The sequence below is a fragment of the Paramormyrops kingsleyae genome, chromosome 5, assembly GCF_048594095.1.
Source record: "Paramormyrops kingsleyae isolate MSU_618 chromosome 5, PKINGS_0.4, whole genome shotgun sequence".
In the NCBI taxonomy this organism is placed as follows: domain Eukaryota; kingdom Metazoa; phylum Chordata; class Actinopteri; order Osteoglossiformes; family Mormyridae; genus Paramormyrops; species Paramormyrops kingsleyae.
Window position 1 is genome coordinate 23,976,070 of NC_132801.1, and position 128,728 is coordinate 24,104,797.

The 128,728-nt window shown below is 44.6% G+C and overlaps 2 protein-coding genes across 2 annotated transcripts; one reads left to right on the top strand and one right to left on the bottom strand.

The window, feature by feature from the left end:
- Positions 1-23,461: 23,461 nt before the first annotated feature.
- Positions 23,462-78,182, bottom strand: shisa9a (shisa family member 9a). The gene is made up of 4 exons (XM_023797252.2): positions 77,210-78,182; positions 75,337-75,461; positions 29,258-29,413; positions 23,462-23,908 (listed from the first exon to the last, which is right to left on the bottom strand). Exons 1-4 carry the CDS (start codon positions 77,722-77,724, stop codon positions 23,523-23,525), a joined length of 1,182 nt encoding a protein of 393 aa, XP_023653020.1. The 5' UTR covers positions 77,725-78,182; the 3' UTR covers positions 23,462-23,522.
- A 2,044-nt stretch (positions 78,183-80,226) lies between these two features.
- On the top strand, positions 80,227-110,621 carry cpped1 (calcineurin-like phosphoesterase domain containing 1). Its single transcript, XM_023797244.2, has 4 exons — positions 80,227-80,431; positions 83,304-83,522; positions 98,028-98,450; positions 109,543-110,621. Exons 1-4 carry the CDS (start codon positions 80,368-80,370, stop codon positions 109,764-109,766), a joined length of 930 nt encoding a protein of 309 aa, XP_023653012.2. The 5' UTR covers positions 80,227-80,367; the 3' UTR covers positions 109,767-110,621.
- The last annotated feature ends 18,107 nt before the right edge of the window (positions 110,622-128,728 follow it).

A 128,728-nucleotide genomic window follows, 5' to 3' on the forward strand; every position in this document is an offset into this window, starting at 1 on the left:
TCTAGAAAAAAAACTCAGTTTCAAATATCTAAAATACAGTTGTTACTAGTTATAATTTTGGAAATACAAACCCTAAACCAAAAACCATTCCAGATATCCATAATGTAACTTTGAATATCCATAAACACATTATGACTAGTAAAAATGTAATTGCAGATATCCACAATATTTATTCTGATATGCCCAATTGCATTTGTACTAATCATAATATAAATTGTGGATATCAATAATTATATTTTTACTAGTCGGAATGTATTTATTGTGTCTAAATTGGCCCTGTAGTTGTGTACATGTGAGTGTGGCTGTTTGTGCGCCCTACGGTGTGTTGGTGCCCACCCGGGCTCCGGGCCCCCCTCGACCCCAGTGGGGATTAAGCAGTTACAATAATGGATGGATGGATGTATTTATGGATATACAAAATTACATTTAAAAAAAATTATGGATAGCCGGAATGTTTTTTTATTTCGGATATTGGAAATCAAATTATGACTAGTAACAACTAAGAGTTAGGACTTTTTCCTAATAAGCATTCTTTTCCAGATATCCAGAATGTTATTCTGAATATCTACTGTAAAATGCAATTGTGGATATCTGAAATTTAAATCCCAACAGACATAAATGTCAAAAGTGACATAATTTGCCCAAGGAAGAATGACATGGTGGATATCTGAAATGACATTGGTGGATAGGAAGAATGTCATTGTGGATATCTGAAATCTTCTTTTTGACTAGAAAGAATTGAATTACTGATATCACATATTTAGTCTAGCCATTAAATGTCAAAACGGCCACTTACACTTTGTAAAGATTTAAATATATCTTAAAAGCAATTGTGACTAGGAGAAATAAAGTTTTATATTTCTTGAAATACATTTTCTACTAGTAAGAATGTGACTGACTAGTATGAGTTTCTGACTAGTGAGAATACGATTTTGACTAGGAGAAAAGCTATTTTGGATATCTAAAATGTGGATAGTCAAAGAACCCTTTTCTATCTTGTCAATAAATATCCACAATACATAATATGAATTGTGAATATCAGTAATATCTGTAATGCCATTTTTGCTAGTCACAATGTATTTTGGACATTCAACATTACATTATAGATATCTGGAATGGTGGTTCATTTTTGATATCTGAAATAAAAAAATTAATTATTGATATCTGATATTAAAATTATTAATTACAGTTGGATTGTAGATATTTGAAATGGGAGTCAGGTAAGTTAGGAATCTTGCTAGCTAATTTGTGTCACTGATGTTTCAGTAAAGTTTATTTTGTGATGATATAACTTGACCTCAGTCTAGTGGAAGGGTCTTTGCTCATCCAAGGGCCTGTTACCGGTTGGTAACCAGTAATCTTATTAATGCTACCAACATCAGCTGCCTCTGAACGCAGCTGGTGTCTCTTTGGCAATATGCGCACAGAACTCTGCAACAGCCTCACAAATCTGGTGGAAATTAGGGTAAACCTAAGGCTGTTTGACACTAACCCCCACAACTCAGCTGAAGTGGACAGTAGACAAGTTAAGTCTAAATGTCTTAAAAATCTCTCACCTTTCTATTACTATTTCTGTACCCCAACCGCGCGCCCCATGACAGACCGGCATCCCATTTAGGGTGTACCCCAGCCACGCCCCGTGACGGACCGGCATCCCATTTAGGGTGTACCCCAGCCACGCCCCGTGACGGACCGGCATCCCGTGTAGGGTGTACCCCAGCCACGCACCCCGTGACGGACCGGCATCCCGTGTAGGGTGTACCCCAGCCACGCGCCCCGTGACAGACCGCCATCCCGTGTAGGGTGTACCCCAGCCGCGCCCCGTGACGGACCGGCATCCCGTGTAGGGTGTACCCCAGCCACGCGCCCCGTGACGGACCGGCATCCCGTGTAGGGTGTACCCCAGCCACGCGCCCCGTGACGGACCGGCATCCCGTGTAGGGTGTACCCCAGCCACGCGCCCCGTGACGGACCGGCATCCCGTGTAGGGTGTACCCCAGCCACGCGCCCCGTGACGGACCGGCATCCCGTGTAGGGTGTACCCCAGCCACGCGCCCCGTGACGGACCGGCATCCCGTGTAGGGTGTACCCCAGCCACGCGCCCCGTGACGGACCGGCATCCCGTGTAGGGTGTACCCCAGCCACGCCCCGTGACGGACCGCCATCCCGTGTAGGGTGTACCCCAGCCACGCGCCCCGTGACGGACCGCCATCCCGTGTAGGGTGTACCCCAGCCGCGCCCCGTGACGGACCGGCATCCCGTGTAGGATGTACCCCAGCCACGCGCCCCGTGACGGACCGGCATCCCGTGTAGGGTGTACCCCAGCCACGCGCCCCGTGACGGACCGGCATCCCGTGTAGGGTGTACCCCAGCCGTGCCCCGTGACGGACCGGCATCCCGTGTAGGGTGTACCCCAGCCGTGCCCCGTGACGGACCGGCATCCCGTGTAGGGTGTACCCCAGCCACGCCCCGTGACGGACCGGCATCCCGTGTAGGGTGTACCCCAGCCGCGCCCCGTGACGGACCGGCATCCCGTGTAGGGTGTACCCCAGCCGCGCCCTGTCTCGGACCGGCATCCGTGTAGGGTGTACCCCAGCCGCGCCCCGTGACGGACCGGCATCCCGTGTAGGGTGTACCCCAGCCGCGCCCCGTGACGGACCGGCATCCGTGTAGGGTGTACCCCAGCCGCGCCCCGTGACGGACCGGCATCCCGTGTAGGGTGTACCCCAGCCACGCCCCGTGACGGACCGGCATCCCGTGTAGGGTGTACCCCAGCCGCGCCCCGTGACGGACCGGCATCCCGTGTAGGATGTACCACAGCCGCGCATCCCGTGACGGACCGGCATCCCGTGTAGGGTGTACCCCAGCCGCGCCCCGTGACGGACCGGCATCCCGTGTAGGGTGTACCCCAGCCACGCGCCCCGTGACGGACCGGCATCCCGTGTAGGGTGTACCCCAGCCACGCGCCCCGTGACGGACCGGCATCCCGTGTAGGGTGTACCCCAGCCACGCGCCCCGTGACGGACCGGCATCCCGTGTAGGGTGTACCCCAGCCACGCGCCCCGTGACGGACCGGCATCCCGTGTAGGGTGTACCCCAGCCACGCCCCGTGACGGACCGCCATCCCGTGTAGGGTGTACCCCAGCCACGCGCCCCGTGACGGACCGCCATCCCGTGTAGGGTGTACCCCAGCCGCGCCCCGTGACGGACCGGCATCCCGTGTAGGATGTACCCCAGCCACGCGCCCCGTGACGGACCGGCATCCCGTGTAGGATGTACCCCAGCCACGCGCCCCGTGACGGACCGGCATCCCGTGTAGGGTGTACCCCAGCCACGCGCCCCGTGACGGACCGGCATCCCGTGTAGGGTGTACCCCAGCCGTGCCCCGTGACGGACCGGCATCCCGTGTAGGGTGTACCCCAGCCGCGCCCCGTGACGGACCGGCATCCCGTGTAGGGTGTACCCCAGCCACGCGCCCCGTGACGGACCGGCATCCCGTGTAGGGTGTACCCCAGCCACGCGCCCCGTGACGGACCGGCATCCCGTGTAGGGTGTACCCCAGCCACGCGCCCCGTGACGGACCGGCATCCCGTGTAGGGTGTACCCCAGCCACGCCCCGTGACGGACCGGCATCCCGTGTAGGGTGTACCCCAGCCGTGCCCCGTGACGGACCGGCATCCCGTGTAGGGTGTACCCCAGCCACGCCCCGTGACGGACCGGCATCCCGTGTAGGGTGTACCCCAGCCACGCCCCGTGACGGACCGGCATCCCGTGTAGGGTGTACCCCAGCCGCGCCCCGTGACGGACCGGCATCCCGTGTAGGGTGTACCCCAGCCGCGCCCTGTCTCGGACCGGCATCCGTGTAGGGTGTACCCCAGCCGCGCCCCGTGACGGACCGGCATCCCGTGTAGGGTGTACCCCAGCCACGCCCCGTGACGGACCGGCATCCCGTGTAGGGTGTACCCCAGCCGCGCCCCGTGACGGACCGGCATCCCGTGTAGGATGTACCCCAGCCGCGCACCCCGTGACGGACCGGCATCCCGTGTAGGGTGTACCCCAGCCGCGCCCCGTGACGGACCGGCATCCCGTGTAGGGTGTACCCCAGCCGCGCCCCGTGACGGACCGGCATCCCGTGTAGGGTGTACCCCAGCCACGCGCCCCGTGACGGACCGGCATCCCGTGTAGGGTATACCCCAGCCGCGCGCCCCGTGACGGACCGGCATCCCGTGTAGGGTGTACCCCAGCCGCGCCCCGTGACGGACCGCCATCCCGTGTAGGGTGTACCCCAGCTGCGTGCCCCGTGACGGACCGCCATCCCGTGTAGGGTGTACCCCAGCCGCGCCCCGTGACGGACCGCCATCCCGTGTAGGGTGTACCCCAGCCACGCCCCGTGACGGACCGGCATCCCGTGTAGGGTGTACCCCAGCCGCGCCCCGTGACGGACCGGCATCCCGTGTAGGGTATACCCCAGCCGCGCCCTGTCTCGGACCGGCATCCGTGTAGGGTGTACCCCAGCCGCGCCCCGTGACGGACCGGCATCCCGTGTAGGGTGTACCCCAGCCACGCCCCGTGACGGACCGGCATCCCGTGTAGGGTGTACCCCAGCCGCGCCCCATGACGGACCGGCATCCCGTGTAGGATGTACCCCAGCCGCGCACCCCGTGACGGACCGGCATCCCGTGTAGGATGTACCCCAGGAGCGCCCTGTGACGGACCGGCATCCCGTGTAGGGTGTACCACAGCCATGCGCCCCGTGACAGACCGGCATCCCGTGTAGGGTGTACGCCAGGAGCGCCCTGTGACGGACCGGCATCCCGTGTAGGGTGTACCACAGCCATGCGCCCCGTGACAGACCGGCATCCCGTGTAGGGTGTACGCCAGCTGCGTGCCCCGTGACGGACCGCCATCCCGTGTAGGGTGTACCCCAGCCGCGCCCTGTGACGGACCGGCATCCCGTGTAGGGTGTACCCCAGCCGCGCCCCGTGACGGACCGGCATCCCGTGTAGGGTGTACCCCAGCCGCGCCCCGTGACGGACCGGCATCCCGTGTAGGGTGTACCCCAGCCGCGCCCCATGACGGACCGGCATCCCGTGTAGGATGTACCCCAGCCGCGCACCCCGTGACGGACCGGCATCCCGTGTAGGATGTACCCCAGCCGCGCGCCCCGTGACGGACCGGCATCCCGTGTAGGGTGTACCCCAGCCACGCCCCGTGACGGACCGGCATCCCGTGTAGGGTGTACCCCAGCCGCGCCCCATGACGGACCGGCATCCCGTGTAGGATGTACCCCAGCCGCGCACCCCGTGACGGACCGGCATCCCGTGTAGGATGTACCCCAGGAGCGCCCTGTGACGGACCGGCATCCCGTGTAGGGTGTACCACAGCCATGCGCCCCGTGACAGACCGGCATCCCGTGTAGGGTGTACGCCAGCTGCGTGCCCCGTGACGGACCGCCATCCCGTGTAGGGTGTACCCCAGCCGCGCCCTGTGACGGACCGGCATCCCGTGTAGGGTGTACCCCAGCCGCGCCCCGTGACGGACCGGCATCCCGTGTAGGATGTACCCCAGCCGCGCGCCCCGTGACGGACCGGCATCCCGTGTAGGATGTACCCCAGCCGCGCGCCCCGTGACGGACCGGCATCCCGTGTAGGGTGTACCCCAGGAGCGCCCTGTGACGGACCGGCATCCCGTGTAGGGTGTACCACAGCCATGCGCCCCGTGACAGACCGGCATCCCGTGTAGGGTGTACGCCAGCTGCGTGCCCCGTGACGGACCCCCATCCCGTGTAGGGTGTACCCCAGCCGCGCCCTGTGACGGACCGGCATCCCGTGTAGGGTGTACCCCAGCCGCGCCCTGTGACGGACCGGCATCCCGTGTAGGGTGTACCCCAGCCGCGCCCTGTGACGGACCGGCATCCCGTGTAGGGTGTACCCCAGCCGCGCCCTGTGACGGACTGGCATCCCGTGTAGGGTGTATCTCAGCTGCTTCACTGATCTGGTGTAATATTATTACAACTTAAAATAACACATAACTAAATTTAAATCAGTTGCATGTAATTCACTGCACTTATTAACAGTCTTACAGATCTGATGTGTTTTCAGGATGCATGGTGTGTGTTTTTCTTTTTAGATTGGTTGCTGATTTGGGTATTGATATTGGGTAACACTTTACTTGGGGCACAAATAATGTAGTATTAAGCAATTACTTATGTATTAATTAACCACAGACTAAGTCTTAGTTACATACTGATCTCATGTTCATTCATCATTAATGAATTGTGATGTATTTTTTATCAGTTACTATAATTGTTACTATATCTGTTAATTCTGTAAACCTTTCTGAACTACTGAAGGAACAGCAAATGAATAACAAAAGTGAAATATAGAAATGTTTGTTTATCATTAATGAACTGTCATGCATCTTTTATATCAAGTAGCTACGATATTTGTTTATGATTAGTACTTCAGTAGTAATTGAGTTATTATTGTTTGTGCCCTCTGAAGTTAAGTGTTACCTTGACTTATTCTTGGTCATGAGAAAATCTTTTTAGGTAGAGAACTGTCCGAACTCTGTGCGGATCCCCATGCCAGTGGTTCTGACCCACAGTAGTATTATAAACATGGGAGACATGTAGGCCTGTTGTAGTGGGATGAAATACATATAATACAACTATATATATATATTGTTTATGATGGACCTGGGATTAGTGAAAGGCATTACTCTGTGTGCAGCCAGTGTGCATGACTTGGGAAGCGTGTGATTGAGTGCAGAGCCGTGGATCATCATTTAAAGGATTTATTCACAGTCCTCATATCGGAGCTGCGATTCCCAGGGACAGCACCGGTGGCGCTCCAATCTACGGGCTCGCCGGGCTGTGAAGTGCGGCTTGTTCCAGCTGTGTGCTGTCATTGAGACAGATGTGCACGCAGATGAGCAGAGCAAGCAGAGTCATTGTTGGGGAGACGAGACTGAAAAGATGAGAGGCGCTCCGTTAAGCAGACCCTTATACATGCGCTCAGTGCATGCGGTCTTGTGTCTCTGGCCATCGTCAATGGGACCAGATGCTTAAGTTTAATTTTAGAATAAAGAAGTGCAATCATTTGTCCTGCATGTATGACTATCCATCTCTTTGTCTTCCATAACCATTAATCTCAAGAAGTAAAGGAAGAACATGCAGACTCCACACAAAGGGAGGAATTCGAACCCCCAACACTGGAGGTGTAAAAACCTGGACTGTCTGCAGGCACCCAAGGACCGAATCGGGAAAACAGTCCTCACAGGTTTAATCTTTCTCCTTCCCTGTCCAGCATGGTGCCGCTGAACTTGTCTGTGGTCCCACTCTGCACCACTGGTCTGTCATGAAAAATATTACATGAGATATATGACCAGCAGAGAGCGATATCAAATGTCTAACATCAGCTCAGCAAAAACATAATGCTGGCTGAGCTTGGACTCTGAAGCCACACGCTTACTTTAGCAGGTAGTGCGTGGGTGAGATTGACATATGGTGCTGCTGTTTAAGCTGCTCACGGACACCCCATAAACAAAGTCAGGGCTACAAAGTATATTTAAAACTTAATTTTCCACCCAGGTGTGGTTTCTGCATCAACTGAAACAATTAACAACCTGTCTTGGGTGGTTTTAATAGATACCACCGAAAGGCCCAGTGGATCATTATTCTGGTTTCTAGTATCTTTGATAATGTTGAGGTCCCTGGGCCATGTCTGGCTGCTGCTTCAGTGAGGAGGACAGCTGACCTTCTTGGTAATCCATGAGGAACTCTGGCTAAGGTGATTTGTGACGTGTGATCACATAAGTGACTAAGAACTTGAATATTTTTGTGAAGCAGACGACGAGATCAGCATTTTGTCAGTTTGTGTCATGTTTCTGCAGCTCTCCCTGTCTTAAATTAAACCCTCCGCTGTCATCCGTGTGGGATTATGACGGGTTTAATTCCGCTGTGCACAGCCGAGGTGAATCTATCACCCTGATACAGTACATCTTCCACACCGCGGTGTTGTCTTACTGAGTGCCTTGGAACAATCACCAATCAATCTCTTTGTCTGGAATTGAAAACTCGATCCGTATGTCATCGGTCATTATTGCGGTGATGCAGCCACACAGTGGAGTCAAGCTCTCTTAGCCGACATGTTTTCTAAGTGAAATATTTAGCAAGACATTGTTATGGAACTACAGGAATATGTTTGCAGCGTGTTTGACACTCAAATGGCAGCATTACCACCCAGCCGTCCACCTGTGCCCGCTGGCAGGACGCCCAATCACAGGGCTCAACCAGTACAGCCCAGTTGGCTCGGGATTATGGGTAATAATTAAGCACCAAAGAAGTAAGAAACAGGAAACGTGCAGAGAATGAAGGCAAACGCTCTGGTTCCTTATTTACTAGACCAATCAGTGGTCTTTGGGGAGGTTATATAACAAGGCACACAATCAGGCGAGTGTGCCTGGGCGCAGTCGATCATGTGCTCACTGAGACGTGCGCGCTTCCATGCGAGGATTGAAGCCGGAGACGTGATGCTCGCTGGCACCTCTAATTTATACCGTGCTATTTATACGTGCGCGACTGTGATGATTTCCCTTTGCTATCTGACTCAGAACATGGCAACCCCAAACCCTTGGGTTTTATATTTTCAGACAAGATGGTTAATGAGCAAAAAGACACATGGTAACCTCCCATATATTTAATTTAAAATATTTGAAAATAAATGTGATATAAACTTTGACTGGGATCCTGTTGGAAAGCATACCCCAGGCTCATGCCCTACGCTGCATGGGATTGGCTCCAGCCCCCTGTGGGATTCCCTGTACCGAACAGGCATTTGGATGAATCTCTTGATAACTTTATAGAGTTTGTTTTGTGCCATGAGTTGCAGTCATCCTTCTGACCTACGGCAGTATAGAAAAGCCTGACTGATATCTCTCGGGACCCCTTGGCCTGCTGTGCTGTATATTCAGACCCTCTCTTCCTGTTTGCCTTTATCCCTCCTTAGTTCCAAGTGATCTTTGACATTTGTTATAAATATTCCCTTTCATTTAACTGTGGTGCCTAATTAAATTCACAGTATAATGTTCTTTGCTTTGCTGGTATCCGTCATTTCACTGAGAATTGGAAGATAAAAGTCGCTTTTCCTCAGTATTGTTCCATAGTCCTGGATATATAAGGCTGCGCACAAAAGCCATATGTCTGACTGAGAAATGAAAATCCCATTTGAAATTGCGGGATGAATAGGTCACAGTTATTATGCCACTTCGTAACATTAATTTGATAGCACATACAATGGTATGAGTTAATACTCTGATTAATATCTCTGTCTTCCCATTTTAGAGTAACATTATATGGCAAATAAATTGAATTTTACGCAGTTTGTGCGGTGAATGGTACGGCAGGCGATGCCAGATGCCATCAGAGACAACGCGTGCACAGGCTTTTTGCCGGCTCCTCCCCAGATGCATTGTGGGAAGGTGCTGCTGCCTTTCTGATCATCTCCTGCACATACACAGCAGGTCCTCACGGGACCTCAGGCCTAGGCAGCTCACAGGGACTAATTGCTAATAATCTAGCAGCATTGTGTTACCAATTCAGCATGTTCACTGCGCTGTTACTGCAGTTCTTACTGTGCCAAAAATAGCTTGTGGATTTTATGGACATGAGAATATTTAACTTTTAACAAAGCTGCTGGGACCTGAATGTTCCTGTGTCCTCAGGAGTTTAGGACTGTCGGACTGCAGAGCGTAAACTGCTCTCTCATTGCATCAATTAATAACCTGATTTTTGGTGTTCTTTGTATTGCAAGCTTAAATTAAAATACATGCAAATAGGATTATTTTTCGATTGACAAGCTAAGAAACTCATAATTCTGAAATGAATCTTTGAAATTGATATTTTTCAAATTATATTAAAAATTAAAACTTGAAAATGACATACTTGATATGAAAGAATTTCGCTCCCTTTGTATTAACAATCTAAATTGGGAAAACTTTACATTTTCATGAGAAATCACGTTATAACATAAACGAGCCACGCCTGTGTTGATGTTAGTCCACCATGAATCCAGAATATATATTACTGACAGATCAGTCATGCTGTTGTGAAGACCAAGGGATCGCCAAATGGCATGTCAAGATGAAGGAGGAAAGGAACTGCAGAAGTTTATAAAGGGCTGTCCCAGAAGAACAGTTAAGTCCATTGTAACGAAATGTGCAAAGTACGGCATGACCCAGACGCCTGAAAAGGCAGGCCGTCCACGCTGGCAGTGCTGCAGCGCTCAGGGGCTGTGAAGCGAGCTGCTGTCCAAGGATCAGCAGTCTCCTCGGCACCACGGAGATTTTGGAGTCTTTAGGACAATAACAAAACAGAAGCCATTTCTGGGAAAGGCCAGTATTAAGTAATGTCTGGAGAGTGCTAGAGGCAATGTGACAGATACAGAAACAGTCTGGAAGAAGATTTTGCTATCTGATGAATATAAAGCTTGGCCTGAACGTGGAGTGCTGCGTTTGATGGAAATAGCATAGGCCATCATCCAGGCAAGACCACGTCCTGTCATGAAGAATGGTCAATTCAATTTTGATTTCAATTTATTTGTATATAGCGCCTTTCACGACAGAGTCACCCCAAGGCGCTTTACATGGCTGTGATGTGATACATTCCTGCATCATTTATACAGAATAATTTAAAACAGGGAAAGGAAAGGCAAAGAAAGAAAGAAAGAAAGAAAAAGAAAGAAAGAAAAAGAGAAAGAAAGAAAGAAAATGGTGGTGGAAACATCCTGTTAGGAGGTAATTGCAGCAGTGAGGAACTGGAAGCTTGGATAGGACCCGTTTCAGCTTGCAAGCCCATAAAGATTAATTCCTAAAGATTCATTTTGCAGTAGAACATGGAACCATTTAAAGAAGGTGTCTGAGCAGCAAGAAGGTCAGTATTCTGCAACAACCCACCCAAGTCCCAGCCTAACATCCTTTTGAAAGTCTACGCTCTGACCTTAAATTTGCTGTCCACAGCTTCTCTTCATCTCACTTGGCAGAGTAGGGCGAATGTTCATAGAGGAATTGGCGCGGATCCTGAAATGGAAGTGGGCCAGCCTCATTCAGGCCTATCAGCAAAGACACAGAGCCGCAATGGCTGCCAAATGAATGAGCGGCAAATATTGACATGAGGGATGATACTTCTGTAAATAAGACATGTAAGTCTTTCATATTTGGAAACAAAGTTAACAGTTTTTATCCAATGTCATAAGTACATCGAATGAATTGTGCCAGTGGAAAGGATTCTTCTGTTCATTCAAATTGTTAATGTGTCAGAGAACAGAGCAGTGAATGCTGTGTGTGTGTGTGTGTGTGTGTGTGTGTGGCGGTTCGGTACCCTTGCTTTGGTTGTGAATTAAAGTCCTACTTAAAGAAATTCCAGCTGTTGAACTAAGATCTGGTGCTTTCTAAATGTTAAAAAGTATTTCTTTTCCATGAGGTGTAGGGAAAGCAGTCACATTGGAGAATGACAGAGATGGGACATTAGCTCTTATCAGAACATTATAAAAATGATTTTGGGTAGTCAAATGCAAATGACTTTTTGATATCTGGTAAGTTTCTGTTTATGCATGTGTTATAAGGAACTTGTCCTTATCCTTATGGAGTGGTACAATTAACACAGTTTGTAGCATCTCCTATGTTTCCTGCACAATAGTCACTTCATCTAATGGCTTATATTAAATTTTACTGTCCTTTTAGGATACAGAATATTTTATGAACAGGAACCAGCAAATTTGCCCACAGGCTATAATACAACAACAGTCCACAAACAACAAACATGCTTTATTTAGCATTTGCACAAATACAGGTACGTTGGAATTCTTCTCTTAACCTACCCCATCTTGGTCACAGCACATGATCAGCTAATGTGCGGCACACCCGGACCTGGGGGTTAAGGGCCTCATTTAAGGGCCCACAAACATGTGACTCTTCTGCTCAAGGGCCCACAGACATGTGACTCTTCTGCTCAAGGGCCCACAGACATATGACTGTGCTGCCGAGGCTGGGGCTCAAACTGGCCATCTTCTAGTCACAGGCACAGAGACTTAGCCCACAAACCAGTCATGGGCCCCAAAAAACTGCACAGAGGATTATGGGAGTCAATCCTGCCCGCCTTTACCTTCCCACCGCGACTTGGAGTGGGTGACTGACAAGGATATCACGGTCACATGACACTCTCTACTGTCTTTTTCAACAGCTATTACTTGGCATTTGGAGTAACTTTTCTAGTAGCAACTTAATCATAAGTTAAATATCTCGTATTCTTGTGCTTTTCTTGATTAGCTGTTGCTTTTTGCAATATGAGCAACTTTAAAGCATTCATAATACTAGGTTTATTAAAGAAATAACTCCCATTAAGTGCTACAATCAAATATACTGCACAGCGGCCAAAAGTTAACTTCATAACGTGCTCTACTTCTCCCCAGCATAGTACCTATTCCCAGTGCAATCCCTGTCCCCCAGGTTTCCCAGGATTACTGCAATTCCAAGTCCCCCCCCCAGGGACAATGTCTCTAACTAAGGATGGGCTCCCCCAGCTTGAGAATAGATGCTGCTCGAGGTAGCAAAGGTAATGAAGATAAAATCATTCGCAGTGTCAGCAAGAGATTAAACAGAATTAACAATGCTTGATATTATAGTGTTTCATCCGCCTCTGTGTGGTTTTTATAGAAAGACATTAATTTTTCAGCACTGCCTTCACTGTAGGTAATTGTGAGGCAAGCCTTTGAAACGTAATGTAAGTGCAATGAGCATTAGTTGGGAATAATTCAGACTCAAATGGCTCAGCTGGATTGGAGCAGTGGGGTTATTATGCAGGATTGAGCCCAGAGCACTTGAGGGTAGCACTCAGTTTTCAGATTGCATCACAATGTGCTACAAATTAAATGCCAAACTGTCCAGTTGGACCATGCTAGTTAGTCTCTAGACTTACGCAACTTGCCAGGAGAAATCCCTCTGCCTTACTCTGTAGGTTATAAGACTGACTCGTACATGTAAAAATGTTGGAAGCTGGATTTTTTATTTAGTTCAATAAATTATGTCCATGTTTTTCTATGTCCATGTTCCAGGACACACACACACACACACACACAACAGGAAAACGGCAGTTGCTAGTTACTGGTTCAACTGAACTACATAACTACCAGTGTGTGAGGGAACTTGGGTAGCACAAGCAAACTCTACACACAGAGAACTGAAGCCATGTGAGATGACTGGGCTATTCACAGAGGTAGAGGAAGGACAACTCACAGTGTGAACTAGGGGTGGGCACCAGGCCCAAAAACAGGAATAAAAACAAGACAAACTGCTGGAATCATCCCTCCATCCATCCATCCATCAATCCATCTTCTGTACCCCCTTGGCCTATTCAGGATGACGGGGGTCGAGAGCCTAACCCAGTAGCAATGGGCACAAAGCAGGAAAAAACCCAGAATGGGGCGTCAGCCCCTCGCAGACTCCTGCCATCAGTCTATTAAAAATGCATTTTGTCTTTATTTCATTTTAATGTGATTTGAGATCCTTGCCAGTCATGACATTGATTTTCAGCGTCCTTGGTACTAAGGCAACTCACCTGAAAAAAGAAACATAAATACTGAAGGAATAAAACCAAGCTCTGCATGTTTGATGTGCACTTTAGCAACCCATCCTACTTTACACAAAACTTAATTCAGTGTAAGTTCTAAAAAGCTTTCCCAGAGTTTTTGAAGAGACCTTTATATCCAAATATTGTAATGCAGAAGACTCCATTGACATGTTGCAGTTAGTGAAAATGCAGTACATCCATATGGATTATGCTATCATAAAATATGTAGAAACCAAACTCTCCTCTTAAAGCAGTCTGCTCTAACAATGTCCCTTTGCACATCTCTGACCCAAGGATTAAATGGGTTCTATCCTGGCGGTAACTTAAGAAGGATCAGCAAATCTCCGAAGCCCCAGGAGAGATAAAAGCAATTATGTGGTAATACAATTGCTCAACCATCCCCAAAATCTTCATTTGCATTTGTTTTACGTTTTCTGGCTGTGGGCCAGCTGTCTGGGCAAAGCCTGACGTACAAAATTCCATATTCTTCTCTGATTCACTGGTCTCACTTATAAGCTAGCCAGAAGGTAGAGTACATTCCTGTTTTGGGCTAATTTAATTGATTCAGGAATTTAAGAAATAGGCCAGTATACGTTTTCATCCTCCCAACTGTAGTTACATTAGGTCTTCTAGATTTCTGCTGATTGGAAACTCCAAATACAAGATAGACGTGCTCTCTGATTCTCTGACAGAAAAGTAAGCTACTGTAGTTTTTTGTTGTAGGTTTGCGACCACAACAGTGGTAATTATGGCTTTCCCTTTCTGACAGCGACACTTACACTGATTTCAGATTCTTCAAGCTTAATATTTGCCTAAGCTTTAAAGGAAATATAAATGTCAACATACTTCCTAGCCAATGCTCTGCCACCCATCTAGTTGTTGCTGTGGAAACATATAAAGAGATTCGTAGACACTATGAGTCACTATGAATTTTGTCACCATGGAAACAGTTGGCTTTCACTTAGGCTTTGGGATCCTGCCTGTCTCTTCCTTCCTAAAAGCATCAATTCGACAATGTAGCGGAACCACCCGGGGCTGACAAGTACACTGTGAGTGGCCCTGTCATCATCACTGTCCACATCCTGCAATAATATGTCTATTTATCGGTATCCTAAATAAGCATTGTGATGTGAATACACTTTCTTCAATAGTTGTATTGCGGTAGTTACCATATGCATTGTGTGGCTCAATAGGTTTGGGGGCTGTGCCTGTGATCAGAAGGTTGTTGGATTGAATCCCTGGGTGATTTTGCAGTTGGGCAAGGCCCCTAACCCCAGCCACTCCAGGGATGGCTTGACTCTGCTTTGTCAAATGTATGTCGGTCTGGATGAAAATATTTGCTAAATAAAATGCAAAAATGCACCAACCTTAAGGCTGTGGAGTATGTGTATGTGTGTGTGTGTGTGTATATATATATATATATATATATATATACAACAACTTTCCTTTGCAGCATGGAAAGAGTATATTTCAGTGCATGTCTGACATCCTATTAACTGGTTGTGTGGTGATTGCATAGTCAAATGTAGAACATCTACAAAAACTACAAAAACAGGTAAATAGTATATATATATAGACAGTAATGACAAATATACATCTTAAAAGATCACTAATTAGCTTATAGCATATGTTCAGCCAGCTCTGTTAGTTCCTACGGGGTCTGCTGTGTATCTGAGGTGACATTAATCTACTAGAACTGCAGCAGTTCATCAGCCTGTTTGAGCGACACATTAGCAGACCTCCAGCACTTTTTTCCTGGATTTGACTTGTCTGTTGCCTGAGGTGAAGGAAACGCAGACAAGGTGTGCCGTAAGCGCACTCGAAATTGGCCCATGGTCATAAAGGAGCTCTTCACATTTTTATGCCACAGCTCTGTCAAAATAAACAAAGGGAACCTTTTTATAATGCAGATGCTGGGACATGCTGGGCACCAGTATCAGCTAATGGTAGCAGATGAGCTAGTAGTGACGTGCCATGCATTGATCCCGTTCCAGTTCTCTCTTTCACGTTAAGTTTCAGGACATACATCTAAGGGAACCTAACAGCGATGTCCTCTCAGGGTCCAAGCTCCACTTAGACTTTTTAGCAGAGAGGGGATCTTGCTTATAGCCCATACATCAATAGGCTAATCTCCCAATGTATCCCAACAGGAAATGAGTTTCAGCCCACCTGCTGTGTTTTGGACTGATCAGCTTGGCCCTTTTTTTTTTAATCTCTCTGCCAAACCACTCTCCCACTGGAGTTTATATCAGGCTTGGACTAATACCTGAATTATTGTTCCAAATTCAATTGCACCAGAGAGTCTCTTTATAAAAAAAAAAAAGTCATATGCAGTTCCTGCAGGCTTTTGCAGAGCCTTCTGGTGGCTGCTTCCACCACAGAGAAAGGAAAGTTGAATCCTGGAAGCAGTCAGTGCAAATGTGTTGCAGATTACAGGCTGGGCGCCTCATCACTGAAATTCAATCCCCGCATGTCGCACCTGTCGGAACCTGATGCCTAAGTGACCATTTGTGGTCCTTAACACTGTAGGGTGTTGATGCAGTTGTGTGAGGGAATGCAGGAAACCCTTCATTAGGGAATGGAAAGGCATTGCCAAGGGCACAGTGAGACTGGGACTAAGGGTGGATATACTGTGGGATCTGTTATGTAAAAAAATACTGATACTTGCTTACAAAAGGTAGAGGATATGTCCTTTGGCTTTGTGAACGATCATTTTCATTTCAGGATAAAATGATGAGAACAGCCAAAAAGGAAGCCTTGCACTGGCTGCTTTAGGACTGCAACTTGATGGTCGTTGTGATTAGTACAGATGTTGTATGTTGTCTTTCTCTTTTCAACAGACATGGAAGCAGATTATCTGTTTTGTTTTTTTCTTGGTTTTTTTGTTTTTTTTTGTTTTTCTTTTGTTTTTTTTGTTTTTTTTCTGTTTTCTTTCCATTCCTCTCTCTCCCTCTCTCTCTCTTCCCTCCTTCTCCTTTGTCCCCCCCCCCCTCCTTCTTTTGAGGAAGTAAATAAAAATATAAAATAAAATAAAAAATTAATAAATAAATAATAATTAAAAAAAAAAAAATAGATACAGTCCCCCGCAGAGGGGGGGTGGAGGAGGGAATTAAAAAAAAAAAAAAAAAAAAAAAAAAAAAAAAGGACTGCAACTTGAATTCCAAGGACCACAGAACTTTCTGGAATTCAGCATCCATGAAGAAAGGACATCGTGGAAAGTGACAAAGACTTAGAACAGTGATCTTTGCTCAAAGAAGGTGTGTATTCAGTTTATTGCCACGTAAGAAATTTTAATATATAGTACAGAGAATATATATAGAATACAAATCAACATTCTTAGAGAAGAAACCTCGATCAACGTAAAAAATGGAGAATTAAATATATCAGCAAAACTGCTACAAAGAGTAATTTTGATGGGACAAATATTGCTCACCATTTCTCTTTATACTTAGAAATATTACACGTTAAAATAACAAATTCCATTGACTTAAGATAAATAAAGGCTAGGTAATGATGAAACACACTGGAATTCAGTTACTGTGCAACCATGGACTGTAGAAGGGCACTACAATAAGGTGTAACACGTGTGCAGTGTTACGTCATTCTGACAATAACAATGCATATATGCTACTGTATATATACATATATATAAACACACACCATGAATGCCATGTATGTATACCTTAGTCAGGTTTCTTCATTATGAACCTTCTATTAATCTACTAATGATTTCAAATAGCAAACAAAGAAAATGAAGAGACTTGCACCAGTATCAAACAGAAAAATACACTTTTCCTTGGCTCATGGCTCTGTGAATCTCAGCTTGCGGGTGGGATGGCGTGCAGCTTGTGCAGATTAGAGTTAAGCAAGAGCAGACAGAGATCCTAAGGATAATTGGATGGCCATTTTTCACAAGGTATTTCATGTTTATGATTGTAAATATCTGAAAATCAAACAGGTTTTTTTTTTTTTTTGGTTGGGGCGCTAAAAGATGGTATAAAGCATTATGGCACAATGAAGTAAGTAACCTGAAAAACTGGCCATTTCAAGCAATAATCACTGATGAACAGAAAAATGGACGTATGAGAATGGTGTTCACATGTAATATCTAATATGTATAATCATAATTATTCTTATATTAAATTTCTATAAATTTAATAAAAACAAAAACTTTAAATGTTTTTGGCCAATATTAACCCTGATATTCAAGATTTCATGTCTGTGATTTGAAGTCTCTGCAGCGGAGTTTCTGAGAGTAAGCACATATAAGGCAACATTTTACGACATCTGTTCCTAGACATTCAGATTCGCATTAAAAGATGTAGTTTATAGCTTAGGTGTTATATATATTTTTTCTATATTTCTATATGTATGTTTCTCCGCCAGAAAAAGCCCCATAATAATACTGTAAATAGTGTTTGTGTGTGTGTGTATGTGTGTGTGTGTGTGTATATATATATATATATATATATATATATATATATACAGACACATCATTTCCTTGGATGAATGTTAGACATCATGTTCATGATACATGATACATAACTCTAGTTTCTAAATAACTGCAATTTCTACTGCTCAGCTTTCCATTGGAGGGGTATATTTGTTCATTTATTATTTTCTTTTCAGAGAAGTGCTCGACTCACTATTAATCTCAATACTAACTCTCAGCTTGTCCTTTTCAATAACGCCATTATTTCCTCATACAACCTATGACACTCTTCAGGTAAAGACAAAAATACCAGGCCAGTGAATGGAGAATGGCTTCCACCCAACCACTGACATTAACACGTATCATTTAATCTGAGCTCTTCCTTTATTTGACCGGCAAACACATTGCAGCCCAAGTCAGAGTTTTCCTTTGTGTGTTTGTCTCACAAAAATATTTATTTTTATTCCTTGCCTCACAGCTGTGCAAAGAAACAAGCAAGCATCTGTTTGTATTCCAACCACCGCAGGACAAGGTTGTGGGCTCCCTATAAGCATGCATGTTCTAGAACATTATTACTACTATTATTATAAGTAAATTATCAAATTAGCTCATAAGGCATATATTTACAGCCATTTGGGTTTATTTCTGAAATATATAATCCAAGTCTAAATTATGGATTATAAAAGGTGGTCATGCATTTCTTAAACCTGTAAAAAACTACCGCATAGTTTCCAATATTCTTTATAATGTTTCCTAATTAACTTGTATTTATTTTTCCTAATGTTTTTCTAATTATTGACTGAGAGCAAAATAATATTATAGAGACTTCATTGACCAGAGAACCACAGGGACTCACATCTAGAGCAGTTTTTTTCTGTTTGATTGTACAATTTTTTGTGTGCCCATTACCAAACACAGTAGGATTTCTTTCTAGGAATTTGTATCACTCGTAGTTTGTTTTAATGACCAATATAATGATTCGTAATTCAGTTGTCATCATAATTCAGGTTTAAAATTCACATTTTAAGACATTTAATAGCAAATAGTGAATTCTGTATCTATATTAGAATACTGCAGAGCGATGGAAGGGCTGTCTATGCACTTGATTATGGAAATGCTTCTGTCCACATGATGCATTTTCCACATTGCTAAACAAAAACGAGACTGAGGACTTTACATTATCTAAATTAGAGCACTTGTTCTTTCAGACTTAATTTTGCTGTCTTTAGCCAGCAGAAATTTGCAGTGACGTGGGAAGCCCCTTCTGGGATCAGCCACCTGCTTTACAGTAAATATGAAATAGACAAAAAATGATGCTAGCTTCCCTAGATTCTCCCTCGATGCCTCACTGGATTAATAAATAAGGGGGCATTTTTTCATAGCTAATTTAAGGTCTGATTGTGATAGGAGATTTGGGACTTTCAGAGTATAACAGTACATATAGAGCACAAATTTCTTATGTCATGTTCATTGCTTGCAGAAATATTGATCCTGAATGACTGGATTGACTAGTTTAGGATGTAAGACTAGCACATATCCTGAAATATGAACTGGTAGCCATTTGCCCACTGAGGGAGCACCCTAACTACTATTATATTATACTGTTCTGTGGATTTCTGCTGGCATGAATCTCACCTTTATTCCACAAATCAAACATGGTATGTTATTGGAGTGTAAGAGGTATTGGCTGTACAATGACTAACACAGCGAAAACTGTCATCTGTTCCATTAAGCAGGGCCAATACGGCGCCGAGAATTCAGTGAAAAGCTTTTCTCCGAAAGTTAAATGACCACCTGAGGGAACTGGAAGTAATTCGCATGTAATTCTTCATCCAGAGAGGGGAAATGGGGTGCAGAAAGGGCAGCTCAACATTAAACAAGGATGGATGGGAAATGATGATCTGCTGAAAGTCAGCTATTATTTCAGCGGCGACTGCAGCAGGCCCTCTACAGCCTATTGGTATTGAAAATGCTGAAAGATCGCTGCATCAACTGATTTTCCCACTCAAGTCGAGTATTTATATCAATTTCACATAAACTGTCAACATGTCATGAATACAAACTGATAGCAATACCAATGGACCTTATTTATAAACATTTTTAAAGTGGGTGATTAATACTTTTTAAAAATAAATACACACTACAGCGTTTAATTCCAAAATAATTTTACAGAACATCAATATTATTCAAACCAATTTAAATAAATTAATCCATATTTTATACGGTACACGCACATGTGGATTGGTCCAGGAATACATTACTTACTTAACTGTTTAGAACCGTGTTACCTAAACCTATAAATAAGACCATTATGCAAAACTAGAGTTTTCTAAACACACACAAGCACTGTATGTGGGAAACACAAACAAGGTTTCAGTTAGTGAGTTGAGCAAAGTTTCGGGTTTACGAGGCACACGAGACGGATGCAGAGCGATGGCAGCCACAGCAGCGCTGTCACTGTCACTCTGCACATGCTCAACCCCCACTGCCACCCTCAAAATTCCTGGCCATCAACAGTTTAACCAGGATGACAAGTAGTTAAATGACCTTTGCTTCAGAGCGCCTCGTTAAATAAAACAATTTCAGCATATCTTACGTTACAGTTTTTCATGTTAAAATCCTTGTTCTAATCTGGCAAATATATCAATATATTGAGAATAAATAATCAAAAATTATATTGGGACCTTTTCATACCTATACGCTTTCTGACATTCACTTTTATTGTATTACTTTTATAAAATCCAATAGATAACTAAGTATAACAATAAATAATAAATTGAAAACTAAATTTAATTATACAGAACTGTCAAGTAGCAAAAGGTTATTATTTTTCTCTGTTCGTCCATTTTCCAGCTGCTTCCTCTGGCCTGCAGCCAATCCCCGGCAGCTCGGGACACAAGGCTGGGGACGCTCGGGACACAAGGCTGGGGACACTCTGGACACAAGGCTGGGGACACTCTGGACAGGACACCAGTCCATCACAGATGTCAGCTATCATAAGTGCATGTCTTTGGACCATGGAAGGAAACTGCAGTAGCTGGAGAAAACCCACGCGGTTTGGTAAGAACATGCAAAACATAGACAGAGCGGAGGCTGGATGCAAAACCCTGACCCTGGAGGTGCTACCCAATTATTATTATTATTATTATTATTAGCATTATTATCATTATTATTAGCATTATTATTGCTGCTAAATTATGACATAGTATTGAATATTCTGTATTATGAATAATATATAAAGACAAGATCTGCAGCAAACACTGAATTTAATATTAAATATCAAAAACCATGCAATGTTCAGCCATGCAGCCAGGCAGAGCCTAAGCAGATTCATGAGGAATGTTCTCAGACTGGAGGGAATTCTGCACGTTCACAGTGGAGTTACACAGCTTTGTATAATGAGAAATCAGACATGCAGTCAAATTTAAAAATCAAAAAGGCTAACATCTAACCTTCGCTCTCATTAAATGCCTCTCGAGCTTCAAACACTGTGCATTTCTGCACATTTAAAACCTGCAGTTGGTCCCTTTGTGGTAATGACAAAATATTCTTGCCATCAGAAGTCCTGCCATTCAATCAATAAGATATGTGCTCATTATGACTAATAATAATCATACTGTTGTGTGTCTTCATCCTGCACTTCATATAAAAGTTTACCAAGGGAAACCAATTCAAAAATTACAGGGTTCCAATTCAAAAATTACACTAACGACTGCTATATTTCTGAATAAACATACAAAAGACAGCAGAAAAAGTTGCAAAATGTGCAAAACGTTGAGAAATAAAATAGTCAATTAGTTAAAAATAGACATCCACATTTCTAAGCTTGTAAGGTATGGTCTTCTTGTCACATAGACATCTTGCTTTTCTATTAATATTTTCCTCTTTCTTTCTGCCTTAGTGAGGATGTATGATGACAACAATGCCATAGGCATCACTAATTAGCAACACAGTGAACCGTCATACATTTAAAGGAAGTTAAAGGAAGCCATTTAGTAATTAAATTTCTTTGCTATAACATGTCTTAAGTTTACCGTTTGCAAAATATTACAGGTGGTGATTTTGGTTTTGGAGAGTTGATTGTGTGGTACACAGAAGGATGTTACTGGAAGCATCAAGGTAACCGTCAACTGGAAAGATTCAATGCAAGCTGTGCTCTTCCTGTGTCCTGACTCCATACTGTAAAATCAACACCCATAAGCCAAAGTAATATTGAATAAGCAAAATCAATACCGCCATGGATACCTAGTGGTGGGTGAACTGCCTTGAGAGGGGATCCAGCCTCAATTCCCTGCCACTCCTCACTAGCCATCTGTGGTGGAGGGATGCCCCCCCCATACCCTGTCTCTACGGCGGGACGGTGCTCTGCCTCTGGTCGCGTCACATGCAGAGTTAAAGGAAGTCGGTGATTGATATTTGATAGCCTCTGCTGGTGGTCATGTTGAGCAAGAGATCTGCTAGAACTGGGTAATTCCATGAACTGGGACAATAAAAAATAAATCAGTGTTCAACTGGGTCCAACACACTGTACGAGTGCCTGGTTCATGATGCACTCTGAATAAATCTTTAACTTGTGTTTTTTTTCTTCCAAATTTTCCTAATATATACATATATCTGTAGCTGTTTGTAATTTTAGCTCTTAGACACAAAGGAACAATAAAAAACAAAGGCACAGCCCAACATATAGGAAACTGCATCAGAGGTCACACGGACAATAAGAGTTCATTGGTGGTTTGCGTCGATTCCCTGTCTGCTGCTTGCAGTCTCTCCTTTCCTTCTCATCAAGATTGACTCAGGAGGAGCACACATGTGACCCCATCACCTGGATCTTCTAGTTATCGCCTCTGCTTCCTGGTAGATAATATCAGAGTCACTTTCCTTGCAAAGCTTAGCAGAAATCAGAAACCTTGATTATCTGACTGTTATGTCAATAAAAATAGACTTGGCCTCCCCACGGATCATTTTTTTCTTCCTTTTGGATGAATCCAATAGGTTGGGTGTGACACGCACACAACCAGGGCCACTGCTAATATTGCAGACTCAGTCCAGACTGCCATATCTGCCAGTTTGCCCTGAACATTTATGAGCTGTGTGTTCGCCATCTCACATCACTGTGGATGCAGTGATTTCTGTGTTTTGTAATGGAAATCCCTTGTTTTTGTTACTGTTAATGAACATAATTATTATCACTTTTACTTTTCTGTTAACAAGGATTATGACCATCGATAGGAAGTTTTACTGCAGTGAGTGCGTCACATGGGCAGAACACGACAGGGGATTATGGGATGCCCCTGCCGGCACCTGTCCAAATCTGCACTGCCTGGAACGAGGCCCTGATGGACCCCCATGCTTGTTTGTTTTTTCACTGTCAGGCTTGTGGAAGTCGGGGGGGGGGGGGGGGGGCTGGTTGTGTGGGTGGGTAGTTGGCTGTAGGGGGCAGGGTGGGGTCATGCCAATGACTCCCTCCTACACAGTCACCTCCGTCTTGCTGTTGGTGACAAAATAGGGGTGGAAGTGCTGGCCGCGGGCCGTGTGCAGCTCATTGACCTCCTCCACGGTGCACTGCTTCTTGGACGCGTGGCCCTTCCGCCTCTCGGCGGTCTCTGTGCTGCCCCAGCCCTTCAGCGCTCCTGGGCTGGTGACGCTGTTGCAGCTGTAGGCCTTGGGGTGGGCGCCGTGGCCCTTGGCCATTTTGGATTTGTGCCCGTTCTGCTTGGGGCAGGGCTCCTCGGGGCTGTAGGGGCCACCGGGGTTGTGGTCCAGCCGCACGGGGTGCAAGGGGAGGTTGCCCTTGGCCGCCAGCTCTGCCAGGTGCCGCCGCTTGCTGTAGAAGTCATCGCCGGCCTTTTCCGCTGGAGACAGAAAGCCCAGGATGTCAGAGCAAAGCCACAAACATTAGTATTGTGCAAAGCAGGACGCCTGCTTCACCATCACGACTACACGGGGTGATTCTTTGGGACAGATTAGCCTGCCCCTCCATTTCTGATGTGACACCAATCAACAGGACGCCAATGAAGCCCCCTTTGCATGCCTCATTTCTAAACTGTTTTATAAATCAGGAGAACTGTGAAGTGACAGAAATAGTCAATGTTGACACACCACAGAGTGCACAACAATGAAATGCGTCCTCTGCATTTAACCCATATGTGACATAGCAGTGGGTGGCTATTATTTTAGCACCCAGGGAGCAGTGCTTGGGGGCGGTACCTTGCGCAGGGTACCTCGTTGGTACCTTGCTGCTTGGGGATTCAAACCAGCAACCTTTCAATCACACTTCTCCTACCGTTAGGTCACCACTGCCTCAGTGCTGGCAGGAAAATACCCAACAGGGCTGTGCATGAATATCGATCTATTCCCACACACTGGCTGGCACCTGCGACTGCACCATCAAGCTTCACCCTTTCTGGAAAGTAGTAAATGCCGTCAACAAAGAGCCTGTCTGTTATCCCAGCTCACAAACCTCCGAGCTCCATCGCAGGCCTGTGGGAACAGCACACTTAGACTGTCAAGAGGAGGGACGTCTCAAAGGCAAGGAGCTAAAGAAAACAGAGTGACAGATCTAATTTTGACTTGTGTAAAAATTATTGCCGAACCTAAATATCCAACTTTGCAGTAGTAACTAGAAGTACGTCAAGGCAGCGCGACAGCCTAGTGGAACGTAAGAGGCAAAATGCAATGCGACTTTCCCTGCCTCCATTATCTACATATGGCCGCTCTTGTTTACCTAGAACGATAAGGTCTCCTGTCAAAGCGTCAGCTTGAGGAAACTTCTGAAAGCCTGCTGCACGGAAGCCACTCACAGGCAATCAATCATCTTTTCTGCTGGCATTATTATTAAGATTATTATTATTTTTACTTTTTCCTGAAAACTCTCCCATCTCACTTCAGCTGTTTTTCAGATTCATTGTCACAAGATTGTGTTACGGGGTCCCATGGTGGAGAATATATCTTATAATTGTCAGCAATGGATAAATTGGAGGCATTGCGCTCAGCAAGTTATGCGTTATAATACATACTGTGTAAGTCAAGCTGGGATATTCAGCCAGTAGTGTAATCCGGTGCTTTTAAATAACTGCTGCAGGGTATCTGTTATATTGAGGGAAAAAAAAAATCAAATTTTACTTTCTAATAAAAACCCAAACCAATTTACTTGGAAACGGGAAAGTTTGGAAGTGAACTGTTCTAAAATAGCGTTTCTTCTGAAGAAAATGTGTATATATCGCAAACGAAAGCTCTTTTTTGTTAACAGTGAAATTTTGCACTTAAGTTTACATTCCCTTCTGCGCAAACATATGCAGAGGAATGTTTCCCTGAGAGCTTAACAGAAGGATTAATTCATGGTGAGGGGGGGGGGGCAGAAATTGTTTCAGCATTTAAAAGTCAGGTTTAAAAAACTACAGTGTAAAAGCAGTAAAAGAATTTAGATTTTTAAGTGTTTTTAAGGTGTCATGAATAATTCATTCTGGCTAAGTGATGCTTACTTTGAATGCCGTTAAGCATTATTATCACGGTGGCACGTGCCCTCTCAGCAAGAGGAATACAGCTCCCGCCTGCAAGCCGCTGTGTACCACAATCCATTTGTCCTTCAATATCCATGCATGCGTGTGAAATGTGCAGCTGTCGTTCTATAATGTCTGTTTACCTCTGTTTGCCCACACACTCCGTCCCATGAAATCTCTGCACCTGCTGCCTTCTGTTTTTGCTACGTTGAACTATTACAGTTCATTAAAGCCTAAAAAACAGGTGAGGTGTCTGGCCTTTGGGGGGGGGGGGGGGGTGGAGTCAGCGGCCAAGTCAGCAGTCAATCAGCTGACAGGCCCCTGACTACTGGTGCATATCAGGCTGGCTTTGGTTTCTTCTCCCGATCCCCAGGACACATGCCATGCCAAAGCTGCCACGCTGCTGTACCCCCCAGGGCCTCTTTTCCCATGTGTTTCCCCAGTTAAACCTGCCTCCCCTGCTCCCCAGGGCTATAGGTAGTCGGCTGAGCCGCCTGAATTACCTGTGTCAAGGAGAAAGTGAAATGATTATTAGTTCTCTTTCAGGGGGGGGCTCCCAAGTCCCAAGTAAAGGTTTGCCTATGGGCCCTGAAAAGGTACGGGGGGGGGGGGGGGGGGGCGGGGGGCACCATAAGACAAGGTATAAATCTAGCAGAACATTCTATCTCCCAAAGCCAAAAAGAAAGAGCAAAAGCAAAGAGTTACATGTGTGTTTCTACAGAGTATATTAACCTCCTCGTTTTTCATTATCTTTACCAATAAACTCATAAAAGTTCTTTCAGTCACAATGAAAACCACACATTTGGAAAATATTCATCGTGTTGAAAGTGCCATTTGTGAACTCGGTTACAGAAGAACAGTAACAATCTCAGGCACCTTTCTCTAGCCCGCAGCAGGCCGATTCCGCTCCTCTGTGATTCCCCCATTATCTGGCTGTGGGGCAGCCCTTCAGGCGATTATAATTGGCAAAGTTTCCTCTGATCATCTAACACATTCACGCTTCCCCATGGCTCCTCTCCAGAACCTTCTACAAACAATGAAAGCAGTCAGACAAATGAACATTCTTAAGAACTCTAGAATTGAGGGAATTTCTGATCCCCTAAAATAATTTTACGGATTGCATACTCCTGCACTTACTCCTTATTTTCTGTCTTTACTGATAAGTAAGTCAATTTTATAAAGTGATTCCCGACTCCTAAATTGAGTTTTTGTGCATGATTAAGTCTCTTTAAAAGCCCCGGCACTGCAAATGGGATCACTTGTGTTCCACACCCTACACCAGACGTGATCCTAGGATTTTTTAAGGTGGAAGGCAGGAGAAGGGCCATAATTCATACAAAGGTGCCAACCTTCTCATTAGCCAATGACATGTTTTGAATCGGCAGGGGAGGGGGCATTCTGGGGACCAATCAGCTTTCAGGTGGAGCCGGTGCCCCTGTGGCCCCTCCCCTGCCCTACACCTTATTTTGTAAGTAAGAACAATCCCTCTGAAACCATACAAGCAAATGACGAGGAGTTTTTGAAAGACAAAAATAAGGGTGTCAGACTAGACAAAGTGTGCTTGTCTGTAATGTCCATTATCGGGCAACCATTCGATTAGCTAGTCAAAGTTCTCCCATCAGCGAAGATACACTATCAAAATACCTTTAAGCAAAAGTCCCTGCTACTTCTCCTTATTAGACACCATAGCTTCTAGAAGAAATCTGATAGCGTGACCTTACAGGCACATTTGGGGACGATGAAGAAAGAAGCTGATTGAGGTTTGTTTGTGGCTTATCAACTTGCAGACAACAGACGCGGAGTCCTTAGGGGATTTAACAAGAAGGCAATTAGAGCCAAAACAAATCAAATGGCAGCAACTCCTGAAGTAGGAATTATTGACTCTTCTGGATCAAACTCTGTTTGAAGTATTTCCTTCCATGACCCTCCCATGTCCAACAAATGAGTCTGATAACCCCTGACCAGAGGGACATAATAAGTGTTACCTGCACTGTAAACAAAGATCACAGATTAGTACTTTTAATTTCTTGTTTTTCTCTGCGTTCATGAATATTCTGGAATATTCTTTCATGTACTACAGTCATTTAAGCTATAGTGAAAAAGAATAAAATAAAGACAAACCTCTTAAAATGATCTGTATAATACAGACATGTCTTCATAGTTAATTACTGAATGTGTCATCTCACTAATAGTGTGGTATTTGATCTGTAGAATATGTTAACCTCATTTAAATCTTTTTAAGAATCAGTCTATGTGACAGCACATTGTACAACAATTGCCCTATTTGACTCGTGACCTGGGCAGAAACTGTATGTAAAACATTGATTTCTTTTCTCATGAAATTATGCACATATTTAAATGCAACCATGCAATTGGGAAAAATATTTTTACACCAATTACAGGATGTTTAAAGATATTCAACAAGCCCAGACCAGAAAATGGCTTTCATGTGCCCATTTAAATCGAGGCCAAGTTTCACATGTTAAGAAGATACGCTTTCATGTCCTTTGCGTCTGTCTTCAACCATCAGCATAAGTGCTCAACATCTCCTGAAGAACTATAATAATGGTTTTTCAAATGAGTAACTGTCAACCCCAAAAATTGGACCCTAAAATAACAGAAACACAGAATGCCCAATTCCCATAACATGCCTCATGTGTTAATTGTATTAAATATGTGAGCGACTGATCACTAGCATTCACATGTCTGATTAAGGGTAATGTTAGAAAGAGGGAGAATTTCACCCTTCCGTTTGCACAGCGGAAACGTCATTTCTGCAGTTCACTGCAACGATGAACCAAATAAACACGAGCAAAATGAAGAGCACTCCTTCCTTTCAATAGAAAGTGCCATGTAATTAGAGATCTCCCAGTAAACAATTAATATATTTACATGGAGAGAAAATATGGCCAGGAAGGCTCTGAAGGTTAATTAAAAGAGGTGTGTTTGGGAATTCCCAGGGGGGTGAGGAGAAATCCTATTACCCTATTATCTTCATTCATTCTGTCCCCATGGGAACAGCCCTTTGAGAATTCCGGCATTTCTCATAACATTATAGTCACATGTCATAAAATTGCAAATTGACTCAGTGTAATAGATAGAGTGTGATTAAAGTCATATAGCGTGCCTTGGTGTGAAGATACTGTTTACTTTGATTTAACTTCTTAAGTGTTCTACTGGCACCATTTAGTTCCTGGTACTGATACTAAGAGCTTGGTACTATTCTGGCACATTAGCTTAAACCTCTTGTAAAAGATCCATGGCTGTTAAGTTTAGTGGTTATTAAAGAGGCATCATCGATTCTTTGAATATTTCGCATAAGAAGCAATTGTCTGTAGGTCTATTGGTTTACCGTAATTAATTACTGATATAACTTAGTGAACACAATGAACAGTTTCACATTTTACTGCTCAGAGCAGCTGACCTTCTGCACCATGATCAGCCCATGATGCTGTAATGAGGGATCATAAACGGCAGCTGTTATAGGAAGCTAGAAACTGACCAGGAAGTCCCATAAAAAAGATGTACGCCACCCACTTTAGTCTTTTTCACAGTTAATGTTTCTTGGTGCGAATGGGCTTATTCTTGCTAATTAAATTTAAGTAATTAAATTAATACTAAGAATGTAGCTAAATCAAAACAGAATTTAGTGACACACAGAAGCTCTTTACGTGTAGAATTTGGGTGTCGGAGCATCCTTACCCACGGCCTTGAGCGAGGCGTACTTGTTCATCTCCTTGTTGGGCTGCGGCTGCTCGTATGCGTGGACCAGCTGGCCCAGGGCCGGGTACGAGTGAGGCTGAGTCATGGTGGGTGACAGTGGAGAGCCGGGGCCTATGTGGTTTACCTGGGCGCCCTCTACAGTCAAGACAGGGACAGAGGAAACAGCTGGAGCAGGGTGCTGGCTAAAGGCGGCATTCAGATAATGTAAAACATCATGCAAATACCAAGCAGCATCACACTTATAGTCTGTGTATTGTTGCTTAGAAGGGTTATATAAAATTTGATCATGTTTATGATTTTGGATTATATGGAAATCTGGAAATGAAGAGAGGATGGTTATACAGAGTCAAACTGACAACAAAATTCACAGTAACTTTTTACAAATCACTGAACAAATAAAAAATAAAAAACGAGCCTGTATTCCTCTGACGCAACTTCTGTATGTGGATCTCAAAAGAAAAGTAGCTGTGAATAGCAATATGTTTTTTTTTCTACAAAAATGTTTCTTAAACAGCTTGATGCGGATAAAAAATCTCAACAAATTCAGAAACGAATGCCACAGCCTGGAATGTCAAACACTGGATGGAGTATTTGCTCAGCTCACTTTGACAGCTGGAAAAAAGAGCAGCGCCTTGTTGACTGGGGACCGAGGGCCAGAGCCTGCAGATGTGCTGCTTTCAGTCACGCAGAGACACAGACACTGGGACCACTGTCTTCACTCATCTTAACTGGGGTGGCAGGCAATATAAGTGAAGGTGCTGAAGTGAAAGTCCTGTCAGGTGAAGGAGCGTGCGGCTGTCAGGACCTGAGCTACAGATGGGTGCTGGATCGCGAGAGGGTTCTGCATTGTAATAAATATACCACACAACATTCTTTGGTTATCAGAACCCAGTAAGGTGAGACTCAATGGGGAGTCCCCCCCCCCCCCCCAATGGGCTGTAATTCAGGTTCCCCTGCAGATTAAAATCATCTTTGACTTGGCTTTATAAACAAAAACCGCAAAAACAAAAAAGAGATTTTGACTTGTTCCTTTGCTTTTTGCAACAGTTATGTTTCTAGCAATTCCCTCAAGGGAAAGTAATCATTTGTCTGCAGCAAATTAATTTTCGCATTGTCCTGGTGAAAAAATCATGTCGTCTATCTGCCACGCTGAGGCCTCGGTTGCCCTTGAACCTCCTCTTCAAGAAACTCTTCCCTATTTGTGTCTCCAGTGCAGTCTTCTCTCACACTCGTCTGGCCGTGCAGAAGCAAGACAATACGCTCGGAAGCCAGAGAGAGTGCACTGCCATGCCTGCGGTAAGCATTCTGTCACGGTCGTATCACACGAGCGGGACCGTCTGGGAGGGGGGAGCAGTCACGAGCAGCTTGTTCCCACTCAAGGGAACTACAGTCACACATTAAGTTCACCAGAGCAGCATGTCTTCGGACCGAGACCAGGAAGAGAATCATGCAGGCAATAGACCTGCAACCATGGAAATGTGGAGCTGACGGAACTACAGACTAAGGAATGACGACAATCACAAACAGGCAAATGACACGCGTGCTGCTGCACAGAGATCGTGTCCACGTAGACTGAGCCGGTTTCTGTCTAACTTCAGGCTCAGTAAGAATGTCAGGGTGTCTCTTTGATTTCATTCCTCTCTGTTCTAAACTTTTTATGAATTTATACTTAAAGTGAGGGGTCACACATACTGATTCTGGAATGAAAAAACATATTCGTGTGCTAGTGTTTTTTTTTTTAACTGAAGCTATTTGTCTTACCTGTCAGAAAATCTGATTAATTTTATTTGCCTTGCTGCATTTTTCCCCTCGAGGGTCCTGCTACAGAGAAGTATTTACATATCTCTCAACACACAAAACGGCTTTGCGCCGCACAATTTCAGGGAAAAAAGAACATTTTGGCCTTTATATTAGTGTCTTAATTAACAAAAAATATCTAATTTACTCATGGTTCATTCTGAAATCCACGACTCAACGAGCACCAAGGGCCCTGTCTATATCGCCCCCGCCCCCCCCACCAAAAAGGTGGGAGTCGTCTAGGAGCCGCTTATTTGTTCTATAGCTGCAGCGCCGGATTGGTTACAGCAGAGCCATTTCAGTGCAAGGTCGACGGAGAAATAAAACAGCATGTGCAGAGGATACACAGGCTCTGAGGAGAACAGTCCTTCCAGAGAACATTTCAAACTATTCATTTCACTCTAATATCACTGGTATTGGTGCATGCGGCATCATTTCATAGAACAGATTTATCATCCTACTCACTTGAAACATTGACAGAATGAAGTGGGACTGGATCCACAGGTGCTTAAACTAGACTGCTTTGTTATATGTTTATTTATTATCATTTTGTATCTATTTTTTATGTACTGGAGGCTGACTCACCTCTATAGGGAAAAGTTTGAAAATATGTCTTGCATGCCCACTGTCACACAGTATCTGTTTCCGTAATAATTTCATTTAAGGCTTCAAAAGAAAGCATATGTATCATTTTGAATTACTATTCTTGGGGTGCTGATGCTCCACATTTTGGGCCTTTCTCCACATCTTCTCCCCTAATCCAAAGGTGTAGGTCTTCACCCCAGATAAAAAAAAAAAAAAATCCAGACCATTAGCTTATTTGTTTATTTATTTGTAAATTGTTAATCAAGCAACTAATGAAAAGTAAATGACGAAAGAAATAAGCAATAATTGATATATTTTAATGACAATTAATGGTAATGAGTAACTGATAATTAATAGTGTGTGGCTTGGCTGGTTAGGACCCCATGCCCGAGATCAGAAGGTCACAGGTTTGAATCCCCTGGCAGGCATAGTGATGTCACCATTGGGCCTCTTTTGACCCCAGTTGCACCAGGGACCGACTGACCCTGCTTTCTCAATCGTACATCGCTTTGGATAAAAGCATCTGTTAAATAAAAAATGTATTTGTTTATTGAACAAAACCAATTTAGTTCTTGCTACATGAAATAAAATTAATTTTTGCTGCAAAAAGAGAGACAGAATAAGTACAAGGACAACACAGTCAAACAGATTTGTTTAATTCCCTTGGTGGTTGCGCACTTATGCATATAAATGTTAAATGCTTTAATGCCATCAGAAAACAGCGAGCAGGTGAAAACCATACAAACAAATGCATTTTAATGAGGAAATCAACACAGTCACTGTCAGGAGAACATTGTGCTGCTATTTAGACATAAAGCATAACAGCCGAGGGGATTAGCTTTTCATTAACTGACTACCTCTTCTGTTCCCTTCTCATATATTTTTGAATGTTACCCTTTTGTTACTTGTTCTTTTAGAGGAGTGCTTTTAATCTCTTTAGCTGAAATTTGATAATGGATTTTGTTAATAGAAATATAGAAATATGTACTGTAATCTACTAATTTGCACTGCTGGCCATACTATAGGGGATGGCTCTAATCAAATCTACTTTATTGCTATTTTTAAATTATTTGTTTAATCATTACATAATTCATGTTTATGTTTATTTATTAGACAAGTTGTGTTTGTTACATAGTTAATATTAGCAAGACTGCAGCCATGGAGCCAACAATGGAGGGAACCAAGGCCATAATTATAATATACAGTAAAACCTCGGATTGCGAGCATAATTCGTTCCGGAAACATGCTTGTAATCCAAATCACTTGTATATCAAAGCGAAATTCCTCATCAGAAATTATGGAAACTCAGATGATTTGTTCCACAACCCAAAAATATTCATTAAAAAAATTATTAAAACAAAATATAAAGTAAAAATACATAAAACTAATTAACCTGCACTTTGAAACTACCTTTGAAAAGAATTGTGGATGGCGTGAGGGAGACGAGAGAGAGGAGGGTATTTTGTAGGATGACTTTCACTATAACTAACGGAATCACTGCTGTCTGTTGGCTCACTGGAATCTTTTTCTTTTTGTGCGACTTTAACAAGGAACCTATCCAATGACAGCCACTTCTGCCTCCTTTTCCATTTTGTGGAAATGTGGACATTGCATTGTCGTTAAACAGATTCATCGCTTGCACTGCTACGGCCTTATTCAGGTGGTGCTTTTCTACTAAATTTTGACTATACAAGTGAGGCACGCTGACTGAGACCGAGCATGGGAGATGATTACCCACAATCCTGCAGAGAGAGAGAGAGAAGAACCATCGGCTCAGTTGTGATCACGTGACGCTCGGCATACAAAGCGTATACGTAATACTCGTATTGCAAGACCTCGCTCGTTTATCAAGTTCATATTTATGTAAACATTTTTCTCAACTTGCAAAACACTCGAAAACCAAGTCGGCCTAGGATATTAGGATCTATGAAACACAGAAACTGTGAAGCAAGCTGACCTCTGGGGAATTTTCACCTGCTCTGGGGGCATCTTAAGCAAAGTGCACCATCATCCCAAACTTTCACCGCAGCGTCTATCAGTGCCTCTAAAAGTACATCTGTGTGGAGTAGGAAAGCTGGGAGTATGAGCAGAGAGGCGACAAAGAAAGATGCTTTCATGTGCTCAGGCTGATCATGTAGAGCTTTTCAGGCAAGAACAAAATATTCAGCAATGAAACAGCCCTTACATCGTGGTGCTGGGGTCAGTGGCTACTGGGCAAAGAAAACATGCATAGAAATAATCTATGGAAAATCTGTGGGTGACGATGCAGCAAACACATTGTCACTTGTTACAACAGCTTAGCTGTTAGCTTGGTCGAAGCTGGGATTAAGAATGACATGAATGTAAACGTATAGCGTCCAAATGTTGTAAAACAGCTGATGCATATGCACAAAAGCTGTAAGCAGAACAAAGATACCTTTCTAAAGATTAAACGCACAAACTCCACTATGATGTATGGAGAGTTTTTTTCATTCACTGATTTTCAATGACTGCATATCTAGGAAGGAAAAGTCATCATGGCGTGTCGGTGTCTCGGCCGAAATGCACCAATCACAGCGCAGTCACATGCGCACATTGGCCTTCGTACAGCCACACGAGGTATCTACTTGTACATGTCTTTGGACTGTGGTATGAAATGCCAGTTCAGGCAGTTTGCCACTGGAAACGATATATAAACACACAGGCAGGCCACAAGTAAACCGAAACTGAAAGTAAAAACTCAACTCAAGCCAAACAGAAACTTCACAGTTGAATACGTGCACTTTCACAAACATTCCAGAATGATCCTGAGCTTCGTCACTAGCGAAGGTGTCATAATGTAAGCTCACATGGCCTGGCACAGATATACTGAATCCAAAATAGCTGCCTTTCCATTACCCCCCCCCCCCCCCCCACCACCACCAGCACCCAGATCAAAGGGCTATGCAACGCTACCATCCCTGAGTCACAGGGTTGCCTGAAGCAAGACTTTCAGCAACAAATAACAAGAAATACAATTGGAAAAAAAAATGAACTCATAAAAGACTACTTACAAGAACTTTCATTTTGTAAATGGACTTAGCGTGCCAAACAGATGAAAAGCCATGCATTAAAATACACAGTGTTATCAAGTCCAAAGACAACTAACCAGCTGGAAAACCCTAACTTATTAGGCTATAGGTTAGTAGCATATTAAGCTAGCAGAATCGATATATAATATTTCCCATCTGTTCCTGCTTCTATTCTTCTTACTCATTCTGCAATCATATTTCCATAATCAGTTTCATTTAGCGCAGAAAAAAAACCCAAAAGAGACAACAGCTCATTCTGCAAATGGATCTCATACTGGAAATTTCAGCGCCGCCTGCCCAGATCACAATGAGCACGACTGCTCCGCCTTCCCGAAAAAGCAGGGGGGCTCCCATCCTCTGCTCGTTAATGAGGACGCAAATGGCTTCAGAAAGCAGGCTGAATGGGGGCCCGGTCTCATTTTTCAGCTCTGTATCGTGAAAGAAAAGTGTCTTACATCATACATCCTATACGTTTTAATTTTTCTTAAACTGTTCTTAAACAGGGTACACTGACAAAGCCCAGTACAAAATGGTGTATTCTCTAAGCTTTTGTTTCTATTTCCTTAATCTCTCCTACAAAGATTTTTCAACCTGGGTGGTATTTAATCCCATTTGTCCACTTAAAAAGCGTATCACTTTCCACAGAAATGATACTTGGCTACTTTACTATAAATAACTACAAATAAATTTCCTTCAGTACCAAAAAACAGCCTTAAATTTGCCAGTAAGACTTGATTTAATCAAGCATCCTACTTGATCTGAAAGTGCCTCATTGAGATTGATGGACACAGTGCTGGAAGGCCGGGTGAAAATCCGCAGGCCTGAATTATCCGATGCTTGGGTGTCTTTGCTCTGCCACTTGTCCGGTCATATCTGCCGAGTCACATGAAAGGCTGCACTGCAAATAATGAAGGGGGCAAAGCAGGTGACCTTTGAGGTGGGGGAAATGAAGCTGGAATGGGAGCACAGGCCCCCACGTAGCCCACATTGCAAATATATTGAGGCGTGCTGGCTGAGGAGAGCCCAGAAAGCAGCGTATAGACCCACTGAGGCTATGGTGTGTGAGACGCCTGCTTTCAACATTCCACCGTGCTGCTGTGTCAGGGCGCAGCTGTTAGCGTAAAGCAGGCTGGGGTGGGAAAGGAAGGCATGCTGGCACTTCGGTTAGCACTGCTGCCTCAGATACCTGGGACTAGAGCTCAGGTCTTTGCGGGGAGCTTGCATGTCCGGCCCATGGATGGATGAATGGATGGATGTGGAGGAAGAAACAAGGATTTTCATTTTAGAATGGAATTGACTGTTGGGATGGAACGGGAACAAAAGCCAGACAGGCACTGTGTCACAGCCTGGGTTTGCAGCATTGTGCTTGATGTATTTTCTATGCTTTTCTGTTTATTATTGTTGCCATTTTGTAAGCTTTTGATGACCTATTTTAACCTTTAACTCTTATTCTCAATTTCTACTGCACTTCCTCACCAGGTCACACTCCGGTGTAGCATATGCATTTGGCGAATAATGATTCTGAATGATTCTGATTCAGCATCAGGGTTTAGGAAGAGGAACGGCGCTCATAGTTGCAGAATCGGCGATAAGACTCAAGGGAAGTAATAATTAGTGAATTTCTGACAGAAAGTTTCCGTACAGCACTCATTTGTCATTAGTCATGCCAGAATGGGTTGGCAGGCTGCTGTGACTGTGGGTGTAACGGCGATCACACGTCACGCCTGAGTTACGCCTCCTAACGCTGCCACCGCCAGCCGGCTGGACCTCACAAGGAGGATGCTGGGAAACACTTGCGATTCACCATGGACTCATCGGTTAGAGCTGTTCTGGGCCATTCAGCCTCTACAGCTCTGGGGCAGGTGAGTCACGATGACTCCTAATTCATGAGGACTTTAATTTGTATTTTCTCTTTGATGTGACCATTACTCTGAAAGACAAATAATTGTGTTCTTTCACAAACGTTAGGTTTGACACCGAGGGGGTTATTAATCATGATGATGCAGCCTTCTAGGGTTGAAGGAACGACTGTGTGGCTGTCTCTATTTTTAAATATTAACCTTTACCAGCCTTGAATATTTATGGCCAGATTAGGAGTGTAAAAGCTGGGATCCCCTGTAGGACAATAAGGACAGCATCCTCATTGTATTTAATGGGGGAATCATACCAGGGCTGCATGGATATCATTTAGCTATGTTATCTACTTTTTAGGATAGGTGCATGACTCTCAAGAAATATGCTGACTGTCTCTCCTAGGAATGGTGCTGAGCTCCTTTGATCTAATTCCGAAAACATGAACACTTACGGTCCTGGACTGGGCTTTGGAAAATTCAGCCCCAATGCATATAAACGGAGCGGCACTCACACACAGCCAGTCAGAAAGGTGCCTCATACATAAATATGCACATCTGTGATTCCACCCATCTTCTGTTAAAGCCTCAATTAAGGCATTTTAGTTTAAAAATATGTGCAGACCCAGAAAAACATCTTCAGAAAAAAGATCCCTGAAATTGCTAAGAATCCCAGAATGGTTGACATCAATTTTCCTTTTAAATGACATATGCTGCAATTTACATATAAAAAAAGAATGCTCATTTTTAGTCTCAATCAACCTAAAAGAATAGTAAAGCGTCATAGACATTCACAGTCTGTTATAATTATCTTATGATCATATTCCTTACATCAGTTTTCTTCTAGTTATAAACTTGAAATATTAAAATATATTCAGGAATAAAGTGGTTAACATTTTTTATTTGTTATTGTCATTAGTAAATGCCCACTGCACTGGATACTCAGCACCCTCTGCAGCCCTGCCCAACCAGACCACGCCCACCTCACTGGATACTCAGCACCCTCTGCAGCCCTGCCCAACCAGACCACGCCCACCTCACTGGATACTCAGCACCCTCTGCAGCCCTGCCTAACCAGACCACGCCCACCTCACTGGATACTCAGCACCCTCTTGCTCAAGCCCACTCCCCCTTGATACTCAACGCCCTTACCTGTCTCATGACCATCCTTGTTGATTGTGCTTTTAGACTTGATATTGGCATTGTTCCGGATTGTTACATTTTAAATATTCAGCAGACACTTGCACCTTACCACTCTGCCAATCGTGGGACCTAACACGCTGAGCCACACACAGCTATTATCCAGGAGAACAGCTCCATTAGAGAATTACTGTATGCTGTGTATGTATAAAGAGCCTTATTAACTTTATAAGGAATGATTCACTGGGACTGATTCTGTGTAATGTATATGTATTACATCAATATACAGTACCAGTCAAAAGTGTGGACACGCCAAGCTGCCCACAAAGGAGAGTGATAGTGTCATATCACATGACTTGGCCACCTGACCTAAACCCAGTAGAGATGGTTTTGGAGGCATCTGACCGGAGAATGAAGCAGCTGATGAGTGCTCAGCATATGTGGGCAGCTGGAAAAACATCCCAGGAGGCCACCTCATGAAACTGGTATAGAGGAGACAGTCGGGTCAGGGTTGATACTCATGGGCGAAAATTATGGGGGGAGGCGGGGTTGTAAGCCCCCCAATAATCAAAACATGATAATACAACTCCCTGGACCCCCTTAAATGGGTGGAGACCTCAACCCCTCAGTGCTAAAACCAAAGTTATGCCCTTACTGGTACTGTAAATGAGACCTCATTGAATGTGATCTCGCTCCACATAGGTACGTGACACACTGTCAGATAAGCCTTTATTCATGTCCATGCAAATCTATGCTTTACTTATAAAAATGCAAATAATGATGCAGTGAGGCATATAAGGCACAGCTTGTGTCCCCCGAGGACAGGAACCACCCACCCCTGGCTTAAGGAGGTTAATAAAGCATCCTATTAAAAACAATTACCAAGGTTTGCTAAGCCAGGTGTGAGAGTGAGTCTGTAATGTTTTTAAAAAGTAAAACAACGACGTTTCCTGAGTAACTTAATCCCGTGTGAATAATCTCGTTCTTGCTTATTCAAAGAATGAGGGCAGCACTGTTAACTCGTCAAAGATAAAGTGACGTCAATTTAAAACTTCTTAGTGCTGTAGCTGTGCTTTTGTATGGAAACCGCGTATGTTGGGAAGCGCAGCAGTTAAGAACATAGACAAGTACCCTGAAAACTGTTCATTCGAGTCCCAGGCCCTTGAGCAGAGTACTTATCCTGAATGGCTCCTGGGAATTATTCTGCTGTATAAACTGTACATTATCTCATACATACGTGTCCAACAAACAGCTAAAATGAAATATAAGTGCCAGTTAAACAAGATGACCCACTGAAAATCATTTGCATCCCGTTGACTCTGTTTTCCCTGATAATGCTTCAGCGTTACACATAATTTACAAATGAAGAATTTCAAATGCTGACACTACAGCATCTTCCATTGTGGCGCCTCTTTTGTTTCACACCTGACAGCACTGATCACATAAACAGCCAAATGAGGGCTTTGCCGTATTCTGCTGGGCCGGATCCCAGCTACAGTAGGTTCGAGTGGTGGTGCTGATTTGCAAGTCAGTCTCTTCCTTGATCTGGCCTGTCAGTCAAGTCCTTCTGAATTACCGATGAGCTTTACACAAAGTTTTCGGTCCTCAAAATGTCAAGAGGTAGGAGGCAAGAATTATCAGCATTAAATAAGGAACATTTCCCTCCTAGTGCAATGAAGATGCTAATGACTTACTTAGAGGATTCCTGAAATTATTCACACAAATTACTGTGTATATATTTCTATATTTATCTTTTTCTGCACAAAAAAATGTATCCATTTCTTACCTAAAGAATGCTTTACACTGATCCAATTACTCAAAATTAGCTGATCATAAGTTCAGAGAGACAAGGTTAAAACAACTCCTTTGCTTTACATCTTGCAAAAAATATCAATTTACAGTCTTGAGGGATTGTGCAAACATTGTTGGAGATACATGACTAACAGGAAATACCGTCAGAGAGGTGCTATGAATTATAGGGGGATATTGTGGGAGTGACCATCCCTTGAGGGATAAACCTGAACATGAATCCACGACTTCACGGGTATTTTCCTGTCCAGACTAGACTTTTTTCCTCAACAGACCATCCATCTTCTTATCAATATCAATATACATGCACAACGTTTCAGGTAGAATTTCTCCAGAAACAAATGTGAGTACATGAGATGGTTTTATAAGCAGGGGGTGTACTATTAGGGAACATGGTCACTGTACCATCGGCTTCTCCTTTCTTCCTGTCAGAACGTGCACCTTTATCACCAATGTTTCTCATTTTCAGCTCAGCCCACTAAGTTCCCTCTCAGAGCAACTGAGCAATGTAACTTAGTAAACAAACATTTCTCTGTACAAATACAGACAGTTGCAGTCGAACAATGAAAATATTTACGCTAATTTTTGTCTATAACCGGCGGTGGAATTTAATTGTTCTAAATTTTGAAATTAAGACAAGGAAGAGAATTTGATAGCTGCTTGACACCTCAGAACAGAGCGGCAGTCAAGCTGAGCGCCAGGCACGACTGTCGTTTACACCGTGAGTCCGTATAAGGAGAAGCCAGCAGATGACGGTGCAGATGTCTTTATTCAGGGGAGATCAGTGCATGGAGGACATACTTACTGCAGCTGAGAGCTGCACCATATGTTTAGATGGACCGATCCAGACAGTGCGCTCCTTAAGCTCAGACTGAGTCAGAATCTGGATGTGATGTATCACCGATCTCACAACACTGGGCTTTAGCAGAAACCAAACAAACAACGTGTATTTATGAAATGAACTCATTCGGTGACAGTGTTTCGTTCTTTCGACAGACACAACAGTACAGTGCCGACTGAGCTACACACTGGGTATCCCAAAGCCTCTTATTTGCTTCCTGATGATGATGTTGCGGGCAGCACTGGAGTGGATGAGAAAAGTAAACAAAGAATAAACAAGAGCTGTGTGTAAATATGACACACACACACACACACACAGAAAATGGCATCTGCTTTTTTGTTGCAAACTAGCAACATTGCTTTGGCACAGAATTATCATCGTTGTAGCTCACATAGGAAACTTTTATCCCCAGTATAGCACAAGTTGTCACTGCTAACACATAGTTTTGGTGTTGTCCTCGTGTATCTAATGTGTACCTGCCTCATATTCGTCACATAGTCTCACATATTCTTGGTCACCTGGGAAAAGTCCACACTAACCGGTCAGTAGTACATTCAACAAAAGAAATATTTATGACTTATTTGTCATGTCAGCTTACTTAGAGTAACACAGACAAATAAGTATCAGATGTCTGACTCCAGAACAGCCTGCTACTTTGCCCCCATCACCATCCTCTGTGAAGTGAAATAATCTGGGTGCTATTTCATTGTCTACCTAGTCAAACACCAGTCTCCAGCAGCTCACTGTGACGTATTGTGAGATCTTCACCATACTGAGTAATTTTCCTCATGAATTAGCATTACCAGAGTTATTCAACCCTTTGCCCGTTTACCAGACTTTGATACTTTGGATGACGATTCTGTTCTCGGTTCCATCTCGGTTCAGATTACTGACTATCCTGCAGAGGTGGAATGTTCAGGTCCAGAAAGTACAAATCCAGACAAAGATTCTGTTTCAACCAGCCAGTTGAGTACTCTGTCACTGACTTTTTACACACAGCTGGCTGAAACAAAATCTTGATCTAGATTTGTACTTTCTGGACCTGAACTTTCCACCTCTATTCTGCCTGTTTAACGACAATAAGTCCTGAAGAACTCTACACTGGGCCTGGCTTGTCACAATGAGAAAAATACAGAATAGTTATGTGCTCCAAAAATCTAGGTATGTTAGTGTAATAGGGTTAAATCACACTGTTTCAATTTAAGCTTTTTTGAATAAAGAGGAAAAAATAGACCTGAGGACTGCAAAAAAACAATTTTTTCCTTCAGAATGCTACATTTTGCTTACATGTATTTTATAATAATTGATCTCCTTGACTTTCAAAAACAAAATTATTTTGATAAAACCTGAATAATAATTTGGAGGTCAGTCAATGATTCTGTTATGGCTGAACAAACGTAAAATGTGGATTAGTAAGTAAGTAAGTAAGTAAGTGAACTTTATTGTCATTCACACCATACAACAGTACAACAAGGGATGCAGAGCTGAACGAAATTGCGTATCTCCAGGCTTAATGTACAGACATAGAGAGACAAGTGCACTTAGACAACATACAGAGATTACAGCAAAATTTCGCTTTTTACACAGAGTAAGACTGTGTAAGACAGCATAAGACAGCACAGGACAGACACTAAATATACAAAACAATATACATATACAGAATTGTAAAACCAGTCAGTGGTGAATATGATGAAAAGACTGGTGAGACTGGAAACACTAACATGGGTAATTTATCATGTTGATGCTATGTGATGGAACGATCCATAAAAACAATACTGTACCTTGACAGCACTGGTATTATTCATCAGCAAAAAGAAACATTTCAGTTTTACAGCAAACCAAAACTAATAATAAAAAAAATTACATATTAGGTTCTAAATTCCTCTTCTTGAAATTCTTGTTGAATTTCACATTTTTGGATGACATGGAAATATTATTTTCTGTTAAAAAACATCTACGAAATAAGTCACAATAATTAAAATATGCTAAAATCAAAATTATAAAGTATAAAAAACTAATTTGTGTTAATATCAATATTTGATGTACGAAGGCATTCGCATTTTTAAAGCTAATTTGTAAATGTCACGTCAAATTTAGAAAAAGCAAACATGAGATCTGTCACTGGTGGATAGTTGACCGCTGTTTGGTCAGACCCTGCCGGGGGGGGGGGGGGGGTGAGTTAGCGGATCAGGTGCTGGACGAGCTAAACCTACTGCGGGTGTCATGAATTCATGCCATGTCCAAATTTCCCACTAGAGGTCTTTCATGCACTAAAGTTGGTGAAACAACATTAATTATGTAACACACAGCAAATTCATGTACTAGTTTCAGGCAATATTAGATTAAAGATATGATTGCAGATTTTAAAAAATACATTTTAGAAAAATTATATTGTATATTTATTGATTACTGCAGTCATGAGGATCACAGAAAATTCCTGCTTCAGATGTAAAATTCCATTTAATGTTTAACACAGGTTTTATCTTTAAACTTGTCAAGAAAGCAGCGGACCCCAAAGACATTACAAACTTTTGGGCTTTCTTCCAAATTAAATCTTGGTCTTGGGGTAATTGCAATATATCTACTCTTTTATTAAGCCTGACTGAAACCCAGTCAAGTCAAACTAAACCTAATCAAATGAAATCTGATGTGCTCACCGACATTTGCCGACATAAATGTTATCATCTTACAGAGCGAACTAAGCCGCTTTGAAAGAAACGACATTTCCCGACTCTTTGAGACCGAAATCGAAGATCACTGCAGATGGAGCACCGGAAGATCCAATCAAGACAAGAACTGAAATCTCCACCCAAACCAGGAAGCACAGCCTGAAGGAAGGAAGGTTTTTGGGGGGCATGCAGGTTTCCGTCAGGGATTTCAGGAGCTTGTAACTTGCATTACTGTACTGCAGAAGTGAATTAAAGAAGAAGGGAGGGTTGGGAGAAAGAAAAGAAAGCTTCATCCGAACTCTGAGAAAACTCACTGTGAAATATGGAGCAGTAAGGAAATCATCTATCTGGGCAATAAGTGGCACATATAGGGGCCCGATCCGGGACTGCAAACACAGCAGTGCCGTTTGTGAAATAATACCTGCAACTCATCATGGAGAAAATAATAAAATATGCCAGGAAAAGATATTAAAACAGCACTTTTATTTGCCTATTTATATTGGTATTGTAATAATCTGTAAGAACACTTGTTTGTATTATGACATGACATAATTACAATATAATGTTAACTTTATTGAAGTACCATTGTTTTCCCAAAATATCCAAATCTCACACACACAGGCTCACACACCCATGTTCACTGCTTATGTTATTGATGCTGTTGGAGGGACAACCCCAAGTAAACGATCCTAATGAATAAAACAATCCTATTTGCCCAGCCAAGCCTGGTTGGAGCGATCAGCGAGAGGAAACTGGGTCAAACGGCAATCCCATATGGAAAGTCTTCGCCCCATTCTGGCCATTTCTGTACTCCTACCAGCAAGAACGGAGCACCTACCTTATGGCACTGTTTATAATGCGGGTGGCAGGAGGCAGGTTTACAGAGATGCCGGCCGACAGCTTGTGATAATCATCAAGAGAAGGAGGTTGCTGATGGTGGAGACTAACCCCATAGGAGTAATATCCCTCTCTTATGATCAACTGCACCAGCTGATGAAAATCCTCAGAGAAGCTGCATTCCGTTTCTTTGTTCATACAAGAATAATGATGCAGCTCTTTTGCTTTGAGTACAGGACATTCTCATCATCAAAGCTTAAAATCAGAAGTACAGTCAATATATAGAGAGTATGAAAGATATGAGACCCAAGAAGCATACATTTCCCCTAGACCCTATTATTACTCCATATTATTACAAATTGGATTGTCACCCCCCTTAAATCTGAGGAAACCAGGCTTAAGCACATGGATCCTTTGGTACTCAGCAGTAATCCTTAAATCAAGCTTACTCTGTTGATTCTTGCCTTGACAGACAACATTTTCCCCTTTCTTTGTTAATAATGTTGCTGTGTAATTTACGGTCGTAGAAGGTATAGCAAATAAAAAGCATTCAGAAGTCTGAAAGGGACGCCTCCTTTTACTGCACAGGTGAGGTAAAATTAATTATTATCAGCAGGGGCACGGATAGCCTGACAGATGCGGGGGGGGACCCAGCGCTTTACAGGGGCCTATAATGGGTAACATTATACATAAAATTTGGCGCGGGGGGAGGGGGGGCAATTTGTGCCCACGTCTATGGTTTCCAGGTTTCAATAGAGACGCAGTCCTCAGAGTTTTAACGACTGCTTAACTTGGAACGGCTGGAAAGACAGAAAGGACAGGAGAATGCGTCCAGGAGTGACGTGAGGAGAGGCGCCGGTGGGAATGACAGAGAGGTAAGGAGCTTCCCTCAGGATCTGCAGATCCGCACAGCGTGGCAGCTCCAGACCATCTGTGCACCTTCTCCCTTACGAGTGCCTCTGCCATGTCTGTTTAAAGCCACAGTCCCGCCACACGCGGCCATCGCATGCAAACTCACGTGTGCACGTCGCTCTCGTGGAGTATAGATGAAATATTCACAGTCAGAATTTAATAGGAAGTGTTATTAGAGTCTATTTGAATGCCGAAATGTTTGTTTAAATGTGTCCGACAGTGAGAATAACATAGTCTGATCTTGCCAAAATAAATTCGCAGGAGTCCACAAAACGAATGTCACGCGGCAGACAGAGTAGCATTAATCTGGGCTGAAGGAGGCTACAGCACCTCCATGAAAAATGCTTAATACCTTTACAGGTTCAGCTATTGTGTTTCTTGGCTTGAAACCAAGCAATTACAACAGAAACACAACTCAGGATGGCATGACACCAGGTAACTTTTACTCTCTAATAATATCCTCAAGATCTTTTAAGTACAACTTTTACAAGAAGTAGCGCTAAATGTCTTGTCAAAACTGCAAAGGGAAGTGAAGGACAGCTCAGATGAATGACCTGTCTTGGCCAGCTCCCAAACCACATTCCCCTAGAAGTGAAGAGAAGATTCAAAGTAGAGCACAAACAGCCTGGATCTCTGGGAGGTGCTGCAGAAAGACTGGGATGGGGGGGGAATTTTCTGCTGAATCTTCGAATGCAATGTGTTTGCGAAGGTGCTATCAAGACAAACGCTTGTCTTGAGGAAACTGAGATTTAGAGACATTTTTCAATATTTCTAGATGTGTTGCCGATTTAGTTGTCTGACTCTCCACTGAAGGAAGGCCTGGAAATAAGAAGGCCTTATTTTAACAATATGTTTTCAGTATCTAAAGATTGTGAAAATAAGTATAGGTCTACATTTCATTATAACATTTTCCATGAAAACACAAGAAAAACAACAAGCTCGGTCTGATCACATGTACAGTAGCTGGGGTAGGGCAACATTAACATTAACATAACATGTTTGATTTTAGAATATATCTGTAAGTGAGAGAATAAATCCTTTGGTTTGTCCAATCACTTATTATAGGTAATTACTGAAACCATCAGGTGCAGTCCCTTGTGGTGAATCACCCTGAAGACTGGGGAAAGGGATTATTTGCTAGATTTGGACTCTGGGGCAGAAAATGTAACTATACACTTACCTCTGGTAATGTTAGATTGACATTACTTGACAGCTGGTGATAAACGTCCTGTATTGGTTTATTGATTTAGCTACTGTACTTGGGGAAAAATATGTATAATACCCAGGGTTAAGAAATTAATCTTAGCCAACTCAAGATGAAAATGCGAATTGTAAAATGCGAATGCCAGAGAGGCCAATGGCATGTCATTAATGATAAGTAAATTAATGAATCAGGCTTTAAAATGTGGCGAGGATCATGTTAAAGTCCAAAGCAGACCTGAGGACAATGTGTGAGAAAATCCTAAAATATACCGTGCCTGTATTAAGACTACTGATATTTTGTGTAAAAGGATTAATTCCTTCTGAGTGTGGACAAGATCATCTCTGAAATACTCCCACTCTTAAGGAAATTGTATATCCATGCATCTTCAAGTGCGAGAGAAGAGAGACTTGGATACTGATAGAATGAAATTGAAAAATCATCTGTTCTGCTAACTTGTTTCCCTGTAATTACTTCATTTTTCAGAGCAATAAGGGAACACCCCCCCCCCCCCCCCCCAGCCTTCTGACCTATTTCAATATGAAATTCATAAGGTGCTGGCAGCGTGACTCTGGAGAGGCAGAACACAGTCAAAGGGTGCATTTGCATTTCCATTCATGAGTAAAAGCACAAGTCGAGGAACAAAGAAACACTTTGCAGCACTTAACGTGGGGCTGCCATTAATAGGTGACTATCAGGAGAAAGGTTAAAGAACACCTTTGTTAATTACTTTTCTACTGGTATGCCAAGAAAGTTATTTACTTTCAAAGAGCTTGGATTTGTCATCGGGTAAAGCTAAATGCTGATTGGACCAGCGAATCGCCCATGTTTTGACAAATCACCAATGAGCTTTTAAGAAGGAGGTACCCTGATGGATACTAGCCTCTCCCAAGCATAGAGTAACTAAGAGGGCTCATATTAGACTCCCAGATGTCATACTGCGATCATCGCGGCGCAGGGCGCCCTGCTGTTAAGATGAGCCACTCTTCTGTCTTTATAACCTTTGAGGATCAACTTTTTCCTTAAAGTTATGCTTTGGAAGATCAGTAGTAAATAAATTAAATGGAACCGGAGCTGACTTTGGGAAATCAATCAATATCTCATTAATTATTAATTATCTGAAGCAGACAGGAGGTCCTCCAATCGCCTTCTGCTTTTAGGAAATGCGTGTAGGAAAATCGGGGATTTTTTGAGATGTTCTTGGTGGTTTGCTTTTATGTGAAACTGTTCGGATCAGCTGAGCTGGAAAAGAAGATTAGCATACAATATCTCCTGTTCACCATGCCCTATCAAAAAAAATGACACTACATTCATTAAAATTGACTGTAACTGCTTACTCTTGTAAAGAAAACACCATATTGAGCCAATTAAAAACATCTGGTTGTGATGGGGGGCTTTTATCAGTGGCCCATTCAAGTTTCTTCTGCAAAACGAAATAAAACCATGCAGTTTGTTTGTCTCGCACATGAATGAGAGCTGATTTTCAGTGGTTCCATTCAATGTTAACAAACAATGACATCGATGTCACCATCGAACCCCATCAAAGTTTCCCGCACATTGTCATTTTCTGTTTGCATGCTTTTCAGTAACCAAATGATATTTGTTTTGACCTTAGGGGGAATAATTACACCATGGGTACAGTTAATTGTTCGGAGTGCTTGCAGAACACTAACATTTACTCTTTGGGTGTGGGCATGAAGATTTATTTAAGGAAGCATTTGCTTAAAAATAATTTGCAATCTTTGGGATGGCACAGTGGTTAGTACTGTTGCCTCACACCTCGAGGGTCTGTGTTTGAGTCTCTGACATGGCTCCGTGTGTGAAGTTTGCATATTATCCCAGTCCCATCGTGGGGTTTCCCCACACAGACTAAAAACATGCTGATGCTAGCTGGAGTTGCCAAATTGAGCATAGGTGCACATGTGTGAGTGAATAGTGTGTGAGTGTGCCCTGTGATGGGTTGGTGCCCCATCCTGGGTTGTTCCCTGTCTTGTGCCCTGTGATGGGTTGGTGCCCCATCCTTGGTTGTTCCCTGCCTTGTGCCCATAGTTGTGAGTGAATAGTGTGTGAGTGTGCCCTGTGATGGGTTGGTGCCCCATCCTGGGTTGTTCCCTGCCTTGTGCCCTGTGATGGGTTGGTGCCCCATCCTGGGTTGTTCCCTGTCTTGTGCCCTGTGATGGGTTGGCACCCCATCCTGGGTTGTTCCCTGTCTTGTGCCCTGTGATGGGTTGGTGCCCCATCCTTGGTTGTTCCCTGCCTTGTGCCCATAGTTGTGAGTGAATAGTGTGTGAGTGTGCCCTGTGATGGGTTGGTGCCCCATCCTGGGTTGTTCCCTGTCTTGTGCCCTGTGATGGGTTGGTGCCCCATCCTTGGTTGTTCCCTGCCTTGTGCCCATAGTTGTGAGTGAATAGTGTGTGAGTGTGCCCTGTGATGGGTTGGTGCCCCATCCTGGGTTGTTCCCTGCCTTGTGCCCTGTGATGGGTTGGTGCCCCATCCTGGGTTGTTCCCTGTCTTGTGCCCTGTGATGGGTTGGCACCCCATCCTGGGTTGTTCCCTGTCTTGTGCCCTGTGATGGGTTGGTGCCCCATCCTTGGTTGTTCCCTGCCTTGTGCCCATAGTTGTGAGTGAATAGTGTGGGAGTGTGCCCTGTGATGGGTTGGTGCCCCATCCTGGGTTGTTCCCTGCCTTGTGCCCTGTGATGGGTTGGTGCCCCATCCTGGGTTGTTCCCTGTCTTGTGCCCTGTGATGGGTTGGCACCCCATCCTGGGTTGTTCCCTGTCTTGTGCCCTGTGATGGGTTGGTGCCCCATCCTGGGTTGTTCCCTGCCTTGTGCCCATAGTTGTGAGTGAATAGTGTGTGAGTGTGCCCTGTGATGGGTTGGTGCCCCATCCTGGGTTGTTCCCTGCCTTGCACCTGTAGCCTCTGGGATGAGCTCCAGATCCACTGTGACCTGAATAGGATAAGTGGTTATGAAAAGGGATGGATGGCGCAGTTCTCTATTGAGCCCCCATAAAAGCACAGGAACTCATAGAATGCCTGAAGTCACCTTGTCCTTAACTGTCTTACATAAATTGAAGTACTTTGATGCATGGAACGAAACAAAATGTTATCTTCCTGCAGCAGACCGTCCTATTCTGAAACAATGCTTTTAATAAAAATGTTTGCTGCTATCAGAATAAGAGGCAAACTGATAGGGAAATTCCTGACCACCATGTGACCCTCGTTACAGTGCTTAGCCTTTGCCTGCTGCTAGCTAAATTACTCATTCTGACAGGGCTTCCACAAAAAATCCCTCCAAAATTTTCTAATGAACTTCCAAAAAGAAGCACAGCGACAAGCTCTCACCATCCACACTTAAGTCCTAATTATTGAAATCTGCCTCTCAGCCGCAGAGCTTGGAGGAGAAGGTGGTATTTTTTAACTGCTGAATAGCATTTATGATATGTAGATAAAACAAGATCCATAAAAGATGTTTACACACTACTAGCTCACATTAAGAGATAATAAAACAGCCCAGGAGGCCGATTTCAGGGCCCTCTGCTCAGAAAACTTTTATTATGTATTATTGTTGTATCACACCTCCTGGGTTGAAGGTCTGAACCCTGCCTCAGCTCTCTGTGTGTTAAGTTTAGTTAATTGGCATCTCTAAATTGCCAATTGTGCATATTGGTGCCTAGTGATACTTTGGCATCCCATCCAAGATGTACCCTCGCCTCAGATAGGCTCCAGGTCCCCCATGAACTGTACTACAATAAGCGGACAGAAGATGGATGGATGTACTTTGAACACATCAGGGGTCCTTGAAGCATCATTACAGAAGAAAAGGCAAAATAAAGTGACTTAGAAAGAAGTTTTCTCATTGTAATTGCAGTGTGATGGTTCTTATTACAAACTTATGCAGACATAAATATATCTGTTATATGCTGTGTAACAGAATAGCCAGAAGAGAATAATGTTCACACCATCAGAGGACTATATTTGCACCAATAAAGCATGTGAGCGTGGCTCAGACTGTCAGCGGCACGTCTGCACACGCTCCCACACTCTGACGCACGTTGGACGGGCGCGTATCCCTGCGCCGCGCACGATCACCCCCCCTGGGAGGAAGCGGCCTGCCAGCCCGCCAGAACTGGCAAGGGGAGCCAAGCTGTTGCTCCCTGGCCAAGGAGCGCAGAGGCAGGCTCACCGGAGGGCTGCGGGCAGCGAGCCGCAGACGTGGGGGTCGCGCGATGGCGGAGACCATGTTCACTGGCTCAAAGGATCCCAATTGCTGCCCCGTGGAAGGTGGACATCAGGGAAAGCATGTCAGTTATGGTGCCTCCTTCTGGCCCTTCTGCTCCACACCTGCTCGTGGGAGTTTTGCTTACACAAAAATGTTCTGAGGGAAGAATGAAAAACGATTGATTCAGTGAGATAACCCATCAGATTGTAGAGGAGGTAGGTTTAAGCAACCAGAGGATGTGCAACCAAGACATACGATTGGCTGAACCCACCTCATTTACAATCTGATTGGTTGTCTCTCTGAACCAATCATTTTTCATTCTGCCCTCAGAACATTTCTGTGTAAGTAAACCTCCAATGAGCTCCACACCCTCCACTCTGCGGAGGGCCAACTTCCCCCATCCCCTGCTTAACATCCCATTTGGGATCTCTCAGAAACTGAGCCAGATTTCATACATACACAACGATCAGTCTAGAACTCATCAGACATACTGATAGTTCTTGCTTGCAATAGTTCATTGTTCTGTATATACATCATTTTCGACTCTACAGTAACATTCAGGTTCATTATGTGTCTGAATTAACTAGCACTGTTCAGAAAAAGTACAAGCTGGATATTAAAATTGAGTAGCAGTACTGTGTCTGTGTCCTTTCAAAATCACCTGATATCAGCCATCATTCTGTACTAGGGAAAGTAACAGGGATGCTTACATCTCACTTTCTGAGGTTATATATTATCAGGCTCTGTGTACCCTTATTAAAAACTGTTATAAGTACTACTGGTTACTTCTGATGAAAGTTTAACCATACGCATTTAACAAAGAAATGAGTGTACGCCATTTATCAAACAACTTCACAATGATTTTTTTAATGGAAATAATTGTCACTGCATAAACTAGACAAGATGCTATCAGAACGACACCAATGTACACTCCTGTGCAAAATAACTGGGCCAAACCCAACATTAAGCTTTAGCCCATTTTTTGTTGGCCAGGAGTGCACTCCCAGAACAGTCCCAGTACCACTCCCAGTGCCCTCGCTCCCCACCTAATCCCTGCTCCTCTCACACCCCCAACCTCTACATATTGTAGAATTACTGGGTGAATCAACTGGAAATGTGAAAGCCAATAAATGTGTTTTACCCGAATGCTCAGATCCCAGTCATGACACATAACTCTGAAACTGCACCTATCCACATGTTGCACATTAATCCTGCATGGTTATTTGCACAATCTTTCTCCACAAATTATGTGGTTACCTGTATTTCTTTGTGCATGTCCATGCTTTAAAATGTTATTTATTTATCTTCTTTATATGTTTAAATATATATATATATTCTATTTATTTCTCATTTGCAATATGACCAAACGTATCATAACGGTAAGATCAGACATAGCAGTGGTATAACTAAATAACTGCCATGCCCTGCTGTTCAGAGACATACAGAGATATGGGGGGGTGCACAAAATGAATCGGTACAATCCAAAACACTAGCAAACAAACAAGAAGTTGTCATATAAGCATTTTTACTTTGGAAATAAACATATATGTATTTTAACAGCATAATAGTTAAGGTGAGCAAGCACCTTATGGTGCTTAAGGTGAGCCCCCTCTCCTCTCTCTAATCACTATTCCACTCAACCCCCCCTAGAATAGGCTTTAGCAGTATCTAATTTTGAAATACATTTTGCAGAAAGAAAATTTCACAATAAACTGAAAATATTACCGTAATACTACCTTAGTCTACCCTGCACAATCTCTCCACCTCTCCAAAAAATCTTTATTAAAAACCAAACTGAAATGAAAATTAATTATCCTTTATTTAGTACTTGCACAAGTACAAGGTACATCAGAATAAATTTGCTCATCAGCTACTGGACTGCTACTGAAAAAATCTGCCGTGTGGGGGGCTGGTAATGAAGAAATTATATATAAACTTTATTAAGAATATTCTTGCACGCACAGTTTGAGAATCACTGACCAGTACAATGTTCCTGGGAAGTTTGAGAGAGATTTCACATCACAAGATGGCATCTGCAAGCCTTCCTATCTGCCCTCTGCTGCCACCTATTGCTGCTGTTTCAATTTTGGGGCAATTTGCCTCAGGTCAATCAGGTAAAATAAAACAGTCTCCCATATAATGGTTTTTTTGTCGCGTCCCAGCCTGGAGGAGCCCTACTGATGTCACCCAGTTAACGTAGGCACTACGTGTCTCAATGACCACGCCCCCTGAGGAATTCCCTTTAGCAATACTCGCCCACTCAGGGAAGCCCTGTTCCACATGCACCAGAACTCGCCAGTGATTCTTATTTGGGGTCATGACCCTTCCCAGTTGCAATCAGGGTTCCCTGATTGTTTTACTGTTTTAGCGTGTTGGCACAACTGCCAAACGCGATATTCTCCTTTTCCTGAGAGTTTGAACATTTCCCTGGTGGTTCTGATTTTGTCTGCCTGGTTTTCTGATTCAGTTTTTGCCCCTAGACGTATTTTTCTTTGCCCTTTGATCGACCGTCACACATCGCCTGACCTTCGTCTGACCCTCAGCCTATGTCTCTGCCTGCCATTTTGGATTCTGTTTTGCTCTCTCTGGCTCTGACCCGGACAGATTGACTGTGATTTTTGCTTGTGTTAATAAACCCGTTTCCCTGAACCCGGTGTGCAGTACTATTCTCTTTACTGTGCACTGTCAGAGTTTCTGTGAAGTGGTAATAAGATCCATCAAAGATCATATAAGTAATAATATGAAATAGATTTATCCCATTCACAAGGTCAAGCGTCTTATCCAAGTCACCCTTCCCTTTGCAGTCACTAAGTGTCATTGCTTCAATTTTAGTGCAATGTGACTCAGAATTTAAATGGGTCCAGGTCGTCACGCATATAACATGTCTGCAAGTTTGGAAAAGATCTGAAAAATAATTTTTGAGTTATCATGTGACAAGGTAAAGTGTCTGAGGCTACCCTTCTCTTTGCAATCACTATGCAGTGTTGCTTCAATTTTGGTGTGATTTGTCTCAGAATTTCATCAGGTCGAGATCTTCACTCTCACAATGTGTCTGCAACGGTTGAAAAGGATCTCTGAAATGCTTTTTGAGTCAGTTAAAACCGCCCTTTTCTTTGTTATCACTTTGTGGCACTGCTTCAATATTGGAGCAATCTGTTTCAAATTTGAATCACTTCCAGTTCGTCAGCCATCAAATCTTTCTGTTAAGTTGAAAAGAGATCCATCAAATACTTTTCAAGTTATCACACAGTATGAAGTGTCAAAACTGCCCTTTTTTGCTATCTCTATGCAGTCTCAGAATGTAATCAGAAAATATGTCTGCAAATTTTGAAGAAGATGCATCAAATACTTTTTGAGTTATGCTAATAAAAAAGTCTCTGCAGCAGCAGCAGACCAGTCCCAAAACCATGTGTTTTCTTTGTCTGGGGAATACAATGAATATACTAAAAATAACTAATAAACCAGAATTATTCTTTCGTTCTTTAGATATTTGTTTCCTAAGCCATAACCTTATTTTAATAAGTAGTTAATTTGCTTACATGAGTTTATTTGACTAGCGCTTTTCTTGATCATTCAAAAAGACTATCAGCAGAAGCCTTATGTAACATGGCTCATAACGGTCATTGTGAAATGTTGCAATATGGACGCATGATGCTGTATAAAAGAAATTATATATGCTTAGTGCCCCAAGTGAATAGTAAATGAGCCTCAGAAATCAGACCATACATACATAATACACACAAATTAGACTTATAGTAAAGGCTATTGGCAGTAGCTAAAACATGGATTCAGGTATTAGGGAAGATGAGGAAATCAGGGCATCAAATGTACATATGTGGGTATATATGCTGGTATATATGAAGTTACATATAGAGAACTGTGCAGGGAGCCATAGATTACACCCGTAAGTAGCACTAGATCTATAGTAGCCTATTGAATGAAATGCAGGCAAGAGTTCAGGGTTGAAGTGAGGCCTAAGGAGGAGAGTTTGGGTTGCTTACTTTAAGTGTAGGAGGGACACTGCACTCTTTTGGCTGAGAGGAAACTCATTCCAGCAAAAAGGAGCGAAGATTTAAAGAGACAGAATTTGTACTGCATACCTTTCACATATAATAATGAAGATGACTTTATAGATCTTGAAGAAAAACTTGTGAGTCATGTGATTGTTTGGATGGTCAAACTCAACTTGTACAGGGACATTGTGGAGGGCTGGAGCAGACTGATCGACCAAGTTGGAGGTCCTGTCAGGAACCATGGCCTGGACTGGAAGCTGGTCTGACAGTATTGTGGGCTTGTAACATACCTATAGGATATGGTATAACAGGATACTGCTCCTAACTTCTGGTAGAAGGCAAAGTTTGTGTCAAAATTTGACAGCTGTTAATGATGCTACCATGGAGTTGTTTAGTGTGATGGTGAGCTTGCGATACAGTGATGGCCTGCCGGAGATATGAAGTCTCGTTCCTCCACGGGTTATGCTGGAGATAATGGTCTGCCATACTCACGGAGATACGCTGTAATTCAACATTGAGTGTCAGAGTTGGGAAAAGGGGATGGAAAGGGGCAGAGGAGCCATGAAAATGCTGGAGAGGCAGCAAATTACCTTAGCAGCAGATCTACGGCATCATCGTTCTATTTCTGTGTTTCCTAACATCTTTCATTGTCTCTATATCCTGCATAAGATAAAATACATTGCAAAATAAAAATATAATTTTCTACTTCTTTGTTCATGATAGTCAGAATTGTCTACCATGCCTGAAACAGAAATCCAAACCACCACCAATTAAGTAAAAAAAAAAGAAAGAAAAATCCTTCTTCAATTCATTCTGAATCAGTCCCCAATCATTTCTATATGTGGTCTTCCATTCGCAAATGAGTCCCCTTGTGAGGGTCTTATTTATACTCCTCGGGATTATTTTAAGATTAGGATGGCCTTCAGTGATCTCAAGGGGGAAATTCTGGTGCATATAGCAGTGAGAATATGGTGCCCAGACAAGCATACATATAATGCCAAACAGATAAGGCACAAAGACAATTCATGCAGTGCAAACACATAAGTATGGTGCAACGTTTGTAAATTTTGTAAATGTTTATGAAGTGAATATTTATACTTGTTCTTTTGTTTACTTGAGATTACAGCATTAAACGTGTACTTTCTAACTCAGGGGTCTCCAACTCCGGTCCTGGAGAGCTACTATCCAGTAGGTTTTCTATCCTACTTGGCTTCTGATGAGCCACACCTGTTCCTGGTATTTACCTGAGAACACGTGTGGCCCATCAGATGCCAAGTAGGATAGAAAACCTACTGGATAGTATCTTACCAGGACCGGAGTTGGAGACCCCTGTTCTAACTTGAACAGCCCCTCCTTAATCTCATTAGTTAGTCACTCTTTGCTGAACCTTTGTAAATAACAGTGCTTGTGCAGTGGTAGCTGCACAGCCAGTGCGGCCGCGCGGATCAGCACTGGAGGGCGCCCACAGCTCCTGGCGCTGTAGCATTTGTCTCCCAAGGCGCAGGAGTCCGCGTCCAGCACTGGGAGCCGTCCAAAAGAGACGCAGCTGCAGGTGAAGGACGCGCAGGAGGAAGACGGAGAGCCAGAGCAGAGACGGTGACGGGACACGGCTAATCCCCCCCCGAGGGGCGACAGGAGAATACAGCAGGAAACCAGGACTCATCCACGCTGCCATTCACCAGCATTCTCACATTTAGATAATCGTATACCTGCAATCAAAAATGTATCAAATCCTACTGCTGATCAAAAATAAATAAATACACACACATATATATATATAAGTATGTATGGTGAAGGTTGTAACATAAAATAGTGCTAAGCTGGTATAGGTGAAAACTGCACATTTCACAGGTAAAGAATTTGTCAAGCAGTGTCATTCATTTATTTCTTTATTTTATGATGTTAAATGACCATTGTTTAAAAAAATGACAAATAAAAAGAATCAATTATTCCCTCTTCCAGGAAAGACCTTCTGCGTAATGCAGTTCTGTTGAGATCCAGTTATATTCCCCAGTATCTACTGGGCTGCCAGTATCCGGCGTGACGCTCATGCTTTCAGACTCTCAGGCTCATGCAAGAAACCTATATTATTCCATTATAAACCTAAAATTGGCTAAATCAAAAACTTTGGGGTAGTTTGCAAACCCTACAAACTATTTGTGCAAGGTAATAATAAAACTGTTACACACATGTAAGTGCGTGTGCATCTGTGTGCAGTCTTGTCTCAAATTGAAAATCTCACGCCATCCAGCCGCCCGAAGCTGGCAGCCCTACTTCTGTTAGCCTGGGGTTCAGCCCGCGGTCGGCCTGGGTCTCCCTCTAGCAGCAGCACGTCAGCTGCTGACACCTGGGAAGTGACCCTGAGGAGGCAGATCCCAGCACAGGGCAGAGCACAAGGGCATCGGCGCAGCCAAGGGGCACAGAGTGTAGGCCGGGAGCCAGGGGGAGAGATCAAAGCCAGAGCCAGATTGAAGCCTACAAGGGCAAGTAGTGCAGGATGCTACAGTAGATAACGAACCCGCAAAATTCTGTGTCCGGTGACTCGATGGTCGAAGGTTCCCACCGAAATGAACAAACCCCTGGGAGAATCCAGCTAGGAGATCACTATCCTTTACTGGCAGGGAGGAACCAGTGTACGCAGAAAAAAATATACACACAAAACAAGCTTGTAACTCTCCTGCAAATGTACGTAAGCAGCCAGAATGCAGCTGTACACGAGCAAAGCACTGCTGTACAGTTATTACGCAGTGAAGCTTCCCCTGTTCATCCACACAAGAACTGTACTCCAGCACAAAAGCTTGGAATCTGGATCAGGGGTCGCCAACTCCAGTCCTGGAGAGCTACTGTCCAGTATGTTTTCTATCCTACAGTAACTGGCTTCTGATGAGCCACACCTGTTCGCAGGTAAATACCAGGTGTGGCTCATCAGAAGCCAGGTAGGACAGAAAACATACTGGACAGCAGCTCCCCAGGACCGGATTTGGAGACCAAAGATCTAGAATAAGCCCTAATCCCAAAGCCTGTGTTACTATTCAAAATATTTTATTTTCAATTGTAGTGCTTTGTGATAGGATTTGCTTTGTGATACCGTTTTATTTGGACAATCTATTAGAATAAAACATCACTTATCTATAATAAAGCATAGCTCATGACTACCACTCACCCAAAGCTTCTGTGAAAGGCACCTTCTGGCCCCTGACTGTTCATGAGCTTAATGCTAAGGGGCACGAGGCACTAGTCCATTCCACCCAGTAGATGCGTCAATAGCAAAATGAACCCTTTGGATGCCCGAAGGCTTTGCTGTATGTTTCTGTGAAGGAATCACACACCATTTTACACGCACAAGAGGGCCTGGTGTCTTGCAGAAAAGGCCACGTATTACATCAGCACCTGCAGTCAACCTGTGCAAATTTCAGATGATGACATCCATGAACAGAAAGGTCCCTCTGTCACACAGTTCAGTGTCCGTAGACAAAGCAAGTAAACCTTTAAAGGAGGACCCTACCTATTACGTCAGTAAGTAATTTCATGACAATACTCGAATGGCTTGACATCATTCAAAAACGACTTCAAGAAAAGTGCCAATTAGTTCAAGTAAATGTTGTGCCCCTAACAGTTCCTGATGTAAGACAGCCTTTCTCGGCGTCAAACAAATAAGGCACTTTTAAACATCATAGCCCAGAAAATACCCCGGTTAAGCTAACATGCCCCCGACATTTAAAAACACGTTGCCCTCCTTTTGGAGAGATGTTGCAGCTGACAGCTGAAGGACACCTTTCTAGGATGTCTACGTGGTGACACCGTCCATGGATTATTCAGTGAGTAAGAAGAGGAGCATCGATTTAAAGTCTGAAAAAAATGAAAGCCACTGCAATTGGCAGAGAATGGAGTAATGCTATCTTTGTACCAGGCCTTAAAGAATCTGCTTAATAAATAGCATGCTTCAGGAGTTCGAGGTCAAGCACCAAACAGCTTCAAGCTACACAAGAAAGAAAAAAATTCAGGCGGTCAGCATCCCAATACATCCCATTTAGAAAATCTCTGCACTGTTAAAGAGAGCGTACGGCATTTGCAGAGAACGGAATCCCCCTTGCATGTCTAATTACGGGCCACTACTCTTCCCCGTCACCTAATACCTGCAAGATAAGCAACGAGAACCTTGTGAGTCATCAGATGGAAAAGTTCACCACAAACTGAAAACAAAAAGAAAAGGCCTGCTATTTAAGTGATGTTTGTAATATTTCTTTAATATTAAGATTCAACAACAATTCTGGTATTAGACTGTTAAAATCACATTATTTTGTCATATTTTTCCCAATGTAATTTTCTCCAGCTGTGTGTCTATTGTATGGACACCAATCTGTCTGAAGTGTCACCAGTGATATGCACAAGCATAGGAGCAGCTGCTGGATGTAAGCAGGCCGATGCCTGCACGCTTCATTTCAAAGTAACCCCTCAGCAGATCACACCCAACGACAAATCATATTAATATCACTCCAGATCTGAGCTCAGCTGCCGCTCCGCACCACAGGATAATGCCTAATTCAGGGGCACCCTTACAGAAATGCGGGCCGCACCTGAGACGTTAACAAGGGCGGGTCGATTTCAGACGTCTGCTGTGGCCAAGGGGCCCAATAAACACGAGGTAATGGATTCACAGGCCTTCTGCGGGGAAACACATTTAGCTAAGTGGTTTGCAGAAGGGAAAGGAAATGAGGTGAGCGGAGAGGCCGCGCCGGACGGAGCGGCCGCGATGAGGATCGACACCGCGGCAGCACTTGAGAGAAGGATCCCCTCAACGTCCTTGAAAACATCAAGGTTAAGCTCTCTGTGCTTGGAGCGTCAGTATGCCGTGTGTAGACATGGCAAGGGCTTCTCTGAAAGATTTATTTCAGTTACAAAAAACATTTGTCCTTTATACTTATATGGCTTTTAAAAACTGATTTGTTCCAAGACACTTGGGAGGACATCGATGGAACGGTGATGAATAAACACTGTAATGTCACACTGCATATGAAAGACTCCTTTTGTTTGTGTGTGCGGTTATTGAATTTATTTTACGCTTACGTTGATATGTCACTGACACTGAAAGCCCCGACCACCCCTGCTGTTCCATCACTAGCGCCTCCTGCAGTCAGTTTCTCATAATGACAGGCAGCCAAATCTAACAGGTTTTTTTTTTAAAATTCAGTATATAATAACAGCAAAACACCACAAACTTTTATTAGCCGTCTTAAAAGAAAAAAATAAGCTAGTAACTCACTTCAGAAGTAATAAAAATTGCTTCCTGTCTTCTAAAGGAATCAATGTACCCAAACTATGCATTTATGAATCTACTAGCCGAGTTACTTTGCTATGAAAAAACAGGTAAAAACAAGAAGTGAATGTGTTTTTATTACCTTTAGTTTGGTTTACAGTCAGGAATCACCTGCCAAAATGTCCCAGTGTCACCAGTCCTTTAAAGTGACTGGAATTTCCTGCTTCCGCCGAACACCTGTAATTATCAGCAATCATGCCTGCTGAGAGCTTGGTGCATAACCTGCGCACACAAGGAAGCTGTTTTCCTAATTAACGCATGAACCAAATCTGTGTCCAATGAACGCCAATTTGCCGAAACATTTAAATAATGCGACCATAAACGAAGTCATTACATTTGATTGTTGTATTCCTCCTATTGAATTTGTTTTATGCATTTAATGCCAGGTTATACATGGTAATATGTTTTTGCTTTTGTTCATCCACATATGATTGTGCTACGAGTGATTTACACAAATAAATCCATTTGAACAAAGTGTTTGTCTTGTTACATGGTCGGTAAGGCACATCCTTTATTTAAATGGAAGAAAATCTGACACTATAAATTTGCCCAGCCAGCTAACCAGCTCTTAAATGAGTTAAATATTCCTGATATTACTTACAGTACTGCTAATGACTGCAGCTCAGAAAAGAGAAAGACTTACAGAACCTGATGGGTGACGGCGGCTGTTTTAAAAGGAAATTCAGAGCCCTCAGCAGTTGACCTTGTACTCTGGGAAATACAAACGCTGTATTCTGATCCCACGTCATTCAAATAAATTAGATTTTAAATTCCAATCATTACCATTTTTGGCACAGGAAAGAAGGTTGCATACTCTAAACTGACAGTTTACGTTGGCATCTAATACAGTGGGGCTTCAAAACTGCAATCAAGGAGTCGTAGGCCTAGAGATTACACTTCAGATGTCATCTTTTTGTTCAATCATGCTGCTTGCCCATTAAATTAGATTAGATTATAAAGTTCTCTTTCTGGGAAAAGATATTTTGGTACCAGAAGAAGAGCTCCTGTACCATTTCTTCTTGGGGTCTGGTGCCATCTGTCCTTTTCCTGCTGTGCATTTGTGATTTAAAAAAATGTGTTTACACGTAAACTGCAATATCTGAAGCAGAAATGCATTTTTAAACATTTTGCTACTTTTGACAGTGTGCAGGCCTACAGAAGATATTTTATACATGATAATAAGAAACAGATGAGACCTCTTCCCAGGATTGGCTAGAAATTGGTTTTGTTTCTTACTCGCAAACATCTTACGCAGTTCTATTTCAAACCCATAGCACTGTTTTAAATAATACTAAAATAATCACAGGTTCAATAACAAATTCTTAATCAATTACAAAGACAACAGACAAGGACATGAAGAATTTCTAGAGAAGAGAAATGAGTTACCACTGTAGACAGGACTGTAGCACACAGTCTTTATTGCCTGTCAGTGTGATTTAGATGAATGGGTTTATGAGCAGGCTGACAATTTGAGAGAAAACTGTACAACGGAGGGAGAAGCCATGAACACTAAACATATTATACATTTGCTGCTTCCGGAAGAGATTTCAGTGCCCAGGCCATACATGGGTGTTTAATAGCTGCTCTTTATGAAATTCTAATGCACTGACTTTAATATACATATATAGTATTTTTCTACTGAGCAAAACATTATTTTCATATAGCATGTGCTTCATCTTATGGACTGGAAGACAAGAACCATCCTGTTCACTAGTGAAATACGCTGATGCTAGCGTAGGCACACAGAAGGACACGTTACGATGGTGTTTAGGGTTTGTGTAAGAGCTCGATGCGTTACAGCAGACCCGCAATCACACACAGGCTTAACTGCATAGTGTCGAGAAACTTGGCCTCAATTATTTAAATGCAGTTGGCAGGGTGACGATATGCATTAATTCACCCAATTAATATACATTTCTTAAGTAATTATATGGTGTTCACCACAATGCTTCTATCTTTGTTTATTATTATCATGGATACCCATGTCTGTTAAGTGACATTGCACCCAGTATATCTGCGAGGACATCCATCCATCTGTCTGTCCGTCCGTCCGTCCATCCATCCATCCGTCCATCCATCTATCTTCACCTGAACAGAGGCATTGGTAGTATAATAAATATTTTAATTTATATTGCACTTATCAGCTCCAGCATCCCAGAATCCTTGCGGTTTCTTTAGGACATTAGTCAAAATTATTGCAAAATAAAGTTCAGCCAATTGCTCCCAGCACATCGATTACTGCCATTGTGGCTCCACTGTTATTATTACTGCAGTATTCCTTAGACTTACTGCATAAACTTGGATGGAAAGAAGATGAACAGCCTCCAGGCCCTGGTGCCAGTTTAGAGTAATCTATAGGATAGAGCCATTAAGGTTCTACCTCACACTAATGTAAGCACATAATCCAAGGGAAGCTACTGAACGTCCAAACATGGATTCTTGTAAGTGACACACAAGTGGTTCATCATGTATATGCATTTAGAGGCACGTCCATGGAATTTAAAGCTAGTTATATTGAAGCTGCAGCACAGCGTAAGGCGGTATCGCTGATGCTCACGCCTGGGTCGTGTTCCCGACGCCGTACGCGCGGGCTGTTGACACCACAGTCGCAGCCTTGCCAGCGCGCTCCGCATTTAGCGTCCCTAAAAGCGGAAAGCCGAGGAGGATGGGAAACTAGTGACGGTGTCGCAGACAGCGCCTCACCGCAGACACGCGCCGACGCCGCCTCATCGCAGGCCCGTGGAAGTTCACACTAGAGGCGCCTCACTGCTGCCACCCATGCAGTCAAAGGCTGACTTGAAAATCAGCTGATCGTTCTCCACGCACTTCATGACTTTAGATAGCACAGAAGGCATTAATACACACAAACCTCTTTTAACAGAGCCATTTGGGTGTCAGTAAGACCTTCCGTACTTCATATCTAGTTTGAGTGACTTTTCTGCCAGTTTTCTGGATTGAAACAGCATAAGGATTAAAATTGATTGAACTTTAGTGCCATTACTCAATGTAAGAATTCCGGTGAAACCCGGTGGTGGTGAAGGATTCAGAGTCCTTTGATGATGCCAGAATGACATCAGTCTACTATGTTAAAGAAGCACGATGGCCGATTGGCATTTGACTGACAGAATCCAGCTGTATGGCTTTTGGGGAGTAGAGATCAGTATCTCCCTCTCAATTTGGTTACGAATGGTTCCTGAGCTTCCAGTGAACGTCTAAACTCAGATCAAAAGACATCTCCGAACGAAGGTTCTCGCTGCGCTGACTGTGCTGAACATGCTGTGCAGTCACTCACATCCTTCCATGTGTCAAAGTGCCGTGCGCTGGTGTGAAGCAATCCAGGCAGACCCTGCAGGTCCTCCACTGCCGTGCAATAAAGTGATGCCTTCTGCATTGGCCAGAAGGACCTTGCGGGGCTGTGAAGGAGACCTACTGCTCGGTCTCAGTTTGCATGTGGTGTTTTCATCTGGTCTCCTGCTGCCGCTATACTTTTATGGTATTACTCCAAAGAAATGAAAAACCATGCTGCTGGTACTAATGACAATAACTATGACCAGTTGGTGGCACATGGCCGGGCACATCCTCACACACGCAGTAGGCGTTCAGCACCCCCTCTTGAACGCTCTGGCTTTCAGATGAGGGATTCTCAGCTCCCTCTGAATTAGGAAGGTGTTCAGCTTGTATATGATGTGAAAGGCGCCATCTGATCATTGGCTCTGTCTGCATCGCATAGGTTTGGGCCCATTCTAATGTACAGTGTAGTGAGGGTCCGTTGGCTCTGAGGGGTCCTCAAAAATGCACTGATCTGAACCACAGGCCACCACCGGGGCAAAAGCTTCAGAACTTTCAAAATAGCTGGTCTTGATATGACTTCCATCTGTGTGGGTTCCTATCCAGGGAATCCCATGCCTAGGGCTCCGTGGTGCCCAGGATAAGCTCCAGCCCCCTCCCCTGACCCCACCCAGGATCGATGGTTCAAGGAAAGATGGATGGATGGATGGATGGATGGATGGATGGATGTTATACATCATGTGATTTCAACAGGTGAGAGAAGCTGGCTCCTTACAAGCATGAACAAGAAATCAATTACTTGACTGACATTTTTTACCTTTCTCAAAATGTCCTTGAACACACTTTCAAGATATAATCAAAGGATGAAAAGGTTTATCTCAACATGTTCAGCACAAGTTATCCACATGCATAAATTCAGTATACATATAAAAAAAAAAAAATTGCAAACCTAAATGAAATAAACACTTACATGGTATTTTCTGATGCTAAATGGATGATTTGCAAAGAGAACACTGTCCAGTTAGACTGAGATGAATGCTGAGTGACAATGACATGCAGATACTGAGGAACACGAAGAGGGAACCATTACTTTATGGGTGTCCATGAAACAAGGCATTAAAAGATCTGAAAAATGCTGATTAACACACTAGAATCCCCCATTCCGCGTTCTTTCCTTTTAAATGTCTTTATGAACGCATTTAGATATCATATTAAATGTGTATTATACTGAATATCCAATCTGCATAACCCATTGCAGCAGCAAACATTCATGTACTGACATCCTTAAGCCATTATATACGAAATAGTCTTCTGAAAGTGACACACCAGTAAAGATATCGCTTTTCTTGGTGTTTTTTGAAGGTTTCAGTTTTTCACACTGCATGAGATCACTCCATTGTACTTCTGCATGAGATAAGAGATGTTCCTGATGTTCCAGAGCTGATGTGGCAAAGACACGGTGCTGCATGTGGACCCGCCTCACCCTACCGAGATCGACCTTACGGCCATTTCCGTGCAAGACATTACAACTTGCCTTTGTGCTTTCACATAACAAAAGGTTCGGATTTTTTGCCCAGTTGTTCCAAAATAGAATTTGCCTGTTGTAATTAAGGAGATGTGGGATCCATTTACAGAGTTTATGGTTGTAATGAATTGTACTCCAGGATAACAGGTACAAATCATAACCCAAAAAGGCAGATACAATTGAGCGCAACTCAGCGCAGCAAGGAGCAAGTTCAATACCTTGCAAAGGTAAAATTTAGAGGTTTTTATATCAATTTTTGTTCAAAATTTAGGATATACTATGTCTGCAGGTCCAACAGCATTCCTATCCGCAATCACTCCCCGCTGTAACTGGCTGGTGTTTCATCGATGCACCCCTGCTCATCTCATGGGGACACAATCATTTAATACTTTTTAAATAATCAAGTTAGACTTCTGTTATTCTGTCATGTATTCTAGACTCAAGGCCTTGTTATCTCTCTTTCCACAACCTACCTGCTCAGTTTGCTGCTCCATTTCCCTGGTCCTGAAGACAAAATGGCTGCCATTCTCCTCTGTTTCTGCCCACTGTTCTGTTGAAGCCATCTCTATCCCCACCCCCATAACTTTTGCTCATTCTCGTTTCACGTGGCTGCTTCTTTTTCCCACCCCAAACAAGTCTCACAGTTGTGTCAGAACTTTTTGAGCTTTCTTGCCATGAAAGCAATTCAAATGACTGTTCAGCAGCTCAGTGGATCATCTCAGTGCCTGGATGGAGTCTGCAGACTGACACTCATGCACATTTAAATACAGAGCTTATAAGTAATTCCTGTTTCCTCATATATATTTGATTTGCATAGCTTGAATATTTCTCCTGCCAGTGTAATTGCAATGCTTTGGGGTGCTTCAGCACCATCCTCATTCAAGCATGTAAAGAACATTGTGAAATAAGTGTTATTGATGCATCATATGTGCACCAATATTCTGCGCTAATTGCATTGGAATGCAGGCCTCTCATCACAACCCACATGGGTTTCCAGTGTGCCGGATAATTATTACACAAAGTGCGTCTGATCCTTATCTGAAGCGTCTCTTACGAACATTGCCAAGTGAGTTTTAGGCTGTTTTCACACTCCTGATATTTCGTTGAATTACACACAAAGTAACCTACACTCTAATCATGTCCTAAAATTAGATATGACAAAGAACATGAGATTGACTGGATTCTTCCCTCTAATTTGCACAGAATTCAATTAAGTAAACCATGCAAAATGAATAAGGACACCCATAAACAGCTGTTTGCAGATGGTTTTGGGATATATCATGTGATAGGTGGTTTATTTAATTTAGGTTTCCAGAAGGGAGGCTAGAGATGTATTATAGTCAAGGATCAGGGGCATGAGTGACAAAGTCGTCAAAGATCCTGGAGGAACAAAAGTAGCCTGCAGGTTAGAAGAGACAGGAGCAAAAAAATAAAAAGTTGATTAAACAAGACAAAACCAATCTGTCTAGTTTCTGTGCCTCCTGGTTCTATTCAGGGTCACAGGGGACTGGAGCCTAGCAGGAAATAACCCAGGATGGTGTACCAACCCATCACAGGGTACACACACCCCATGTGGGAATAACCCAGGACAGGGTACCAACCCACCACAGGGCACACACACACACACACACACACACCGCATGTGGGAATAACCCAGGACAGGGTACCAACCTACCACAGGGCACACACACACACCCCATGTGGGAATAACCCAGGACAGGGTACCAACCCACCACAGGGCACACACACCCCATGTGGGAATAACCCAGGACAGGGTACCAACCTATTACAGGGCACACACACACCCCCCATGTGGGAATAACCCAGGACAGGGTACCAACCCATTACAGGGCACACACACACCCCCCATGTGGGAATAACCCAGGACAGGGTACCAACCTATTACAGGGCACACACACACACCCCATGTGGGAATAACCCAGGACAGGGTACCAACCCATCACAGGGCACACACACACCCCATGTGGGAATAACCCAGGACAGGGTACCAACCCACCACAGGGCACACACACACACACACACACACACTGCATGTGGGAATAACCCAAGACAGGGTACCAACCCACCACAGGGCACACACACACACACACACACACACACTGCATGTGGGAATAACCCAAGACAGGGTACCAACCCACCACAGGGCACACACACACACACCCCATGTGGGAATAACCCAGGACAGGGAACCAACCTATCACAGGGAACACACACACCCCATGTGGGAATAACCCAGGACAGGGTACCAACCCATCACAGGGCACACACACACACCCCATGTGGGAATAACCCAGGACAGGGTACCAACCCACCACAGGGCACACACACACACACACCCCATGTGGGAATAACCCAGGACAGGGTACCAACCCACCACAGGGCACACACACACACACCCCATGTGGGAATAACCCAGGACAGGGAACCAACCTATCACAGGGCACACACACACCCCATGTGGGAATAACCCAGGACAGGGTACCAACCCACCACAGGGCACACACACACACACACCCCATGTGGGAATAACCCAGGACAGGGTACCAACCCATTACAGGGCACACACACACCCCCCATGTGGGAATAACCCAGGACAGGGTACCAACCTATTACAGGGCACACACACACCCCCCATGTGGGAATAACCCAGGACAGGGTACCAACCCACCACAGGGCACACACACACACCCCATGTGGGAATAACCCAGGACAGGGTACCAACCCATCACAGGGCACCCACACACCCCATGTGGGAATAACCCAGGACAGGGAACCAACCTATCACAGGGCACACACACACCCCATGTGGGAATAACCCAGGACAGGGTACCAACCCACCACAGGGCACACACACACACACACCCCATGTGGGAATAACCCAGGACAGGGTACCAACCCACCACAGGGCACACACACACACACCCCATGTGGGAATAACCCAGGACAGGGAACCAACCTATCACAGGGCACACACACACCCCATGTGGGAATAACCCAGGACAGGGTACCAACCCATCACAGGGCACACACACACCCCCCATGTGGGAATAACCCAGGACAGGGTACCAACCCACCACAGGGCACACACACACACACACCCCATGTGGGAATAACCCAGGACAGGGTACCAACCCATTACAGGGCACACACACACCCCCCATGTGGGAATAACCCAGGACAGGGTACCAACCTATTACAGGGCACACACACACCCCCCATGTGGGAATAACCCAGGACAGGGTACCAACCCACCACAGGGCACACACACACACACCCCATGTGGGAATAACCCAGGACAGGGAACCAACCTACATGTATCACAGGGCACACACACACCCTATGTGGGAATAACCCAGGACAGGGTACCAACCCACCACAGGGCACACACACACACCCCTTGTGGGAATAACCCAGGACAGGGAACCAACCTATCACAGGGCACACACACACCCTATGTGGGAATAACCCAGGATGGGGTACCAACCCACCACAGGGCACACACACACACACCCCATGTGGGAATAACCCAGGACAGGGAACCAACCCACCACAGGGCACACACACCCCATGTGGGAATAACCCAGGACAGGGTACCAACCCACCACAGGGCACACACACACACACGCCATGTGGGAATAACCCAGGACAGGGAACCAACCCACCACAGGGCACACACACCGCATGTGGGAATAACCCAGGACAGGGTACCAACCCATCACAGGGCACACACACACCCCATGTGGGAATAACCCAGGATGGGGTACCAACCCACCACAGGGCACACACACCCCCCATGTGGGAATAACCCAGGACAGGGTACCAACCCACCACAGGGCACACACACACACACACCGCATGTGGGAATAACCCAGGACAGGGTACCAACCCACCACAGGGCACACACACACACCCCATGTGGGAATAACCCAGGACAGGGTACCAACCCACCACAGGGCACACACACACCCCATGTGGGAATAACCCAGGACAGGGTACCAACCCACCACAGGGCACACACACACCCCATGTGGGAATAACCCAGGACAGGGTACCAACCCACCACAGGGCACACACACACACACACACACACACACCCCATGTGGGAATAACACAGGATGGGGTACCAACCCACCACAGGGCACACACACACACCCCATGTGGGAATAACCCAGGATGGGGTACCAACCCACCACAGGGCACACACACCCCCCATGTGGGAATAACCCAGGACAGGGTACCAACCCACCACAGGGCACACACACACACACACACACACCATGTGGGAATAACCCAGGATGGGGTACCAACCCATCACAGGGCACACACACACCCCATGTGGGAATAACCCAGGATGGGGTACCAACCCACCACAGGGCACACACACCCCCCATGTGGGAATAACCCAGGACAGGGTACCAACCCACCACAGGGCACACACACACACACACACCGCATGTGGGAATAACCCAGGACAGGGTACCAACCCACCACAGGGCACACACACACACCCCATGTGGGAATAACCCAGGACAGGGTACCAACCCACCACAGGGCACACACACACCCCATGTGGGAATAACCCAGGACAGGGTACCAACCCACCACAGGGCACACACACACCCCATGTGGGAATAACCCAGGACAGGGTACCAACCCACCACAGGGCACACACACACACACACACACCCCATGTGGGAATAACACAGGATGGGGTACCAACCCACCACAGGGCACACACACACACCCCATGTGGGAATAACCCAGGATGGAGTACCAACCCACCACAGGGCACACACACCCCCCATGTGGGAATAACCCAGGACAGGGTACCAACCCACCACAGGGCACACACACACACACACACACACCATGTGGGAATAACCCAGGATGGGGTACCAAACCATCACAGGGCACACACACACCCCATGTGGGAATAACCCAGGACAGGGTACCAACCCACCACAGGGCACACACACACACCCCATGTGGGAATAACCCAGGACAGGGTACCAACCCATTACAGGGCACACACACACACCCCATGTGGGAATAACCCAGGACAGGGTACCAACCCACCACAGGGCACACACACACACACACACACACCATGTGGGAATAACCCAGGATGGGGTACCAAACCATCACAGGGCACACACACACCCCATGTGGGAATAACCCAGGACAGGGTACCAACCCACCACAGGGCACACACACACACCCCATGTGGGAATAACCCAGGACAGGGTACCAACCCATTACAGGGCACACACACACACCCCATGTGGGAATAACCCAGGACAGGGTACCAACCCACCACAGGGCACACACACACACCCCATGTGGGAATAACCCAGGACAGGGTACTAACCCACCATAGGGCTCACACACACACCCCATGTGGGAATAACCCAGGACAGGGTACCAACCCATCACAGGGCACACATGCACCCCATGTGGGAATAACCCAGGACAGGGTACCAACCCGCCACAGGGCACACATGCACCCCATGTGGGAATAACCCAGGACAGGGTACCAACCCGCCACAGGGCACACAGACACACACACACACACCCCATGTGGGAATAACCCAGGACAGGGTACCAACCCATCACAGGGCACACACACACACACACACCATGTGGTTTTTCCATCTCATCTTTGCATGTTTTTGGACCGTGGGAATTAACCCTACAAAAACACACGATGAACATGCAAACTCCACACACATGGAGCCAAGACAGAGATTCAAACCCTGGTGCCAGAGGTATGAGGTAACAGCACTAAGCACTGCACCACCACGCCGCCTCAAGACAAAACCGTCCTCATGAATATCGCATAGAGCACAGGGATTCACCTTGGACCACCGGAGCTGCCTTCAGGTAAATGAAATGAACATTTATATTCAGCAGAAACAATGGATTCCTATACTCGTTTCAGTCATTTTCCCTAAGGAGCACCATAGTGGCCTTACACTTTCCTCTTTTATATATATATTTAGGAAAAACAAAAGTCTGTGTAGTAGCCAGTTAGTAGCCATTCTCGAAGCACCGCTGGCATGAGGAGAGAAGCGTCTGCCCCATTTATCTTAAGCATGGCCTGAATTTCCTTTCCAAGAAGGAAATACATTCGAATGTAGCCCCGAACCGCTCTGGTACCAGTTGCAAATTACAAACGGCTGTACCTGTCTGATAAGCAAATCAATGCTGCGAGGACGACACGCACATGAAGCCTTAAGCCTTAACTCCAATTTTACAGTACAGGCGTGCTGACAGGGAAACAGAGGCTGATCTATGGGGATCTAGCGTGACTGGCGGTGATTTTCGGCATGCAGTCGTCCCTGGAGTCTCTTGCATGAAAGGCATGATAGCAATTTCTCGACTAACAATGGCACAGTCAATTAGTAAATAGCAGAATTGTGAGAGAGCATGTTAATCAGAGAATGGAAAGAGATCATTCTTACACACAAAGCAGAGACCTTCAAATTGCCCATCTTTCATCAAAAGAGCAAGAAATACAGATAATACTGTCTCAATGCATATTTAAACTAATTTTTTAAAAAAACTTATTAAATGTACAATTTCTTCTTATAATAAAAAAAACACCTTGTTTTCCACAATAACCACTTCTAGAGCTAAAAATTCATTATTGAATATGATGAGGCAAGACAGTGATGTGGAGACCATTTTCTCCTCAGAGATGATTTCAGTTGGACTCGGTTACAGAAATTAAATTTTCAAAGATTTATTACAACCGAGAGAAACCTTTGTATTTCAGCAATGGGGCTGGAGTACAGAGTGCAGACACTTCAGAGAAAGCTGTAGATCAAGCAGTCGCACAAAGCGTGACATTCATGGAGACAGACACTGCGACTGGGCTGTCGCCCGAATTACCTAATTCTGGCCTGACGGACACACGTGCTGCCGTGCCACGGACAGGACATCCTCACCATCACTTTCTCGAAACAGCTGAGATAATCCAAAGCTGGATATGGTGGCTTGATAGGGCAGATTGGGTTCAGATGCTTCGCAGCCTCCCCCTGTCCTGCCTGTGTGCAGTTTGTGTTTGTTCATCCTCTCTGTGTCTATACGGGTTTCCTCTTCCAGTGCAAAGATCTGCAAGTTGTGGTGCACCAATATGGAAATGTTGGCATCCCTTATTTCTTCATATTGAAAGGGAATACCCTACACCTAAGTGATTTATGAGCTGATGAAATCCCTCACCTACAACTACGGAAAGCGGCTGATCGCCCAATACGATCTTCTCCATTATTTTACCAGTCATGTCTTTAGCTCTGGTGCTGCTAACTTTTAATATTGATAAAGCTTAAATATCGACCAGCAGTTTTGCCCAAGACTCACACATTGGACCAATATGAATATCTGGATTTTTGATGACTATCGTTTGATACCATTAGGTGAATCGGTGCCTCTTTTACCCATAGTGTGTGAATGTGTGTGTGTTGGTCATGTAGAAGTACATTGTGCGGAACAAAATCTGCCCACAATGTGATGAAAACCTGTTATATTTCAGTCCCCACAACTCTGTGACTGCAATCAAAAAACTAACAATGCCAAAGTCTTGCATTGTGTTCGGATTCATATGGTTAACGTTAGGGCTGGGTAGGGGTTAAAGGTGTCCTAGTTGGGATTAGGGTTATGCCCAAAGAAATGAATGAACAGTCCCCACAAAGATGTGAATACAAATGTGTGTGTGTGTTCACATGTGTGTGTTCATATATGTGTGTGTGTGTGTGTATCCTGAGATAGACTGACATCCCTCCCAGGATGTTTTCCTGTCTGGTGCCCTGTGCTTCCTGGGACCAGTTCTATGCCTTCCAGGACCCCGCACTGGGACCAGCTCTATGCCTTCCAGGACCCCGCACAGGATAAGTGGTTATGAATGATGGAGGGATAGATGGATGGAGAGAAGTAAAATCAGTTGCGGTAAAAATGTCCCCATAAAACCCTGCAGAAACATAGCAGTATGGCAGCCTATTTATCTATTAAAGTGAACCTTCTTCGCTGCAGGGCTAGCGCCACTCACATTTTATGTTCCCCCATTATTTTTAGCATGTTTACTCTCTAGACATTTTCATTGTTATTTATTGACTTATTTGTTTAAAGAAATATATCTTAATGTTAATGGCATTTTAGCTGGCAGTAAAATTGCTTGCATTATGTCTTACTTTCAGACAATTTATGACAGTATCCGCCAAAGGACTTTTCTGTAATAATTTCTTTAACTAATAAACAAATTACACGATTAGCAAAATTTGCTCCAAGTCATCTACAGCAAATAGCTACTAAAATATTCTTGAATTGAACTCCTGTACCCAAAGACCACTCCCAGGTCCCAAACCATATAAAGAATGCATCTTCAAGCTGCAAGAAAGGGAATCTGGAATAATGACATGACTATGAAGCAGGCGTGACAGGAATGACCAACAAAGATGGCCTTTATTAATTGATTAAGCTTTTGCTGATATGATTCATTTCAAGCTCAGCACCCTAAAACAGAGTAAATTATCTGCTGAGATTTCATTTTGGAATTAAAATTTCTGCAAAGAAAGATACGGACCTTAACACATATAATTCTCAGACAGGAGAAAATTCAGCTGGAAAATGAAATATCACTAGGTGAAATTACATCATTAGTTATTTATGGATAAAATGGATTGAATAATCTGGGCAAAAGCTTATTTGCTTTGCAGTTTTTCATGCATGGAAATGTAACGAGGAAATGTGACTGAACTCAACCACCTGTTAGATATTGACTTGGCAATTTTATTTTATTCTCATAGAAATAATTTGAAAGTTCACGCTTGTGGCTACAGATAAATCTGACATTAAGACACGTAATAAATCAAAAGCCTATATTTTGCCTGATGAAAGTCACTGTTGATAAACCTTACATTAACCCTTAATGTACAGTAGTAATTAAAAAAAAATCTGATTTATTTCTGTTTACTTCAATTATTTCAACAAACGAATTCATATTTTGAAGGCAGAAAATACTCACAACAGACATAGAATTTGCCCAGTGAAGATTCAAACGTACTGAAAACACAGGTGTACAAAGCCGTAGTCGCAAATCAATAATGAAGTTGATTCTCCCAACTGCCTTCAAGCAGGATTTTTTTTATTCATTAAAATAATTATTTTCCCATTCGGTTCACATAACCATCAAAGCAGACAAATTCAACATTTACACATTCTCTGCTTCCTGGGTTCCTGTAGGCTGCGAGTCAATAAAACCTTAACCAAAATTGGACAGTAATTTGTTACCTTTTGTATACAATACAATCACCAACATGGTGCCCACAGGCACCAGGATGCCCCCAAGGACCACACGAGTTGCCCGCGGACCTGTTCTAAAAATAGCACAACTCACTATTGAGCAGCTTCGAAAATTTAATTTGACCCTGTTGCTGTTCTTCTTTAATCACATTTGCATTTACATAGATTTGAAAATGACAATATCTAAAAAAAAAAAAAAAGCATTTAAAACATGTTTATTAAACATGATTTAAGAAGAGTGTGTCAAACTGGTAGCCCTTCGTATGGCTCAGTGTCCGTAAAGTAGCTCTCAGTTTCAAAAAGGTTGGTGACCCCTGGGCTATGCCGTCCCAATTTACATGACAGCTGTGCTTAAAAGAAACCCAATATGGCTGCCTGAGTGTCAACACACAGCGCGAAAAACTGACCAGACGTATAAATACATTTTATGTTGCATTAACAGCAGTAAACCAGGGAATAACAACTGGTACAACAACAAAAAAAAAGAGACATGTGTATATCGTTCTACGACTGTTTTATTTTTTTATTTGAAAGTAAATAACTCATCTCCAAGACAAGACCCACCAGGTCAACACAAACCAGAAATCCCCAAAATGCAGAGCGGGCCTGGCCTATCAGTGTCTGTTCGTATAACCCAAAGCTGAGGCATCACCCCCAAAGACACACGCACATGCACCACGATAATCAAAAACAAACACGACAACCTAAAGCAAATTATTAACTTGAAAGCTTAAGTATTGGTGCAGTTTTAGGTCTACAGCAAGTCACCCTTTTCACATTGCCTTCATCCATACAGAGTCAAGGAATCATTTTCTCATTAAATCAATCCATCTATTGTAGTGTTTCTCAAACCAGTCCTTGGGGACCCCTAGATGGTCCAGGCTTTTGCTCTCTCTTCCATATTCCCTGAGAGTTGGGAGAAAGCAAAAACCTGGACCATCTGAGGGTCCCCAAGGACTGGTTTGAGAAACACTGATTTATTGGATAAAACCAATGACAAATACTGGCACATTCTTACTAAGCCTCTGTGATATCATTCTTAGAGGTCATTTATTCTAACTGTACCATGTATACAGTTTCCTGTGTATAACAAATGGCACTGCAAAACTCATACTTCACCGAAAATGATGTGAAATTAATGGTAAATGATTGCCTGGATATAACTTCAGTCTTTATGCTTTTGTCTGTTTTTTTTTATTATGTAACGAACTTAAAGTAAAAGAATAAACAAACAAAAAAATCATTTGTCCTGGGCGATATATCGATATGATATCACCCAGCCCTACAAATAATAGTTGGCAAATTAATGGTAAAATCTGAAGTGATGTGTTCAGAGAAGGATAGTTAGTCACCTGCACACAGTCACCTTAGAAACCGGTGCTCAGGTAAAGCCCTGCTTATAGAGCCTGTGGCCCTGAGCACATGCGCAAGCTTGATATCGTGCTGTTGCAGATATCTGATAACTGAACCCTCACCAACCAAGACAAAGGCAGCAGAAGCCTGAGGTCACGCCCCCCCGTGGGCAGGTACTCGGGTCATAATACCGCCCCATCAATATCGCTCTTTGCTTCTGGGCTTCTGGCACCAATGTAGCGACTCTGCAGTACAAGCTGGTGGTAGAAACGCTGCAGACTCTCAAAGACTCTCAAAAACAGGAACGTTCAAAAGCAGCTGCGTGACTTACGGAGACTGTTCGCCGTTGCTCTAGCCTGAATGTTTTCATAGTGAGGAACGTGCATCCCCAAGCCGTCTTCACGCGGATGATCTCCAGGGCAGGGACCTTGTTGGTTCATCACATTAGCAAGGGCCCTGGAACAAAGCAGGCTCCCTTGGTCAGTCATCACAAGAGCATCATAACACACTGGGAACCAGAAATGTACCTGTCAAACCTTAAATCCCCAGTTCAGTAACAAATTATTTTACAAATTACAAATGATTATTTTTAGTAGGACAATGTCGTAAAACTCCTGAAAGATGTAAACTTCTGCATACACTTTATGACAGGGGCTGCAAGTTCATGTGTCCTGGCCAGTTGCTCTGTGATCTACTGCTGTTGGTCACAGACAGCAGACCAGTCCACTCATAACTTCTGTATAGTTCAATGCTATGAACTGTCAGCCAGAAAAGTGAACTTACTAGTACTAACAGTCATAAAGTTATATATTCATTATTCAAGTCCTATATAAAGTTTGTAAAGTGTTTTGCATAGCTTTAATGTACAGTACAGTAGGCTACTACACATCCAGTTACATTTATTAAGATAACTACCTACTCGCATCAAAAGCTAAGCGTGTAGAAAAACAATAGTAATAGATTTATTTCATATAAATATATATGAAATAAATCAGTGTCCTTTCATTAAGATATTAAACACAGTTTAATCGCATCTATTTCGTGAACACTAGGAATATGCTACAAAAAAATTAAGCAAAAATGGTCTCGCGAAACTAAAACACATTCTAGGTGTGTTTACTACAATTATGCATAAAATAATTTAAACTGTATCGTTGGTGGAGTAGTCCCAGATGTTGCATGAATAGGAAATTTCTATGTGCGGGTTGTCGGAGCATTGTCTGAACTCGCGGAATATCCCGTTAGAATCTCAGCAAACTGGGTTTCTAGTGAATTGTCCGCAAATAATATTAGAAGTGACATTGTGTGATCATATTAGTGCCTTGTGTCTTCATCCTGGGGGATTAGCCATCACCTGTTCATTTTTAAATAGCAGGTTTGATCCAAGCTGCTACTGTTCGGGAAAAAACTGCATGCATTCACGAGAATATAAAAGATATGCGCGTATGCTAATGCTACAGTTTGACGTAGAATTCATTAAGCAATAGCTGAGATCTCAGAGTATAAGCTCAAAGAAGCCATTTCGCCGGGAGCTCAGAAAGTCCGTTCACCTTCGAATACAAGTTGTCATGGCCATTAGCGTGAATGTAAGATTTTTTTTACTAAAATGTAGCGAAAACTTTTACTAAACTTAAGTGGTCATGAGTAACCTCTGGAAAACCGCAAATTAACCTTATAAATTCTTATAATGCGAAGAAAAAAGGGGGGGGGGGATGAAGCATGGACATCAGACTACCAAAATATATAATATATATAAATATATTCCGAGGAAAGCAAATTTTTAAAATGAAAATGATATAAGTACTACTCTAGTTCTGAAGAATAATAAATTGCGTTTAAACGTTGTCACTACCAAATGCATTTAATCATCTTTATTATGCAAGATGTTTCAGACCTTGCGAAAACAATATAAAAGTAGCTTAAACGCAGTTCCCATTCCGCCTACTTGCAGGTGAGACTGAGCACTTTGGGCATTTTATTTGGAGGAACATGTAATCAAACCTCAGCGTGGAGCGCAGATCGCAGATCGCTAAGTGCGTGACCAAACTACAGCTTAACTACCACTGGATGTGATACATGAGCGTCTAATGGTTATATGTGTGCATGAGTAAACGGTAACTTACAAAGGTTTTCATTTTAAAGTTAGTGCTTTGCACAAGACCAAGCCAGAAACCGAAAGCCTTAGAATTGTATTAAAAGCCTACCTGGACATATTCTCTCTCTGTGGTCGGTGAGCCTTTTCCAGTCCAAGTTTGGTGAATATCCCAACAAGCGCCATGATGGCCACTACTCCACAAATTATGTAGACAATCAAGTTAGTTTTATCCTTGGTGGGATCATGCCTGGGGTCGTTCTTTTTGAACGGGGTCTGGCCCGTCATCATCCATATAGGAGTGTCGTAGTTTTTGCAGGTCTCTTGATCGAGGCGCGAGCTCCTAAAGGCGCAGCAGAAGCGGAAACCACAAGTCCCGCAACAGTACAAATAATTGCCGGTCTTGCAAACGAACGGTGGATCCCACTGGCCCATCACATCGTAATATCCACGGCATCGGTCTTCTGTGTGCGGGCTTTGTGAAAAGCTATTGTCCGCTGATCCGTTGGACCCCGAAACCGTCACGAATCCATCCAGGTTCTGCTGCCCAGGTCCGCCTCCGGCGTCGCATTCCGCTACCAGAACTTTGACCAAAAAGTAACCAAACATCAACCTCCCGTTTGTCATCCTGTAGTTTTCCCCTTTCGGTTTTCTTTAGAACGAATACAGAAAGGAAGAAAGTAGATGATACAGGTGAGGAGGGTTTGGTATCATAAAAAGTCAAGTACCATATTCCCAGTAGGTACATCACCGCGCAACCCTTAGCATTTTAGATTCTTTTTTCTGCTTAAAACTTGAAACGAATGAAGCTTCAAAATGACAACTACGCCGTTAAGATAGATCACAGAAGTATAGGTAGATGCACTTGTGCAAGTTCAGCACGTTTCTGACACATGCATAGACACACACAGGTGTTTAAAGGAGTCCCTCAAGCGTCATTAACCCAAGCCTGACTCCTTTACTGCTCCCTGCGCTTCCAGTCATTTTCTCCGCTAGCCTTTGGAAAAACGTGCGATCACACGCAGCTCCTCTCTGCGTTTGCACAGATTAAACATCACAACAGATAGGAGAGTGAGGGAACACGATGAGAGGGATGTGGAGTTAGAAAACCCTGCGAGGTAGGGAGGGGGGAGGAGGCATTGACACAATGAAAAAGCCTCTGTCATACGCTGTGATGTGTTCCGAAAACCCAGATGGTAGCCTAAATTGATAAGTAACACATGCTTTTATGTTTGTCATAAATCGACCTCGAAGGTCAAACAGCCACCACTCTTCCCTGGCTTTTCAGCATTGTTATTTTATTGTAGTGAGACATTTTAGTTCTACAAAAGCCGTGGTGCGGGGAAAAAAACGCGTACAGGGATAACTTTGAATCATATAATGAATCAATGCCACACCAATTAACACTGAGGAAAAATAAATCATGCTAATTCTAATGTGTTCTTGGGATGCACTTCTGTATTATTTCAGTGTCATTTCGCAAAACGTTCTTTTAAAATAAAGAGAAAAATATTCGTTGTTGTTGCTGTTAATTGCGTTGCAATAATTTTATTAGTGATGATCCCTCATTCAATAATGGGAAACATTTTTCAGTATTCTAAATAGTCACCGAGTATCGCATCCATATTACAGAACCTATTCTTTCCCACCTGTATTGTAGCATACATGTTTTTTGATCCCTTGGCACTGCAGATTACCTCAGTTATATAGTACTATGATATGCGCACGCCGTTTTCCCTCTTCCCGTTTTGCGCATCTTTACAAAAAGTATTATTGTTGTTGTTCTTATTATTGTTGTTGCTATAAGTAGTAGTAGTAGTAGTAGTAGTAGTAGTAGTAGGCATGTTTTTTAACCGTGGGCGTGTCTTTTTGGGATCATTTCGGTAGTTGTATGTTCTGTTGCAATTGAAACAAAGAACCAAGCACAAAGGTATGCGTGTAAGTAGGGACATGTATTGAGATTGTTGCGCAAACTGAGAAACGCCCTTGAACTAAGTCCAAATTCGTTTCCTAAACAATTAATACAAATCTATCAAACAATTAATAAACCAAAAAAGTACGATCTATTGAACCCTGGAGGCGTTGGTTAACCTGAGTATGTGCATAGAGCTAGTGGCAACATTGTCACATAAAATAAAGTATTACTGCGCTTGCTTAGGTCATAAAGCAGAGTATGCATGTCATCTTGGAATGCAGCAGGTGGTGTGGCGTGAGCTGGAATTGTCATCAAAATAAGCCACATATAATAAATATGATGTACAGCATTGCTATCCTTGAGTCAGACGCTTTAACATAAAGATTTAAACTTTATAAACTTTTTACGAAGAACTTCATAGGAGGATAAACAAAATATTTCTGAGGGAAGTTGATGGTTTCATCAACTTTCTCAGGTGACAAGGTGTCTCAGCATTTAGCACTGCATCCTAAACTCATCAATGGCTCTGTGCTTATGGAATTTTCATGTCCGTGTGGGCTTTCATAGATCACTTGGTGTCGCTGAATTTCTCAGAAAGTGTGTCTGTGTGTCCAAATTGGACTGGCTTCCTGCCTATTGACTGTTTTTTTTTCCATTGTGCCCTATTCTGCTCTAAGTTCCCCCATGATCCTGTATTGGACAAACAATTGGAAGATGAATGGAATGGACTACTACTACCGTTATCTATATAGTCTCTATGTCCTTTACAAAGTTATTTGTATTTGATTGCTCCTTCCACCGAGTATCGGCGGAAGCCACGTGGCGCCCTAGGCAACCTTGACCGCCAGCGCCCACTCGTAAACCGCCCCCCCACCGTGTATTTCGTTCATAAATCAAATACTTCTTTCATGGATACTCATGCTTTAACTCACATTAAAATATGCAATATACGCAATTTATCAAATCAGAATATAAATGAAGTGCTGTCTGCTGATTCACGTGTTTCAAACCATACTTTACGGATCACGGTGGCCTTTCGGTATGAAGAATAAAGAGCAGGGATTTTGTTGAAATATGCGCTGGGAAAAGTTGTGAAGTTGGCTTGGGGTATTGTTTTCATTCATATTCAGTAAATAGTTTAAAGCAGAAGTAAAAAAAAAAAGACGTCCGCTTTAAGAGAATACAGGCAGAAACAATACATGATCGATATAATCGATCGATTCACGAGGAAGTCAAAGTGCATCAGGCTGCGACGTTACGCTTAGAAAAGCGGCTGTTCCGCGAAAGATTGACCATAATATACCAGGACACACACAGACAGCAAGAAAACAGGGCTTAAATTACAGGCCGAAACTATGGCAACGGAGGAGGATATGTTCCTTAGAGCCAAAGATCGGAGCTACCGCGGGCTGACTGAAGGTACCCGTTTATCATCAGTTTATCATCGCTCGTTTCGCAGGTTTGTGTGTGTTTACGGCGTCAAAGTGAAGGGCACGTAAAGCCGGCCGAGTGCACGGGAGTTTTACTGATAATTACTCCTATCAGAATATAAATTTAACATAATAAATAATAATCCAATCCCAAAACGTATAGATAATAATGACACTCACTGAACTGTATCCACCTTAGGGTGTTTCATTAATGATCTGAACATTTCCCCACTATGTGTGTCTCTCTCTCTCTCTCTGTGTGTGTTTATATAATACATACACACACTTGCTTCGCTCCGCACGTTTGCACGTTTTAGCTTTCCATCCAGCCACGATTCACACTCGGCTTGGCACCAGAGATCGGGCTCGATCTACGGGGGATAGAAAATGACCCGAAAGTCATAATCAATACAGCAGATTGTTCCAGAATGGTTAAGGTTACAAAACCCTAATGACCCCAAGACTTAGGACCCCCGAAGCAGGCCTGGTTATCTTGTCTTAAAGCAAAGGAACATATTCCCTGGCAGTCATGGGATCTGAATATCTTGACCAGTGAAATGTGAAATGGTAAGACAAAGTTTTCTGAAAAACAATGAGCAGACAAGTTGCTGTGGTGCATTGAAACTTCTTTCCAGCCTTCAATTAATATATGTGCTTCTTCAGCAGTTAATTAGTTTTAGTTTTCTGTTTAGTCTCTTATTACCGAGAAATTAATTTGAGGTGTGGGATATCTTTTCAAACATGAATTAGTTTTTTTTTTGCTTTTCGGGAAATGCTTTCATCTTGAATTATTGTTTGTATTGTCTGAAAGCACCATCTGCCACCTGAGAAATCGTTTTTTTTTCTGAAGTTACTTCAGTGCAGCCATACATTTAGTTCCTATATTTACAGTCGACTGCCTGGGGTACTCTGGCCATTTTTCTCTGTTGATGTTTCTAATGTTTTCTGAAAGTAGTTCACATGCTCCTCCAGGGATTTTACTTTTTACCAATATCCAACATTTCAAGAGTAAGGAAGGACCCAAACTCTAGAAACAAGGGCAGTTTGTTAAAAATGACAATCTTGTCTATATTACACATATTGAGTAGCTGTATGTCAGAGTGCTGCTTACACATTTGTATCTTTGATCTGAAAACACAATGACATCGTTGTCAGGCTTCACTGGTAAACCACAAAAGCTCCCTCCTTGTGACTAATTTAAGCAGTTCTTAAACTATCGTAACTTGCATATTATTCAAAATAATGTCATTTAGTTTAATAGTTAGTGTGGTTTGTCATTTAATACTATATGGTTGAAATAAATAAACAAACAAACTGGCAGTCTGTCCAGGATGTCCCCCTGCCTTGTTCCTACACTGCCTATAAAAGACTCAAGTCCACCCCCCCCCTCCTCCCCCATTGGATGGAGGGATGGATGGAAGGATGGATGGACAGGAATACAAACCTTTTTGTCTGCAGAAAGTAGGACACTGAAACCATGTGCTTCAGTTACCCTGAAGTTAAGCAGCAGTAGCTTGCCGAGTAGCTGGTAGGGAGACACTCAGCTGCTGCTGATACACCTTTGTAGGGTGGGAAGGCAGAGCTCTTTGTACCTTGTTTTCTCACTGACTAAAAAAGGCCTGCAGTATTTGCGAAGCCACCTCATGCAGAAACCGGAATCTGATGCCTTTTAGGTTGAAAAATAGCACCCGGCACATGGGATCAATAGTCCAGCTCTCTCCACAGTGTGAAGGGAGGTGGGAGGCCCGCACAGCCTTGCTTCAGTTTAAAGGAGAAGCCCCTACGGAATGAGCCAAGGCCTGGTGCCTCTGCTTGACATTCTGACTGCTCCTGTTTTAACAAAGCCCTGTTGAGGATGTTAATCATGCAATATTGACAGAATGCTGCTGTCCAAACAAAACACTTAAACTCTCTCCATTCCAGTCACTGAACTGAGTCGCAGCTAGAAATACTGGTAGTTTTTAACCTTGCCAGTTGCTCTTATTTAGCTTATTGTTAGAATTTAGAAATTGGATTAGATTTTTTTTACAGTATATTTATTTCTATCAAGATGCTGTTTGAGAAAAGTGATTACAGGAGATTCATGGATTGTATTCATTCATTCATTTTTTCACGTGATTGCCAAATAAAATGCATATAATTGCTACAAATAACAGTAATATGTAATTTATAAATTTCGATCACAATTAGTGCACCAGTCTAGCACTAATCACAGTATTGCCAGTTATCAAAGTCCATTGACTGTTGTGAGGCGTTTCTGCTGTAAGAAGCTTTAATCTCCTTTCAGCCGCAGAGCAATGTTCTGAAATTCTCGAGTGCATCTTGAGTAAGTCAAAACACAATTAAAAACCTGTGAAAAGATTAAGTACCTTGATGTCTTGTGAGTTGGGGCATGTTTTTGATGAGAGCTTTAAGATTTTAAAATGCTGACTACATTCAGATTCGTTCAGGGAAGAACCGGAATCCTCATTCCATTTCCCGTCTCGCATAATGAAAAAATTAAGGCGGAAATGACCAGGGGACGTTTGGTTCCTTTAATGCTTTTCACTGTAACAATAAGCTAGTTTATTAAGATAAATGGCTGTTTATTCCTGAAATCTACAGACAGGTATCATCTCACTTAATTTTACTTAGCTGGTGCTTTTCAAAAAAACAACATACAACTGAGAGAGCAGAGTCATCCAGTACCTGGAGCAATTGGAGTTAAGGGCCTAACGATGGCATGGTTATTTTGCTGGTAATGGGATTTGAACCTACAACCTTCTTCACCCTAACTCAGAGAGCCACCATCTGAAGTGTAGTTTGCCTTGTGCTTTTTAATAAGTTTTCACCACTGAGGCTGATCTTCTCCCCCCCCCCAGACGAAGACAAAAAGTGGAGCGGCCCTTTCTACTTCATCCAGGCTGCCGACCCTCAGCTGGGCTTGATGAAAGCCTGGAAGGTGGGAGACTGTGACGGTGGGGGGGATGAGTGGGACGACGAGGTGCGCCTCACAAGGCAACTGGTGCAGGCCGTCAACAGACTGCAGCCCCGGCCGCGCTTCATGGTGCTTTGTGGGGACCTGGTCCACGCCATGCCGGGTAGGTCTGCAGCACCTCACCTCTCAGAAGGCTTGTGCTTAGGAATCTGTGGGCCAGGGGTTGCAGAGAGTTATGCAGGCTTCTGTCCATTTATTGATCCATGTGCCCTGTTGTTATATAATGTTATCTAACCTCATTCTCTTAACATATCCCCTGTAGGTGAGTCTTATGTTCCAGTAGGTCATACTATAAAGCAGCAGAAAATCTCCTTTGAGAATTTGTGATGGTCCCAAGATGTGTCCTAAGCTTCCCAGTAATGTCATAATATTTTGAAACTGGAGCATCTTCTCCACTGTCTTTTAGGTACAGACTTGCTGTATCGTATCTGCTTTAATGATATCAAATCGCTTGCATGTAAGGTGAATCGGAGATTTTATTCTCTCCTCCTTATTGATACCGTGTTGTAGTAAGCGACTGGTAGCCCAGTGACTGCATATCAAATGCTGCTTACAGGAGTGCTGTACACATGCTCTGCTCTGTATTAACTAGTGTTGTAGTTCTCGAGACCGGTCTTGGTCTCGAGACCGGTCTCGAGACCAATTTTTTGTGGTCTCGGTCTTGTCTTGGTCTCGACTCTATTTGGTCTCGGTCTTGTCTTGGTCTCGACTCTATTTGGTCTCGGTCTTGTCTTGGTCTCGGACATAGCGGTCTCGATGGGATGGGGAAAAAAAGAGAAAACTGCACATCCTCACAGAACAGTATCAGTATATTTATTACGCGCCTCAATTCAAATGCAACCAGTCAGATGCATCCATTTCAAAAACGTTACATTTTATACATTTTCTCCACGGACACTGCCAGTGCTTCACAGTCCACAAACATCATACACATCGTATCATACATCGGCAAAAAAATGTCCGAAAATGTCCGCGAAGTCTATAGCACAGTTATAATTCAAATAAATTAGGTATTTTACATTGATTAGAAAGCATGGTCTTGGAGGTGCAAGTCAATCTGGAGGCTCATTCTCTTCAATTCAAAGCAAAGGATCATTACATAGCTGTATTCATAGCTTACCCGAGGCCTCTGTCCCTGGTATAAGAGACATAATATGAACATCTTTCTGGTACATCCCATCTCTTTCCCTTGACGAGGTCTGATAAAATGGTTATAGGAGAGGATTGCTGAGAATATTATTTTCAATCAGGTCTCGTAACTATGAGAAATCTGGGAGATTTTAAATGAGAGACATATGGACATACAGACAATATAATTGAAAAGATAACATGAATTTGATTTAACGAGTAATGACACTTTACAGCAATGCCTTTTTTCTCTACAGTTGATCTGGGTAATGTGATGTCGATTCTAGCCCTAGTCTGTTTTCGGTCTTGGTCTTGGTCTTGGTCTCGACCAGTCTTGGTCTTGGTCTCGCCTTAGTGTGTCTTGGTCTTGGTCTTGGACTTGGTCTTGGTCTTGGTACCCTCAAGTCTCGGCAGTGTCTTGGTCTTGATACCCTCCGGTCTCGGTAATGTCTTGGTCTCGGTTTAGGCGGTCTTGACTACAACACTAGTATTAACAAGCTTTGACAGTTACTCACTGTATTGCAGCATTGTTTGATTTTTTTTTTACTAGATTTGCTGGCTGTTTGTGGTCTTGTTAATATTGTGTGCTAGAGTAAAAAAAAAAAAAAAAATCACATTTCACCCTTGAAGAAAACTTCTGTAAAGAAAGTAAAAGTGATTTAAATGAATTCCAGGTAATGTGCAGTAAATTGAAAAATCATGCCACGCTTTAGTGCACATTTTTTAACCTTCCCCCTACAAAGAGTATTGGCCTTTTGTAAATCTTGATTTGTCTAGCTGTAGTGAAAATGTTCAATATCAGTCATATCTTCTTTAATAATATGTTTTGTAAGAAACATATGCACTGTATACTGTATGTGGGCTGTTACTTTCTTACTTCGCAATTCTACAATAATACGTACAATAATAAAAAACAAGCTTAGTCCCCATTCAGCCCCCCCCCCCCCCCCATTCAGTCATTAAACTTTTTTTATTTATTTTTTTCCTCAAATTAGCTTGACTGGAGGGGAAAATATACTGTGGAGTTTGAATAAATATTATCCTGTATACGAGGAATATAAATTCTTTTCAAATGATTCTTGAGTGTGGGCTCTGGGGCAGCGAGATGTATTAATTATGTCGCAGATTCTCTTTTTATTATGGATGCATTTTCAGAAGGTGCTCAGTCAGCCTGGCCCTCAGATGCCTCCCGTCCTTCCATCAGGGCGGAGGGGGACAGCATGCAGTTTATCACGGGTTTTGGGTTTGAATCTGAAGCCCTGAGGGTTTTTAGCCTCGTGCTGCCCCCGTATTGCTGTTAAGCATGTCGGTATTGTGGGACACCCAGGGCCACGCGAAGCCAAGGCCGGGCCCCTGAAAGACTCTACCGAACAGGTGACCACAGCGTTTCTCTCCGGCGCCCCCTAGCCATTGGAAGCCATGCAGCCATTCTTTCTAACGTCTGTCTCTGGCACAAATCCCAGATGATTGGCTGAATTTGAAGGATTTGTATTATTATTATTATTATTTTTTAAACTAAAGCTGATTTTTTTTTCCTCACAGAGTTTATTATTGAAAGGTTATCCTTGAAATGTGACCGTAACCCCATAAAATAAAGTGATTTCTAAGGGTGCCTTCGTTTTGAATGAGCGGCACACATGGGGGCCAGTTGCTCTCCATGCTTCTTTATTTGGTTTGCGGACACATACTTTCCAGCTCAGGCACAGGTCTGAAGGCTGGAGCTCTTGCTGGTTTGCATGTCACGCTTTCACAGCATAGCCATTCTCTCTGACGGAACGTGCCTGTTTGTTTCCTTTGAAGCATTTTAGTTGAACGGAATCGGAAAGGAACAGAAGAAGCCGTCCATCCAAAGCGGAGCTCTCTTATTAGTGCAGTGGGAAACTAATTTGCCTAATTGCTTCCGACTTATCAGTAAATGTCTATAGAGCTGAGAAAAATGGATCTTTATTCCAGTGAAATGGAAATAAAGCAATGCCCTGTGCAGACAGCGGTGAGACGATAGGTTAGAAACTGGGGACTAGTTGAAGCTGGTCGAGATGCCTTCACCATTGTGTCCCGCTGCTGAATTATATGGTTTACCCAGCTAGATGCCTACACCTCGAATTAAGCCAGTGAAGGAGTTTAAATCAGCCTGCAAACTGTGGTGTTATTCAATGACATTGGTTATTTTCTTGATCCAGTACTGCTTACACTTGTACCTGGACATTCATTGGAAGCTCAACCTGGCCACACTTATGCCTAGTTGACTCCTTAGCAGCGTGTATGTTTGCAAAGTGTTGCTTGCCGTACTTGTATGTAGTTTTGGACGGAAGCATCTGCTAAATAAAGTAAATGTAGTGATTTTGCATATTAAGATCACAGACAGCCCTTTGCAAATCTGCCTTGAGCGTCACACGGGGATCGAAACCACTAGACGTGGCTGACGTAAGGGGCCGGTGCAGACGGCGAGTCTGCTCTCTGTGTACAGCATGCTAAAGTACGGAGCTGCTCTTACCCACTCTGCTAACAAGCAGGCTTTTAATGGATTATAATAAGCTCAGGCAGGACCTGCTCACCGTACGCTAAACAAGTCAAGTATTTGATATGTAACTTCTCTTAAGTGGCCAGACAGCTCTATTTATTCAGAAAACCGTAAGAAACAATATATATTTAAATCGCAATCCGTATTTTTATTGTATCATCCATGTATACGTTGCATGAGGGTGATAATTGTTATACTAACAAACTATTCACACCCCCACACCAAGTTCAGTGGTATGTTCACACCGATGCGTTCCTACTGATAAATGATACTGTTGGCATGTTTGATGACGACAAATAAATCCTTTATTGGCCATTTGCACAAGTACAAATACCGGCAGTGGAATTTGTCTCTTCACCTACCCCATCTTGCTCTCTGTAGCAGGGGGCTGGGGTCATAGTGTAGTGTCAGCTACTGTGCAGTGCCCCTGGAGCTGGGGAGGGGCTTAAGGGACCATGGACGTGGGTCTGTTCTGCCAAGGCTGGGGCTTGAACCGCCAGTCTTTTGATTACGGGCATAGAGACTTAGCCCAGTGAGTCGTTCACTGCCCCCGTTATCGTTGTCCACTGGAACCAAAGAAATGTTGACTTTCTGCATGTTGCACACACTCCTGGTCCTAAGTAAGTATCTCGCTAACATTTCTCCCAAAGTCCCTGTCCTGGGTAAGCAGCTGGGACGGGAATGGATGGACAGGCATGGTTGTCCACTTGTCTTAAACCTGTCCTAATGATTTACTCCTAACCCTCCTTTGATCTACATGTACATCTTCCTCCTAGTAGCCCTGATACACTTCACCTTACAGTCTATAAAATACGTCCATAAAAGATCCATAAGAATGTCAGTGCATATTCACTCAGGGACCACAAAGCAGCCAGAGTCTGCCGCTGTCCCTCCCACCGCCGTAAAAACACCACACGTGAATCTGCTGTTCTCTGCCCGCACATGATCAAAATGTATCGTTTTTGCTCTGGGCTCGTAGCACAGCGACGCTGAGGGGCATGATTGTGGAAACGCACTATTCACTTTACGGCTGAAGCCCATCTATTAATTTGCTTGTTTATTATACTGCTGCCTCGTGGCCTCACAGCCCCGGGATTGCGGATCTAAGTTCAACCCCGTTTCGGTCCTGCTCATGTCCTTGGTTTCCCTCTGAGTTCCTGCAGGGCCTTCTGCTTTGAGCAGATTCGCGATGCGATGCCCAGGCATGCCCTACCCAGGTGTATACTGCTGTTAGGATTTCAGGGTGGCCTCCAAGACCAGTTGGAAAAGTCCATTTTGATAATGGAAGGGGTTGATGAGGTGATTTTAATGGTGTTTAGCAGATGTTTTCGGCCGGGGTGCTGTGCAGAGACTCCCACTCCACGCAATAGCAGGCCTGCCCACTAGCATCTAAATAAGGGCTTCTGGCAGCAAGCCGTTTTCTGTTTTCTCGCTTCCATTTTCTGTGCCCTGCTGTCTCACGGTAAACAATGGCTTCCATCGGGGGCTGTATAAAACTTGGTCAGGTGCATGGAGGATGGAATGGGGGATTTCGTTTTTTCAATTCAGTTTTATTTGTATAGCGCATTTTCACAACATTGCATTGTCTCAAGGTGCTATACGTTATCCCTGGCCAAAAGCTCCCAGTGAGCAAGCCAGAGACAACAGTGGCAAGGAAAAAACCCCTAGAAGGAAGAAACCTTGGGAGGAACCAGACTCAAAGGGGGAGCCCATCCTCCAGGGGCCGGCAGAGGAAGTCAAATGAACATATTTGGTTATGAGTATGGGTTTGACGAAACGGTAGAGAGGAAGAGAAGCATGCCAGTTTCATCTCCTAAGCAGGGAGAACAAACTAGTGTCAGGTCTTGAGAAGGACACCAAACACAGAGATCAGAACGTGTGGTCTGGGTTGGGAGGAAATGACAGAACCCAGGAGCCCAGGCGACTGAACGTGCTTCTCTTGCAATTTTAAAATGACTCAGGAATATGTATTTAGTTTTGCCTTTGTTCATTTTCAACACTAAACATTAATACTCCTGCTTTGTGTTTCCATGCATGCTAAGCAGCTAACCTGAGCTTGGGATTTGCAGACCGTCTGTCTAATGACCTTAATGCTCATAGCAAACGTCTTGCTCGGCACACTGAAGACAATTCAATTTTCCCCACAGAAAGTCTCTGCAGCTTGCTGGTGAATGTGCAAGTCGCACGCATGTAAAAATTATAGCTGTTCATCTTTGAAAAGATATGTAAAGAGGAAAGGGAGGGAATCATTGCTAATCTTTATTGTGTTCCGTCCAGCTGTGAACAATAATTCAAGCAGAATATTTCACTTTAGTGCAAATGAAATGCTGAAGAAGGGTAAAACAATGCCTAAGGCAACTGTAGGGAACTATCTTCTTCCCGAAAAACATACCAAACAGGGTTTAATTTTAATAGCAAGATGGCGGCATCCTGCAACCGGTGAAAGTGATGAACATTTCTGAATCTGAGCGGTTGTATGTCATGGTCTGAGCATTTTTGTCTTTAGTACTTATCAGGTACAATGTGTTTACAGCCTGTGAAGAGTTTTTGTGCATGGTTCAGCCGCAGGAAAACGCAGAATACCAACGTTGCTTAGGCAATGGAGAAGCATTCCTTCACCGTGTTTTATGGTAACTGTGTCCCTACGTTAGCGGCGACATAGCATGATTTTTGTCATATACTTCTACAAGCAGTCATTTCTATTTCTTATACATATTTTTTCAGGATATTGCTGTAGTGCACTGACAGGTTATAACTTATAGAACTCTTGAAGTCCAGCGATGCTATCATAAAAAATGTGCTGAAATTGAAACGCTAACGGCGATGTTCTCAGGACTTTGCACAGTCCCAGAAATCAAAGGCTGCATTGGGCCAATGGGAGGCGACGTTTGCCCGCTTCCTCTTTAAATGGATTCATGTAAAAGAATAAGAGGCAGTGCTGTTATTTTGCAAAGCACTTCTGCATAATTAAAAACAAAGCTTTGAATAAGCAAGTTTTCCAGATCTCCATAAGTCTACGAAACCTCAGCTGGAAAGCCTGTTGTAGTCACTTTTTTTTAATCTCTCATCAACACTGAAGTTCTTCTCATTGGGTGATACGGAATGTGTGGGCGTGGCCATCGCTGCTGTTCGTGTTAAAGACAGTTGTGTGTCAGATGGGTGCTGGCCATCCCCGCTGCTTTCTGGGTAAGGGGTAGGCTAAAGTAAATGGGATGATGAGTGGGGCGTCTGAGTCAGTCCCTGACGGAGCCCCTGGATATGAATGGTACAGTAATTACAGTGTGAGATAATCACTGCAAAGACTAATTAGAGCAGCAAGGAGGTGATGGGTGCTATGTTTACCTTCCTGTGCCACCTTCCTGCTCTCTGTGTTCAATAAAGGAGCAAAGCCGTCTTCAGTCACGTCAAACCGAGTCTCCCCAGAAGTCTGCCCGGCATAACCGACCCCCCCCCACCCCACGTTAGGACATCTTTGTACTGCTTGCTTTATCTTTTCTTTTGCTCTATCCATTCTGGGTTTCGAGGGCCAGGTTAAGTCCTTGCTGCAGAGACGCGTGTCAGCAAGGGGGATGGTGACGCCAACTGTCCACGATTCCAGGAATGAAACTGGATTGAATGAGGGAGTAACGATCCGTCAGAAGGGGTGCGAAAGACTGAAGTGAAAATAAAAACACCTTTAAGCGGTTCTTATACATTTTATGAACATATTGTGGAATGGTGAAGTGGTTAGGCAGAGAGATGAATGACGAGACGGTGATGTGTTTAGTGGTAGATTATTAATGGCTGTTAAACGTGTGTGTGGTAAATAATTCTCTGGTACATACCGCCAGATATTCATGGGAAATAAAGAGTAGGGCGACACCCCTCATGGTGAGAAGGAGCCTGCAGACGCTGAGCTGAATCAGCAGTGACAGGAGCCTCGATGTTTTGGAGGGAAACACTATTGTGACTGAATGTTGCTTACTCTGCGCGGTGAAAGGTTACCGTTCTTGGTGACCTGGTTATTAATCCCTAATGGACATCATTATTACTATAATGTGATTGAGAGAACTTGATCTTTCACCTGTCAACATTTTCAACTACACTGCCCTACAAAGGCAAAGCACAATAACTACACTGACCCTGATATTGAGAAAAGGGTTTTTACCTTGGTTTTAGTATGGATTTTGTAGTTACTGTAATTTCTGCATTCTATTTTCTTCAAAACCAAGCTCAGTTGAACTAAGATATTTTGTCATAATATAAAATGGAGCATAAGAGAATTACCGATTACATAACTCAGTTTTGATTAAATATGCATTTAGTGTGTTCTGCCTTTCAAGGTCAGAATGTATGAAATGTGACATATGAAATGTGCTGTGATTGGTGGGGCAAAGCTGATCTGCGGCGTATGGAGATGTGTGTTTGCCGCCCCCGTGAATACGGGTCGGCGTTGGCCATGCCCTCTTTCAGGGTGTTTAATTGTTACCTGCCCCGCTGTTGGGGTTTTGCCGTGGGAACAAAGCAGCGGGTGATGCCACGTTAATTATGAAGCTCTTTGCTGTTTCAGCTCAGGCACCAGTGTGTTTGTTCTGAGGTTTGTTTCCTCCCTAGACTGAGAACAGAGCTGTGTGCGGCGCCTGCTGACCAGCATCTTTGCAAAGGGCTGTATTGGCTGCATATACTTATCGCGGCATATCGGAGGGACCGGTGTCTGCTCTGTGTTTATTTTGAAAATGTCTGCTTGACTAATGTTTTTTTTTTTCCCCCCTCCTGCGTTTGTGTCAATAGGGCTGTGAAGTCCGCTGGTTTTTTCTGTCCCAACACTCGAGTGATTCTAATATGGCATCGCTTTGGCTGGGAATTCCGCCGCTTGGCGAGAAAATGGCATCACCGAGCCTTTGCAGGTGTGAGTAATTTACTAATTGGGCTACTTTCCAGTCTGCAGGTAATTTTCACTGCAAAAAATATGGGTGATGTACTTTTCTATCAAAACAAAGTATTTGACTAATGAGTGGAATATAACCCAGACTCCTAGCCATCCTACTGCAATACTGACCACCAAGGGAGTTTCACAACAGGAGATATGGAACCCATCTGTGAAATCCTTCAGGTTGATATTATTATGCAGATATAACTATACAACTATCATTCATTCATCTTCAACTGCTTATCCTGGTCAAAATCATTAGAGACATCAGGTAGTTTAACTGCTTGCCTTTGGACTGTAGGAGACACCTGGAGCACCTATATATGCAGTTACTTGTACCCACAGGATAGATGAGGTGTGACTCTGACTTTCATGTCACATTTCATTCATTCTGACCTTGAAAGGTAGAACACAGTAACTGGTACATATACTATACTATACTATATATGCAGGCATTTCAGTAATGGACAAAAGCTGTTTACTTGTTGCTAGCATTTGGGAAGCAGACAGAATGTTAGACTAACATTTTTCTAAGAATAATTTTATGATAATATAAAAGTGCTTATCAACATTTTGCGAATTATTTTTCTTTTCTTTTCAAATATGTAAACGAACTGTCCTTCAAATGAATTCATTGATCTTTTCTTAATATTAATAACCAAGTGAGAGAGAGACGCATTGGAGTCACATCTGTTTTGGTGAGTCCCTGAGGTCTTTTAAGTAACAGAAAGACCTTAATTTGTCTGCATGTCTTCTATGTGCATCGCTTATTGGTTTGCTGAGCTCGATTTTCCTATCATTAAAAGGTATGAACAGAAGTTTCAGGCTGTTAATAGTCAGTGCTGTTTAGAATGACGTTTGAAAACTGCACGTCATTCTTGTGTTAGACTTGATGTTACGCTGGTCAGGGCTTTGTGGAGTACACAAGTACAGACCAGTTTGTCTCAGAATGTAGCATATTAAGCTGTTGTGGAATTATCAAGGCATCCATGTTTTCTGTGCTATTTCTCAGGGTTGGCTTAGGGCCATCGGGGGGGGGGGGGGGGTAGATATGTAGCCCCTGCCGTTTGCTTCCTGCATTCCTTGACTGTTCCTTCATTGGCAGGAGTGGTCAGGTTCACGCAAGTGCAGGGATGATTGAGGGAAACGCCAGTTGAGCCACATGGCTTTGGAGCCCGTGAGCTGTGACAGAGGAGGGCCGTTTATCTAAGCGGGGTGTTTTGGGGGGGGGGGGCTTGTGAGGAAAGCTGAGGACCACTGTAGCCAGCTGTGGGGGGGGGGGGGGGGCAGGGTGTTCCAGTGATACAAGAGTATTCAGCTTGCCAATCATGGTAAGATAACTGGCAAATGGACACCAGACCCTGTTAAACATTTCTGCTTTCCATAGAAAGGGGAACAGATTCCTGCTTTGCAGTTCCTGTGCACACGGTGTAATCCCATATTGGTGTAAATAATCTGTTCATTTTCAGTTGGCAGCAGCTGGATGTGTGCTGAGATTTTAGCCATTTATATCTGTCTAACCCTGTGTAGGTGTTGGGACACCATCTATTTGCACCCAACCAAGCAGATATGTTAACGCAGTGCCATGTGATATTTTTCCGTGTGTCTTTGCCCGCGTTTGATTGCCTTCTGAGGTGCATCCCGCTGTCGTTCCTGCGGTTGTCGTCTCTTCTCCCTCACTTTGGCCTTCAGACATGGTTGTTCGTGTTTTCTGTGCTCATTTTGAACTGTTGGCGCTCTGAAGTTTAAAGATGAGGACTTTTCTGGTGCTCAGTGCAAAAATATGCTTTTATGCTTGTGTAAAATGTGTAGGTGGGATTGTTCTCATAATTTTTTATTCTGCCAAATAAATTATTAAATGCTGTTTTTGTGAATAACGTTTGTGAAATCCCTTAACATCCAATTTTGAAAGTGTTACCCAAACAAAATCCTCCTCATACATATTAATATACTTCCATATTGGTTTTATATTCAGAACATTTGTTTTTAATCCATTTCTGCTTTACAAAAAACATAACAATAGGTTAAAGTTTGTCTTGATAAGACTCTTGTGTCATCATTACCGTGCCCTTAACATTTTTTGAAGGGTACCCTAAACCAGTAAATTATCATGGTATTTCTATATCTATGTCCATCACCGTAATAACTATTTTGAAATTTACTAAGCCAAAGTTAAACTGTGGCATGCTTTTATGAAAAATCTGGCACTTTCTGTAAATCAGATGTAGGGTGAATCCACTGAAGGTCTTTTTTTCCCTGTCCTTCTTGAATTGCTTAGAAATGAACACACTGAATTGTATGTGATTCTGTTGCCTTGTTTGGAATGCTGATCCACTTTGGGCTGGGGGTGGGGGTGTGGTGTCTGACATTAGGGGCTCTGGAAGCTGAATTCTGCAAGACTGAGGTTCACCTTGCTGAATGATAAAAGCCTTTCCCCAAGCAGGCGCACAGAAGCACCATCTGAGGCTCGACTTACGAGCTGTAAATGCAGTCGAACGGGGATCACATATAAAGCATATCTTTATTACCATTTCCTAAAGGCACAGGAAAGCTGTTCGATCGGCGTGTTTCAAAGGGAGCTTAGCGAGCCGCTCTTGAGATGAAGTGGTGCACTTGTGCTTTTTGCTTTTCACAGCTTTGAGGTAAACTGCCCAAGCTGCAATTAACTTAATCCCTTCTTTGAAGGAGGCTGGTCGTCTTATTGAAATGTTAATGTCCTTTTGATATGATACATTTTTGCATTTTCTTCCATTGCAGTCTAGCAGGCTTCATTTTTTATCAATATACAAACATTACGCCTAAAGATAATTGCAGTATATCTTTAGAGCTTCAGGAAGGGCTAGACCTGTGTCAAAAGCTATTCTCCGTGTTTTCTTTTCACCACAATTCTTTCCAAAGCCATCTCAATTAATGCAAGGTCATCTGCGCAATCTGTGCTTCTGCGTTGGACTGACGCGTAGCAAAAGTGCTGTCTGTTGATTGGAAACCTCTGAACATCTAAGTGTCAACACGCATCGTTGCAGTCGGCATCCATGACATCCAGCCACGTTAGTCGACATGCTTCTGACAATCATTTCCCATCAACAATCCACAGGCCAGCTTGAATCTTGTGCAAAATGTCGAAGCTTTTATGACTTGGAGGGCTGTGATGGACTTGTGTCGCCGAATTGAATTTGATCCCTGCAGCTTTAGCTGTACTTAATAGGTCTTGGGTCATTGGATTTTTTTAGATATTTTTTCATAGTATAGTGGAGACTCCTTTGTGGAAACATTGCATGAATACTGAATGAGCATGACGTTAAACGTAAATAAAACATCATACGATCTTTACTAACAGAAAATTAAAGGCTGATTTATACATACGTGTCAAATCGCCGTAAGTACAGCGTAGTTGTGCACCCTATGATGTAGCCCGCGGCATAGCCTGCCACGCATCCCCCAGAAGTGTAACTATACATCGCAGCAACGCAGACCACAGCAACTGTGATTGGTCTGCGTGGTAGCATTCATTTTTTTTATGGGAGTGAAGAAAGCATACATCCCAAGTATACTTGTATCACTAATTGAAACTGAAGTGCTGTTTATATCTAGCATTAAATAACCCACCCTAAGCATCTTAGCAGCAGATCTACAAAACGCTCAGGATGACTGCCAATTTCAGTAACCTACATTCAGTGTATCCGTACTTTACAAGTTAAAAGTAGTATAGACACTAACTCTAAAACGGAACATGTATAAAAAGTGACTTTGTTGCAGCTCGACATTTTTCCAAATTTGTCTACAGGAGGTTTGCAGCTGTACAAATATAACCAGGACTCTATAAATGGATACTTTGAAAAAGAAAAAAAAATACATCTAACAATTGCATGATTCAAGAATTTGTGCAGGGTGGGAAGACGATAAATGCAACATCCAAAACCATATGCCGCCTAGCATTTTGGTGGTGTAATTGCCGAGCCTCACAGACACCCCAACGCACAAGTCTAAAAGCTCGCATCAGCGTCGGCCACTTGCGTAGGTCATGGCGTAGGCTCAACACTGAAGTATAAATCAACCTTAACAATTTTGACACCTACCATCTCATTACTCTCTAAATAAGTCACATTTTGCCATTCTATTTATTGTTAGAAGCTGGCTGGGTCTTGAATCACATTCTCATATTTTACTTGGAGGAAAATAAATTAATTTGGTGTAGAAGCCTGAAAATTTCTGATATTCATCTCTGTCATAGGGATGATCTTGAGAGGGTAGCCTTAAACACCAGAACACAGGTCTTGATCGATCGGCCTGCTCACTTCATTAAACACGCACTGGTTTACTTGAAGGATCTCTGTAAGACAAAGCTGTAAATGCTGTAACCTGCAAATTCACATGCCTTAGAACAGCGGGCTAGCGGAACATGCTAAGCACAGCGCAGGACCTGGTGACTCGTTCTGCATATGCGGTTGAAAGTGCTTGAGTTCTGCCGCTGAAGAGCTTCGTCCCATTGGCACAAGACGGCATATAGACGCACTTGGGCTTCGTGTACTTAACGAGGGTGGCTGAAGGTAATACCTGTGGGGTTATGCTGGAAGCCTGAAGAAGTGTGTAGGAGGTCAAGAGAAGTCTCTCTTTAACATGCCATTCCCTGCCTGGGATGCGTGAGCCCTTTGATTGCTGTTAGAAGTGGATAAATGAAGATCTCTGAGGAGTTGCTGCACGTCAGTTGAGGTGACCAGAAGGGAACCAGTTATAAAAGATCCTTTGTCCGCATGTATATCTGCCTGATAGGTACTTCTGACTTGATGTGCTTTTAATGGGTTTCTCTGGGGCGGGGAGAGTTAGGGGTGTGCATTAACCTGTGGGAGGAATGGCGGTAATAAATCATTAAAAAACACTTGGTGCTTGTCACTTCATAATGACAATAAGTACAGTGGCTTTTTATTAAAGCCTGAAAAATGATCACAAATGTGATGCTCTGATAGAAGCAGCTTGCTTTGGAAGAGTTTAGAACCATTATTTCCTGTCGTATGTCAGGATTGTGCTGACTTGCATTATTCTCCTGGTGTTCAGGCAGATTTTTTTATGCAAAAATTAAGTGAAAATAGTTTCCTTGTTACTCAGAAATTCAGTAACAACTTGTGACTCCAGTAGCCACACATTCCTTCCCATACTTTATTCTATATTGGGGTGGCCATTCTTATCCAGAAAGGGTTATTGTGTATACAGGTTGTCATTGCATCTCCCTAATTAGATTACTAATTAGAGGACTGATTGGCTGAAGAGTCCTCACACCTGGGTTTGGACAGCTGACCTACAGGTTATCCCAAAAACCTGCATACACACTGGCCCTTTGTGGATAAGATTGCCCACCCCTTTTCTATATTAACAAGCAAAGACGTATTTTAACTCACCCACCCGGCTGGTAGAATCTAGTCCCGTGCCATTACTTACGCTGATCAGCCCCTCCCCTTTCACCAGGGCTGCCCACCTCTCTGAGCTCCAGACCAGCAACAAACCAATTAGCGACTCTGCCTGTCCAAGGCGAGGGTGGCAAAGGCCCTTAGTATGACACACCGGGGTCTCGCTGATGTGACCCTAAACCTAACCCTAACCCTGACCCTAACCCTAACCCTAACCCTGCTTCACAGACCAATTAGGAAGCATCTCATCGTTTGTGTTAATCTCATCTGCTTGTTGGGATTTCCTGAGCATCTTAGCTGCTCCCTAAATGCCAATAAAGGGACAGAAATTCTCATATAGGCAACAAACCTGTGTACTGGACCTGCCTGACAGACTTTTGTTAATCTTGTTTCTCTTAATCAGATTTTCTGATGTTCCACTGACTGGCTTATGAACTGTGGCCATTCACTACAATAAATAAATACTTATATAGATAAACTGACATAAGATGCCAAAATAAGCAGCTAAATTTCAGGAGACTCATGGGGAACTGAAGGAGATGGAGCCTTGATCCATCACCCCCCCCCCCCCCCCCCCCCGTCTGGTTAGTATCTAGGCGATGACCCTGCCCACCGTGCTAAAGGGATTACCGCTGTTGTGTTCACCAGGTACCCCCTACCGGGAGGCCCAGGAGAAGGACCTGAAGGCGGCTCTCAAGGGCATGAACCCTTCCATCCCGCTGGTGTTTGTCAGCGGGAACCACGACCTGGGCAACACCCCTACAGCGCAGAGCGTGCAGCAGTACCGCCAGGGCTGGGGTGATGACTACTTCAGCTTCTGGGTGGGGGACGTGCTCTTTCTGGTGCTCAACTCGCAGTTCTTCTTCGACGGCTCGGCCTGCCCCGAGCTGGGGGAGGCTCAGGATGCCTGGCTGGAGACACAGCTGCAGATGGCCACGGCCACGCCCTGCCGCCACCTCGTGGTCTTCCAGCACATCCCGCTCTTCCTGCGCTCGCCCGATGAGGACGACGACTACTTCAACCTGCAGAGGGCCGTGAGGGAGAGGCTGATTGGGCGATTCCAGCGGGCGGGTATGTGCTGACCTGTGCTGCCGGGGGAGGCTGATTGGGCGATACTAGTAGGGGGGTCGTGTGCTGACCTGTGCTGCTGGGGGCATCATCCAGCAAGATCTTCACACTCATGATCAGAGCAGGGCCCGATTAACTTCTCTGGGGGCCCTAGACAGACATGACAAGGAGCCCCCTCAAGCTATTTTTAAGCTGAAAGAGAACCAAGAGAAAATTGAATAATAATGCAAGGTCAATAATGTGAGGTTTAGGTGCCCGCGGATCACTGTACCATTCCTCCCAATGGCAGGGGCCCTGAGTTTGCTGGGGCCCTAGACTGTGGCTATGCATGAATCTGCCCCTGGGTCGATCCCCCCACCATTCAGGCCTTTTCTCACTTTGTTAGCATCTTTCTTCCTGTTTTATATCACAGGCGCTGAGCATTTCATATGCTTACAAATGCTTACCATCACCCGCAAAGTCTGTAAAATAAGCACTAAAGCATCTTCACTTACCAAGCAGGTTTGATTAGGAGCAGATGGTATTTTACTTCACAGCTACTCAGTGACTGAGGCAAGTTCTCTGTTTTCTAATGTGTGTCTACCAAGATTTTAAAGGATGGGGGATTAGCATCGTAAAAATACATACAGAGGTGGAAAGTTCAGGTCCAGAAAGTAAATATCCAGACCAAGATTTTGTTCCAACCAATCAGTTGCGTACTCACTGACTGTGACTCACTGACTGTGACTCACTGACTCTTTAGGTTCAACTATGAGTAGTTCGTTGGAACAAAATCTTGGTCTGGATTTTTACTTTCTGGACCTGAACTTTCCACCTCTCTTGACTTGTGAGGGTCAAGAGACTTTTTGTCTGGCAGATTAGATGAATCTCCTTCAGGTTACTGAGGGCTCGGCTGTGGACTGCACTTCACTGTTCACTGGGACCGGGCTACCACTGCACATCGAGTTTGCTGGTATCTGAGAGGGGAAGACACCTGTGTCACTTAGGCATAGGGATGTTTGACATGAGCTCCACGTCCGCTTGATCTTTTTTAGCGAACGAAGCACCTGAGTGATTTTGAGGGGGAAAAAATAGTGTCGACCGTTTGAGATCAAATCCGAACTTTGTGCCGTAAAAGGTGAGCTTTAAACTGGGATCAGGCCCAACAGAGCACATCAGCCTGTCAGCATCGTCCCTGCAGGGGACGGGAAAGCTTGTTCGGATTAAAGGGAAGAGGATGGGACAGAGGAACAAAGAGACCGGCGGCCATCTCGGCCAAATGTCAGGCGCAGCGATTCGAGCGGTTACGCAACCGGCTTTCTCTTCTTTCTTAATGTAAATGCAATAAAACTAAAGAATAAATCATTTAGTAATTTCGCTCAGTGGGACAGCATAGAAAGAGCTGTACTTCAGGAAGCTGAATATCACTGGTTTTCATATGTTGTGATGTGATATGACATAAAATGTATTGAAAAGGACTAAATAGCAGTGTGTTTGTGAGGAGGGGCGAGGTTTGGAGCAGCCCACTCCGACCCGGCCCAGGCCCAGGCCGGTCCCTGCACCTCTCTCACTTCTTCGTCAGCTGCTCGTTTGTCCCATATCCCTGAACATTGGAGGCAGATGGCAGAACCTGGCTCTGCAGTTGAAACTGGACCAGTGTCAGGAGCGGCCCTTTATTCCGGTGCAGTCAGTGAGACATTGATCCCGTGCATGTAGAGAATGTGACAGGCTGTCAGCCTTGATTGGGGATTCCCGTCTGAGTCACAGAGGGGCCGTGCTCACTGGGGATGTGCATATGACCATATGTAGTGTACAGTATGGGTGCAGCACTGTAGTCTCACACCTCCAGGGTTAGGGGTTTGATTCCCAGCCCTGGGTCTGCATTCGTGGAGTGTGCATGTTCTCCCAGTGCAATGGGGGATTCCCCTGGGGTCTCCGGTTTCCTCCCACAGTCCAAAGACATGCAGTTCGGCTAATTGGTATCCCTAAATTGCCCGCTGTGTGTGTGTATGTGCCCTGTGATGGACTGGCATCTCATCCAGGGTGTACCCCAGCCACGTGCCCTGTGATGGACTGGCATCTCATCCAGGGTATACCCCAGCCCCGTGCCCTGTGATGGACTGGCATCTCATCCAGGGTGTACCCCAGCCCCGTGCCCTGTGATGGACTGGCATCTCATCCAGGGTATACACCAGCCCCGTGCCCTGTGATGGAGTGGCATCTCATCCAGGGTATACCCCAGCCCCGTGCCCTGTGATGGACTGGCATCCCATCCAGGGTATACCCCAGCCCCGTGCCCTGTGATGGACTGGCATCCCATCCAGGGTATACCCCAGCCCCGTGCCCTGTGATGGACTGGCATCCCATCCAGGGTATACCCCAGCCCCGTGCCCTGTGATGGACTGGCATCTCATCCAGGGTATACCCCAGCCCCGTGCCCTGTGATGGACTGGCATCCCATCCAGGGTATACCCCAGCCCCGTGCCCTGTGATGGACTGGCATCCCATCCAGGGTATACCCCAGCCCCGTGCCCTGTGATGGACTGGCATCCCATCCAGGGTATACCCCAGCCCCGTGCCCTGTGATGGACTGGCATCCCATCCAGGGTATACCCCAGCCCCGTGCCCTGTGATGGACTGGCATCTCATCCAGGGTATACCCCAGCCCCGTGCCCTGTGATGGACTGGCATCTCATCCAGGGTATACCCCAGCCCCTTGCCCTGTGATGGACTGGCATCTCATCCAGGGTATACCCCAGCCCCGTGCCCTGTGATGGACTGGCATCTCATCCAGGGAATACCCCAGCCGTGTGCCCAGTGATGGACTGGCATCTCATCCAGGGTATACCCCAGCCCCGTGCCCTGTGATGGACTGGCATCTCATCCAGGGTATACCCCAGCCTTGTACCATGTGCTTCCTGGGACAAGCTTTGGCCCCCATGATCCAAACCAACATATGATGGATGGATCGATCAAGGGTCTCCACCCATTTGAGGGGGTCCAGGGGGTTGTACTAGCTGGTTTTGATTATTGAGAGGTTGCAACCCCCCCCCCCCCATACCCCTCATAATTTAGACTCATAGAATGGATGGATGGATGGATGGATGGATATGCATTGTGCACTCAATTGTCTTGTATAGTTTTGAATTTTTGGACACAGTTGCTAAAAATTCTTCTCTAGTCTTTATTGTCAATATGCATATATATAAGTGCACTCTCAAAGCTAAAACAGTGAAATTATGTAAATTATGCTTAATTCTGTCCCATCAGTAAATAGAAAGGTGTTGGTTTGTGATTCGCTGGTCTGGATATTTATTTGTTCGGCTAAAGCCCCATCCTGGCCGTCATTCCCCTCCTTATCATCAAAGGTGTCAGGTCTTAAGAATTGAGCACTAATCCCGCTGCAGTCCGGCGACCCCTGCTTTGCAGGTGCCAGCTCTCAGCACTGACAGCCACATCAATCAAGGATTTGTATTTTTCCTTTCTTCCCTCTCTCCCTGCTTATCCCCTTTCCCTGCTCTAAATTCCTTGCAGTCTGACAGCTCTATGGCCGGACTCCATATCTTTGTGCTCCTCTCGGTGGTGCCATAAAGTGCTGAGCACCTGTAGCGTGCAGGATTATGGGTAAAAAGACGTGAGACCATTTCTTGAAAAGAAACCTCAGTGTCGCTCTGGCCTGCATACCTGATGCTGGATACATACTGTGCTTTTATTTTAGATTGTGATTGTTGTGTCTTTTCTTTATTTCCGTGTTGTTTTTCCATGCCTGATGCTGGTTAGGTCTCCTGTACCGTGGGTGTAAAACAATAGAGTGTTGTCCTATTGAGCGTGCGAGGGTGCTGACGGCTGGTGACACCTGCCACTCCGTGCATTTTTTCCGAGACCATTTCAAGTACCTTTTGCTTTGTGACAAATTTTACGGTCACGAGGAGTCTTTGAAGCATTGGCACGCATATGAAAGGCAGAGCTGGCCTTTTTTTTATGGCCCTGTCCAGGCCAGATAATCGAAAGTGAGCTTTCGGGGGTCTGTGCCATTATGCTACCGTGTGCCGCCACGCAGGGCTCTGCCCAAACAGAAGCAGGCGTACAATGTGGGTGTGCACGCAAACTCATTTCCCTACTTTATTGGAACCTTCAAAACCAATACAAGCAGTCAGATTCCATTTGCGTGATCTGAGAAATGCTTTATGTAAGCTGTCGCATGTTATCAGAAGCTCATCCATTCTTATACATGTAGCCCGTCCTGCTGTAGCGTGTTATCGCAGAGCCTGCTCCCAAGTGCTTTCATTTCTAATAATCAAATTCATTCTGTTTTTTTTTTTGTCCATTTTGCATTTTTTGTCTGCTTTAAATTTCCCTTTTATAATCTCTCTTTTATACACATTGTTCTGCAGAAAGGTGGGTAACTTGGGAGGCCACAGTGAATTGGGCTGAGCCCATGCTTTGGGCTGATGACAGAGAGGGGCTGCTCTTCGCCTGGACATACCCAGCGTGCATGGAGCCTGTTTCTTGGTATTCTGTATTAGCAGGCCCTGAAAATGGTTACAGTTGACATCCACTGCTGAATTATATAACCTGATTGTTTTTTTTTGTTCCATTTTAGTGGAACTTTCCCCCCAAAATGCGACTTCTGCTGTCTTAACATCTCAATCCTTAATTATTATTAATTTGTTACAGTTTTGATTAAAAATTTGATCCTACAGTAGAAATCTGCCTTCGTAAATTGTCTTGGGAGAAGATGGTGACATTATTTCCATAAACAGAAAAACACACATTTCCAGAGTGGCACAAATAACTGTTTAGGTGGGGTTTACTCACAGATGGGACCTGACACCAATTACTCTCCTCGTCAGAGTGCTGCTCCTGAATTAAGGAGCACTGCTCCGAGTTTTTCCTGACTTGGATAAATATACAGTGTGAGAGCAGACAATTATTCCAGGAGAATGGACTGCAGAAATGTGTGTTTGTTGCCTGGATGCCGTACGTACTCCCTCTGCGTGTGCAGCATGGGTGATAGCCCTCATAGGCCAAACCAAATAGAGCATGTATTCGTGATGTGTTGTGTCTGAACCGGATGATTCAGCTATAAAGTCCCACCAAATATGTTTAGAAATCATCTGGTGAAAAACCCGTGATGTCGTCAGCAGGATCGGATCTGGCGACATGCTGTAATGAGCCAGAGGCGGTTTATCGCGCCGTGACGTCCGTCTGCGGAGGAGCGCTCCTCCCCGCGCTCCTCCCCGCGCTCCTCCTCGCACTCCTCCCCGCGCTCCTCCTCGCGCTCCTCCCCGCGCTCCTCCTCGCGCTCTTTGCGGAACCTTACCGGCCTCCACCTGTGGCGTCTCATTCAGCTGCTCTGGGATCCATCGCCCTGTCATTGTCACGCCTGTAGCAGATGTGGAGATGGCACCTGAATGTTGATTATCTGTCCTGCTTTTAAAAAATGTCAACGTTTGCCACAAAGTATTTCACCTAATTTATTTCTGCAGTGTACAAGGAATAGTGTTTCATAGAGCGTTATAGCTGATTGTCCGTTGCACCAGAATGAGAAAATTGCTTAAAAGAACATAGCTCATTACCTGGGTCCTGGGCCACCCTTTGTCACTGTACAGCGCCCTACCTAAGAATACATAACACAGCCTGGTGTTTGCTGAATCATGAATCAAGTCCTGCAGAGAGGTGCTTTGTCCTTCAGTCAAAGAACTGGAAGTCTCAGAAGCACCCATGGCACCCCCTTGCTAAATTGTCCCCGAGTGTCCCCACCAGAGCCCGCATGTGTGACTCAGCTGGTATCAATCCGAAAGTTGACTTCCCATGACTATTAACATTGTCTAAACCACTGTAATGACTCTGTGGTGAGTGCTGTCATCTCATAGCTCCAGGGTTGCGGGTTCGAATTCCATCCAGAGCTCCATAGTTATGCCTTTGTCTCTGCACCTCTTCCCCAGTCTGAAGGAATGTAGTGCAGGCCAGCTGTTGGCTGTTTTTTGCCCTTGGTGCATGTTGGTGCATCACGCATATGTACTGTGTCGAGACATACACTCTGGATTTCCGTGTCTCTGACTGGCTGCAAACCGGTGAATGTGGAAAAGCACGGGGACTCTTTTCTGCCTTAGTGTGCGGATAAGGTACCATGGCACTTTTAGGGCAGCAAGGGAGTGATAAGATGATTAATATCGGCTCGGCGTGTGACTGAGAATGACGCACCATCAGTTATGAAATGTCCTTTTGGGATATCCAGAATGTTCATTTCCATGCTTGCTCATTGTTTAGCTAATGGGAAGTTAAGATTGATTTTTAAGTAGGACGTTCTTTTATATTTTTTCTTTCTTTTTTAATCTTGTTTCTCCTGCTGTTATTTTCTCTTCTGTTACCGTGCAGAGCTGTAATGATCTAGGGGGGAGTGATATTCTGCTCAGCTTCAGTTCTTTGTCCCACATGTATTTTATTCCTTGTTGTTTTTCCTTTATCGCCCATGGATCATCCATCCATCTTCCAACTGCTTATCCGGTGCAGGTTCCCAGTTCCCCATGGATCATCCATCCATCTTCCAACTGCTTATCCGGTACAGATTCCCAGTTCCCCATGGATCATCCATCCATCTTCCAACTGCTTATCCGGTGCAGGTTCTCAGTTCCCCATGGATCATCCATCCATCTTCCAACTGCTTATCCGGTGCAGGTTCTCAGTTCCCCATGGATCATCCATCCATCTTCCAACTGCTTATCCGGTGCTGGTTCCTAGTTCCCCATGGATCATCTATCCATCTTCCAACTGCTTATCCGGTGCAGGTTCCCAGTTCCCCATGGATCATCCATCCATCTTCCAACTGCTTATCCGGTGCAGGTTCCCAGTTCCCCATGGATCATCCATCCATCTTCCAACTGCTTATCCGGTGCAGGTTCCCAGTTCCCCATGGATCATCCATCCATCTTCCAACTGCTTATCCGGTGCAGGTTCCCAGTTCCCCATGGATTACTGCAAATGAAATCAATAGATCTATAATCTGGAGCAGGAACTCGTGTGCGTTAATGCATCATGCATATTTTACATTGGTCCCCACAATGTGGTAAAAACTTATTTTGACATTGTGGGGACCATTTTTTGGGTCCACACAAGGGGAAACTCAATTCTGTAAACATTTGTGACTGCAATCAAAAAACTAAAAATACCAAAAGTCTCATATTTTATTTGATTACTTATGGTTAAGGTTAGGGCTGGGTAGGGGTTAAGGTTGTCATTGTTTTTTTAATCATAATCTTAATGCCATTTTTTATAATCCACTAATTTACAAGAATTAGTCTTTGAGATTGTATTTCAAATTTTCAGTCAGTAAACTGATGATGGTCATTTTCATCTTTATCTCATTAGTACTGTCGGCCAGTTTATCATGTTGTGTGGAAAGTTGTGACTCTTCGCCTGCGATCAGAAGGTCATCGGTTCAAATCCCATGCTCAGAAGAGTGATGTCACTGTTGAGCCCTTGAGCAAGGCCCTGAACTCCCAGTTGATCCAGAGACGTTGACCCTGCTTTCTCAAAAAACGCAGTGTGACAAGTCAGTCAGGAGGGATCATCAGAGTACCTATCAGCTGAGAAGGCTATGGAGGCATGGCTGACTTTGTGGAAAGTTTTACTGACGTTTACACATGACTTTGTTCGGATTGTGCTGTATTGCAATAAATGACAACAGTTACGTTCTTGCTTTAGTGAGATACAGCATGAATTAGTTGTATGTTAAACCCACATGTAGATTGTGGGAGGCACCCAGAGAACCAGGAGGACTGGAACCATGAGCCCTGTCTTTACATACACCTTGATAGTGAAAGACTACGGCCATCTGGAACTTTCCACTTCCGGTACATGTCCGCTGTGTGCATGCTGTTAGAGAGCATTAGGGTTTGATGGGTTTTTGAAATAGGCAACTGTACCTTGCCGGACATTCATGTTATTAAATGTGCTTGTTACTCATTGAATTTGTCCAGACTGATAAAATTAAATGCTCATCTACAAGTTCTGAAAAAAATCCCTAAATGTAAGTGATACATCGGTGTATTCTACTGCAGTGACAAATGATTCTGATTAAATTACATGATGCAGAAATGCAATGGTCTGGTAATGATACTGTTGAGTTTTGCCTGCTTGCCTGCCGCTGGTAAGGTCTGCATGGTCCAGCAGACCTGGTGTTGAATGCACATGCACTAACGAAAGGCCGGTGTGGGTCTCCAGCCTCTGCTGCATTGAGAGGGCAGAGGCACATCACGATAAATACAGCGACATTACATGCTGATATTTCCACCTCAGGCCCGGTGACTTTGCTAGTGAAAACACACTAGGAAATGAACGTAAACCTTCCTGTCTTTTTGGGGTAAATGTAGTGTTTTTTTTTTTTTAACCAATTCGCACCAAAATTATTTGTCTTCAAGTCGCTTGTCTGCATTTTGTTTTTGTGTACAAGACTGGTAGCTTGCAGTGGTCAGTGACATATGACATATTCTGAGAGCTTTTTGCTCTTTTCTATGTGGCTTTGTTCAGTCAAGCCTCTGGGAAAACTGCGGGCAGTGAAGCACCTCACACGATCACTAGCCGTGCGAGCGTTCACATCAGGACATAATGGGCCCCGTGGTTCTCACCCAGACTGTAGTTAGTCGTTGAATTACTGCTCCGGTCTGCAGTCAAAACTCCTACAGGCAACAGAGAGAAATGCTCCCTAAATACTTATTTGATCAGCTCTTGTTCAGTTTGTCATGCCTGATTACCCAGGTTGAGTGCAAGCTTCCTGTTGGGTCAGATTCAATTCTTTAGAGATTTTAACAATGACACTTTGAGTCTCCCCTAACATACGGTACTGGTGGGATGATTTTTATATAAGCCTGTCATACCTACATATAAGCCTGAGCCCTATAATAAGCCCTATAAAATTGCATGTATGCAATATGCATCTTCTAGTGTAGGGTAAAACTGTTTCTCTGTCTTGTCAAAGGGAAATTTATGCAGGTATATCATTAATGCAGTTGGATTTCTCCTGTGGCTTGAGGTGATGAAATACTGCTCATTAGATTGGTGAGGTTTAGCATTAGAGCCTGGGTTAGATTTAGGATTAGCATTAGGCTCTGGTTCTGAATACAGTTAATCTGAGGATTAGGTTCAGGATTTTCATTGGGCTCAAGATTAATGCTAATCCTGAGCCTAATGCTAGAGTCAGGGTTAGGCTCATGGTTAACGTTAGGCTCACTATTAGGGTTAGACTCAGGGTTGGGATTAGGATTTATGTGGGACCTGACTTGTGTGCAGGGTACTCTGGTTTTATACTGATGACTTACGGAATCATGCACATAAAATCAGACATATAGCTCTTGTGTTTAAGGTAAGGAGCATGCACTGATTATAGCACCCACCGCACGACTAACTACCTCAGTGATGAGAGCCTGAGTGTAGCTATGTGGTAGGTGATCCCTCAGCACCACACTAGTCCAAATAGACCAATGTAAGGGGTTTCCCCCCCCCCCCGTGGCTGGACTGCCAATCTTGCCACCAACCCCCTTAAGTTGGAGGACCTCCTTACAGGGCTGGATGTAGATTAACATCATACCCAGGACAAAGCAATTGTAGGTCAAGGGTCTTGCTCAAATCGCTCTAGGCATTCACAGGATTTGAACCAGCAACCTTCCAGTTGCTGGCACAGATCCCTACCCTCAGAGCCTCCACTCCTCAGGCATCGCTTGTGTTTGGTAGCACACTAAATGCCATACCAGAGCGGAAATGATTTGTGCTGGTTTATTACAGTCGCTTCTGAGTAATGTGCACCTTGATTTATTTATCTGAAAAGCATATAAGCCACTAATTGAAAATCTCCACCTGTTTTTAGTACACTGCCACTCAGATGAATGCATCCTTGCTGCATGACAGCCTTTGTGTGAGTAACAGGTTTAAATGCTGTGCTGTTTTATATCTTACAGCTCCAGATCATTTGTTTTCCTGATTTTTTTTTCCATCTGCCAGTTTTATGCGCACAATTTAGTTTAATCTTTTTTATGACAACAGGAAACATAATATAGTCAGTGTGAGTACTGATATTTAGTCATCTTGGATTTCTTTGCAGTGTCATACTGCTGGTGCTGTCTTCTTTGTTCACCTGTACCTTTAGTGCCGCAGCACCTGGGGGCGGGTGGGGTTCGTAGATTAATGTGACACTGTAGAATTAATTGTGGGATGGGATTAATCATAATTACCACCAATTAGGCTGCTACGTTTGGCAGGTGACTAAGGCCATTGTACGGGACGGTGTATAGCAGGTATATCTGCTGTAGATACGGCCAGGACACCTACGGCAGGCATCCTGCCCGCTGACCTTGGTCGTGTGGCACCAGCCCTTCCATGTAATCAGACTCTGGTGACGAGGCCAGTTTTCAGGCAATCCGTGAAGCTGCCTGTGACCCTTGCAAGCCATCTACAGAGGAAGCCATTTTCATTGGTGACACTGTGACCCCCCAGCTAATAACAGAAGATGGTATCATGCACTCTCGCAATCAAAGTTTAATTTGCTCTGACTTGAATTCCTTGGCAGTTCTCATTTCATTTAGCAAACAGTTAATTAGTACTTCAGAATCAAGTCTGTCAAGTAATAATACACAGCGCAGCCCCGTTAGAATAATGATTTTTGATGCTTCTAATGGTAATGATGTTTTAAGTAATTTGTTATGTGTTCAAATAGTACTTTGATTTTTAAATGTTGTTCTTGAGCAAATCAATATTCTCAATGAAATGAGTTCATTTTAGTTGAAGTAAAAGTTCAAGTTTTCAGCTAAAATTAGTTTTCCTCTGTTTGGCATTTGGTCCCTATTGAGTTTCTGTGAAAGTTTGTTTTTTTTAAAACTGCTATCTAAAATTATAAATTGGGCCTAAAACGGTTTTTTAAATAATGTAGGACCAAATGAATTGACCTCAACTTCAGCAAAATGCAATTTATGTATTTTGTGGTGTTTCCCCCCCCCCCAGTCTGATTCAAATTCTGCCTATTAAGCCAGAATTGTACAGTTTGATGATAAAATATAAGATTGCACTCCGGTGTGTCCATGGCTTTTGGGTTCACTGACGCTCTTTGGTGTGTTTGACCCAGGAGTGAAGGCGGTGTTCTCAGGCCACTATCACCGCAACGCTGGAGTCTCGCACGACGGCCTGGACATGGTGGTGAGCTCGGCCGTCGGCTGCCAGCTGGGAAAGGACCCGCACGGCGTCAGGGTAGTGGTGGTGACGGGGGACCGGCTGGTTCATCGCTACCACAGCCTGGATCAGCTGAGCGAGAAGGGCGTGGATGAGGATCTGATGAATCTCCTGGCCTGATCTCTCAACCCCCACTGCCCCTTCAGCAGATGGTACTCCGAGCAGAAGTCCAGCGGGGGCGACTTCCAAGGAGAGCCGTTCGTCTTCCAGGATCTGTGATAGCCATCATCTTCAGGACCTGATTAGTGTATTGTAATGATATCTTTCACTGTCCGCCTTTCCTACAAAGGCCTGTAAGTCCTTCCAAAAGGGATGCTGTCTGTACTAACCCAATGCTGCAGAACGAGAGTGAAATTATCACATGTGGACAGACGTGTTGCCTCAACATTTCAAACCGGGGTTTGGGTTTGCCCATCTCATGATCTGAAATGTGATTAATGTGACAAGAAGTCCGATTAATCCAACTGGCGTTCATGTTACGTCTCCGGTGAGAAAAATTGCGAGGGAAACGTATAAAACAAGGTCGGCGGTGGTGGAAAGATGCTCATGTGACCTGTGAGCTGACCTCATTTCATGCTGGGGTGGACTATTCGATCTGCTCTTTTCTTTAAGCTTGAAAGTACAATGTGAAAGAAGGCATTGTAGACTTTAATATGATTATGTGACAGCTGACTGAAGCCAGCTCTCATCACTGCATTCTCAGGCTTTCATTCTCATGTTATAATCTTTTTATTCACCATCTGATGTTGGTTGCTGGTGCTTCATTTCCACTTGCATTTAAGATTTTGGTAGATCTATGCTTGCTTCAATTTCTATAGCTACATTCATTTCTAAAAGCATGATTTGTAGGAATACAGTTCGCTAATTTCTTGTTAATGAGAAATAACAGGCATTACCAGTTAACATATAAATGGGAATGAGTCAGAAAAAAAGGTGCAATCAGGAGTTTGTTAAATAAAATCTGTATTTACCAAATGTGTAATTGTGTCTGGTCCTCACAGAGGTTACATATCACAGGCTGAGAACTTATTTATTTAGTGCATATATATATACACACACACACTGTATATACTGTATATATATGTATACTTCTTATATGATTAACACTAGAAGGAAGGATTCAGTTTTTTTTCTCTCTCTTTTAAGCCGTGGGCCGTCTTTGTGTGATTGCTACATTCAGAAGGGCTATTGTCCGAGGTCAGGGGTCTTCTCTAATGTAGCATGAGCTTGAATCCATGGGGCCCCTGTTCTTCTCTCTTCCAGCCTCCATTTGGTTTGTTGATTCTCTGAGGTTTACCATGACGAAGGTCTTTCTTCTGCTGTTCGCTGGAAGTTCAAGGTTACCTCCAGAGCCGCTCCTCCATTCGGGTGGGGTGGCGGGGAGACAGTGGGGGGTGGGCAGGACTCCTGCCGGTGACAAATGAGAGGGAGCAGTGAGTTATTGATCACATCTGCCCCTCTTCTGCCTCCTTATCCGTTCTGGGCACCGCGGTGACCTGCTATTGGATAGCTCTAATGGAGCGCCGCTCTGCAGTCGTGTGCGCCTCTCTCTCCTGTCGGCTCCGCCGCCGAGATGAACCCCGGCTCCTAAAAATGGCGCTACTGTCGCTGCCAGTAATTGCCCGACTCTCCGATTATGTGAGCTAATAGACACGAGGAATCTGTTAGCCTGTCAGCATTTGAAAACGGCTCTTTTGAGATGCTATATAATTAATCCAACCCTCCCCTCTTCCCTAATTTCTTTGTCAGCTGTATTCATTTGACTGAGCCGGAAAAAGAAACATTTAGGCTTGAACATGAACACAGACGTGAAGTTTGCAACGAAGCACGTAACCATCGATTTAAAGAGAATGTGTTCGGCTAATAAGTCCTACAGAGTAGCCTTTTGAAATGCTTTTATACAAGGACACTACAGACGTTCTGTTTTAACAACATGCAGTATCCCAGCCTGTTCACCCAGGCTAAGGTGCTGACCTGCTCATCACAGCTTTGCTTCCGAAGCGTCCGTTTTGCTGCATTTATTTTGACTAAGTGTTGTACTTTTGGGCAGCTTCAATGTGCAATCTAACCTCTAAGTGGCTGCTCCGCTCCGCTGCTCCTAGTCTCACGGAATCACCGATGACGGCTCTCTGACCCCTGCTGCCCCTTCCTCACACCCTCTGGACAGAGAGCTGGTTGCCTTGTCCTTGTTTTGACAAGTCTGCTGTTTGCCCTCCTGCTGGTCCTGTGGTCTTAGGCCGTAGAGCAGAGCTCCTCCCTGACCGCCTGGCCCTGAGAAGGCTGGCCTTACTCACCCGTCTGCTCCCGCAGGATGACTCGCCTCTGACTCTGCATGGAAACTTTCTTCTGGACGGTTCCCCATCCGCATTCCACCCACCACCGCTCGCACAACCTCACCCTGGCCTGCTTCATTTGCATTTTTCTTTTAAATTCAAAGCATATACAATTAAAAAATGTGGTCAGCCAATCCCTGTAGCGATTGGGGTTAAGAGGCTTTGCCAAGGGCCCAACTGTGAGATCACCCTGCCAACTACAAGATTTGAACCAGCGACCTTGTGATCATGGATGTTGGATCCTAACCTTCATGGCCCATAATGCCCCAAACCAGGCCAACCATTCTGTTCAAAAGTAACAGCAGCACAAAAGAGATGCATCCAACTATTCTCTCAAATGTGAAGCTAAGGCTGGGCACTATGGCTTAAAATTTATATTGCGGCATAATTTGAAGCACTATGTATCTGTGATATTTTTGTTTTAATTAAAATATCACTACAAATGCTTCTGAAGGAGTACAGCACTGATATGGCTACTGCATGCCAGTAATTACTGTACTCTTAACTGTATTACTTGGACGTATTTCACATAGTACACAGGTATTTTAATAACATTCAGTGATTTTCTATAACCACCTGTCCTATTCGGAGTTGCAGGGGGTCTGGAGCCTATCTCCGAGGCTAGGCAATTATTTGGTACAGACTGATGCTGAGGTCTGCTCTGCTGGTTAACACGGTATAGTCCAAATCTATACCTTAGGGCAAATTTATACCAGTGTATGTTTATTACACTGTCTGGCAATAAAGCCAGAACCGCTTTCTGTTCTCTCAGGCTTTAATACTTTGTTGTGCTACAAAATTAAAAAATTACTGCTTCAGAAAGCTTGCGTTGTTGTTTTCAAAGTGCTGTTACAATAATGTGCAAGGAAAGGCTTTCAAAACCACTTTGTACATGTGCTGTAAATTTTACAGACTTTGATAGTTGCCGCTGAGCCTGTGTAACGTCATGGGTTTTCCAGTTTTTTCCCACCGGTCACATGAGTTCATCCATGGATCAGAGAGTCAGTCGGGACGCCATTGAGGATGGTCGGTGTCTCCCAGTGATGGACTTTGAGGGCTTTTCCTGCAATGGCACCACTTGGTTAAAATTAGAGTCAGGTGTGAAACGATGTGGGAATTAATAAAAGTAAAAGAATCGCTTGCCCAACATGAGTCACCCCAACTTAAACTAGCTGGAATAAAATGAAGACCACACCAGTGACAGAAATCATCAGCGGGCACATATTGGGACAGGTGGCGAATCTGTGAAATAAAACTCAGCGTACCCCGTCATAGCTTGGCACAGGAGAAATAACCATCTCACCATCTGCCCCCAGAGAGAGCACCATCTGGGAGACCTCCGCCTCTCACTGCCCCATCCACGCCGTCTGTCTGGCCCGCGGCCCGCCTTACGGAGCATGAGCCTCTAAGAAGTTCCCTGTCCCCCCCCCGCCCGCTCCTACTTATTGGCACAAACAATGTGTATTAACATATTAAAAATGAGAATAATCAGTGTGTCTGCCCGCCTGCTGCGTGACGAAAGCGTTCAGAAATATTTATAACTTCTTTCTAAACACGAGAGCTCAAGAGTGTCGACAGGCACGGTGATCTTGCTGGGTTCGTTTGTTTATCGTTAGTAGCGGTGGGGTGTATTGGAGGTGGCTGCATAGCTAGAAATTCTGGGCCCCTGGCGAAATGTCACCTTGGGGCCCCTAAGGTGAAATGATCTTGGTCTTGAAATAGGGTCTCCATAGCATATTTTGCCAAGCCTTGGAGTATGGATTTTGGGGCCCCTATGTTGCGCTGGGCCCCCTGAATCTGCCAGAGTATCCTTGCCCCTGTAACAAATGCTATGAATATATCCTAATGCTGTCTTAGTCACTATCTACACATAAAGTTTATCTATTTTTTTCTGTTTTTTGTTACATTGTCACAGTAGACATGGCAGCAAACGTTATCTTCATCTCATTTTGGTTACGGTAAAGGCAAAGCCGTAATCCCAATGATATCATTTGATGTGACCTCATATTTTTATTCCAAATGCTTGTCACAGATGATATTAGCTTATTAATCACAAAATTACACATGCTGCTTTTTTTGTCTACAAGGTTCAAAATAAGTAAATCGGTACTGCCGGTCTTGTTGAATCAACAGCGTTGCACATGTCATATCTCGGCTGTGATGGAGATCATCAATTCGATTTCGAAGCTGTCAGTGTGTGTGGTCTGCAGATATGCTCCAGTGTAATCAGTAACTGTCAATGGTTGCATTTCATGTTATGATTTTGACAGACACATTATAAAGACAAACCTTCACCAGGAATAATTTACGGTCCCTCCACCAAAAATGATATTGCTCCACTTTGTTAATCCCCATTGAGTTTCTGCAAAGAACTATTAAACACAACTTCTTTTCTAAAATAAAATCTTACTCTGACATCATGAAAAGTTGTTGCTGTTGTGTTTTGCTGTTTATTTTTAATCACCTGTGTGTTTCTGATCATTTTTCATTAATGTAACATGCTCTGTGTCAGCTTCGGAGGTGAACGCGAGCACGGAAGCAGGCGAACGAAGCCAAAAGGTCCGGTGAAGGGTTTATTGAAGGCAAAAGGACAGGTGCAGACAACGACGGACCATACAACGATGACAGATCTGGGGAATACAGACTGAGACTCGGACTAAATACACAAGACTAGGTAACAGAGAACGAGCTACAGGTGGGAACAATTAGGACAAAACAGGAGGTAATGAGGTGGGCGTGGCACACATCGGGAGCGGACGGAGCGGGGCGTGACATAACCCCCCCCCAAAGGCGCGCCCACCGGGCGCGCCCGAGAGGAGGCGACGGACGGGACGAGGGAACAGGACCGGAAAGACAAAACAGAACGTCAACCAAACCCAGGGAACAGGACGGAGACGCAAAACACGAACAAGGACGAAAAGAAGGACAAGACCTGACAGAGGACAGGGAAGGCGGAGAGACAGACCCAGAAGGGAGACACAGGGGGAACACCCACAGGCGACACGAAAGGGCCAGGGGTGCCAAAAGGAGGAACAAAGGGACCAGAGGGAGAGACAGGCGGGACGAACGGAAAGGGAGGAGGAACAAGGGGAGCACGAAAAGGCCCAGGCGGGCGACGGGCAGCGGCCGGAGGGGCCGCAGGGGAGAGGGAGAAGGGAGCAGGAGGGGACCACCCAGGGACCAAGGGGACGGGACGAGGGAGTGACGGAGGGGACCAGGAGGGAGCAGGAGGGAACACCAGGGAAGGCAGGCAGGAGGGGGAAGCCGCGGCAGGCGGAGGCGCAGCCGAAGCCGGCGAAGGCGCCGTCCGACGCCAAGCCGGAGCAGGGGGGCCCGGAGGCGGCCGACCGGGAGCCAGAGGCGGGACCGAGGACCGGGACCCAGGGACCAGGGGGGGACCCGGCGGCGACCGCCGACCCCGAGGCGCAGGACCCGCAGGCAGCCACCGAGCCACAGCTAGGGGCCGAACGGGCGAGCCAGGGGGGCATGGCGGGCGGGACCCAGGCCCGACGCCTGTGTCCCCGTCCCTTACGGGACACCGACAGGCGGGGTCCTGGGCGGTGTCGGTCTGGCCGGGGTAAGGGAGAAGGAGTCAGAAGGGAGGTCGAGTCTGGGCAGACAAGTGTCTTGGCCTCCAAAGAGGCAACAGGCGGGGCAGCCGGAGCCTCGGGTGTGGCCGCAGGCAGAGCGGCGGCCTCAGGCGGGGCCGCGGGCAGAGCGGCGGCCTCAGGCGGGGCCACGGGCAGGACTGGAACGGCGGCCTCAGGCGGGGCCGCGGGCAGGACTGGAACGGTGGCCGGCTGGACAGGTGAGCAGGGCTGGGCCGGCTGGACAGGCGAGACGGGCCGGTCAGGTGAGACGGGCTCGGGCGTGCGGCCCGCAGGGGGCGCCTCATTGAGCGCCACCAGCACGCGGGCAGCAGGGGGCGTAACCGTGGCAACCTTAGGCAGTTCAGGTGCCGGTAGGACAGGTAGTTCAGGTGCCGGCAGGACAGGCAGTTCATGTGCCGGCAGGATGGGCGCTGCCCTCCCGCGGCCAGCAGGGGGCGCCGTCGCGGGGCAGAACCCCCCCCCAAAGGCGCGCACTCCGGGCGCGCCAGAGAGGGACACCCCGGCGGGCGCCACCAGCACGCGGCCAGCAGGGGCCGTCTCGGCGGGCGCAGCCTCCACGCGGCCAGCAGGGGGCGCCTCGGCGGACGCCGCCGGCACGCGGCCAGCAGGGGGCGCCTCGGCGGGCGCAGCCTCCACGCGGCCAGCAGGGGGCGCCTCGGCGGGCGCTGTCACCCCGCGGCCAGCCACCGGGACTGCAGGCAAGCCAGGCAGGACAGGCGGGTCAGGCAAGACAGGAGGTGCCGCTGACAAGGCGGCGGAAGTTGCAGCAGGCGGTGCCGCAGGCAGAGCGGCGGCAGCTGCAGCAGGGAAGACAGGCAGGACGGGCGGTGCCGCTGATAAGGCGGCGGAAGCTGCAGCAGGCGGTGCCGCAGGCAGAGCGGCGGCATCTGCAGCAGGGAAGACAGGCAGGACTGGCAGGTCGGGCGGTGCTGCTGTCCTCGCGGAGGCTGCAGCAGGCGGGGCTGCAGGCAGCACAGCCGCGGGCAGATCGGCGGCGGCAGCAGGCAGCGCAGCCGCGGGCAGATCCGGAGCGGCGGCAGGCAGCGCAGCCGCGGGCAGATCCGGAGCGGCGGCAGCAGGCAGCGCAGCCGCGGGCAGATCGGCGGCGGCAGCAGGCAGCGCAGCCGCGGGCGGATCGGCGGAGGCAGCAGGCAGCGCAGCCGCAGGCGGATCGGCGGAGGTAGCAGGCAGGAGAGGCAAAGCCGCTGGCAGATCAGCGGCATCAGCAGGCGGTGCCGCAGGCAGTGCGGCGGCATCAGCAGCCGGCGGTGCCGCGGGCAGTGCGGCGGCATCAGCAGCCGGCGGTGCCGTCCAACGCACAGCCGGAACACGCAGGTCCGGAGCCGGCAGGAAGGGTGCTGAGCACGTGGGCGTCCTCCCTTTCAGGGCTTTGGGAACCCGGGGAATGCCGTCTCTCGCGGCGCGAATTCCGCCTTGTCCCAGACGCTCCGGCCGATAGTAATAGGCCTCCATCGGAGGGGCCTGCTCCGGATGCGAGCTTGCCAGGCTCGTAGCGCTGGTGTCGGCAAAGGCGGGGAGGAGATAGCAAGCTCCTAAGAAGAGCGACGGAGTCTCCTCCTGTTGCTTCTCCCCACGCTCGGCGAGCCGGCGTTGCAGCCGACGGAGGCATTTCCGGGCTTTACCCAGAGGGTACTCCTGCCCCGGCGGGCGCTCCTTCCGGAGCAGGTCCCGGCCCCGGCTAGCCAGCTCCAGGGCTAGCGGGTCCTCCTGCACCTCGGGCTGGGCATGCCAGTACATGAAGTCCTGCAGCAGTCCGAGCCGGTGGTGCTCGGACTGCTGCTTCATGCTTTCCGGGAGATCTGTCATTCTGTCAGCTTCGGAGGTGAACGCGAGCACGGAAGCAGGCGAACGAAGCCAAAAGGTCCGGTGAAGGGTTTATTGAAGGCAAAAGGACAGGTGCAGACAACGACGGACCATACAACGATGACAGATCTGGGGAATACAGACTGAGACTCGGACTAAATACACAAGACTAGGTAACAGAGAACGAGCTACAGGTGGGAACAATTAGGACAAAACAGGAGGTAATGAGGTGGGCGTGGCACACATCGGGAGCGGACGGAGCGGGGCGTGACACTCTGCATGTCCTAAATCTTTATATTTAAATGTAACTTATCATCTTTTCTGCTTCTCAATGCAGTGTTCATTTTAAATTCTTTAATACACTACTGTAGTCCAAATGATGGTAAATGGGTACTATGCATCAAATGAAAAACTACCAGCAGTAACTTCATTTTATTATTTACAAAAATGAACTTGTTCAGCGTATATGTTGTGTAACATATTGTGTTTTTTTCCCCTCGTTTTTAAAGTTAGTTTGTCGGGAAAAGTGGAAGACTACTTTCTGGGTGCATTTTAAAAACTGTTTCGCAAGTGGGATTTATTAAAAATATAAAAATGTATGGCAATATGTTATGAATGGTCAGCCCTGACTGATGTATTAGCGTTTTGTGGCGCCGCAGCACTGGGCCGCAGGCTGGTGTTTGCTAACTGACTTGCACTTGCAGCAGTAACACTGTAGGGGTGCCCATGCCTGCAGCACACGGAGAAACACGCACAATTTGTCCACATTTCAATATTTCAAGCCCGATTGAAATGGGGTGTTAGTTTACGATGCATGGAAGGAAATTTATTCATGAGATTTCCTGTCGTGGGTCACGACCATGTGGAGGGTGCCTGACTTATCATTTTAATGTATGGCAGGTACGGAAAGATCCCAGTCCTCGCCGTCGTTCATCTAAAGTCAGAATGAACCCCCCCCCCCCCCCCCAGGCCCACTGGGTCTGTGCTGGATGAGAACAGAAGAGGGGAAGGGGACTTGGTTTTGCTGTCAAGACGCAGGATTTCTCAGAAAAACATCAGTGACGTTCAGGATTCCGCGCAACACCAGTATCGCTGTGGTGGAAATTCAGCTCTGGTGCTGTGTTTGTGTGCTGTTTGTTCGGAGCAGCACCAGACCCCCCCGGGGAGAAGAGCTTTGCCGCTCGGCTGTGGAAATTGGTGTAAGACTGTAAGCTATGTGTGTCACATTGGATGGGAGCATCTGCTCCGCAATTAAATAATGCAAATCCTGCAACACAGCGAGTGAGCGAACCATTGTTATCTCCTCAGATATGGGCCACGGAGACGAGATTTCTATGGTTGTTGCCTGCTCGCTGTGGGCTGATGGTCATCAGTGTTTGTGTGACAAGTTTTTTGCATATAAACATTACTCAGCAACCCTGCCTATTGTCAGCTTGGCTGGGGATACAAATAAACAGAATGACAGTTTGTCACATGGCACACGGTTGTCTCTGGTTCTGTTCTGAAGTGGTGCAGCTCATAATGGAGACGATGTAAAATGTGTAATCAGCATGTAAATCTCCCTGTGAATACTCTAAGAGTCAGATTGAAAAACATTCAAAATGCTGGTTGCAGATCCCGAGGTTGCTGCCTCCTGTGTAGTGAATACTAAATACAGACGCTCCTCTACTTACGAACGAGATACATATCCGAACGGCCGTTCCTAACTTGAAATGTTCGTAAGTCGTTATTCAGCATCATTTTAAGGGTATACGCAAGTACTAAGAACTAGAATTCTGGGAGTACGCACGCTACGCTGCTGTGCGGCGGGAGTAGCGGCCAGGAGTCGTACTAGGCGGAATTGGCGCGCAGGAAAAAATAATTATGTGGCGGACAGAAAACAGGAACCCAATGAAAACAATTTGGACTTACAGTCCTCTTGGTTCGTATGTCTGAAAGTTCGTAAGTTGAAAGTTCGTAAGTAGAGGAGCGTCTGTACATTACTACCGGATCAGTAGGTATATCGGATCATAAAGATGCTACATGATGATACATATGGTGTTGCCTTCAACTACAATATTTACTCTGGTCAGGCCAGTGAATACAAGCATGTCACGGGTTCCTGGGGAGGGGGGTATAGATTGGGATTTAATTTGGAGCCAGGAATGAATTTTGGGGGTTGGAAAGAAAACATAATACAACAACATCAGCTTCAGCACAAGGGAAACGCACCAGAAAATGATAGCGACTGTAGATCTTGGGTTAAGATTGAGATCAGGCAGAATGGCACGAACCACAATAGCCAAAACAGTTTATATGATTGGTAGTTGAATAGACACTTTGTGCCCCCCTCCCCCTCAGAAAAAAAGATTTGCATTTTCTCCTTAGGATAGAGATGAGTGCGTTTTGCACAGGCCAGTGATATACAGGGCTTAGGTGGGCCAAATGATCTGTTTACCCTGGAGAATATTGTGGTGCTTTCATATGCTGACTGCAACTTGACCCAAACTCCTCTGGAGCACAAGCACGCCCCTATCTGTCACTTAGGATTAGTGTTTCTCTAGCATATATAATAAACTGCGAGGATAGTGCGCTGTCGCTGAGAGGATGCCTTTCAACAGACATCATAACAGAATTTTTTTTTTAAAAGAAACGCTTTTCTGCATACACTTGTGTTCCTCAGAGATGTTTAATGCATCACTACAGTGAAAGAGATTATAATTTGCATTTGTGTGCACAGACGCGTCTGGGATATAGTGTTAGACATTTTAGTTCAGCACTGTTATAGAAAACCTCGTGTACATGCTCAGTGTGATGGTATCCTGAAGTTGAGCAGCAAGACTCAATATTCAAGATCTTTCTTGGCCTTATGCAACATGGGCATTGAAATGCATGTTCATTCAGCCACACTTGGTTACAGACTGACTAAGGATACAATACAAGACAGAGAAAAATATTTACACAGCAGTGCAAAAACTAGACAATATGTTGATAAAGTGACTGAAAGTCAAGGTGAACACATGTAGAGGTACAAGGGAGGACGATGCTGCTGACAGGCAACAGACCATTCATCAGGTGAGTGAGAAGTCTGTAAACGCCTCCTACCAATCAGAGATGCTGATTCACACAGCTGAGTGCGGGCAGCCTATTGGCTCCTGCTCCAACGTACCAGCTGATGTCAGCCTGAAGCTTGCTCACTTGTTTAGTCAGTCCGGTAACAGAAGGGCCCGTGACATTTACCAGGTTGCCATCTTCCACACAGCAAACTCAGGGTTTGCATGAGAGGCTCCTATTTTTTTATTTTAATCGCTCTGTTTCTAACTAAGTGTCTCTCTGGCGGTGCCAATAGCTTGAGTGTCAGCCATCTTATTTGCTGAATACGTCTGGCAGCGATGGCTCCCCCTGCCGCCCGGCAGCCTGCTGTCCCGGCATCCTACACACCCCACCTGTGTGATGGAGAGCAACACCCTGGCCGCCTCACCTTGTTTTATTCTCAGAAACTGCCGCCATCGCTTCTGCACTAGTAAATTTAACCAGTGACGCAAAATCTATTTTCTATTTCTTGCACCTATCCTAAATATGAGGGATTTTTTTTTTTTATATATATTATTGGATTTTGAATCACTTTGGATCCTGGCATAAATCTCCAATCCCTGTTGATATCGCTGAAAGTTTGCTGTAGTATTTTTCAGCCTCTACTAGACGCCGCTTGTTTTTCGCTGCTGCATGTTGGGGAAACGGCAGCTACAACTTCCTACGTTAAGCCGTGTATCACGCCACTCCTGAACTCAGAAAGATGCATTTGCTTTAAGTCCGTAAGCTGGTATTGTCTATGTCATAACAGAGCTCTTTCCGGGAGAGCAGCAGGCATTGGGAGACATTTAAGAAAATCAAGGGGGAAAATTCAACATGCAGAACATGCTATCAGATCCTCCAGCAGGACAAATGGCGAAACAGTGCTAGCAAGTAGCGTGAAAAAGGCTCGTCCCTGAAGGGGTGGAGCTGAGCTTCTTTTACTGACACGTTTACAGCGGCTCTGCCAGTCTTTCTAAATGAAAACAATACATTTGTCACATACAACTTCATGACTTACGACTCATGGGATTTAAAGCACCGACTGAGCAGGCTAGCGGTGGTCAGTCTACAGGCGGCATTTGGGCCAGGGTTCTCCGTGGCGAGGAGCTCTTCTGCGCCTCCTTCCTCTGACTTGTTATTTCACGGCTCTCCCAGGGGCATCCAATATACTTTCTGCATGTGACCACAGGCGGGGACAGAGACGACAGTGCGGAGCCGGGGACTGGGGGAGGATGCTGGAGGGCTGCCCAGGTCCCCAGCAGGGGAAGGCTAACAGACTTTTGGGCTGATCCTATGGTTTCGGAGACGTCACAGTCTATAATGGGCTTGTGTACATCCTGGAGTTGTTATGCTAGGGAAGCACGCATGCCGGCAGCCTCCTCGCAGGTTTCTACGTTCTGTCATCCTTATTCGGTTCCAGGTGGAGCGGTGAACAGAACCACGTAACATGTGACTGTGTGACATTTTGGTGTCAGAAGAAGGGTAACATACAGGAAAGAAAATGAACAAAACGGGAACTGGGGTGAAGACTGGGGCATCAGCATCCGATTTTATATGAACTGTTTACAGGTAAAGTGAATGTCCATGTTCCCTGATTGCACCTCAGATCAGAAAATTTGCCCCCTCCCACCACAAGTACAGCAGAATGAAAAAAATGACTGAAAACAACCACAAATGGTTATGGGACACAACAACTCATTAAGGACAAAGTCGCCTATTGATGACGGCTGCTGTGCTCCCTGTGATGTGACTCCCCGTGATGTGACTCCCCAGAACTGTATACATGATTGTTTTCTGCAGGGGTACCGTTGCAACAAAGCTAAGCGCTGCCAAGGGGGGGAGGGACGACTCATTTTCAGATCACACTTGCGGATTGCATTGCTATTTGTCAACAGTGAACTAACATTCTTCCTGCTTATTCACCCTTCACTGTGTTTATCCGCTCTTCCTGCAGATGTGTTTTTCTAAAAAGTTACAAAATACCCAACCATGGAACCCTAGCACAATTTGCTAAGGTCTCCAACTAAACAAACATTATCCTTATCTCTAACCGTCTTCGCCCACCAAATCAATGTACCGATTCACCTCCATCACTTTCTATCTTTGCTCTAACTATTCTGCCCTCTCACTGCAGTATCTGTCACATGATCACAGGCTGCTTGTCTTCTGATTTCATCAGAGTATGTTAAAACAATCCTGAAGGAACCTTGCTAATTCTACCATTCAGTGTCCCTTGATATCTTAGCCATGAAGTGAACTGTGAGTGAATAAACATGTTTTTCCATGACTGACAAAGTCAGTGTTACCAACCAAGTCTGCTTTAAAAGTTGACTCTTCTACTTTTCATCAATACTCTTTGCTCTTCCTCAGTACTCATTGCCAGTGCTCCTACCCTTTCACCAGTGCTCTGCACACGTTGCCAATGGTCTTTATTCTTCCCCAGTGCTCTTTACTCTTTATTAATACTCTTTGCTCTTCTCCAGTGCTCTGCACACGTTGCCAATGGTCTTTATTCTTCCCCAGTGCTCTTTACTCTTCGCTGTTACTCCCATAGTAAAGCTCTCCTGAGCCTCCACTCCAGCCCCGCCTCTTTTTCATGTTTACACTCTCCCACCAAGGATATTCAGTCTTTCCCCTCAACATCATTATCACCAACAGTGAAGGAACCCTCCTGCTGACCAGAGTGTTTTTGATTTGACCTTCACTTTGAACACCAGCATGGACATGCCAACTCTAGTAGAGCTCCGGCCCCTTGTGGCTTAAAAGCCCATTGATCTCCTGAATAAGAGGGATTCCACAGCTACTTATGGCTATCCTGGGACCGCTGAGCTAATAACTGGCAGCACACACTACAGAGGTACCGTCCTGACTCTTACCAACAATGTGCTCCACTAAAGGAGAGCAGAGTACCCAGGGGAATCGGAGATGGGGGCCAATTAGGGGTGTATGATTCCTGGAATTTGTGTCACCCCTTCCGTGTCAACCTGCAAAGCAATTTGGCTTCAAAATAGACATCTAGGGGGTGGCATTGTGGTGCAGTGGGTAGCCCTGTTGCCTCACACTTTTGGGATCAGGGTTCAAGTCTCCGCCAGGTTCCATGGGTGTGGAGTTTGCATGTTCTCCCTGTGTCATTGTGGGGTTTCCTCCAGATGCTCTACAGCGCAAAAACATGCTGATGCTAACTGGAGTTACCAAATTGCCCATAGGTGTGACTGGTGTGTGAGTGAATGGTGTGTGATTGTGCCCTGTGATGGATTGGTGCCCCATCCTGGGTTGTTCCTTGCTTTGCACCCATAGGCTCCTAACCCCTTGTGAACCTTAATAGGACAAGTAGTTAGAGAAAATGGATGGATTTAGGAAGTCTGCTCAAAAGTATCAAGTGATACCTGTATGCATGGCAGAGGCTGAGTGAAACCCAGAACTCTTTTAGGTCCAATCAGGACCATTGCACCATTAAGGTGGTGCAACTAGAGTGGCTGCATTGGGCACCGCCCTCTAGGGGGGCCTGCTCAATAGAGAAACTTGGCTAGATAACGATAAGCTAAATAATACCAGACCCCGAAGTCACGAAAAATTATATATTTTTTATCTTGTGCGCACAAGAAATTATATTGTGTGCACAATATATTATCTTGAGTGAACAATAAATTAACTTGTATGCACAATATAATTATCTTGTGCGTATAAGATGATTATGTTGAGCGCACAATATATTACGGTGAGCGTACAAGAAATTTTATTGTGTGCACTAGATAATCGGGGTATTGAGCACACTTATGTGAACATGGGGTGGCAAACACAGCTCTTAAAATTCAATTACAATCTTGAAATGTCTTACAAAGACATTCTTGTTACACCCCAATGAAGTTAGCCTCATATTCAGTTTTGGGGTTGTAATATCTTTTGACTAAAGCAAGCTAGATGGTTTTTAATCACAGATGTCCAGTACACAGACAGTGATTGACACTGATCGTTTTTGCGATTCAATCCCTTTCACCATTTGAAAGAATGAGGCACCCCACTGGGACTGGCATACCCTCCTGTGTCTAGCGTTTATAGAGAATGGTGTGCTGAACAGAAAGCATCCAGAGAGCGGAATGTCTGTTGGTGAAAACACCTTGTTAATGAGTGAGGTCAGAGGAGACTGAGCAGACTAATGGGCTAAGCTAACAAAAGTGAAAAAATAACAGCTCAGTACAGCAGTGTTTAGAGGAACAGCTTCTCTAAACACATAACTTAACTTTTCTACATCAGGACTGGTTCTATGGACAAAGTGGGTCCTACCCAATACTAGCTAGAATACCATAAAAATGTGTGTTTATCTCTCTATGGGTATATATTTAAAAAATACAAAAACAAATTTCCCACTCTAGTGTCATTTTGCAAACATTTCAGTTACACACAGCTCTAACATACTTCTTCCTTTATCACCGTTATAGAATGTTTCATGTGCTTTAAATATAATACTTGCAATCATGTAACAATGAAATCCATTGTTAGGAAGGGATTCTCCATTAAATGACATTAAAGTGACCCAGTTTAATTTTCACCCGCCTGCTGTAGCGTGAATCGGGGCAGTTCTGATGCTGTGACGTGACTGGCCACCTGAAGGCCATATTTCTGCATTTTATTTACCCCACGTGCACCGAAGAGTACGGTGCAAGCTCTTTAATGATTTACAAACTTCCCGACAGTGCAACACCATGCTTCTTCCCAAATCATTTAAAATGCAAAAATTCTCAATTTTCCTTTCATTTAAAGCTTCCCCCAAGCATAAGTCGTAAATTATAATTAATGACTAATGGCAACAAAACTGTCCTGGTGTTTTAGTAATAAAGCAGCATTTTGCAAAAGCCATTAAAGTGTGGTAATTGGTGTGTGAGTGTTTTAAGCCATCCAGAATTAAAAACCAATTTTAGAGTCTGCTGGTCACATGAATAATCTGAGATTATTAGTGTTTTCAACTCTCTGTGTATTACCTATTCTATTCGCTGCTTCCTTTATAGAACACTGTGGCCCTGCTTAATTAAGGCGGGGCCTATGGAGCAGGATGTCACATGACATCACGTGTAATGCTTCTGGCTCCTGGATGGAAATGGGGTGCAGGGTCTGCGTTTTCCCCGTGGATCGGGGGGAAAAGGGGGGAAAGCAGCATAGTCTTTTTCATTGCAGGGCTTTTTCTCTCTAAATTTAGGCACAATTAACATGATGCAGTCTCTCTTGTGCATGTTAGTTTCTGCAAAAACGGAAACTGAAGCCAGTCACAGAGACACCAAACAGCAGCAATGAAAAGTATAACTAGGCCTTGGGTTTTTAAAATTATACTAATAAAATCACATGAAAGATCCCATAGATACAGATTTCACTGTGCAGCTTTGGGAATGCTACAAAATTTCCGGTTGTTTTGTGCATTTCCAAAAAGAGCATATAAAGATGCATGTTTCACTACTGCGCCTGCTCATTTGTTGTGTGTGGTAAGCAGGCTCAGCATTGCTGTTCTTGCATCTATAAAACCCTAACCCTTCACTCAGGATCCAGGCTGTCATCCATAAATTAACAATTAATTTTGAACAATGAAGAAGTTATTTCATTAGGAAGAAAAATTGCACTGAGCTGAGTCGCCCAAGAGGAATTTATTAGAGATCTTTGTCTCCTGATGAGTACACTTAGGGTCTTCACCAAACGAGGTCTGATTTCAGCTGTCCTATTTAAAGTTGTCTATTTATACTGGTGAAAGCTGATTCATAGGCCTGAGGGAGGGCAGCACAATGCGGCAGTACAGCATTCACAATGCACAGGGCAACACAGCACTGTTCAGGCCCCAAGATTGCTTCTTGATAAGTAGGCTGGGTCCTGTTCTTTGGGTAGATTGGATCTTGATCTTTGGGTAGATTGGGTCTTGTTCTTTGGGTATATTGGGTCCTGGTCTTTGGGTAGATTGGGGGTTGGTCTTTGGGTAGATTAGGTCCTATACTTTGGGTAGATTGGGGGTTGGTCTTTGGGTAGATTAGGTCCTATACTTTGGGTAGATTGGGTTCTGGTCTTTCGGTAGACTGGCTCCAGGACTTTGGGTAGATTGGGTCTTGTTCTTTGGGTATATCGGGTCTTGGTCTTTGGGTAGATTAGGTCCTGTTCTTTGGGTTGATTAGGTCTTAGTCTTTGGGTAGATTAGGTCCTGTTCTTTGGGTAGATTGGGTCTTGGTCTTTGGGTAGACTGCGTCCTCGTCTTTGAGTAGATTGGGTCCTGGTCTTTGGGTACAATTGGGTCCGGATCTGTGGGTAGATTGGGTCTTGGTCTTTATGTAGACCATTATATAATTAGCTCTAAGATGTTTCTTGTCGTAACTGTAAAACATCTTTGTTCATTTAATGATGGTGTGTTTGGACTCACATCCATGCCCCTCCCCCCCAGGTAGTGAGTTCCAGGAACAACAGACCATGTTTTCTGGAATTGGCATCTCATGTCTTCTGACAGCTCTGTCACTGTGCTGTATTTCTCAGACGCCAGCCTCACCTCTGTATTTACTGAAACTCATACAAATATCTCTCTTTGCCCATTCATTTCCCATTTAAGTAAAATTGTTTTGCTAAAAGAGACTTGACAAGCTGAAAATGTACTTTGCACTTCATACCACAGCTTTATGAGTTAATCAAAAAGGTATATTGTTTTTTTCCCATTGAGTTATTAATAGGCATACTTTACTTTCTGTCTATAGATGCCATATTGTAACGTGTAAGAAGCCCCAGGAGGAGCAATTCTCTTCCACTTAGGGATCCGCTGGATGGTAAGTCAATAAGAGCCGCTGTCAGGAGGTCTTTTTATTGTGTTTCACAGGGCCTCTGAGCAGCTTGCCTGCGAAAACGCCAATCGCTCTCACTGCCAGCAGCTGGCAAATGGGGCAGGACGCTTTTCACCTCAGACGTGTAGAGCCAGGCAGGACCGTAACAGCCTAAATGAATACTAATGGAGGCAAGGATCCTGGCTGCAATGTCACGTGGATGATTTTTCATAGCTTTAGAAGGGCTGTGCTTCTCTGCTCATCAAGGCTTTGTGTCTGCAGCACTGCTTTTAGCCTTAAGTTTGTTTTAGAGCTGCATCGGGCTGGAAAGGGAGCTGCTAAGGAAGCTGACGGTGGAGCAGATTAGGGTTTGACATGCAAAACTGATCTGTGCAGCATCAGTGTGTGATGGACGGGTGCTGCACAGAGGTCATGATACCGGGTCTCGTCAAAGAGCAACTTCCATGCGAGTGTTATCTTTTGAAGGAACATGACCTCAGTTAAGCCTCCATACAATCGGCAGTAGCATGCAGTTCATGTATTTTCATTACACTGTATAATGGTGAGGAACTGCTGAGGGATTTTCTCCAAATAAAATGAACTAGTATGGAAAGATGTATGCTGTCATGTTTATTATTGCCTAAAAGATCTGGAGGTGTCTCCCCCTTGTGGTCAGTGTACACACAGCGCTCTACCTGCCGAATCCACACAGATGTATTTTAATTGCAACACCTACTAATACTACCATTACTACTTCTACTACTACTGCTGCTACAACTACTACTACTACCAGTACTACTAGTAATAATAATTCTTATTATTGTTATCATTATCATCATCATTATTATTGTCATCTTCGTCATCATAAAAGTATCTATATATTACTATGTTCCAATGAAATTATTTTCTTCACTTCCTTATGTGACATGGGAACCTTATACAGTTACAGTTGAGACCAGAGGGTTCAACCACCCAGTTGAGTACTCTGTGACTGTGACTCTTTATACTCAACTGGTTGGTTGCAACAATATCTTGGTCTGGATTTTTACTCTCTGGACCTGAAATCTCCACATATAGTTGAGACCAGTGGATAGAAAATGCTCTCTTACTGTAACCACATATATACAGATTGTCAGCACATTTAGGTGCAGTCTTCACAAAAGTAAACATGTGAGGCAGCCATAATCGGACTGAGCTTTTCCAGCCAAGTAAATGCCATATAACTGAAAAACTCATAAGTGTTAAACAAGCTGCACACAGATGGCCTGCTTATTATAATGTTAGCATATAGAACCAGCATGTCTCACTTGTTTAATTGGACCATGGTCACATTTTGCAGGTTTTCTTGGCCATGCTAGTATAGATTTTGCAGGATAATCAGTGTCAGAATATCATTCTTGTTCTTTCATTTCCTAAGACACCTTGTGAAAGTCCAACTCCAACAGTCATGTTAACTTGCATTACATCGCTCTGATTTGAAT

Excerpts from the sequence above, each read along its gene's own strand:
- shisa9a (XM_023797252.2), bottom strand. The coding sequence starts at position 77,724 with ATGACAAACGGGAGGTTGATGTTTGGTTACTTTTTGGTCAAAGTTCTG. Across the intron at positions 29,414-75,336 it reads AGCAACGGCGAACAGTCTCC|AGGGCGCCCAGGTAAACCAC; the intron begins GTAAGTCACGCA and ends TCTTGACTGTAG. Across the intron at positions 23,909-29,257 it reads CGCCTCGCTCAAGGCCGTGG|CGGAAAAGGCCGGCGATGAC; the intron begins GTAAGGATGCTC and ends TTCTGTCTCCAG.
- cpped1 (XM_023797244.2), top strand. The coding sequence starts at position 80,368 with ATGGCAACGGAGGAGGATATGTTCCTTAGAGCCAAAGATCGGAGCTAC. Across the intron at positions 83,523-98,027 it reads CCTGGTCCACGCCATGCCGG|GTACCCCCTACCGGGAGGCC; the intron begins GTAGGTCTGCAG and ends TGTGTTCACCAG. Across the intron at positions 98,451-109,542 it reads TGGGCGATTCCAGCGGGCGG|GAGTGAAGGCGGTGTTCTCA; the intron begins GTATGTGCTGAC and ends TGTTTGACCCAG.